This window comes from Plutella xylostella, chromosome 18 (genome assembly GCF_932276165.1).
Source record: "Plutella xylostella chromosome 18, ilPluXylo3.1, whole genome shotgun sequence".
Lineage (NCBI taxonomy): Eukaryota > Metazoa > Arthropoda > Insecta > Lepidoptera > Plutellidae > Plutella > Plutella xylostella.
The window spans coordinates 4,429,957-4,561,837 of record NC_063998.1 but is presented as its reverse complement, the minus strand read 5'-3'; the positions used below and the strand labels follow the sequence as shown (position 1 = coordinate 4,561,837).

General features: G+C 37.7%; 9 protein-coding genes across 14 annotated transcripts; 7 read left to right on the top strand and 2 right to left on the bottom strand.

Annotated features, from left to right (window-relative positions):
- The first annotated feature begins 2,927 nt into the window (after window positions 1-2,927).
- LOC105380063 (pupal cuticle protein) lies at window positions 2,928-3,994 on the top strand. Its single transcript, XM_011549552.3, has one exon. It carries the CDS (start codon window positions 2,977-2,979, stop codon window positions 3,757-3,759), a length of 783 nt encoding a protein of 260 aa, XP_011547854.3. The 5' UTR covers window positions 2,928-2,976; the 3' UTR covers window positions 3,760-3,994.
- Window positions 3,995-48,727: 44,733 nt separating this feature from the next.
- Window positions 48,728-53,080, top strand: LOC105380069 (UDP-glycosyltransferase UGT5). The gene is made up of 4 exons (XM_048627217.1): window positions 48,728-49,596; window positions 50,835-51,057; window positions 52,094-52,310; window positions 52,585-53,080. The coding sequence occupies exons 1-4, from the start codon at window positions 48,778-48,780 to the stop codon at window positions 52,901-52,903; spliced, it is 1,578 nt and encodes a 525-aa protein (XP_048483174.1). The 5' UTR covers window positions 48,728-48,777; the 3' UTR covers window positions 52,904-53,080.
- Window positions 53,081-53,546: 466 nt separating this feature from the next.
- On the top strand, window positions 53,547-56,647 carry LOC125489855 (UDP-glucosyltransferase 2-like). Its single transcript, XM_048627218.1, has 4 exons — window positions 53,547-54,474; window positions 54,618-54,840; window positions 55,025-55,241; window positions 56,341-56,647. The coding sequence occupies exons 1-4, from the start codon at window positions 53,653-53,655 to the stop codon at window positions 56,627-56,629; spliced, it is 1,551 nt and encodes a 516-aa protein (XP_048483175.1). The 5' UTR covers window positions 53,547-53,652; the 3' UTR covers window positions 56,630-56,647.
- Window positions 56,648-59,246: 2,599 nt separating this feature from the next.
- Window positions 59,247-69,865, top strand: LOC105380066. Its single transcript, XM_038113836.2, has 8 exons — window positions 59,247-60,133; window positions 60,290-60,512; window positions 60,737-60,953; window positions 66,354-66,633; window positions 67,503-68,429; window positions 68,543-68,765; window positions 69,032-69,248; window positions 69,509-69,865. Exons 1-8 carry the CDS (start codon window positions 59,312-59,314, stop codon window positions 69,792-69,794), a joined length of 3,195 nt encoding a protein of 1,064 aa, XP_037969764.2. The 5' UTR covers window positions 59,247-59,311; the 3' UTR covers window positions 69,795-69,865.
- Window positions 69,866-70,039: 174 nt separating this feature from the next.
- LOC105380070 lies at window positions 70,040-71,741 on the top strand. The gene is made up of 4 exons (XM_011549558.3): window positions 70,040-70,206; window positions 70,321-70,353; window positions 70,725-70,864; window positions 71,097-71,741. The coding sequence occupies exons 2-4, from the start codon at window positions 70,329-70,331 to the stop codon at window positions 71,670-71,672; spliced, it is 741 nt and encodes a 246-aa protein (XP_011547860.3). The 5' UTR covers window positions 70,040-70,206; window positions 70,321-70,328; the 3' UTR covers window positions 71,673-71,741.
- A 285-nt stretch (window positions 71,742-72,026) lies between these two features.
- Window positions 72,027-73,283, bottom strand: LOC105380071 (mitochondrial import inner membrane translocase subunit Tim9). Its single transcript, XM_011549559.3, has 3 exons — window positions 73,097-73,283; window positions 72,778-72,873; window positions 72,027-72,256 (listed from the first exon to the last, which is right to left on the bottom strand). The coding sequence occupies exons 1-3, from the start codon at window positions 73,139-73,141 to the stop codon at window positions 72,122-72,124; spliced, it is 276 nt and encodes a 91-aa protein (XP_011547861.1). The 5' UTR covers window positions 73,142-73,283; the 3' UTR covers window positions 72,027-72,121.
- Window positions 73,284-73,757: 474 nt separating this feature from the next.
- Window positions 73,758-83,683, top strand: LOC105380072 (histone acetyltransferase Tip60). 6 transcript variants are annotated; one of them, XM_048627212.1, is made up of 14 exons: window positions 73,758-73,875; window positions 73,946-74,072; window positions 74,323-74,454; window positions 75,613-75,744; window positions 76,822-76,973; window positions 77,344-77,556; window positions 78,075-78,158; window positions 78,241-78,451; window positions 78,598-78,720; window positions 79,836-79,998; window positions 81,680-81,788; window positions 81,952-82,055; window positions 82,462-82,521; window positions 83,384-83,683. In XM_048627212.1, the coding sequence occupies exons 1-13, from the start codon at window positions 73,831-73,833 to the stop codon at window positions 82,466-82,468; spliced, it is 1,602 nt and encodes a 533-aa protein (XP_048483169.1). In that variant the 5' UTR covers window positions 73,758-73,830; the 3' UTR covers window positions 82,469-82,521; window positions 83,384-83,683. The 6 variants fall into 6 exon arrangements, with proteins under 6 accessions (XP_048483169.1, XP_048483168.1, XP_048483166.1 ...); XM_048627211.1 differs by having other exon boundaries at window positions 74,323-74,481; window positions 78,241-78,442; XM_048627209.1 differs by having other exon boundaries at window positions 74,323-74,481.
- Window positions 83,684-83,733: 50 nt separating this feature from the next.
- LOC105380073 (activating transcription factor 3) lies at window positions 83,734-131,561 on the bottom strand. The gene is made up of 6 exons (XM_038113935.2): window positions 131,196-131,561; window positions 100,394-100,852; window positions 98,465-98,554; window positions 90,213-90,371; window positions 87,564-87,722; window positions 83,734-87,077 (listed from the first exon to the last, which is right to left on the bottom strand). Exons 2-6 carry the CDS (start codon window positions 100,661-100,663, stop codon window positions 86,544-86,546), a joined length of 1,212 nt encoding a protein of 403 aa, XP_037969863.2. The 5' UTR covers window positions 100,664-100,852; window positions 131,196-131,561; the 3' UTR covers window positions 83,734-86,543.
- LOC125489857 (craniofacial development protein 2-like) lies at window positions 90,551-93,890 on the top strand. The gene has a single exon (XM_048627221.1). The coding sequence runs from the start codon at window positions 90,942-90,944 to the stop codon at window positions 91,998-92,000; it is 1,059 nt and encodes a 352-aa protein (XP_048483178.1). The 5' UTR covers window positions 90,551-90,941; the 3' UTR covers window positions 92,001-93,890.
- Window positions 131,562-131,881: the final 320 nt, after the last annotated feature.

Sequence of the window (131,881 nt, the reverse complement as noted above, 5' to 3'; positions counted from 1 at the left end):
ACTCCCTGTGTACGTCCGGCGCTCCCTGGGTAGTCAGCGACCATTGACAAAGGAATAAATAAAGGACATGGCATATCCACGAAAAAAATGCGCTTACCTAAACTTTGGTTTCAATTAAAATGGCGGCGGATTTCTTGAAAAATGTAAACAAACTTTGTAGTTGGTCTGAGAAACAAACAAATTGTTTGACAGCTGAAGTACCTTGTGTTTGGATGTCAATCAACATGGCGACCGGTCGCAATGTTGTAATTTTAGGCAAAGACAAAACTACCGTTGTCCTTTTTTACGTAGGATAACACCAATAAGTTAAAAAGAGACGACGATATATTTTTAAGTACCGATTTTTATGCCAGGTCCTCTCTTTATTCCTTTGTCATTGTCAGCGACCGACACAATTCTTACCAGCTAATCCTATTACCACGGTGACAAGCCCTACACGGTGACATTCTCTAGACTAGGGTTGTCACCGATACGCCAAGAAGCAGGTGAGAGAGAGCATGAGAGAGTGTGGAGTGAATGAGGATATGACAGAGGATAGGGTAAAATGGCGTGACATGACGAACATCATCATTGGCCACAGCATCTGTTGTAGATGGTAGTTGCAGCACTCGTAGGTTTATGGGTTGCCACATCGCCGTTGATGGCTGTACAACCCTATAGCGGCACGGCATTCGCCGGATCGCAAACAAAACATGAGTGTATTGGAGGTGGTAGATCACGACGAAGTCTTTTCTGCTTAAGATTATCCAGCCAGTCTTCGTCGTGCTTTGTCGTTCCAACTTTAACGTCATGGCGCCACTCAGGTCTCATTTAAGCGCGTTCTTCCCAACCGTCAATCTAAATGCCAAAACAGTTCATGTCCCGCTTGCAAGCATCCTTAAATCTGACGAACAAAGCCGACCCTAAATAAGGATAAGGCAAGGAAGAAGACGCCAAGAAGCAGGTGGGTACAAACAGGGACTAACCCACCAGTCTGGGGAAGTCTGGGACCTTGGGCGCGGGCAGCGAGCGACCTTTGCGCGCTTCCACGATCGATCAACGCACTGTGCTCGTAAATTACTACCCGAGGTATTGTTTTACCCGAGGTTGCCTGTAAGATATCGCTCTTAGCGATAAGGCCGCCTATTGCTCATTGCTCCTAGTTTATATAAGTTTTCTTTGTATGTTTTAATTTGTGGTGACCAATAAAGATATTTATATTGTATAGTTTTTACCGCGGGAAAGAGGAGTTTTATAAGTTTTCCGTGCGTATGAGTGCCTGACTGTGGCCAGCAGGGCATGCTGATAATGCTTTATACAATTGTAGAGCCATATAAGTCATCAAATTTAAAATCCAACAAAGCGTATTTCCACTTCTATCTATGAACTCTTATTTTATTTAATACTTTTTTCTGTGTGTCCAATATTTATTTATCTTTACTCTCGCTTAATCCGCTTACATATCCGCTAATACCTACTTTGTACGGGTTTTAATAAAGACTGCAGTACGAATAAAAATGGTGTTTTTTATCTTAATTATATATTATTAATCTTAAATTGAAATGAATATTTTTTCATTTTTTCATTTTAGTCATTTCATTATTAAGTACTTATCCTTATATGCAACATTAGCTATAGTTTATCTTGAAATTCCCTCGGATAAGCCTTAAAAGTAAATTGAAGCTCGCAGGAAAAGTCATACTAACGTTGTATAAGGGTAACACTTATAAAACGAATCGTCTCTTTGGTGAAAATGTGTCTTCTCAGCTTATGAAGGCATCGAGGAGGATTGGTCTATCTTCAAGAAAACTATATTACGGAGCCGTGCATTAAACGTAGGTACCGATTGCAATAAAGCTTTCCCAAACTTTTTATTTCGTCAAGAAAGAGTAGACCCCATATAATTTATATTTCATATACATATATTCCATGTTTGTAGGTAATTATACCGTGTTATACCTAATTAAGATGTGAATTAAGAAAACAGAATAAGTACTAATTTGCATAATGATTGTGACCTAAACTGTATAATAACATTGAATAAAACAAATAAAAGAGGCCGACATTTATTACGATTGTGTTCCAAATATGTTACAGTAATGCAATAACATAATTGCAGTCACTTTGTTAAATAACTAACAAGGCCGAATACCACGTGCTTACTCCACTTAAATAGTTACTTAGCTTATTATGTGCATTCCTTAGTGAATATTACATTATAAGTTCGAGTTACGTAATGAAAAAGTAAGTTAGTTACCAACGGTAAAATATGGATATAGGTTTTGTTATGTAACATAACGTCTATAAAGTGATATCGGGTAAGTCCCTTCTCTAGACAATATACCAGGATAGATTTTATCACTGAACTAAAAAGCGAATTTGGATTTGATTTTTTGAAAAAAATTATGCTTTTGTTGATTACTAAATAACTCCCTGTATGTTTGAATAATTATAAGAACTTAAACAATTTAGAATAGAGGTAATCTCTAGTAAATTCTCACTGCTTAAAATTCTCAAAAATAAAATAGTGCAATAAGTTTTTAATTAGTGGATTCCTCATAGACAATGATGTGAATAAATTGTAGCAGAAGATAGAATCACTGTTTGAATTGGGTAATTTTTAAAGTACAGACTAACCTGGATAACCAAATTTTGCGTTTTATGACCCAATAAGTACCCAATTTATAAATAAATAAACTGAATAGCGTAGTATGGTCTGTGTGACCTTTACTTTCATAAAGATACTTAAACTACCGGCATCCTACTCGTTGACATTTAGAGTAAATCAAGTTCCATAGATGACACTGGTCTCCTCAATGAATGCCACTTCCCTGATGCGTGTGTCGGGTGTACGGCTCCAACGTGCGCGCAAGATTCGCGGTCGCGCCCGCGGGCCCTTCCAATGCACCTCAAGGCCTTTACTGTCTGTATAAAGCGAGTTCACCCGCCCGCAACGATACACTTTGTTACTTTCACGTGAGCAGTGCACATACCACAATGTTCAGGCTCGCAGTATTAGCCTTTGTGATTGCCGGAGCGTCCTGCCAGCAGGGCAACTACGCTGGGGACCCGAAAACCGCTGCGATCTTGCAGGAGGCGCGGTACCTCAACGGCAATGGCGCCTTCGGATCCGCCTACAAGCAGGAGGACGGCATCGACTTCAAAGAGGAGACCGACGCTAACGGCGACAGGCGCGGACAGTACTCCTACATCGACCCCAGCGGACAGAGGAAGACAGTGAAGTACATCGCCGGCAAGAACGGCTTCCAGGCGCTCGGCGACCACCTGCCGACGCAGCCGCAGCCCGTGGCGCCCACGCCCGGCTACACGCCCGACCCGCGCTACCAGTCGCCCGAGTACCAGGCGCCCCAGCAGTACACGGCGCCTCAGCAGTACACCGCGCCCCAGCAGTACAGCGCGCCGCAACCCCGCTACACGTCAGCAGTGAAGCCCAACGAGGACGATGGTCAATACTACCCGGAGCTGTACGAGAAGGAGAACTACGTGGCTCCTGCCCAGCCGCAGCCGCAGCAGCAGTACCAGGCGCAGCCGCAGCAGCAGTACCAGCCGCAGCAGCAGTACTCCAACAGCATCTACCCCGGCGTGCAGCAGGCCCAGTACAGCGGCGTGCAGAGCCAGCAGTACGTGGCGCCTCAGCCCGCTGCCCGCCAGCAGTACTACGAGCCCACAACCCCCTCCCCCAACCGATTCTTCCCCCCGGGCAAGTTCAGCCTGAACCGCTCCCCTGACGGCTACACCTACTCGTTCCAGAAAGTGTAAATACTAGGTCATCAGCTTAATAAAGCCCGGCCGCGCGGTATGAAACCGCTGCGTCACGCTCGGGCCGAATCAAAGCATTTCTCAATTGTTGTTCGCTGTGATATTGTGAGTTAATGGACAGGTTAATGTTAATTGTTGTTTTACTCGTAAGCGGGTCGGCAGATGGTGCTGTGGATTAGAAATGGAAACTGAACTTGTAAATAAATAATCATAAGTAAATACAATACAAATAGGAGCGTTTTGTTTCACTTCCTGTACTGAATTCGAGCTTTTTGATACTCAATAGAACTAACTTTACTCGGATTCATATTTTTTACTGATTTAAAAGTTATCAACACAAATTTATGCATGTCACCCACTCACGCAACTAAAACTATGTTTTCACAGCTAAACTTACCAAAGTTAATTACAATGATTGGTCATTGACCAATCCCTGGCTTCCTGGTGGTGCAACTAACCGCACCAGTCAGGTGTGGGCCGCGTCCGCATTCTCCACTTCTGTACCTACTGGATCACCTTAAGTCGGTGCAAGGATACCAGAACCGGTATCGACGACCACGCCTTACACTTTCCTTTTACCAACTAACTATTAGGTCGCGCCGTTGAAGCCGACTAATAAAACTTATTTAAGTTGGAGCGAGGTTGTACAATAACATTGAGGATGAATGGATAATTGCATTTTTGTTTTGTGCATGTATGTAACATAAATAAATAGGTAATCCTAATTACCATTTCCGCAGAAGTGGGTAAGTACTTACATATTTTTTGCAACAATCTGATATTTAGTAAGTATACTTAGTGTTTATATTTTCGGTATTCATATTGCTAGATATCAGTCTATCCTTCCTTACTACATTTATACAAGTAAAAACGTTGACTGCTAACATACAGCCATAAACATCTCTGTTTATAGCTAAAAACTTATAGTAGAGCTGCTTGAGCAGTTTTCCCGACAATCTGCTGTACCATTATAACGACCCACTGTAGAGGTATGGACTTAATGAATATGAATTCAGTAACATTACTCATACGTATGTTTGTTTGTTTTAAGTGAGAACCAACTATTTCAAAGGCAATCAAAGTCAAAAGATGTTACGATGTGTTTGGTCGCTCTTTTTATTTTTATTCAGTTCCGTTTTTTGACAGAACGTTCATATTTTTGTTAATGGCAATTTCAAACTGTATGTCCACGTTTTTCCTCTTTGTTGCCAAACAAGAATTATTGTTTCGAAATAGCTTTGTTTTCATTTACATTTTTAACAAAACGTTCATTATCTGGCTCGCGTTTGCATAATAACAATACCACACAGTTCGCATAGAGTCTATTATGCCGTGTAGAGGCTTGAGTTGTTGCATTTCGACCGTGGCATTACGGCCATTTTGCCGAAATCATGCAACGAAATTTGACATTGTTTTAATCTGTTATTAAATCTCTTTCGTACCTACCTATCGCTCTATAAAGCTTATTACTGACGCAATGGCATTGATTGTGCGTTAGTACAGTCGGCCACAATCGTAAACATGACAAACTTATGTTACTTTTTTTTAAGAAATATGAAACTTTTTGAATGGTATCGGAATAGGGAATATGCACGTGATTCAAATAAAGGTGAAATATTATTTTTAATAAACTTTGTTATTTCAGAAGTATGCCTCCATCAATATTTTTGATTATAATTAATTTTTGAGCGAGTAAATAATTGTTGAAAAGTACGAAAAAACTTCGGTAACTTGAAATCTTTGAAACGTGACGGATTTTTTTAGACCGGATGTGACGATATGTCAATCTCAGAATAATCTATGCCCATAGAACTGAGCGTCGGCGCGACTAGCGAGAGTCATTATTCTGAGCTGTGAAACGAAGGTGATGACGTCACACCTCTTCACACAAAGTTTTGGGCGTATAAAGTGGACGAGTCGGTTATAAATTTATAACTTTCTTTAAAATACCTAAAATTACTTTTTTTGGCGTTGATTTTTTTTTACTGTAATAAAGCGATGTAAAACTATCGAATAACAAATATAAAAAAATACATGCATATTCCCTATTGGGCTAGTGAAAATGACTTCTGAAAATGTCACCATACAATAAGAAAATAAATGATTCTAAATTGGAAATAAAAAGAACAAGACAACAAAATAAACCACTACGTAAACTAGAATAATAGAAGTCAATAAGAGTAGCTATTTCAGGCGTCAAATACGTATAAAAGCAATTATATCCCGTTGCAGTGGCAAACAGGGGAACTGGAAAAAACAAAGAGACCATAATTAAAATCTTCACACATAGTGGCATGAAATTTAAACACAATGATTGTGTGCAATATTTTCATATACATAAGGTTTGTTTTAGTTCAGTCTTTATTTGGGGAAGGAATTTGTATTGCAATCCACTCATGAGTGTTGGTACAATTGCTAGATGCTATTGTTTGGCGCAGTGTTTCCTAAAACCAGATGTCCAAATAGGTTTCTGCAAAAAGTTTTATTTGCTGTAACAATCTAAGTAGGGCGATATTATCTAAGAAACCATCTTGCAGATTATAATATGGAGGAGTGCATGCCCTATAGAGAGGCCTTAGATTATAAGACATTCATTTATTTGCAATTAATCTTAAATTAAAATACAATTGTATTTTTAGGCAAACTTTAACTAGATTTATTTCTTTAGACCGTACGAGATAATTATAGGTATTATGAGTTATGGCAGATTGAGAAGTTTAAGAGAGACACAATATATTTTTACTAAGAATTCCCTCGGGAAAGCCTCTGGAGGCATAACTAGCGGGGAAGCTTCTACTAATAAACTGATAAATATGGCGGCAACTCCTGATTTGTTCCGATCGAATAGACTCTCTATAATTACAGCGGAAGTTGTTTATCTGTCTCTCTATTCTTGTTAATACAACAATGTTGTTGCGATTTTAAATGTTAATAAAAAATGCATATAATAATAAGAAAGATAAGCCCTAGTCCACCAGATCTAGAATAAAGATGAACGTTGACAAATAATATAATTAGTGTGTGTGCAAATAGAATAAGAATATTCTATCTATCTATCTAATTAGGTATCATGTCACAAAATAAATAGACATGCAGATAGAGACTTACTCAGAGCAAACCCGTAATGAATTATATTTTTTAGTCTCAAGTTAAACGTACAGTAAGGGGCATAAAAACCTGACCCCCCTTAGAAACATTGTAACTATGAGAGGGGGGACTTGTTTATAAGAAATTTTGTAAACTCCCTTCGTAATAATTATATTGGACCATTTTCCCCATACTAGCCCACTGCAGTTGGGGTTGATATCATCTATAGTTACGCTGAATGCATAAGTATGCAGATTTCATAACCTATTGTCTTCACAGTGAGAGCTACGTTTCAATTTAGTACTAAGGTATAAATAATTATGTTAAAAAGTACGAGCATTTCATTCTACCTATGTTGATTTACCTTGTTTTAGTCATTTAATATTTGTTTGTTGTTTGTTGTTTTTTGGTTTTTGTACCTGTCTTCCTAATATTTATATTTTAAGAAATTTATGGACTTACAGTCTGCAATAAATGATTTAATAATAATAATTATTTCACGGTCTAGAATACGGCGACTGATGGGAAAAGCAAAACTGAATTAGAAAAACCGCTCAACGCAAATTGAGCGGAGTAGGGCACTCTGCAAACTAATATTTTTATCGTATTACAAAGTACCGACCCACTTCCGACCATGATTTAAATGTCAAATCCAGCTATCCACGGCTTTCACATTATTCCGTTGCTAAGGTATTTTTTTCAAAAGTGAGATATTTAAAATTAATTGTTATCTCCACTAATACTGTAAAGAGGAAAGATTTGTTTGTATTGAAGGAACTCTGAAACTGCTAACCCATTATAAGAATTAGTTGTCCATTATAAAGCTATTTTGTCCCTGAGCGATAAATTTCAATATAGGCTAGGTACATTTTATACAGAATGTTAAAAAAGGTAGGTACCCATATTCATCCAAAATGGGGTGACTTAGGTAGTTCCGCACCCTTTTGACTGACTAAAGTTTTTTTAGACACTTAGGCCCTGTTTCACAATGTCTGGTTAGTGGCTATCTGGGAGATAAAATATATTGTACCTACTGTCACTCTCTGTTACTATTTTTTTTGACACTGACAGCATGTATCAGTGCATACATTATCTGTCAAAAGTTCCATGATAGTTTCGATTACAGGCGACACTTAGTATGCGAGAAAACGTAAACTTTTATAGTTTGCGATAAACTATCAAACCTGGCCCTGTAGCACGGGATGCTATTAAGACGTGACAAAAGTTCTCCGTCGTGTTCGCTCTTGAGGCTGTGCGATGTGAGTGAGCGCGATGCAAAACTCTTGTCACGTCTTAAATGCACCCCGTACTAGCCCTTCTGTACTAGACCTGCCGTACCACTACCTATACTACTTCTGCAACACCATGTATAAGGCGCCTCACGCTTTAAAACAAGCAGTTTACAACAAATCTGTGTCTGAAGCATTGCTCAAAGGCTCGCAAGAGAAGTCTCAACTTACGCTCACGGCTAAACAGTATAAAGTATTAACTCGTTTTATCGAAGCTATTAAAAAGGTACAACTTTACAGTACTGAAGAAATAGAACAGGAGGGCCACTCTCTAAATCGACGCTTAATACAACGAGATATAGTCGTGGTTAAAGGTGCATATTTTTTGTTCCGAAGTTTCGGGGTGCTGCGCTAACCACGGCTCTATCTCGTTGTATTAAGCGTGCTGATTGCATGACAATTCTTGTTCGTTTGTTTGTCAATTGAGAGAGTGACCCCTCAGAGTCTGCGCATATTTACGAGAGCGGCGACTTAGTAAAAACTTAACAAGCAAGTTCTATCGGGCAGTGGAAACTTTGATGGTTTTTAAATTTAATTGTGATGCTATTAAGTTTCAGTAGCTGTAACTTTAGTTGTTTAGTTTGTACGTGTACTTGTGTAGTGTTGGTCTATTCTTCTCCTTCAAAGACAGTCGCTAATAAATCACAAACTGACATAATTTCCATTTAGACCTCAAACTCACACAAATTTTCGAGGGTCCGCACGTCCGTTAAAAAACGTTAATATAGAATTAAAGCGTTGGCTTCCGAACATCAACATTGGGAACTCAATGCTTTAAATACAATATCTCTTTTAAAATGAGTAAACAAAAATCTAGGAACTTACAAAAAAACTAGAGACGAATTTGAAAATTACAAAAAGAACACAAAAAGCGCTTCGTAATGTAATTGCTTAAAGAGAGCCATTCCCTTGGAATAAATAAAATATTTACCTTTTCATTCTTCACCGTCAATTAAAGAAAGAAGAAAGAAAATTTCACAAAGAAACTCGCAATTTGAGTCCTCCTTTAATGAGGAAAAGGCCCAAAAGGAAATTATTTTTGTCCTATTAATTAGTGTTTTATGTGCGTGACTGTACTTGTGGAAATGAAAGGCACAGTGAATCGATTTAACTACGAAAATAAGTAAAATGGAATATAACGAACATTGGAAAAGTGTTAAAATAAATATTGTCGTCCATATTGAAGACTGTAATTTTAAGCCTTTTCCAAATGGCGCCACTATAAAAGTATAAATCTTTTTTTATTTGATATTTCGTGGGTTCAGTTTGTTCAATATTTTTTTAAATAATGAATTTGTTATCAATATTTACTAAAACATATATTATATTTTTTCCCGAATGTTCCACGGCTCTGCCTACTGTGATGTTGGCAAAACCACCCTCAGTCGTCTATTGTTAACGAATACGGCGTGTTAAGAATTAATTTTATTTGTACAGTCAACAAAATAATGTCAAATACAAGTCAGAGGTGAAAGATAGATGAGCCAAATCATGTTAAAATTAATCGATACATAAACACAACATCTATGAAGTCAGCGCTCTTCGTCGAAGCAGATATTACTCATCAGAAGATATTTAAAAAAACGCTACTATAGAAAGAAAGAAAGACACATTTATTTGACACACTGAGACAGAATAAAGATATACATACTATTCTATTTTTATTGGTATACTTATTTGTTTTGCTGACTATACCCAGATATATCAACCCCGTAAACCGATCTCTTTTGACGGATTATTTTAGAAACACAAAATCATACAACACTCTCTTTGAGTGCGATGCTAAGCGTCTCGAAATTTCTGCGCAATAATCGAAAATACTTGAGAGATTCGAGTCGTCCCGCTTTGTAAATAAGGAAAGAGTCTGAAGGTAGAAAATCACAGCTGACTGAATTCGCAGTTCACTTTGTATGCATTGAGCAATGAGCAGCGCCCGATGCATTCGGCTACAGGAGCGACTCTAGCTTGACAGAAAACGTGTTTTTTGTAATTTTTTTAGCTCTCTTCCATCCAAAGGTTGTCTGGTAGAAATTGATATAAGCAATAAGGCCGCCTTTTTGTACTGTTTTTATTTTTAAGTTTTATTTTATATGTTGTTCTATTTTGGTGCAAATAGAGAGTATTGTATTGTAGAGCTGCCATGCGAGCAGTACGTTTAATACGACGAGATATAGAGGTGAGCGCAGCTTTTCGTAAGGTAGAGTGGCCTTTAAGAGCGGAATACGTATGAAACCAGCTCAAACTGGACGGAAAAGTAAATGATTGATTTTATTTGTCCGACAATAATTTTCTATGCTAGTAGGTAATAAGATTATCCTCTTATTATTATTTTTATAACACAATTATTTTTAATTTACTTCGAAAAAAGGAGGACGTTTTCAATTCGTCTGTATGTATATCTACATTCCATTACAATCGAAAAAAATCTTTTCTGCTGTTTTATTTTCATGTTGAACTTTCAGTGATGATTTTTTTCAGCAGTAGTCCTGCTGGACCGTGCGGCAATACGACAAACACTGGCAATTGGCAACTCTGCTTCATTTTGTTCTTTATCAATTTCCTGCTATGACCCAGTTTGGGCAGTAGCTCCCAATTCAACACGTCTATATTTTTAGAACCAGTCTGAAAATACCCTATTCTAACGGAATCCATTTTTGTACCCATACTGTATTTATAAGTAGGTAAAGGTGTAAATAAAATACATACAGTTAGTTGATGGCCGATGTTAGTCGCTTGAAGAACCCGAGTGGAGAAAATGTAAATCAAATGTAATGTAGATATCCACATTATTTCACTGTAGGCCAATTAAGTACAACTGGTGTTTTAGTCAATCTAGCCCTTGACTTTTAAATAAGTACCTTAACATTTATAAGTTCCGTAATATTCGTTCTCTCTTCAAGTCCAAGTTGTATTTTTGACTAAAACTTGGTTTTACTCATTATCGCTGTAATATGATATCATACTTCACTTGAACCTAAACTGTAGGGGCCTTACCATCAAAACTTAGACACATGCTAAACGCTGTCCGTCTGACAAACACTGTATAAATGTGTCATTTTTATATAAATACCCATTAAAAAGGTTTTATTTTATGTATCGAGCGATAGTTCCAGTGACTCACTCGCACTCTGCACATAGACTATGTGCAGGAGTTGCAGGAGGTATTTATTGAATTAAGTTACCTCCTCGAGAGCCGAGTCGGCGAAGACGACAAAATCGATTTAACCCTTTACCCGCCAGGACTTTAACCTTAGGGTGTCTTTCCACCATATATGCTATGCAGTTATGATGTGATGAAGTAGTTAAAGGTATGAAATTGTCCACCAGTGCACCAGTGCATGTGGACCAATGAATTTGATTGGTGGATATCAAACTCATCCATGGAAACGTGGCATAACAAGTCTCTGGTGGATAAGCACCCTTATAGTCGGCTGGCTGCAACGTCAAAAGTTTCGATATGTCTTGGATCTCGGACAAACTTTATAACTTTAACTTTGACTAAATAAAAGGGTGCATTATAAACGGTTAACTAACAAGTGTCAGGATCGATCACTCGTGACAATCGTGACTCGTGTTATATGCCATTCCACGGGGAATACAATAAATTACATAAGGGTAGTTTTTGTTTGTATCAGATTGTCTTTCTCTGTGGAATGGGGTGTAGGTTTGTCGGTCAGTGATGCCAAGTGCATATAGAGGGCCTATCACAGGCTAACGTGCAGGCACTTTTGGAATTGGAAATTTAAAAAATCACCTTATATTTGACAGTAAAAGTTGACGGACATTAACGGAGTATCGAAAATCTGGTGATCGGGCTTCAGCATATCCGAATGGTTCAGAGTTGACCAGCCAGTTAGAGCGATGAAGCGAGTCCAGAGTGGACACCCCGTCTCGTCCACTAAATACTTCATGTACCAGGCTAGATCTATTGACAGTAGGTATTAAGTTGTTCAGTTGGTTGGTAAATGTGAGAGATGAATTTTGGTGCTTATTTTCGATCTTTGAATGGAGATTTATCTTGACGTTAGGAATGCCGAAGACACAACATCCTAATCCTAACTTCCTAACTAATACTATAAATGCGAAAGTAACTGTGTCTGTCTGTCTGTCTGTCTGTCTGTCTGTCTGTCTGTCTTTTACTCTTTCACGCCAAAACTACTGAACCGATTTGAATGAAATTTGGTATACATATGGTCTAGACCCTGAGAAAGAACATAGGCTACTTTTTATCCCGGAATTCCCACGGGAAAACTCTTTAAGGCGAAGCGAAGCTCGCGGGAACAGCTAGTAATATATAACTATAATAATCAGCAGCGCAAGAAAACATCAAGTGAGTCCTTCACCTTTCGCAGTAGATTTATGAACGTGATTTGTCGCTGACCATACATACCTGCAATTAAGGAGATAATTAAAAATGGATTAGCTGTGCTATTTAATTATGGATTTGGATAATAAATTGACCGAATAGAGTTGAAAAGTTTTATGTAGTTTAAAGTGAGCTTGGACAGTAAACGTTTAGCAGTCGCTAAGTGACGTTAAGTTTACTGGCCATAAACGCTGCGTAGGCTGTAAAGGGGAGCCATCCTTGAGAGCATAAATGCCTAACTTCATTACTATCCCAGCAGAGTACCGAGCAATATAGAGAATTTATGACTTTACGCAAGCCGTTAGTGTCGGCTTACACAGTGATTCGAGCGGTTAAATTGCTTTTTAGCGTTGATGCGTTAACAGCTTACCCGCTTGTGGCTTTTTACGTCTATGCTATTTATAAGTGCACTATATCACTGTATTAATAACGTTCCTATGTACCGTAGTCAAGTGTCTCCTCTCCGTTGCAAGCAAACTAATAGACAGAGAGTATCCTCTAACTTACTCGTGACTATAACTATGTATAGTTAGTCTCAAGATGACTTGTTTTATTGTTTCTTTCGTAGAGAACGCTTTAGACCATCCCGGAAAAGTACTGTTTGCTAGCGCACGGTAGACTGTGTGATTGAGAAACAGGACTGTTTAGTCGTTTTCAGGAATTTGCTTAACGTTTATAATATGGTGTAATTGTTCGTACAGCGAGGGAGTCCCAGAGGATAAGTAGTTGTTTCTATATTACTAAGCTTTGCTAGGAAATTAAGAATATACGTATTACTTACTATTTCCGGTTGTATTTATTATGTGATAAAAAGTCCCCCGAGTCAGTCTGCATCCTTTTATCTGCCGGCTGAAATAGATGCATTATTAAACGTGCAGATAATAATTTATGTTTAAAATAACAACATTTCGAATTGTATTCAAGAAATTTAGATAAAATAATGATAATTTCTTATACGATATGAAGTAGGTATTAATTAAGTGTAAGAAAAAACATATTAAAGAAAGAAAAAATAATCCAACAGAACACCGCGCCGCACACCCCAATCGAAGCCTCCAGCGCTACATAATTAGTAACACATCACAAAAGAGTGACCCTAAATTACTTTGAACATACATTTTGAATAAGTATAATTAGATTCTTCACCCGGGTCGCACGCCGCCGGGTGGGAAAGTTCCGGATGTATCCGGTCTCCTCGAGAAATGGCCGGACTTTTCGGGTTATGCCCCGGGCGGAGAGCCGGCCAAATTACCTTCGCCACGGAAAGGAAATCTCACCTTAGGAATACTGAATGATGTTGATAGAATTTCGGACATGGATGCCTTTTCATATTTTTTTTTCATTTCAGTATTTATTTCATTGAACAATTTGTTTGACTGCTAAGGTAAGGTGTCTCTAATTTTTGGGCCAGCCATAACAAAAACTATAGGTAATTACGAGATGAATACTAAAAGTATGAGAACGAAAAACCGCTTTAAATTATTGGTGGCCTGTATTTTATAAGTACCCAATGTATTTTAACTATCTGACGTTTATTTTCTTACTAACGTTGTACCTGTTTCGTATGTTTCAGTTAGTTACAAAGCGTTCCTGCACCTTGCGAGCGAATATGCAGGTCTTTCCAAACTCTATTACCCACTTTCTTACCATTCTAACGTTCCCACACTATATGCGGGCAGCGAGAGGGCGCCACTGTGTAAATGCACCTGCTGTTTACTACTTTAATTGCTTTGGCCATTAATCCCTGTCGAGAGGCCAGCCCAGGCACGGATTTAGTGGTGAAATTGTATCGGATGCAAGTTTTCATAGCGGGATATCGTTTTAATTGGACGGGAGTAAACTTATGGATTAAGGTTGTATTTTTGTTGATGGTTACAATTACAATGAATTAATATTTTATGACACATCCTTTAGTGTTGCTAAAAGAGTATAGGTAAAGGCAAGGGTAGGGTAAACCAAAAAGTAATATCTCTGCAAGTCATTCTAAACAACTTTTGTGCTACGAATGTACCGCTGAAAATTCTCTAGGTATTTCTTAAAGTTTTTGTTGCCAATACTGTAAGAAGTTTCCTAAAACTTTAGATTAGGCTTGCTAATGTACATACGCGTATCTTTCTAAAAATGCACTACTTTACAAGTCAAATATCAGCTCAGAAAAAGCCCAGGACAGACACGCGTCTTTCAGCATTAACCTCATTCAGGAAGCCTGAAACCGTACACTGTACCATCAGCCGATATCGGATCCAAAGTGAATCTTTAAAGACCCTTATCTATTAACGTCACTGGGAATATGATATCTGATCTTCATAGGGCTGCCAGTTGGCACTAACGAGATGGGAAAAGTGTCAAGATCATATTTCTGGACGGTCCTGGGGGGTCAATCTATATGGCGAAAAACTAAGTTTCGGACCGCTGCTGCGCGAGCCACGACTCTATCTCGTTGTATTAAATGTGCGGATTGCTCTCGTTCATTGTTTCTCATCAGTATAGAGTATCCCTCCTGACATCAAGTCGTGGGAGAACAACTTACTTACTCAGATTAAAGTGAATAGGGGTATTAAGTTTTGAACACCGTTTACCCAAAAAATATAATTCTAGGAATGACCCACAAAGTCAGAGTTTGGGTTAGATACCTAGCTCACTATATGTTTTCAAATTAACACATGAATTGCGTTTTACAATTATTGAGTATCAATCAAGTAACAAACGCAAAGAGATTTTAAAGAAGCGGTTTAATCTAATACTTTTTACGATACTACAGCTCCGAATCCATAGTAAATACCTGTATTCAGACACATGATGACTTATACAATAACTAGAATATCTATATATCTGTGTAAATAATAACGCCGTACTCTCATCTCATAAAACAGTTCCGTTTCAACATCTGCTGAAAGTGAAATATTTTTCACAAAATCCTAATTCCTTCAGTCCTTAGTCCGGCCCTGGGCACGGCCGGGTCAGCTGTCGCAGTCCCAGGCAGTTTTTGCACGTAGCGTCCAGAGAGGCACCCAGTGGCATCGCATCTAAATTGTTTTCTTGTGCACCCCCTGTGACCACTAACGACCGATAGAACTGGCTCTGTTTTGCGTCCGTGCGGCCACGTCCGCGTAATGCGAGGTAAGAATGGTCACGCTTGTTTGGATTGTCAGATTTTTACTGGGACAGAATGCTACACTTTTTACGGTGACTATTTTCTTACTGAAAGAGAAGGCTACGACTAAGTAACCAGTAGTGCCTGTATCTTTCGCTCTCATCTTAATTTTCGTCGTATTAACACAAAAATCATGGATTACTTACTGATGCTTACTCAAATATAAATATGTATATATAAAATTGGTTCAAATTGATTTCTGTAAAGTACTTATGACATAAGAATTATGACTGTTTGTTTTTGTGTGTCAAACATAAGTTATCGATAAGAACACCGGAACCGTCACTCGCAAGGCTCGCAACATACGAGCAAACTTTCCTGTTTTTTAACAGTCAGCTAATTAGTGCTGGCACAAATCTTCCGAGACAAAACTTTTAATGACGACGAATGAAAGTTTACACATCTCTTAAACTCAATGCTGCTCCACGAAAATTTCTAGCTCTCTCATTAAGAAGTTGTCCGTAAATTTCCAGTAATTGTTGCCAAGAAAGTCCTAAAAAGTTGAATGTGTGTGTGTTATGCTACACATTACATAACATTTAAATAAACACGTAGGCGTAAAATTGGTGTATGTATCCGTGAAACATTTCGCAGCGTAAATTGAATAACTCGGCTAATGTAAATATCACATATACGAGTACCTATAATTCCTATATGGTGTATCCGTTGTAAGTAACTCGGGAAAGAAACATAAAACTGGTAGATTGTGTACTCAGGCATCTAATGATATTACTGAGCCCAAAAAGGCTCAATGGAGTAATACTTTCCAAAATGTCTTATGGATATTATAAAACCCCGTCCTAAATCGGTTTTAAAGCAGTAAACACCTAGTAATGGCCCATAAAAAGTCAATATCCTATGAAAACAGCTCATATTCGGGCGTGTCAATATCAAAGCCGATAAAATTGTATTACGAAAGGGTACACTTTTACCTGAGAGTCCTTCCGAAATAAGAGCTTGCCGTGTAAATTGAAAAGCCAATAGATTTTATGCCGTTTTCCGCCTCCCTTTTATATATATAGATAGATATTTAGAGTTATCTTTATTTGCATAGTAATAATAATAATTTAATAGAAGAGACAATAGAATCTCTAGCCTAATAGATCTTCTGTTTGCATGAGATTGTTTAACAATGCGTAGTAAAATAAAACATTAACTATCCGACCAGACATCTCGTACATTATTCAAACACAACTGCAGCGGGCACGAGAACGTCACTGGAGTCGAAACAATCCTCTCACCGCCACTAGATGGCATGCTAATACGCCGTGAAACTTTCCACACAGAATAGAAAACGACAGCTACCCGCTGAAAGGCTATTAATTATGAGGGAGGAAATTGAAACCCCAGTGGAAATGGAAAAGTAATAAAATGCTACAGCGATTGCGTTGCGATTGCAAGATGAGTGCCGCGCCGCCTCACTTCCAATCTCGCTGCAACTATTTTATTATAGGAAGCAATAATGGAGCGCCCTGATCGTAATTCAAGAAAGTTTCCTTTGTAACAAGGCTTTTATTTGCTACTTTGTTTACCTAAGTACTTAGAGAAATTACGAAGATGTTTCATATTTTTAACACTTTGTTAAGGCAATTGGATGCACACGTTGTCATATAGGATTAACCGCAATTACATTATGAGTCTCCAATGGAAGATAGATATTGTGATGATTGCGATCATATTTTTTTTATCAAGGAAAGCTATTAAGATGTACTAACTTTAAAAGTTAAAAGCCCATTAGTGGCAATCAATTTATAAAAGAAAGTATGCTAACGTAAAACTTGTGGCTTATTTATGTACGACATATAACCGTCCCAAATGTAATAACAAACTAGATAACGAAATAAAACGGTAAAAGCTTATCGCCGAGGCAACATAAAACATTGTTTAAATTATGTACCTACCTCACGTTTCATATTAAATTACAGAAACTGTAGGAAATCGCTAACAAAGCGACAGCCGGGATGTCCCGGAGGATAAGACGCGAGGACATCGTCACAAACATGGGTAGACGAGGTGTACAGTCTTACCCCCTTATTCATAGAGAAGTTACAGAATGTTTTAACTATAATGTGGCAAGTTACTTGGCGACCCTCCTTGCGGGGTGAAAGAAGTAGCGGGGGCGAGGTAGCACGACATGCTACACACGTAGAAAAGTGTGCCCGGATTAATCTCGCGATAGCTTGTAACTATTTCTGACGCAAGTAAAATTTTATTCTATGAGTGTTCCCGTAAATGTCATATTTAGCTTAAAATTTATAGTTTGACAGCATTAAAATTTGGATGTTTACCTTCAGAATATCTAGCAATTTGAATTTATTTATGTAAAAGTGTTTTATTTTATAAATCAATTTCCATGTCACTTTCATGTTCACTCTCTGTTTGAACTTGTTCATCGTCGTCGTCATCCTCATCTTCATCATCGTTTTTATTAACTTCTATTATAAATCTAAGACAAATACTTACCAAAAAACATTATACCTACTTTGAAATATAATGTACTAGAGTATGCCAGTCATATTAGTTCAGTGTACACCTATAATATTTTATGTTTAATTTACATTAAATTATAAATAAACAATAACATACCTGTCCAATACATCGTCAAATACTCTATCAGATTTATAATTCGTCTTAATTTTTTATGACATGGTCGTCACAATTTCTCCACTTTTCAGGCGAATAATTAGAGAAAAGCAACTCTAAGTCTTTTATCTCTTTATCTAAGTTAGAGTCAATCGACGTTCTTGCGAGCTCGCCTTTCACGTACCGCCAAACAAGTTCAATAGGATTTAATTCCGGGTGGTATGGGGGTAGGCGAAGCACGATATGACCATTTTCTTTCAAAATTTCATCAATTTTGTAATTTTTCTCTGTGTTTTGCTCATTAATTACTTTCATTAAATCACATAAATTTTGGTTGCTTTCCTCGTTACAAGAACTGACAACTGACGCACTGTCATATGGACTCTTCGTCTTTGTTGTTTACTTTTTCGTATCTGACTGCGCAGTACCAGCCTTTAGCCGCGTAGCATGACTGATCCGGTACGCTGTTCTACAAGAAGCCTCTATATTGAGACATTATACGATTTGTTGTTTTTAACGTTATTTTGTTGACGAATTATAGATACCTAATAATAATATAATGATAATATTAAAAAGGCCTCAACACTCATCCTAAGACTAATGGTCTCAGGATCAATGATCTCATGTGGGTCGCACTCAAATTATGACAGACTATATAAGACATGTGGCCGCCTCGGCTGCGCGGCCGAGACTGCCGTAACAATGACATGCAGTGCACGCGTTCCCCTCCACCGCTACCCCTCCCGCTACCCGCTGTCGTCTTGGGTACCTCGTCCCCTCCGCGTCTTTCACCCCGCAAGGAGGGTCCCCAAGCAACTTGCCAATCTATAATAAAATGTTTTGTCCCTCTCCGACAAAGTACAATTTGTTCTTTAAGAGGACAAAACAGTTTATTAGTTAAAACGTAATTGTAACTTTTCTATGAATAAGGGGGTTAGTCTTGGGTAATGAAACCTGACCATAGTGGCATTGCTGCCTGACACGGGTCTGGTTTCTTGGCCCCTTGATTGTACCTTGTCGAAGGTTGATGGTGCATCAGTATAAGAATCGGTTCTCACACTGCCCCGAACCTATGTAAGTAACTGTAATTGTAAGTAATTCTGTATTGGAAAACACGCACGGTGTAACACACTGAAAACGCAAATATGTTCATACAATTCACGAAACACGCTGGGTGAATTGTAAAAATCGCGTCAGTCATAAGATTGCAGTTAATAAATAAGTTTTATAGTTTGTAAGTATACCTACGTTGTTCAAGTTTATAAAAAGCTTGTCTACCTCTTTTTCGTAACATACTAACATTATATTTTTACGGCATCTGTGTTCTGAATCAACATTGCATTGTGTTATTTGCTTATTTTCTTAATCTGTTTATTTTTTATGATGTTTTTATGAGAAACGGAGAATTGCATGTTGATGAGAAGATAAGTAAAGTTATTACCAATACAAAGTTAATATTAGCTTTATTTTTTCAAAGTCAGGTCGCAGTTAATTTTTCTACAAATAACCATACAAATTTCTTTCGGAGGATAGGTATAATCAATGATAATAAAATAAATACAGACATGAATCAAGTGATAAATGTAAAGGTTTTCTTTGTATGAAGAATAAAACAATGAATTCTCTTAGTTTTTCCCGCGAGTTAGGCCTTGCTTTATATGTTCCACCTCGTGAGACTTCTGATAAAAAAGTAAGGGGGTCAAGCTTTCTTTTTTTAATGGTCTATGTATTTTCTATTGGGTTTTTATTAAAAGCCACTAGTTTATCAAGATTAGCCTCGATTTAATAGTCTCATATAAATCGATACACAGTGATACACATGAAGTGAGAGATGACAGCCAACACATAGAGTACGTGCTATTTTCTTTTTTCTTGACTATGACTTTTCGTTTACAATTCCAACACTAGGCCTTAAACAAAAATCATATAAATAGGCAAAAGAAAATTAGCACAATTCTAGGCCTCAAACAAAATATCATAACTTATATAGGTATATAAAACTAAAACTTAACTTTAACACTGACTAACGGAGTACAAATAAACAATATCACAAAAAAACATATATGAAAACAAGTTAATCAGTTTTAAGTAGTTTAGAAACAAACTTATAATGCTTCTCTGAAGTTAATGGCTTCGTTAACACGTCCGCCAACATTTCCTCAGTAGGAAGGTAACTTAAATCAATAACCTTCTTACTTATCAACTCTTTAACATAATGGTGCCTTATATCTATATGTTTGGTACGCGAGTGTGTTACAACATTCTTACAGATTTTCTGTGCTGATTGATTATCGTTAAACAAATCTATTTTGTACACAATACCAGTACATTCTTTAAGAAATGTTTGCAAGAACAGAGCCTCCTTGCAGGAGTCAGAAACCGCCATGTACTCAGCTTCAGTACTAGAAAGCGCTACAGTCCGTTGCTTTCGGCTTTCCCACGAAATAACTGAACTACCAAGACTAAAAACATACCCAGTATATGACCGACGATCCATCTGATCTCCTCCCCAATCAGCATCTGTAAAACCAGTAATTTTCAAATCGTCACCCTTTTGAAATAGTAGACTGTAATGTATTGTTCCTTTTAAATATCTCAGAACCCTTTTCGCTGCTTTCCAGTGAGTTTCACCAAAACAGTTATTGAACTGGCTTAGATAGCTGATGCTATGAGTAATATCCGGCCTGGAACATACTGACAGGTACATTAAACACCCAATAAGGCTTCTATAATCATATTTACATGCCGAATTCTCTTCCTTTTTAAGTTGAATTCCAACTTCCATAGGAGTCTTAGCTGCTTTGCATTCTGCCATATGCAGTTTATCTAAAACTTTCTTTATATAGCTGGACTGATCCAAAGTATAGCTTACATCAGGTAATCTAGCAATTTTCATACCTAGAACCTGATGAGCCGGTCCCAAATCATGCATCACGAACTCTTTCATCAGCCCTTCCTTAATAACTTTCTTTTTCTCAGAATTTTCGGAGCTAAAGATCATGATGTCATCCACATACAGCGCTACGATTATTACTTCATCATCAGTATTATGAATATATACCGATTGCTCAGAAGATAGTCTACTAAATTGCAATTTATTGATGAAAACATCATTAATGCGTTCATACCATGCTTTCGCCGCCTGTTTTAAGCCATAAATTGCTTTGTTCAGCTTATATACTTTCCTGACCTTTTCATCTTGACCTCCACCTTGGATGAAACCTTCAGGTTGCTCCATATATACAGTTTCGGTTAGTAACCCGTGCAAAAATGCAGTTTTTACATCTAGGTGCTCTATAACTAAATCATATTGAGCAGCTAATGCTAACAGTATTCTAACTGTTGAGTAGCGAACCACAGGTGCAAACGTTTCATTGTAGTCAATTCCGTATCTTTGTGTATAACCCTTCGCCACCAGACGAGCTTTATACTTTAACAATTTTCCATTTAGGTCTCTCTTTTTGCTAAATATCCATTTACATTTTACTGGTTTTTGCCCTGAAGGCAGATCAACCAGTGTCCAGCATTCATTAACTATGAAAGAGTTATACTCGTCTTGTATAGCTTCCTTCCAATGTTTAGACTCGCAGCCACCCAGAGCCTCTTCTATTGTCTTCGGTATATCTTCGTCTTCTGTAACCGCTGTAAACCCAGCATACCCATCCGTATCAGCATCTTCAAAATCAAGCGAGTCCTCCGAATCCATTCTTGAACATCCTGGAATATATGTAGGGTCCGAAGAGTGGTTATCCGAATTTACAGATTCTACTGATGAATCCAGACTGAACATGGTTTGTCTCCGAGGATTCACTGTGTCATCAGGTAACAACTGATCCATCTCGACCACGTCTGGCTGACATAATGATGTCTCAGAAGCTTCCGTCGACGACTGTGCTGGATCAGGTTGTGTAGTACTATCTAAGTTATCAGATGAATCTATAATTAACAAATCATCATGCTCTTTACTGTTATCATCATTGGACACTACTTTATCCAAAAACATACTTTCTATGAATGTGACGTGCCTGGCTTTAATACATTTCTTTGGAGAAGCAGGATCTACCAGTCTATACCCTTTACTATTCTCACAGTACCCTACAAAAATATACCTCTTGCATCTAGGGTCCAATTTCCTTGCTTTCTCATCAATGGCATATGCTACACAACCAAATACACGTAAGTGTGCTACATTAACCTTTTTGGATGTCCATTTTTCTTCAGGTGTTGTTCCCATGACCGCTCTGGTTGGTGTATAGTTCTTGAGTACGGCAGCCGTGTTCGCCGCCTCCGCCCAGTACTGTTTCTCCAACCCAGCCTCCTGGAGCATGCAGCGGGCTTTATCCATTATGGTGCGATTAGCCCGCTCTGCCACACCATTTTGTTGACTACAATGTGGGACAGTAGTTTGATGTTTTATCCCATTCCTCTTCAGATAGTCCTGAAATTGATTAGACATGTACTCGCCACCATTGTCACTTCTCAAGGTTTTGATTTTTCTATCTGTTTCATTCTCTACAAGCGCTCTGAATAGTTTAAATTTCTCAAAGACCTCGCTCTTTCTATCCATGAAGTAGATAAATGTTTTCCTCGAGAAATCATCAATGAAGGTCACAAAGTACCTTTTCCCACTAAATGATGATACCTGCATAGGTCCACATACGTCTGTATGTACCAACCCTAGTTTGACATTAGACCTAGTATGACTTTTCTTAGGGAATGGAAGTCTGGCCTGTTTGCCTTCTATACAAGCTACACATGGATTAAAAGTAGTATTTGGATAATCCATACCTGTGACCAGCCCATTTTTCATTAGCTTCATACTCCTGGCATTTAAGTGCCCAAGTCGCTTATGCCACAACTCGTGATCAATGCCCTGCGCAGACACCAGCGCAGACACCTCCGGAACCTCGCTAGACTCTCCAGTCACCAACTCCTTCTCAATGCCCTGCTCAGAAACTAGTGCAGGCATCTCCAGAACCTCGCTAGACTGTTCAGTCGCCAACCCCTCACATGCTGAGTTCATGGCAATCCCTGACTTAACTACATCAAGCTCATAAACCCCATTAACACCAGTACCAGTGGCAATAACTTCACCTTCATCAATTATTTTACATAAATTCTTATCAAAAACTACACTAAACCCTTTTCTATTTAACTCACTAACAGAAAGTAAATTTGCTGATAGTTTAGGAATATAGTGGACTTCACTTACAGTCTTCAAACCAGTCTTTAATAATACTTTTACTTTGCCGATACCCTCAGTTAGTAACTTCTCTCCATTGGCAACATTTACTTCTAGCTTCTTGCTGCATTGCAGTTCTTGCATAATTTGCCTGTTATTGCACATGTGATGAGTCGCCCCTGAGTCGATGTACCATACGTCGTTCTGAACTTTCACCGACAAGGCCGTCAGTAGCGAGTTTTCCTTTCCACTACTTCGTCTTCCTCCCACCTTAGGCTCCATGACCTCATCATTGGGGCAGTCCTTCTTCACGTGACCAGGCTTCTTACAACGAAAGCACCTCACTATCCAAGGTCTCCTTACCGCCAGTGCATTCATTTCATCTTCCTTGCCATCACGCCGTTGCTGCTCCTGGAGAAGTTTACTCCTGACTGTCTCGCTTGTCAGCTTCGTATTGGAGTTCTCCAGCGCCATAATTAGTGGGTCAAAGTCCGTAGATAGCCCGCTCAGCATGATTATTGCAAGGAACTCATCCTCTATTGCTGAGCCTATATCCGACAACTGTTGCCCGAGCTCCGTAATATATGTTAGGTAGCTCTGCATACCACCTCTGTCCTATAACTTCACACCAAACAGCGACCTCAACAGCCCGAGTCTTCTACACAGCCCCTTGTCCTCATATGCACGCTGGAGGTTGCTCCAGGCCTCATAAGGCGTCTTTGCATTGCGTACATGTTGCAACGCAGTTGGACCTACTGACAGGCATATTTTTGCCATCGCCTTTTGCTTCTTCCTCTCATCCTTACAACTGTCCTCACCTTCGATACAGTCATGAAGATCCTCGTGCATGAGGAGCATTTTCAGCATAAATTTCCACGTATTGTAGTCTTCCATCCCCTTTAGTTTGTCTACAGGGAGACCAATTGGTGTCGTAATAGAACTCGCCATTACTGCTGTTTGTATTTGTAAAACTAAAATATTTATTGTAGGACACGCGCCAAGCTGTCCTGGGCCCATAACCTATTGGGTTTTTATTAAAAGCCACTAGTTTATCAAGATTAGCCTCCATTTAATAGTCTCATATAAATCGATACACAGTGATACACATGAAGTGAGAGATGACAGCCAACACATAGATTACGTGCTATTTTCTTTTTTCTTGACTATGACTTTTCGTTTACAATTCCAACATTTTCCCACCTCCCCTTTAATTTTCTACTGATCCCGATGTCCGGCTTACAACATGCAAAATTTTATATAAAAATATCCTTTTTTCCGTGTAAGAGTAACAAACATCCATCCATACTTACCATCTTTCACGATTATCTTATTAGGAGGATTATCTTTCAATAGAAACTTAAAATTATCAAAAAGTTGTCACTAAATCGATAAAGTCCGCCAACTACAGAGTTACAAACGTTCGAACTCAATGCGATACGTACTCTTATAGATATACAATACAGTTCGTAACATATTCTGTGTATATCCGGGCCGGGCGGTTTACAAATCCGGATTAAGCGAAACGCCTCCCGCCCGGCTCTAATTGAGCCCCTGTCACACTCTGTACTGCCCGGGTGTCCGGTACGACGTGTGACCGTGGCACTAGATCTAGAGAGACACTCAATAGATGTGAATTTTGCTTGCGTATTGACAGGAGAGGTAGTTTATAAAAAATACGCACGGTGGTGTGAAAAGGATCGCCAGTTTTCAAATTTATGTACATACGAGTGTTGGTAGAATGCTTATAGCATTATGTCTGCCTTTTTACACGTAGTATACAGAGTGTTTGTATAAGCTATTTTAGGTGCTAAAGGAGGCTAAGCTTAGTTTTGTTCTTTTTTTATAACAGCTTGATTTCAAGTTTACGAAGATAACTTCAACCGCTTTCAAAATACAAGCTTTATAACTCTTATAACTTTACGTTTATAGCTATTTATACCATCAGGCTTAACTTGAGTTAAAGTTGTCAAATTACACATTTCTTTGAGTTCCAAGTTTCAACCCCATGATAATAAAAGTTTGGTAAGTCGCCGCCACCACAGCGCAATTTAAATCTCAACTTGTGACCCCACTTCATCATATCTTCCCCCGACACTGGTTATTAAGATTACAGAATAATTGGAATAGCTAAAGCTAATAACGGCTTCTTTTAAGAACGTTAATTCGAAAATTGAAAAGGCTTTTGGCCGGTCATAAATTAAAAGTTGTCAACTTTTATAATTGAATTTAGTTATTTTTGAAATTGTATTAGCATAAATAAGAGGGCAGCTCAGACAGAATTACAATGAACTCGTGAAAAGTTTCGTGGTAACTTCTTTGTAAGGGTTAAAAAGTGAACTGTTATCTACATGCAGTGTCAAGAAAAAAAAGCACAACACAGTTTCTTCATCACGTTAACATACATACCAATTAAAATTAAACAAACCAGTTATCTTTTTCAAAAAAGGAATTAGAATTTCCTTTTGCAGGCATGCGACGTCCGCACACACATAAAGTGTGTCCACAAAACCTACGAGCGCGAGATACGGGCTTGACCCCTGATAAATCTGCGCGGTTCTGGCGGTGCTGACCCAAATAAAATAGCGATAGCAGACGAGGATATGTTGGAACAGTAAGGAATTTAGTGCGCACCTTGCACTGACTCGAGTCCCGAGAAGATATGTGGACTTTTGTTTGGGCGGAGAAATAATAGAACCGCAACGCCGCGCTTTTGTCGTTCGAGTTATTTTGTGTGCAGTGCAGGTGTCGTTTTTGTTCACCCTGTTTTTTTTCGTGATATTTTATTGGTATCCAATGGGGGAAATTAAGGATATCGGTTAGGTTTACAAATAAAATCTCCCTATTTTTTACATTAGATGTTATAAGTACTTAACGACTACTAAAAAGACTTACTTAAGGACCACCATCTCTCACCAGTAAGTACCTAATTTGGTTTCAACTCATAGCAGGTAACTTTTTCATAGAACTCTCAGTTTACGAGAAGTGTGTAACTTGCCGCTAGATCTCTATCAATTTATCGAATACATTTGCTAATAACCTCGGCATAGCAACCAATTTGTCAAAAATCTATTGAGATGAAACTTATCTAGAGGACATTGACGTCGTAATTTCAAGATTACAGGTTTCTCGGGATAATTAAGCTGAGAAACGAGGACACTGAAGGCTCCGACTGACATGTTAAGGTTTCTAACATGGCCTTTTCTCTTTGTATCTAAGAAATTGCCTTCATGAAAACAAAATGAAATGAAAGGAACTTGATTAATTCTGTAAAGAATTCCTGTCTAAGAAATAAAAAACTAAAATGTAGGCAGGTTTTCAATATATTAAGTGTTTCATTCACTTGAACTCAATATCGTAGCAAATATTGTACACTTAAACATTTAATTAGGGTCCTACAATTTTACATTATCGTAAAACATAATATTATTATGAGAGAGTGTTTAAATATATTTTAGGTAAAATATTATTATAGAAATAATAATTAGCGAACTTACATACGGTGGCCTGCGCCTAAAAGTATACAGGCGGAGGTTTTAAAATAGCGATCCCTGATGATGAAGGGACCAGCTACATCGATACAAATTATGATCACGACTGTAATCCCCGAAGGTGTAGTCAGAGGTGACGCTTTTCGCTTTACATTTGTACTCAAGAGATCGCCGTTTTTGAATGAGTATAATGTAGGTACTAGGATAAATATCTATAATCTAGATGTCGTAGTTGTGTAGATTTCTTCACGATCCTTCACAGTTACAACACATGGTATAATTGTGTTTAAATCATACTTATTTCTAAAGCATTCATTGGTACATGGCAGGATTCGAATCCACGGCCTCACGAATGTGAGCCGAGACCTTATCCGTTACACCAGCAGCATGACTCTTCCTTATTATATAAGATATATTACACCAGTGTTTTTCAACCTTTTTCAGGTCGCGACCCCCTTGGTACAAAAAAATATTTCGCGACCCCCTTGACTCTTCGGTTTTTTTATCATGTATTTGTATGATAGTATTACCAATATTAATTCCATACGACGTATTTATGGTCTCCGTCATTAGTATTTGGATATAAGTACCTACATACTTATCGAATATAATAACACATTATTTTACAATTAAAAGTCTTCAATGGCAAAATCAAATGTCATAACTACAAAAGATACAATACATGGCTTTACAGAAAAAAACGTGTAGTCGTCGTCTTTGAAACAAAATAACTTTGATGCTTTTTCATCGACATAATCTTTTACTGAAGAAGTCGATTGTGAGGTGAAAATCAAGGCATATACAGGGCTGTCCCAATGGTCAATGTCATTCCTTGAAGGGCTGATAGGCCAGCTCAGGAGTGGCCAGGATATCTTAATATGACCTTAGTAGAAATTCCCGAATTTTCGAGATATTGACACTTTTATAAATTCGCTGAAAATCGACACCTCGGTTCAGTTTTTGGCTTACCGCCGGTACAAAATTCCATATTGTTAGGTTTTTTTTTGATGTTGCATCAACCCGTATAGTCCTACTATTGATCACAGTTTCACAGTTAGTGATGGGCCGAATGTGGTTTGATCCGAAGTTCAGCCGAACATTCGGTAAAACCTGTTGCTTTTTTATTTTATAATACAGGATGAAATTTCCTCAGAGAAGTTCCCGAAGACAGGGAAATGTACCCGAAATACTGAACAACTTCATAACTTGACAGCTGACACTACAGCCGTTCCAGTACTCATACATTTTAGTTTATGTTTACTATGAAACAGTTTTTTTTTCGCGATTATCAGAGTGTTTCCAAAAGTTTCTCAGCATAACGGGTAGACTCACCCGCCAACAAAAACTCACTGACAAAATTCCACACTATTGGGATTTGAACCGAATGTGGTCAAATACCGAAGTTCGGTTAAACGTGCCGAAGTTCGGTTGAACTGAATGTTTACCGAATTTTGCCATCTCTAATCACATCACAGTCCAAGAAAGTAACGAGTAATGCTGTATGTTTTAAAAAAAACACGGTGGTCTAAACCTATTTTGAGAAAAAAATATTGCCATTTTAGTTGATGTAAAAATTGTTTAAATAATTTTATTTATATTTATTTAAGTACGTTATAACAGCTGTGAGCTGGCGACCCCCCCACAGAAGCTTCGCGACCCCCCAGGGGGTCGCGACCCACAGGTTGAAAAACACTGTATTACACAATATACACACCTTCAATATAGTGAACTAGTTATCATTCTGTGATATAGCACAGACAGAGTTTGAATTCATGTCCAAGTAGGTATTTATGTCTACCAACACCTATGCTTAATTTTTTCTGCTGTTTCAGTATTTTTTTGTTTACATAGGTATAATATTGACCGCAAAAAACAGCGCACCACTACAAACACCAAAAGCGCAACGTAAACGCACGTACAGTTGCCGTACAATACACAAACTCGTCGTTCCCGGCTTCGCCTGGCTCGTTTGCAAGTTGCACAGTTTACGCAGTTCGGAACACTGGGAGCGTGTTTACAACATTTGGGAGGGGCTGTTATGTACCTGTTAGGGCGCGGAACTTTTTGTTCACTAACCATAGTTGCGGCAAACCACGGCTGACAACCGCGGGGTCCATACTTTTCCAACTTTGTTTACGTACATAAGTAGAGGTATATAATATGGTGAAGTTATACGAATCGTCACGGTTTTTATACATATAAGTATTTTTTTTCATATTAGTCGTTTTTCATATATATAGGAAAGAATCGGTAAGATAGAACAAAATTACCTAGCTGATTATCTTTATAGCTTCTTAGGAAAGATTTTTAGACGAACGGGTATCCTAGTCCAAGAATTTGACCGAGCTTACATTAAATTTTAAATATGTAATAGCATAGACCAATCGAGTTCTTAGATTGGGACATTCAATTGGTAACATTACTAGATTTGAATGAAAATTTAATTACTACAAATATTCGTCATACGAAAGCGGTGGTTATTCATTAATGTATTTTTCATTTCGTGGCAGCCAATCCTCCTAGAGTTTTACCGCAAAAAACCGGAACAACGCGCCTCGGCCAGTAACTCACAATGTCATGACAAGCGAGAGCAAGCGACACAGGCTTCGTCCGTGTTATCCCTTGAATAAACTCGTGTTTTGTTAGCTAGCCGGACAGAACGCAAAAACGCTGATTTGTTACACTTGACTGTCACATAATTGTTGCCACTGCAACTATTACGATACAAAGCTGAAAGAAAGCTAGCAGAGGAGAATTCATACTTTTTCATGGGAATGTCTCGTCCTTATGAAAAAGTTTGGTAAATTGGAAAAATAATACTATAATATTATACTCATATTACTTTATAAAAACTCAATTTTAGGTAATACACTCACGGGCAATGAAAAGGTTCCACTGAGAAAAGCACAAAATTACTTCTAAACGGAAAAAGCTAGCTTAATGCTGTCTTCTGCGACATTGAGGTACTTTTAACAGAGCATCAGGATATTACCAACTAAAATCGGTAATATTTTGTTCCAATTTTGAATTAAATCTTTGAAAAAATTGGGGTTGTTTGTTGTCGGAATTTTGTGAGTGGAACTTTTTCATTGCCCGGCAGTGTATAGGTCGCAAAGTCCATTAGCGGTAATCCATATTCAATAACCATTAATCATCAATTAATATTGTCATTACATTGAATACCTACAATAAAATTATGTTTTCATTACATATTCATCCTACTATTTTATGAATTTGCCTGTAGTATATCCATATTACAATACAAAGCTTTTATTAAGCTACATTAACTTTTCCCGTTAGCTTCACTTCGCCTTATCAGATTATATATGAATTACGTACGGTCAAAAATAAGCCATTGAGACCTATTTCTATATACATAGTTTTCGAAGACCTTGTCATAATAAAAAAAAACTTAAGATCGCCGCTCCGTTACGACACTTTGGGTCACTATCACTATCACAAAAAAATATCTCAATATTAAATTTACTTATTGCTCTCTTGGTCAAAGCAATTTGTTTAAATATTTGGTGCAAGCGACCCTTAGTAAAACAAACAATCAATCACATTTATAAAATGAGTACGGGTGTGGATGGTATTCATAAAATACGTTTACGGGCGTAAACTCCTGGATTAGCGCCAGTGGACTTACGTAGATACGTCGCTACATACTTTGTTCACTCGCCTTAAGTCTTTGTATCCGCACAGAAAATTGCATAGACCTATGTAGGTACGAGTACTATGTACTACTTGGTTATTAAACTTATAAATGTAAAATTTGTAAGTGTAGTTGTTAATGTGTTATCGTAGCCTCCTAAATGCGACTTGGATGCGTTTCAGAATTGATATCAAAACCTAATAAATAAATAGATATAGGTATACATGCACTGATAAGCAAAAAAAATACATATCAAATCCTGGACATGAATTTCATGAAACTGAGATTTAATTAACAGATGCAACAGATGAACAGACGCTGAAAAAGTTGGTAATTTATAATGTACATAATGATTTGGCTACTAATTACTACAGAAGAATTTGTAAAAAATAACAAGTAAAAATGAATGTCCATAACACTTCTGTTCTAATTCGGCATATAGGGACACGAGTAGAGAACTGTCGGATTACGACCGCGGCCTCAAACGGAAACTTTTATTCTTCAACGTTTTTGTATATTCTCTACAGCCAGCTTCATATACGACCAGCATATTCTACTTTATTCTTTATTTATTTTTTCCAGCCAGCTTTAACGTGAAAGGATTACAAGCAAGCAGGTCGCATTTGAAAATCGAGCAGGTTTAATTTACAAAGATAAACAAAACTGGTAAGCTGATAGATTCTATCAGACAAATCGTTCTCGACAAAATTAAAGCGAAAATCACCTGAGACGCTGTAAACATTGTGTTTTGTGTACAGGAATTGTGTTTCATTGATGTTTTATCTACTTAAAGTGGGATTATGGTGTTTATTAGCAATTCGTGTTCAATGTTTTTTTTGTAAATTATACTAAATAATTTGTTAACGGTTCTATGATTCATATTTAAGCATTTATTGATCAGTGAACGATTTATTTTATGTATTATATAATATTTATTATATAAAATAAATCTCAATGCTGTTGTGTATGCTTCACAAAATGATATTATTATCTTAAGACAATAAAAACTAAAATAACTTCTAGGTACTAATTTGCTATAATTTCATCAGTATGCCGGTGGGTTTGGCATACTCCAAAACACAAACAGTTAACCCCCTAGAATCATATTTGTAAGGAAATAGGTACTTCCCGTGGCGGAAATGTAACTTGGGATTCCCAAATATAAAAAGAGTCCACCCAGTCGTAAATTTTAAACAACATAAATAACATAATAGCATACTATAGAATAGAACTAGAGAAACTGTCGCTATAAAGGGATGCCCCGCCAATTTGCCCACCCTTTTAGTTAACAAGTTAAATAAAAACAAAAACAACAATAAACATAAAACCCTCTTAATTTCAGTGCAAGAACGACAGGCAGCGCCACGTTTTCCTTTAATAAAAACCTTAATGAGTCTTGTCTCTGCAAAAAATTGAGTGCTGTTAGTTCTTTCAAAGTTTAATGTCAAAGGAAATAATTTCCTTAGTAAAAGGCTGTAGAAAAGCTGTATAATACGGCTGAGGACCATTATACGCTTGTTGAGTCACGGGACACGTGGCGGCATCGTGATGTGAGATGTACGCTACCTTTAATCCTGGTATAAGTATATGTGGTGCTGTAAGAGCAGTCTGCGTCACTACTTTTACCTCGAGCTAGTTTACTCAACGGATTTACAATGTTCAGTTACTGCTTAAACAACAACTTCAATCTAATGCTGGAAAGTGCTACGAGATTGCTACGGCGTAGCAAAAGAAAAAATGCTAGTTTTAAAAAAAATGTGTAAAAAGTAGCAGTAAAGAAAATCCACAAAATGAAAAGAGGAGCAGCCATCGCCCTAACAACATAATCAAGCCGACAACAACCGTTTAAAACGAAACAAAACAATTCCGAATTCAAATGTGCCCAACAGCCTACGACCGTTGCAAACGTCACAACTAGTTTAAATAATTGAAGGCGGCCCCCAATTCGTCTCTGTCCGTGCCCCCAGCCCGCGACTTGGATTAATGGCTAACGTAATTAAAGTAGTAAAGGCCAGGTGTGCCTCTTTATCCTGCCAACTATGAACACCTCATGTGTGCGACTTTCAACCCTATTGAGAACACAGTAAAGAGCAGTGTGGTTCAGGGAGGGGGTGTCCGGGTTTTTATTGGTTCATCATCATCATTAACATGGACTCATCAGTCTTTCGCAGATGAGACGCTCGGTGTGAAAGGTAATCGACTTATACTTAGGTCTTATCAGTGTGTATTTTGGTTCGATCTTAGGTACATATTTTACCTGTAGGTTGGCTGGTAGGAAATTCGATTGGCATTAAACCCGCCTTTTGTATACTAATATTTTTTTTATAATAATAATCACAATTCCATGTTCGGTAGGTTACCAAATAAACATCTAATCCAAACAAATCAGTCACTCGTAACTGAGTCAATCACATTCGCAAAAGGTAAGTGAAAACTGTATCAAATGAAAGAAGTTACGATAACAAACAGTGCTATTGTAATAACATTTATGTTTACTTACTGTTCCAAAGTAAATAAAGTGTAGTTTACTTTGCACCTGAAGCGAGAAACGAAAACATTACAGCACAGTAAATTTATAGGGCTATTATTTTCTCGATGCTCCCACGAGCTTAAACTAGACCAATTTTCGCATTCGCTTGAAAAATGCAGTATCGTACATCTTGAATGAAGTTACTTTATTCTAGGAAATAATGGCTTACTTAAAAATTCTAAAATAAAATCTAAGTAAAATTCTAAATAAGCGTTTGTACACTGAAAATTGTGACGCTTCCTGAAAAAAGCTGCTTTCATTCTTAATTAAAAGTTTAGGTTTAGAATCTTAATCTAGGTTAAAAAACATAAATTAATTAAAAATTATATAAGATTCGTAAACGTAACTATAATATACCCGGGTACTTATATAGTTGATGTAGATCGTAGATTGACGCCCGTACAATATTACCGACACCTATAAATTCGGCAGAAACCATCGTTTAATCCCGATACATCTACTCCAAAACTCATTTGAGTATTTGTTTTTCTTGTTAGCCGGCTCGTTTAGGTCTGCAGGGTCCAAACTCCATTTTGATTACCAGAGGATTAGGGCCTAAGCACCGTGGGATGGACCAGATGAATGACACGAGATTCGATTTAAGCGATCATTCATTATGCCGCCGGGACGTTACTTAACGTGGCCGACCGAAAAATCGGCCGGATTGAGTGGACTGATTTTTGTGCTTCACTGGATGTTTATAGGAGAATCTTGTTTCGCTTTTATGGGTATTGGTGGTTTTCTGTTTGTCAGTTTTTTCATATTAAACTACCTAGATTCTACACATACGAGTAGACACAATTATTAACAATAATTAAATGGGGTGCACAAAATGAGCCTTCCCGAGTGACGTATGAACTGTACTTTGTATACGTCCCGTGCACCCTGCCTGGGCACGTGGGCAGTCAGCTACTGACGCTATTTATTTTGGCTAATCCTTTCATCATGGCATTAAGCCAGATCTTCAAATAACCATAATTTTTATTTAATATAAATTATAAATACCTTATTATAAATATCTTGAGTAATCCAGGCTGGTATGACGACACACCGTAAGGGCCCTCCTTAAAGAAAAATCCAATAAAATATTGATCACACACACACACAGATTTTTTTTAAAGTGGGTGCAGCAATGCACCTCTGCCTACCCCGCAAGGGAGTACATCTTCAAGCGACTAACCCGCGCTCATTATCTCAGCAACTTAAATAAATAGCATTTTCGTGTACCTGTCTGGATATTATATTATTATATGTTTGTATATATTATAGTTATGTATCCTAATATTATATGTATATTATTATTATCTTTTATAAATTTATATAATTATTTGAATGTATTGTTATTATATACTAAGATAATTATTAAGTGACTATTTAGTTATTTAGTTTTTAGTTTTTTCATCTTACATACTTTTTCGTTTTTTTTTTTTTTGCACATCTTTGTACTTGTTTTCCTGCACCTCCTGTAGGTTGGCTGGTAGAAAATGCTCTTAGCATTAAGCCCACCTTTTGTACATGTATTTTTATATTTGTGCAATAAAGAATTAAATAAATAATAAATAAATACATTAGTACAAGGCGTGAGTGCATGTTTTTTTTTTTTAGTAAATATCTTAATATTTTGTTGTTCGGCTTTTGCGCAGAATTCATGCAGCTGCAATGGAGTCAAATAGTTATTCCAAAGCAGTTCCAAAGTTGAAAATTACTGAAAATTTAAAGCATCATCACGTACAATAGCACAAAAGCAAAAACCCCGTTAAGTAGAGCCGGATTACTACGAAAGTGCAACCGAAAAAAACCTTCAGCTACGAAGATCATGGAATCTGGGATATGCTATGATAATCAATTGTAACTGAAATCAGTCTGAAAGTTTCAAATCGTAAACTAATGTGCTTATAATTCACTGCTAGCTGCTTAACGGTGCGTTACGTTTCGACGCTGCAACGCAAAGAGTTCGCCTTGTGATTTTGCAATATCATCTTTTGACTATATTACAAAAGTAACTTCTGTGAAAATAGCCAAATGACGCCGTCTGGGATATTAAAGTAGGTACCTTTAACAGCTAAATATTGTGTTCAAGATATGAAAATACTTATATTTTTAAAAATTTATACAATTGTCGGTATTTTGTAAGTGTAACTTTTTATTGCTCCCGAGGGTAGGTAAAATCAAATGTTACCGGTACTTCCCCACTAATATCTATAGCCAACTAGCAGTTCCCGCGCGCTTCGCTTCGCCTTAAAAAGTTTTCCCGTGGGAATTCCGGGATAAAAAGTAGCCTATGTTCTTTCCCAGTGTCTAGACCGTATGTATACCAAATTTTATTCAAATCCGTTCAGTAGTTTTGGCGTGAAAGAGTAACAGACAGACAGACAGACAGACACAGTTACTTTCGCATTTATATTATTAGTTAGGATTAGGATTAGGATATAGCCATACTGAGAACACCACATCCAGAAGCCACCCATTCGTTTGTTCGTCAGTTCGCGTGGGAACCACCGCGTGCAGCCGCAAGATCTTAATTGCACTTAGCACAAGTTGGAATTTATCGTTCGCCACCATTGTACGGAGTTATTGCTGCACCCGTCGCCCCACTGATACCGCGGGAAATATTAAATAAAGCTTTACCAATTAAGGCCAGCCGTCTCCCCGGCTCATCACTATGCTTTGTAATATTAAATTTTCAGTCTATGGTTCGGTGTAGTTTTGTTTCGTTTTGCGCAATCTATTTGTGTTGAAATTTAACACGAGAATCGCGGTTACGATTACCTATCGGAAGGATAATAAATTCAAGTAAGTATTTTTTCTGTTAAGTTAATTCCGGTGGTGAAGTATATCTATCTATCTTACCTATACGAGTACTATCCTGACTCTGAAACTCTACGTAAGTAACGATCATAAAACTCCCAATGACATTTTCACTCAAACGCGCCAATATTTTCCGAAGAGCACATAAAATACACTCAACGTCACAGGTGCGGTATAGTGTTCGCCGCATCACAGCGCCATCTCGTGGTGTATTAGCCCAACTACTGTACAGGGGGGTCACTCTATATGACGAAAAACTAAATTTCGGAGAGCTGCTGCGCGAGCCACGACTCTGTCTCTCTCTATTAAACGTGCCGATTTCATGACAGCTCTCGTTCATTCGTTTGTCGTCAGTATACAGGGTGTTGCAAAATTGGTATACTAAGCCGAAACCTACATGTGCAGCATGTTAAATCTAAGCTCGAAACTGAAATCAGATTTTGGATATTCGCGAAAAAAAAATTCATTGGGGTAGGTTTCGGCTTAGTATACCCTTTTTGCAACACCCTGTAGAGTAACCCTCCTGGCTCAGTGCTACTTCGAAGAGTGTGCTCATAAAGCAGCTTCAGGCATCTGTAGCAAGTTATTACTGCATAGTTTGGAGTTACAGTAGGGACTAACTAAGTTTACCGATTACGATAACAATAATGACTGATTTAAGTTCCAGTACAAACTTCCATTTATTTTAGTAAGTAATTAGCAAATGTTTTTTTTACAGTTTCGTCTACTGTAAATACTTTTTTGGTTTTGGTGGTTTTATGAAGATTCCTAATCGTTCTACCTAATCAAAATAGTGAAATACAATGAAAAGGCTGGCTAACAGCCTATATCTATTTTTGTTGCCGTAGGTACTTAACTTTACAACCATTTTAACAGAATAAACCCTCCAAGATAATTCTCCTAACCTTCAGTAGAAATACCTGTAGACTAAACTATTTTAATGTGACAGGGTCGTATCGTACACAACTGTACCATCCGAACATCCATTTGCCATCAGCACAGGCTTCCGTACAACACGACAAGTGATCTTATCATAAAGTTGGTAAGCCTGTAATGATCCCGAACTAACCCCATTCGAAGAACAAATCGGATAGATTCGCAACCGAATTTGCTTGTGCCAACTTCATTATGTTATCTCGCAAGATTTATAGGCGCAAGTTACAACATAATTATGCTGCTTAATAAGTTAATTCAAGCGTTATTCTCACAATTACAGGCTGTGTAATGTGTATTTTGTCGGATGTGAATTTTGCTCGGCTTTAATTACGAGTATTTAAGCACATCGTTGATGTTGATTTATTTCAAAAAAGATTTATAATGTAGTCATAGTCATTCTAAGCTGTGGGTTCAAATTCCGGCTTCAGATATACTAACCATGGTTAAGATGTTTAATTAATTGTATATATTTATAAATATCTCTGTCAACATTCGGTATATAATTTCTAATACTACTACTAAGTACCTACTTTATAACTGAATTTTACTTCAACCTCGATCGATACTAACTATAACACGACATACAATATTTCCCCTACAATACGAGATATGTCGTGTATTGCAAAATCGGGGGACTGAAAATCGCCCCGGCCTTTGAAGCCGGTCAAATTGAGTTTGGTAAAAAAAAAAACGGTTTAATCACTGCCTATTCATGTAAACTTTTACGAGAGTTTAAAATTTAAATGCATAGACCTCAACACTCTCGTCTGGAAACTAAAATATATTTTAGAGCTTTCATCACTATCGTAAAGATGAGAGTAACGAACACAAACCCGAGTCCAGTTAAAAGAAAGGCTGTACGTACTATACGGTACCTAACTTAAAAAAAACTATGACTATAAATGGAAAAAAACAAATGCATTTTTGATCACTAGCTTTTCGGAGCGAGCTTCGTTTAAAGACTTTTTAAATCCGTTTTTATTCAATACAAACAATAAAAATCTTTCCTCTTCATAACATTATTATTACTTAAGTATGTGATAATCTGATGACCTATGTTTCCGATTCCTTACACAGATGACGGGTCAATCAACGGTTCACGCTTCAAAAATAAGCTTCAAACTTTTCCTATAGATAGAACGCAGCTTTTTATCTAGCCCCACTTTTGCGTCAGACTTGATAGAAAGGCTTATGGCGTCCCTTTCATCTCCGGGCGTGATAATTGTCGTCGCGTGTAAATGCCGTCACTGCCAGTAGCATTGTCTTAAGCACCCTTACATGACTTGCGATAGGGGTTCCGGAGTTGGACTAATATTTTCATTTTCAGTTTCAAATTTAAATTTTTGTCTGATGTAGCGGGTGGAAACTTAATCAATCCTTCAGGCGAGGTAGCTTAACCCTTAATAGGGCTATGGTGTTAATAGTGCAAAAACCACTTAATATTATTTTAAGTAGCCATGTTGTACGGTAAAAATACATTTGTAAAATTTAAAGGAGCGATGCGATCATACCTCCACCGCTACTGACTTAAAAATATAAAATTTCTATTCTTTCTCGAATCATACAATCTGGCCAAAGTAGCCTAAATACATAATGAAAATAGGAGTCGGTGAACAATCCCCCACTTGTACAGTGGCATAGACAAGTGCCCCCCAATGGGGCTATACAGCTCTGCAGAGAAACGTGTCCTCGCATTTTCGAGTTTCATGAAAATGCACTTTTGTTATGTACAGTACCGGTACACTGGACCTATGGAGTGCTGGGACAGTGTTACAGCTTTGACCTTCTATTTTTTATTAAGAGTTCTATTGTCGACTGTATTATGGTACCTCCAGACCCATTCAGTAATTAGTGCCTACTTCACTATGTCTGGTTAAAGTGCTGGGCTATCAATACGAGTAATACAAGATGATTTTCTTATTTTATCTATGACTATTGAAGTTGCGAAATGTTAACTTTAGTTTAGGTTGGTTTAGTATTTTAGTCGGAATTTAAGTATATTCAGCTTTTATGACTACCGTAATAGTAAACCTTCACCACGCTGCCTTCATTATCTCCGACACGAGTAAGTATTTTCCGCGTTAAGCGCTCAAAATACGCTGCCGCTGTGAAACTAAGGAAACTTTTCATTTAAATTGCTACCGTTAAGACCTAACTCTAATTCATTAAATAGATACGGAACCCTCGGTTAGTAGAAAAGCATGGTAGGTTTTTTTTCCTATTCACGTTAAATTGTAAAGTCCACTTGATGTACACTACAATACTTACCTTTTTAAGTTCTTCAGCTTTAATAGAGAAGTTGCAGCATAAATACAGGTTTAATGGTATTCCATATACTTATGTGCAAACAGTCGCCCATTGAACAAATCGCAAGGCGAAAATGGAGATTGAGAGAGAGAGAAAGGCGGCCGAGACCATGGCAAGCATCACATTGGAGTGGAAACCACTAGGAGGCCAGTGAGGCCACCGCAGACGCAGTCGCCCCGTGCACACATGGCGGCGCACAGTTTTCGGCGAGCTGCGAGCGCAAGGCCTGAGCTGGACGGAGGCCAGAGCGGTTGCTGAGGACAGGACAGCGTGGCGCACTCTCGTGAAGGCCCTCTGTAGCACTGGGGTACCTTAGGACAGCCACAACATCTGTTATATCGAGTAGTTATTTTGGCGAGACCGTAAAATTCAATGGAGATTCAGTAAATAACCCTTTTTCTACGTTATAGTAGTCGGGTAAAAGCAGAACTGTCTGGGTCCTATTCTGTAAACTTTGCTGCCTCTGTCAATCGTTTGACATTTGATATTAGTCCTGTCGATGTCGTTAGTAACCTGCAAGATACATAATAGCCTTGCGGCATTGTCTCTCCAATCATGTATAGGGTGGCGTTTTATCAGTGATTGTGAAATGTAGATTAAAAAAATATTCAATAATAAAAATTCAACTCACTCCAATAGAGTCCCTTGTAAACTATGAAAAAAATTAATGTATAAGATCTGCTTAAGTTTTCCATCGCAACGGGCACTACGTAGAGTCGTAGACTAATAATGTATACTGCACCCAATCTCAACCTCCTATTCCATCCATGCAAAGGTTATCTGGCAGAGAACGCTTCAAGTGATAAGCCGCCTTTTCTACCCTAATTAAGTTACGGCTAAATTATCTCTATAATAATAATAATGACCCAGAATCAATCCATACCTCTTGCTCACTGATTAAATGTCACCCTGTATCTATGCGGTGTCCGGGGGCAATTTGCCCACAACTCACACTGAGGATTACACACCACAGAGGGCCGTGTCCTTTCATATTACCTCCTAGATTCTCCTTTTACAAAAACAAAGAGGAACCAACTCTGTCGCACCTCTTTTTTAAATTGTGTGTCCGAGCGCTAGAGAGTGAGTGTAGCGAATCGGGAACCGGTTTGCTGTAGATCAAAATTTTGAAGTTATTTAAATTCTTATCAATTATTTAAAAAAACTGAAACTACATATGATGTAACTTTTCATCGGCTGTATATTGATGGACTATGGCCAGATATATATACAGGGTGTCCCAAAAGTCAACGTCATCCCTTAAAGGGCTGATAGGTCAGATCATGAGAGGCCAGAATATCACAATATGACCTTAGTAAAAACTCGATAATTTTCGAGATATTGACACTTTTATGAATTTGCTGAAAATCGACACCTTGGATCAGTTTTTTGCGTGCCGCCGGTACAAAAATCCATATTGTTAGAATTTGTTTGGTGTTGCATCACCCTGTATAGCCCTGCTATTGACCGCAGTCAATAAAAAATATCGAGTAATGCTGTATGTTTAAAAAAAACACGGTTTTCAAAGTCATAAAAGGTAATCGTATTTTTTTATAAACAACTTTGACTCTGAATTTTATTACACTATAATCTTTCACTGATTAGTTACATCATAGAATAACGAATACTTTTTTTTACTTTCACTATCGCGCGGTATCAATATCGTTTCGGTATTGCACCAGCGTGTTCGCCCCACGTCTACGCTGCACTCCGGCTAATGCAATCCCGGATAAAATACGTCCCGAACCAGTTTTTCCCGTGAATTTAGCGTGAATTATGCCTCTGAGGCGGGGATTACACGGTTTGTAAGGGATTGTAATTGCAAGTTGGAAAAAGTGAATTCTGAAACGCGATTCAAAAGGAATAGGTGTACAATTTTATGTTTTTACACTCACGGGCAATGAAAAGGTTCCACTGATAAAAACATAAAATTACTCCTAAACGGAAGCTTAATGACGCCTTCTGCAACATTGAAGTACATTTAACAAAGCATCATGAACCACCATCATCACCAACTAAAAACAGTAATATTTTGTTCAAATTTTAAATTAAATGTTTGAAAAAATTGGGGTCATTTGGTGTCGACTATTTTTGTGAGTGGAACTTTTTCATTGCTTGTGAGTGTATTTATACGTGTGTCGATAAGCTACTAGAACCTACATGTATAACTAAGACGAATATTTGAATGGCACTTTCCCTATACTCTAAGCAATTTAGGCTTTAACCGCCTTATTCATACCAATAAGGGGGTAATCCTTTACTTATAAAGACAATTTGTAAGTACCTACGCATATTAATATTCTACAGTTCAGTCAAATTCGCCACTCTTTTGAGAGTTTCGTATGCACTACCTAGATAAACAAAACATAATTAAAGCTTCCGAATTTCGCCGTGCTCCCATTTTGGAGCAGAAGAATAAGGTCAGATGTGCTGAAAGAATGTTCTAGTTTACTTTTTGTTGTGACGGCACCTTCATAAGAAGTGTGAAGTGCAAAGTGCACTGAAACTGGGTCACGTTCGCTTGCAGCGGCCCTACCGTTGGGGTGTATCGCGATATCGCGAACTTCTTCAGGCGAACGAACGAAACACGTAGTTAGTGTCAATCTAACATTTTCTGATTGATCACTGTCGGTGTCGGGGCATTTTAATATTTTTCATTATACCTATTATATTAATTTTTCATATAATGAAATATTTCCTTATTTAGTAATTGTTATGTATTTTTAAATGGTACACCAGGAATAATTTAAGAAATTCTTAAGTACATTTAAATAAATGCGGGTAAGGCTGCCTGGCGTATCTTAACCCAAGTTATCCCAGGCCATACAAGATTTTTTATTAATATTTCTTCTATTACTACTACTACTATTACTATAATATATTTACAAATTGCTATCTAGATACTTATCTTCAATATTATTTTATACCTAGAGAGAATACAATAATTATATTTCATCCTAGAGACAGTAACGCTACTGGTACGGCCGCTCTCTTGTAATTCGGAGTGGCGCAACCGACTTATACCGCGGAGCAGCCCCCGGCCGCTGTGACGACTCATAATGTTTGTTCCAACATTGCCACAGGTTTTCACACAGCTTCATGCTATCAGAGGGTTTCTAGCTGTTAGACCTGAGTACCGGCCACGTGGAAGTATATTGAACTGGGATTATGATTCTCCTTTTTTCAAGTTATGAAGTTAGTTATTATAATTATATTGTTTAAAGTTTTTTGCTGATTTTTCAAAAGTCATTATTATATAGAGGTATTATGGTATTTATTATAAAAGCTACCTTGCTGTCCCGTCGGAATGATGATGTATCAAGACATTGATAGTAAAAAAAAAAACTCGGATAACGTTTGCGTAACTATTAAATTAAATCAGCTCTAAACAGAGTAGACTAAGGGCCTGTTTCAGAGTAGACATGTTGTCAGACTATCCGACAGGTATCCACTGACCAGACATTGTGTGAAACAGGCGCTTAGAAAAAAAGGAACTCAAAAATTATGAAGTTAAAATAGCTGATATGTCATGCAGTCACCTTCACGTTACGCCTACACTCTACTTGAAACCCACTTACTAACTGACGTGTCAGTAATCACTTTTAACTTTAATGGCAAGAGCATTCGTCCCACCTCTCATTATTCTAACATGAATGGAAGGTAATCCTTTGGGGCGGTGGGGCAGGTCCAACAGGCACCCTTCTACGAATACCCTCAACACCGCACGCATTGCTTAGCGATAATTTCTACTTTCGCATTTCCATTACTGCTTTAGTCAATACTAGTTAACAAAGTATTATTAACAAAGCTGTAGTGGATATTAAAACGGGGGTGCTATCGACAGCCGTGTCGATAGTTGCAGTTAGAGATAGAGCATTGTTAATAATGCCGTTCAAGTTATTCACTATTCAATTATTAATCCTGTAAAAGTGTCTTACCGCAACACTCTAATGAATTTTCATCCCTTTGTGATAGATTTCTAGGTATCTAATTTTATTATCTACGAGCTACGAAGAGCATTTTGTTGTTAGTATTATTACCATTATGTCCAAAAAGTTAAAGCTCTTATTAAAAATACCTCCAATAAGTACCTTCCTCCATAAATTTATGTCATTATCTCTGTCATCAGTCATTATAAATTACCCACATCTCAGAATAGATACACTTCGATGACATTTAAAATAAATTTTAGGTAAGTATTTAATATTTTACAGAAACAAACACTATGAAACAAAAATTCCATAAACAGTGACAGAACAGCCATCTCCAGCGAACTGCCAATTCCTGTTGAAAAATGAATGAACACATCAGATCTGAGGAGAGAATAATTGAGAGACGCACAATCTACAAGTGATGGATCTAACACCTCTGGACCTCCCATCAAATCGCTCTTCCAAAGGGTAAATCTATATTTAAGTGCCTCGCGAACTTTCCTGTAGTAATTACATTTTTATGTTGTCGAGGGGCGAACGCCTCCGGTTTGAGACCTGTTTGTACTCATCTTTATTTTAGAAATGTTTAGTTACAAAGGATGGAATATTATCAGTTCATAAAGCCTAACCAAAAGTAATTGTAAGAAGTTAAATAGTAACTTTTGTAATTGGAGTCATAACAACTTAGGTAATAATTGGTACAAATTGGAAGCTAGAAAATCTTATCAAGACTCTTCAAAAAGATAGTAATCTGAATAAAAAAGCAAATAAATATAAAACTGAGAAAGAACCGGAAGACAAAATTTCAGGCCCAATTACCAGGACACCATGGGTTCAGTCAGATGTACTTTCCTAATGCCTCTTACAAATGTGAATATAATAGACTGGCAGAAGAAGCGGCGGTCTCGCAAGATCTCTTTCATTCCGACGATGCTTTTGTGTGATATCACAAAAGTACATTTTATACGGATGACAAATAGGCCAATTACCGATTAGATGCTATCGATTTGATATTAGGTTAGTAAATTACGGTCGTGAATACATTAGAATTATAAGTAGGTGTACCCTGAGTCTGAGCTCGCTATGCTAAAATGCTATGCTTGAGGCCATTCATTGATTTTTCATCATCATAAGAAAACTAAGATAACTGTTAAATTATTAGGCATCCCTAATCAGCTGTATTTTTTCGGGCAGTTATCAAAAGTTTACCCCTGATGTGTAGGTATGTCATAACTCTGTTACTTATGCCTTATGCATATATTCAGAAATAAATGCATGATGTCTCGTATTTAAAGTATTTGTAACTTAAGAACACAAGTAAAACGTATAATCAACCCTAAACAGAAGCCACACAATAGTGTCTCGTCGCGGTGAGCGTTGCGAAATATTACACTCGCCATTACAAATGTTTGTTTTTACATTACGCCCTCATTGGAACTGGGGTTTTGTTAACTGATTGCTTTGTTCTGGTGTGTGGCCTTCTCTAGCGTTCATTCTCGTTTTGGTGGAGTTGATATTAGGGCATGCAATACCGGAACTATTTTCAATACCGGTATTGAGTTCCGGTATTGCAACTCAATACCGGGATCCCGGTATTAATACCGGTATTAGATTTCCTTGTAATAAATGGCATATTTTGTGATTAAAGGTCGTATAGGTCAAAATAAAACGAGAAAAAGCAATGAAATTCAGTTTTTTGTAATAGATTTTTACGAGAATTGAGTATTAGAGTTGAAATTTTAAAATAAATTATTATTTTTACATCCAGGGTCCGTTTACGCATGGACAACAGTAGATATCAAACGGCCGAAAACTTCATCAAACGGTTCGAAACAAGTGCGCTTTCACAGTACATAGGAATACTATATCTTAATTGCTTTATTATAGCCTAAAAATGTCTGATTCCGGTATTACTTCAATACCGGTATTAACTTTCAATACCGGTATTGAAAAAAGCGTGAATTTTGTCCCTGATACCGGTATTACGAATACCGGTATTGCGGTATTGCATGCCCTAGTTGATATTAAAATCGGAGAGGCTTCTTTCTTCCACTCATTTGTAGCCAAGAGTCTTAACTATGCAGCAGCGGTTCGCCTATAGAAGAAAGTTGAAACAAATACTTATTTTTTAGAGGAGAATTATTTTTTTTCTTTTTACCGTGTCGGTGACAAACGCTAGAGTTGACTACCGTTTATCACCGCGGTTTTAATAAGCCACCCATAAGTTGTCAGTATATAGGTGACTGCCCACTTCGTCCGTGACTCGGACGGCCATTTTTCTTGTACCCCATGATTTAAATAGACCTAGACGTATCGACGATCCCAACGTAACAAAGTATCCTTTGTCCCACAATTCTGTCTGCAATGTGTTTCCAAATTCAACATTTCAAGTTATTATAGGAGTACAATTTAAATGCAAAGTGTGTGGGCAACTGCCGTGCGCCTCGTTAACTCGACTTGGCGAGTTGCGACCGCCGAGGCAATTGTGTTAGCGACTTCACTTCGCGAGTGTACGCAATATCATCATTGTAAATTGATTCTAATAGGTTCCGTTAGTGTAGGAAATTAGTAACTGTTTCTCTTCACTCGTATTATATTCACATTTAGGTTGTCAAAACTTAGCAGACAGCAGACCACATCGTTATTACTAACTATAAGGATCTAAATAAAGTTAAAATCGAAGGGATAAATAATATTTTGAGACCAATGTAAACAACTGCTTGACTTGATTCCTGGTGTATTTAGCTACAGCTAGGTAGGGGCAGGGACACTGACGAAGCGAAGCTCACATTATTTATGAAGCCAGTGATGATTGTGGGTGAGGAGCTGAGAATGCAAACGAACTTTTACCAATTAGTTATATTAGGTACTTACCTGTTAAGTACCTACATAATTTTAGGGGATATAGCCAAAGTAGGAAGTATAGTAACCTACCCTGAAAGAGGGTGACTCGGTGGCTCATTCTGAACAACGCCATCCTCCGACTATGGAAAATTCATGATATTCTGGAATTCTAAGCGACTTCATTGCCAACGGGTTGAATGTGGCTGGACCGGACAAAAAAAACCCGACCCTGAATAGATAAGCATTTGCACTTCCATAGGTATGTAGTAGTGATGTAACGAATATTCGCATTCGCATTCGCATTCGCGAATATTCGCACTTTTTTGGATATTCGCATTCGCATTTGCATTCGCAAAATTTTGTGCGAATGTTTTGCGAATATCAGTAGGTACTTTTTAGAAAAAAACTATTTGAAAATAATGGTAGGTTAACAAAGTCAAAATCCATTCGTCTATAACTTTTTTTATTACAAGTTACCCTCTTAATTACTAGTCTTACTTTATCATATTTATTTACTTTGGAAAATGAAACTATAGATTTAGTTATTAGTTTCATAAGACCTAAACATAAATAAGCTCTTTAAACAATCAAAAAGCGTATTTTGACAATATAGTGTCAGAGCAAGAGAGCCATAGATTTAAATAAGGTACGTGCGCCAAAGATGGCACTATTCCTAAGATGGCCAATTTCAAAATTTCAATCTTTTAGACGCCCGGATAAGTTGTAATTTCGCTCTAATGTTTGGTTAGTGCCATAGAAAAAATAGCCTACGATTTACATCCTCATTTTTACAAACTTATTAGTATTTCTTTAAAATAAAAAATAAAACTAGGTATTTTCGTTTTTTTATTCAGACTTTTGTAGGTTCAATGGCATTCTGAAGAAGCTAAGCGTTGTTTGTATTCTTTGTTGATTTTTATTTTATTTAATTAGTTCTTGTCGCCTTGTTCCTATGAAGGCCCACCACACGCGTTGCCAAGATGGCCCTGGCCTTACAGGACTATACAATATCATAGTTTCTTTGGAACATGAAAGAGACATTGAGTGATTTCGGCTATATTTTTATTATTATGTTATATTCAAACAAAGAAACTAAACTTTAAGCGTATTACAGTCTCTTAAGTATCTTCTTTCCAATTTAAGTAATTATAAAATTAATAAAAATTCAAACATATTTTTTTATTAACCTAATAAAGCCAATATTTAAGCATTGTTTTTATTTTTGTGAATAAGTAAAAAAACTGTTTTTACTTTAAAAAAATGTTAGAATAACAGAAGAACATTTTTATTATTTTAATATCATTACAGACTTTTGTAATGAAGTTAGATTTAGTTTTGCTAATCCTAAGATAGACCACCGTACTATTACGTCCAAAAAACGATAGTAATTGACTAATTAACAAAGATGTTCATATTTTTGTTTATTTATTTATTTAACTCTTTATTGCACAAATATTACAAGTTTAAGTTTTAGGTAAAACATGGTTTTTGTTTTGATAGCATTTATAAATTACTTGATTAATATCGGGCCATGATAAGTGCCTATGTTCCTAAGAAGGCCCACATTAAAGGTGTTCGAAAATGATTGTTTCCGTAAAGAAGCTTGATTTAATCTGATGATTTATTTGTTGATTCATATTCAAAAATAAATGCAGAATATAGCAGGTAATCATGTTTATATTCTTAAATTGTTTCTAATTTTAATATTTTTTTCTCTTTTTTTATTTATTTAATTATTGCAAAAAATGGGCATTAAAAGGAGCACGTACCTTACGTTCAAATGTTTCGTGTTTAAGTCACCCTCAGAAACCGCACACAGGCGCAATGAGTCGAGATAAATAAAGGGTAACTACTTTTAAAAAAACTGCAACTGGTATTGGCTAATCTGATTCGGAATGCGCCTAGAACGGAACGTACCTCGTTCAGTACGAGACTGCCATCAAACCATACAAATGACGCCAAATTTGAACACAAACTGAATATTCGCATTCGCATTCGCGAATGTCGATATCAGATATTCCCATTCGCATTCGCATTCGCGAATGTCCAAAAACACACATTCGTTACATCACTAGTATGTAGTTACTAGGGAAGTGAAATGCAGATTTCTATGCTAACACAGCAATCGCGGCTCGGCTAGGTCAACAAGCGGTTACGTACACTGCCGAGTCAATGACCCCGATATGTAGACGCACAATGTACTCACATTAGAATGTAAACAAACGGACAAGCTTTCCTATGTATGTATATAGCTCGGATGCGGACATTGAATCAATTCAATTCTAATAGGAAGTATCTAGCTAGGGCGATGCCCCATTGGTACGTTGCACCGTCTTATATTTTATGACAGTTACTTTGGGACGACACGAGACACAACGCACCAATGGGGCCTAATCCCCGTGTAACATTATGGTATACGTACAGTTGGAAGATCTTTCTGATACCTACTACTTATCAATACTTTAGAGCTAGCACTGAGAGATGCCAACGATAAACTCAATCGGACCCATAGAAGTTCGTAAGTTTCAAAGTTTCGTAAGTTTTAACAAAAAATCAGCCCTGACTTCCTGTGTCATGCATGATTAAATAAACTTAGTAGTTAATATCAATACGAATAGGTACTTAACTAACAAATACACGCAACAATAACAATAGCACAGATCTGGGCGTTCCAGCCGCTGATCAAGGTCAGTACCACCGGCGGAGCATCGTCACCGAATATTTTCTGATTCTTACGAAATGCGCTGCGCCTCACGTCACCGCTTACCTCATAACGCCAACTATTATTAGATAATCACGCCAGCCGCTTCCATTTACGCCCTAGTAACCATCCAGCTGTCATGCAAAGCGTACGCGCACAATGCATAAACTCTACCTGTTTTGTGTTTGTCTCGCCGCAACCGTCGCCGCTGAGAGCTACAACATCCTGGGCATATTCCCGTCTCCGGACCGCAGCCACCATCTCACGTACCGGCCGCTGTTCCGGGAGCTCTCCGCCCGCGGCCACCAGGTCACCCTCATCACCCACTTCCCGCTGCCGGCGCCGCCACCCAACTACAAGGAAATACTGCTCAGCAAGTCCCCGGTGCACAAAGGACTGTCCTTTGAGTCAGTGATAGTGAATGAAGTATCTCGAGTGCCGTTCGAGACGCTAGTGACGACAAAGGCCGGCAACGATGACTGTAGGACTCTGTTTGATAGTAACAACGTGTTGCTCATGCTAAGGACGAGGCCGAAGTTCGATGTGATCCTCGTCGAGTCGCATAATAGTGACTGCGGCATAGCGCTAGCTGCAAATCTCAGCGCACCGTACATAGCGTTCAATCCGCACCCAATACAACCATGGCAGTTTAACAGATTGGGGATCAATTTCAACAGTGCTTACGTTTCTCAATCGGTGCTGCCGTACGGCCGGCAGCCGTGGTTCCTAGAAAGGCTGAAGAGTTACGTGGTGTATCATGTAGCGAACTGGGTGTATTACGTAGCGTCTCAAGTGACCGACCATGTGTTCTTGTACAAGTATTTAGGTGATAATTTGCCTTCGCTGGAGAGTTTGGCGAGTAACGCGAGCCTCGTGCTGGTGAACTCTCACCCGTCGGTGTTCGGGGGTGTCCCACGCCCCGACAATGTTGTCGATATTGGCGGCATCCATGTGAGGCCCTCGAAAATCCTTCCCACGGTAAGTTCTGTGAATCTTTGAGAGAAAACAAGCGCTCATGATCAATCATGCATTGCATGCTATAATTGAACTGTTCAGACATAATAATAATATAGGTCGAAGTGCGAACGGTTGGTGATAAAATATGTAAACAAACAAAGTATAATATTATTATAGGGATTGATGCGGACTCGATTGTAGAAATACTATTATGGAACACTTCAACAAATAATGAATGTCAATGTTCATACATACACAGGTATACCTACATTGTATAATATTTATGCATGAGTTTATGATATAAATTAACACTATCACTCTCTAAACAAAGCTTAATTATGCCTAGTTCACATTTCCATTTAGGTACGTAGGTACTTTGAAAGTAATAAATCGGGTTTAATCATATACATATAACTTTGTGGGTTAAATACACCTGAATTTCATGTACCTACTAAACTAAAGTACATTTAACGTGTTACAGTCAGCGTCCTTTTACCACCTTTTGTTTCACAATGTCTGGTTAGTGGCTACCTGTGAGATAAAATACATGCTGTCACTCTCTGTTTTTACTTTTTGACAGTGACAGCATGTATTTTATCTCACAGGCAGCCACTAACCAGACATTGTGAAACAGGGCCTTAGAATGGTTGGCATGTTGGCAATACCGCTGCTGGAATAAGTAAGAGGAGCGGTAGGTACCATTAATAAAGAGTCCCTCAACGCTCTTCCATCACGGAAGTATCATGCAGCATCCTTGAAAACTGTCCGGAATTCTAAGGTGGTTAGGCCCTAGGTACTCATATTCCCGGCACGGGTCCACAAATTACACTCACGACTCGAGCAATGAAAAAGTTCCACTTAAAGTTCGACACCAAATAACACTTACCTAACCTCCATTTTTTTAAACATTGAATTTAGAATTTGTTCAAAATATTTAGGTTTTCAGTTGGTAATATTCTGATGCGTTGTTAAATGTTGCAACTTTAACAACGCATCAGAATATTATTACCAACTGAACTGCTACTTTAATATTGCAGACGGGGTGTCATAAAGTCAGTCCTCTTCATTTCAGAGTAATTTAAGGGCGTCTTGCACAACAAAGTTAAATAAAATTAAATCTATGACCTCTTGCTCTGACATTATACTGTCAGAGCAAGAGACAAACTATTTAATTTTATTTAACTTTGTTGTGCAAGACGCCCTAAGTCTTAGTTCCAATTTACAAAATTATTACAATCATTATATTTTCTTTTTTCCAGGAAATCGAAAGGTTCATTACTGAAGCAGAACACGGGGTACTGTACGTCAATTTGGGGTCAACTGTAAAAGACTCCACTTTACCGAAGGAGAAACTGAACTCTTTTCTAGACACATTCTCGAAGATTCCTTTACGAATCCTTTGGAAGTGGGACAGTGATGAAGAAGTGGACCTTCCCTCAAATGTGATGACGATGAAGTGGCTACCTCAATACGATATTCTAAGTAAGTTTGTAATGTTTCGCGTTATCACTCTCGTGGTAGTTTGTTATGTAAACAATATAGTTAGTTCGTTGGGTAGGTAAGTGCTAGTGATAGTAGCTTTGGGTTCATATTAAGCAAGTTTAAATGAGGACTATGCACTCTATGATAATTACCTATGTACCTATATCGTGATAACATATTTACAATCTACATACGTCTTATTAAACTGTCCATGTACCTAAGCAGTAGGATTACAAATCAGCACTATCACTATCAACGTTATGAAGAGCATGAGTCTAACCAAAATTTGACATTAAGAAAATTAGGGCATATCTCCAAATAAAATAAATCTATAAAATTGCTACAGTAGACATTTTAAAATGCGTATAGCACAGCGGTGATGTATCAGTTAATCCTACGTCAATTGGAATTCTAAATGCGTTATCCAATGAGCCAATTCGCATTATGCTACGCATAGTATGCGGGCAGCAAATCCTCACTACAGCAACCTATATTCAGATCAATTAGGCGGACGCGACCAATAGTTCCAATACACGATATGTTGACGTCATTTTCAACATAGTTTACGCAATCCTCCCAATATTTACTGATGACTACATAACTGTTTAATGGATTAGTTTTGGGATGCACGGAAGGAGTATATTCGAGGGTTGATTATTTATTCTTCCGGAGCACCCTGGGCAGTCTGTGACTGACACTAATCTGCCTTGATAAGATGAAGAACTTTTCTGTGACACATGGATACTGAATATAAATATTATCGAAGATTAAAACAGTTCGGTTAACCATAGTAGTGCAACTGGCTTCATGCAACAGGAATCATAATACCTATTACGTGGATTGGAATATGATTCCTTTGATCATTATTCAATGACAGTCGTCGTCCGATACTTAGTTGGAGGTCTACTCGTAATTATTATTATCATTGTTCGTCGAATCAACATAAATAATTGAGATAATATACTTACTAGGTATTTGTAAAATAAGTTCACTGGCCACTTCTATAACTCATAAAACATTTTCCATTATTTTTCAGGGCACCACAACGTCAAAGCTTTTATCTCGCATGCCAGTATTCTCAGCACAATAGAGGCATTTGATGTTGGCATCCCAGTGGTGGCGATCCCTCTTTTCGGAGATCAGTTTGGAAACGCAGCGGCTCTGAGAGACGCGGGCATCGCGACCGTCGTGGACTATCAGGACCTGACGAAGGACTTCCTGTTAGACGCTATTAATGATGTACTGGATCATCAGTGAGTTGTTATTATTGATACCTATGGATGAGTACCATAATCATCTAATCATCATAAGTAAGGCATGCATGACTGCTCCTGGAATCTGGCTTATCCAAAACACGTTAATTAATGTAGGTAGGTATGTGATTAGGAGATTCATTTAGATTCATTCTTTGCCTGCCAAATATTAAATGCTTACTTACTAGTTTTTGATTAGTTTAGAAACTTAAAATTTTTGCACAATTATTTTATTATGCTTCCTAACTTTCTAAACAATTTTTCCTATTTTCAGAGTTCAACAACGCGCTACCCGAATTTCTCGAATATGGCACGACCGTCCTATGTCCGCCTTGGAAACTGCCATCTACTGGACAGAATACGTAGCTCGACATAAAGGAGCTCCCAACTTAGCAGCGACATCTGTCCATCTTCCCTTGTACCAACAGCTACAACTTGACGTTTTAGCGTTTGTTGCTATTGTTCTTTACATACTGACTCTTGTAATGTACAAAATACTGTGTTTTTGTTGTTGCTGCTGTTGCAATAATGATGCGGAATCTCAATCGGCATTTGTAGAAGAGAAAAGAAGTAAAAGGGTGAAATTCGAATAAAATGCACATGGATTAGTGGTGCTTGGGTTTTATAGAAAAAGTTCAGAAACTTTTAACAAGAGGGCTCTGAATCGATTAATTTTGACGATGATAGTGACGATGTTGCTGTGTGCCGTCCAAAGAGGAATGTTGACCTATTATAATTTATTGTACCAATAAATAAAGAGTTAACATATGCATTTTGTTTCCCTAATCTATTCAATCTAATAAAGGCTTAATTTATATTTGATATCGGCTTAGTACCTATTGTTACCACTTTTGCAACACTCTGAAACACACATCCAGTGGCGTGCTTTGGGAGAGGCCTACGCTACGTCCAGTAGAATTATATTAGTAAGACCTAACTATGAATGGCTGGTTCTGGGCAATAAACATAAACATAAATAAACACTACCTCCTGAAATAATAATAATCAAATGCATTTTGAGAGGTTTAATTAGTGAGTTAGAAATTAGAAATAAATGCTAAACGTAGGTATTCATTCGTTTGTTATTCTGTCAGAAAAAAATATAACGATAGTAGGTGTGTAATTTGTAAAGCTATTAGATAATTGTAGCGATTTAGATAAGATTATGTAGATACCCCAGCCACTATCGTACAACATAGGTAGATAACGATTCAGTGTAGGTACTTTTTACGGCCACAAGTTGAATGTCATCGTGTGACACGGACGGGGAGGCTATCGGGGATATCAATTTCTGAAACCTAGCACTTTAGTCAGTCACCCGCGATTGAGCTCCGCGCACAGAATGAAGTCAACATTGCATCTGGCGCTACAATTCGCCGTCTTATTATTTTATTTCAATGAAGTGACTCCGTTAAATATTCTCGGCATTTTCCACCATCCGGGCAAAAGCCATTTCTTCGTGTTCGAGCCGTTCTTAAAAGAATTGGCTAACAGAGGGCATAATGTGACAGTCGTATCTCATTTCCCCCTAAAAACGCCGCTGAAAAACTACCGGGACATAAGTTTGGCGGGAAAAGTGAAAGTTATTGAAGATGTGTTTCCTATTGAACGTTCTTATTTAACCCTCATGAAAATCAGTTCTTTCCTTGTGAAGACTGGCAACACCAACTGTGAGCTGATGCTGGAAGATGAGCAGGTGCAGAGCTTGTGGAAGACCAACACTAAGTTTGATGTAGTGGTTACTGAACTGTTCAACAGTGACTGCCCATTGGGTATAGCGTACGGGCTAAAGGCTCCCGTTGTTGGTTTAACTTCGGATGCCCTGTTACCGTGGCACTACAAAATGTTTGGGGTTCCGTTCAATCCTTCGTACGTGCCTTTCATATTGACGGATGGGGGCAGCCGGCCGACGCTATTCCAACGTGTAGAAGCTACAGTTGTCGACTTGTACTTCAATTTTATCTACAAATACTTCAGTCAGAGGCCAACCCGGGCAATGCTTCTGCCCCACTTCGGTGACGTTCCAGACTTAGAGGAATTAGGGAAAGATATCAAAATAGGACTCGTATATCATAATTTTGTTATGACTGGGTCCAGACTATTCCCTGCTAATATTAAAGAGGTTGGAGGATACCATGTTGCTAAGCCGAAGCCGTTACCTGACGTGAGTTGTAAAGCTTCTCCATTATTATCAACACTAAGAGAATTTAATACTTACTTACTCTACATTATAATGACTTTACCGTTAGTTCTTGGCGTATTTTTTGTTGCGATTCATTGGAGTCATTAGTTATGGTCTATTTGCAGGCTCTTCGCAAGTTCATCGAAGAATCGGAGCACGGTGTAATTTACATCAGTTTTGGATCAATGTTGCAGTCGAAATCTTTGCCAAAAGAAAAACTGGATGCGATATTAGGAGCATTATCTGAACTCCCCCAACGCGTTGTGTGGAAATACGAAGGGTCTACCCTTCCTGGAAATCCCGAGAATATTTTCATATCGGATTGGCTGCCGCAAAATGACATATTAGGTAAGTTTCGTATTCCCTTTGGGAGCTAATTCTGTAGTTTCTAGATACCTACCAACCAGTCTAAATAAATAATTATGATAATTAGGTTATCAAATCAAAGTGATAAAAGAACCAACGGATTGAACAATGATAAAATAACGGAAATTCCAAATCCTACTAATCAGCTAATTGTTGTTATTTTCAGCGCACCCGAAGGTCTTAGCGTTTTACTCCCACTGTGGCATGCTGGGCACCACAGAGGCTATGTACCATGGAGTTCCCATGGTTGGGATGCCGATCTTTGGAGACCAGCCCTCAAACGCGGCAGCCGTTGAAGAGAGCGGCCTTGGACTAAGAGTTCAGTTTTGGGATCTTACCAAAGAAAAACTGTTGGAAACGTTGAAACAAATTTTGAGGCCTGAGTAAGTGATTCTTAAGAATTGGATGTTAAACGCACCAATAAGTTGGGTGCTTCAATATTGTATTGAAGTAAGTGCAGATAATGCACATGATCCTCATAAAAACACAGTTCACCAATAAGTTTGATACGAAAAATCAATACAATATTGAAGCATAGACTGATAAGGCAAAATACCCTAGCACAACAAATTCCAGTTAGCGTTGGCAAAGGTATCGCAATTTTTCCGAAATTCTTAATAAACAGAAGCCATGTTTACCTTATAAGGTTTATTGACCGAGGAACAGTAAAGTAGACGCATTCTATGTCATCCCATATTACGTATGCTGCCTGAGCTCTTATTATCCTCTATTGAATGCTAATCTCTAGGTGTATCTGTCTAGGTCTCACTGGCTGTCACGTTTTAACACTAGACAGGATTTGCTCTGGGGCTAAAGTAGGTCATGGCAATGACGTTCCCTTATTAATTGTCGCCTTTTAAGTACGCCGCAAAAGTCACTCCATGTTTCTATCAGCCATTGTGGATCGAAGTTTGTAATTTGAAAATCTAATACATAGTCAGCAGCTATATCGAATCGAGCAAGCTAGGCAGGTCAAAAACCGTTCGCTTATTACTCACGAGCAATGAAAAAGTTCTTGTGACATGGAATGGCAATGGCAGGCAGAACTTTTTCATTGCTCGTGGGTGTATTTTGGTTCACACGCGAGCTACTCGTACCTACTGCCACGCCTAGGTCGGGCGAGCGAACGCTATAGCTTGCGATGTTACCTGCGCTTTAGAAGTTCTACCACTACAGTACGTTAATGTTTTAGCCAGCATGTGGCTGGATGACGAAACAATTTTGTATAAGGTGAATTGAAATGACTTTTGTCGGTAAATCTAGAGAAGAGTAGGAGTAGAGTAAATCAACGACCGATGATTATTACAAAGTAGTTAGTTATGGATTTAGCTGAAGTGAGGCCAAAGTACAGCCGAAGATAGGCGGAATTGGCGGACGTTAGTGGAGACTCCACCTCTGGGGTGCCATAGGACCTCCACAAGTAACTATATCCATTCGTAATTAGCTTCCGGTTCCAAGTATTAAAACCTACTTTATTTCCAGGTTTAGAGCAAATGTGAAGCGGATATCCCGCGCGTGGCACGACCAGCCCTCGTCTCCCATGGACAGCGCCATCTTCTGGACGGAGTACGCGGCGCGACACACCAACATCACCTACAGAACTAGAGCGGCAGACGTGCCCACCTATCAATACCTCAATTTAGATATTTTAAGTGTGCTCATTGGAGTTCCTTTAGCTTTAATGTTTGTAGTGTATAAAATTTGCTGTTCGAACTCGAAAAGAACTGTAAAAAATGTGAGTAATGGTAAGTCGAAGTCTAAACGGGAATAATAAAAAATATATAACTTATATTATACCTATCTTATAGTATATAGTGTCTTATCGACCCTACCCCGAGATGCATCACAGAGTCTTCTGTTCAAGAGTACTATTTAACAACCTTCAGTTCAAAAACCACAACCAATCCACGTCATGTCCCTACAGAATTTTCAGCGTCATTACCAATCATCATGCATCTGATCTGATCATGACCTGATCCTTTTAGGCCATTCAGGTGGTGATAGTAGAGGTAGGTACAAATTATTTTCATCATGAGATACGTATCCTGATTAATATTCAAAGAAGAATGGAGATTTGACATATTTTTAAAGGAACAACATAGTAAAATGTTCTTAGCATTAAGCCCACCTTTTGTACATGTATTTTTATATTTGTGCAATAAAGAATTAAATAAATAAATAAAACGGGACGCTAACCTAAGCCCACCTAAGTGATGAAACAAGGATGAAATTGATGAATCCAATCACTATATATGATGGGTGAACTTTTATCAGTGTACATACTCCCATCGGCAGGTCATTGTACTTGTCTTATCCAACATAGGTAGGTACTGAGCTACTTACGTAACTTAAATTATACTTACATAAATATAAGATTAACCCTGAAAACGCGAAAAAGAAACGGATATATTCACCTGCCGTCTAGAACGATAAAATAACATCCTGTATAGTATTTTCTTCCATGATTATTAATAGTAGGTACTTATACTATAAGTAGGTAATACTTCTTAAGTATTTCAGTGATTAAAATAATATATTTATTAATATTAAGAGCAGTATTTTATTGAAATATAATCTACCTCCTCCAGGCCAGGCCCCATTATCTTTCATAAGTTTTAGAACAAAATCTGTTCTATTAGGTATGTATAAGTATTACCTAAATGTTTGCGTCTTTCGGATCAAGTCTTTCCAGTAATGTCTCTAAGTATCTTTCGGATGTGAACTTTAACCAAGGACACACTGCATCTATAAGTTCGGGTCGAAACTTAAGATGCACCGGTTAAACCTAATATTAACCGGTTCAACCTAAAATTAACTGGTTATACCTAATATTTACCGGTTATTCCTAAAATTAACCGGTTAAATCTAAGATTAACCGTAAAGAAGGCATTGCAATTTTTTCAATATTATGCGTTTCATGTGCACAATATCCGAAACGAGTTGTTTAATCTAAGCTTTAACCATCAAGTTAGTTTAGCCGATAAGTACCTAGGTATTAGGGGCCTTAGTAAGGCTTAGTAGGCCACCTTACCACAAAACTTCGACAGTATTTAATACATGTTTAGCGCTGTCAAACACCTACAAAATCTGTCAAATTTCGTTTTAAACACTTGTTAAAAACAATGTTTTTAAGTTTTTTGTGGTAGTACAGTAAGAATCAATGCAGTCTAAAACGGTAAATAATTTTATTATTTTGGTCACAAAGCAGTCAAGAATCCAGATTGGTTAAGCTGCACGGCAATTCTCAGCCACCCGCCTTAGTCATCTATCAATGGCACGTCATACCTGCATCATCATCATCAGCCAATAATCATCCACTGCTGGACGTAGGCCTCTCCCAAGGAGTGCCACAACACTTGGTCCTCGTCCTTCCTCATCCAACCACTACCGGCTACCCGCCTAAGGTCGTCAGTCCAGCGGGCAGGAGGGCGATACCTACCTACATAAAACAATAATAACTCGAAAATCGAGTAGGTACTTTATTAAAAATTAACGTGCACATGAAAAACTTTGTTTTTCTCCTAACTGTGAATATTTTCTTTATCTAACATTCGTCGAACTGTGAATATTTTCTTTATCTAACATTCGTCGAGGAGGTCTATCTTTACAATCATGAACATAAGTTGTATATGTATAAATAGTTAATATTTATGTAGGTATACTTACTTATTTAATTTCTTACACGTGGATAAATATTAGACCTTGCTGTAGGATACCTAGTGACATTTGAAATTAGAAACCAAAATCTAGATATCTATTCAGCCTTGTCATAAAATATTGTGAAGCTAATGTTTTATCTAATTGCCCTAGAGGCGTAAATTGCAATGTAACCCACCATAAGATAACGTTAATATAATTCTGAGAAATTTTAAAGCTTCATAAATAACAAATTTTGAACAATCACAGTTACTTGGACAATAATAGTCTACTAACAATGACTTGCATCCATTTTATTTAGGTAATAATGATCCCGATACATTTAACCACATGAACTGCTGGTTATACTTGCTGAACCATCCTCCCCATAAAATATAAGTACTATCGAAAATTACCTTTTTTTATGGATTAGGTATTAGGTAGGTACTTACCCATAAAAAGTACTGTAGGTACAACTTACCAATCTTTGTATTTATGTAAGATCGGATCGGAAAAAAGTTCATTTCTGGAGAAAAGTTGTCTGGTCATTGATTGATTATGAGGTAATTTTTTTCGAAAGTAAAATAATTCTTTTTTTTAAACATGCTTGAAAGAAATTCACGACTAATGATGTAACCATCGCTTTAGATATGCATGTTGATTCTAGATTACATTTTGTTTATGTACCTATCTACGTACTGCTATAGTTATCACATATTTGGTGGTCGTTATCACCTATATATGGCACTATCAATCATTCAATTTTCAGTCATCACTTTAGCGTATTAGTAGTGCGGCAGTGGTCTGATTGAACAAAATGAAGTCGGTGGTGCGTCGGGCAATACAATTTGCCATAGTATTATTGTGTTTGAACGAAGTGTCTCCTTTGAATATTCTTGGCATATTCCCTCATAATGGAAAAAGCCACTTTTTTGTGTTCGAGCCTTTCCTAAGGGAATTAGCTAACAGGGGACATAACCTTACAGTTATATCTCATTTTCCTCAAAAGGCACCGCTGAAAAACTATCGTGACATTAGTTTGGCAGGAAAGTTGGCGGTTCTCGAAGATGTGTTTCCCATCGAACGGACTTTTCTATCCTTGGTGATGATGAGTGTATTCCTTGTGACGGCGGGCAACGACAACTGTAAACTGATGCTGGATCATGACCAAGTTCAGAACTTGTGGAAGACGGGCACGAAGTTTGACGTAGTGCTTGTGGAGCAGTTCAACAGCGACTGTCCATTGGGCATAGCCTATGGACTAAGGGCGCCCGTAGTAGGCCTAACCTCTCATTCTCTGATGCCGTGGCACTACAAGAGATTTGGGGTGCCATTCAACCCTTCTTATGTTCCTTTCATGATGACGGATGGAGGCAGCCACCCGACGCTGTACGAACGAGTAGAAGCTTCAATCATTGACTCCTACTTCGAGTTCATCTATAAATTCTTTAGTCAGAGAAATGAGCGTTCCATGTTGCTGTCTCACTTCACGGAAGTGCCTGATTTGGAGGAATTGGGCAGGGATATTAAATTGAATCTCGTGTACCACAATCCTGTTTTGACTGGGTCCAGACTGTTTCCAGCTAATATTAAAGAAGTTGGAGGCTATCATGTTGCTAAGCCAAAGCCTTTACCAGACGTAAGTCATCATGATTTAAATTAATAATATTTAAATTTCCACTGCTACAGCTAGTAGCAGCATTGTAACCATTACCAGCTAGCTAGTAGATAGCTATTATACGATTGTAATTACTACTACTGTAAGCAACTAACTATATTTTATGATATTTTTCAGGCTCTTCGTAAGTTCATTGAAGAATCAGAGCACGGTGTCATTTACATCAGTTTCGGGTCAATGTTAAAAGCAGAGACACTCCCGGCAGAGAAGTTGGAAGCTATATTGGGAGCGGTGGCGGAGCTGCCACAGAGGGTGGTGTGGAAGTTCGAGGGAGTCGCGCTACCCGGAAACCCCAAAAATATTTACATATCGAAATGGTTGCCGCAAAATGATATATTAGGTAAATTCCTTTCACCCTCTTGAGATTCATGTTTTTTTTTTTAATTTAACACTCGCGTGCCAAATGATAATGAGACATTTGATTAGTGTCGTTACCTAGGTCTTCTGAGATTAATTAGGTTATACTAGATAGTATTAATCTAGCCCCATTTGGCTGACAGGTGACCATGACCTTCGGCATACACGAGCCTCATTTAATGCAGACACACCTTTCTTTTCTTTCAGCGCACCCGAAGGTCTTAGCGTTTTACTCCCACTGTGGCATGCTGGGCACCACTGAGGGTATGTACCATGGAGTTCCCATGGTCGCGATGCCAATTTTCGGAGATCAACCCTCTAACGCGGCCGCCATTGAAGAAAGTGGGCTTGGATTAAGAATCCAGCTAAAGGAATTAACAAAGGAAACTCTCCTGAACACGCTGAGAAAAGTATTAAGACCAGAGTAAGTTTTTTTAAAAGTAAATATGTTTAGTTATTCCTATATTTTTGTTTCATAGTGCACGAAAGGAGCTTCCCCAGTGTTGCTACTCCCTACCCCTTTCCTTACGTAAGAGGAATTTATTTCCCTATCTATGCAAACCTGAAGTTTTATGAATCCTTATTCGCAAAAATGTAATGAATTTGTCAAGCTGATGACTAAGAAGAGAAAGAAAGCAGCAAACTTCGAATCCCATCCAAGTAGCATTTTGAGCTTTCGGATATAATTAGATAACTGGCAGTACCGAGGTGTCTGCGAGGTATGCATCCTCGCAGACACCTCCATCGCGGTAACCCATTATGCTTAAACTGCCTTCCTAACCTTGGGACCGTTGCAGGTCACTGGGGTCGGTGGGTTGGTTTACAAGTAAATATGTAATTAAGTATTACTTATTTATGTGGGATGTGAGAATGGAACGTTATGACTTGAGTAGAAAGGAACGTAAGGTGAGTGAGTGAAAGGACCGGAAGAGCGAGAAGGAAGGAAGGAGACGAATAAAAGATGGAAGACTGATTAGGCGCGTTGCTATTTAATAATATTTTAAAAAGAGTTAAAATAAAGCTACGGTACTTAAACTGTATCTAAAAGTGTTTGTTCTTGACCACCAATCCCACAAATTTTGGGGGCTCGTCCGGGATTTGGTCAAAAACAGAAAAACGACGGACGACGCAACGACGAAGCACGTGCCCTATCCAACAAGACGAAGACGAAAATTTTTCATTTTGTGTTTTTACGACGACAAAACCAAAATGACCGGCAGAGAAAGGACGACCACGACGACGACCACCACGGATCCGACGGCTACGTACCTCGACGGGATGTTGAGTCTGAATAAATTCGACGGCGAAGACGACACCTACTCGTCAACAAAATGGGCCGAGGACATCGAAGACAACTCTGAAATATTCAGTTGGACGCCGCAACAAAAACTTATTATAGCCAGAAGATCACTATCAGGTACCGCAGCACTGTGGCTGAAGACAGAGAAAGTTTTCAAGACGTTTGAGGAACTGAAGACGGCCCTCCAAAAGGAATTCCCCGACAGCATTAACACCAAAGAAATGCATGAGTTAATGTCAGCTCGTAAGAAGCAGCCCAGTGAGACCTATCACCAGTACATGCTCGTCATGAAAGAGATGGGTAAGAGAGCAAAGTTCCCTGATTATGTATCAATACAATACATAATAGAAGGCATCAAGGACGCGGAGGTGAATAAAACAATCTTGTACGGCTCTACGACGTATCCTGTCCTGAAAGAAAAACTTAAACTATACGAGCAGATGAAGGAAAAGGCGGCAACAGCGGCAGCATCTTCAAGAGAGACGACGACGAGCGAGCGGACAAGGAGGCAGCCTGCAGCAGTCCAGCCATCCCAGAGAAGTCCTGCTATAAGATGCCTCAACTGTGGAGAAATGAACCATGCATCGCGAGAGTGTCCATATAAGAATCGTGGCATGAAGTGCTTCAAGTGCAATGAGTTCGGCCATATTTCGTCGGCGTGCGGTCATTCAACTTGGCATCAAACTCAACCGAACTTCCGGCGGCGGGAATCACAATTTCCAGCGCAAGTTGGTCAAGTTGGCAGCACTGGAGGCGAGAGACCCGAGCGACATCTGGCGGCGTCACAGGACATACGGAAACGCGCCATGTTTACGAAGGAAGCGGACATGACATTGACAGATTTGACAGATGAAGACCAAAGACTACAATTTCAAGACGTAAACAAACAAGCATGGAAGTCGAACGACAACAAACCGACGAAAAAGTTGAAAATAAACGATGAATGGTTCGAAGTATTAATCGACACGGGTGCAGAAGTAAATCTCATGACGGAAGACGCATACAAGAAGATAGGAAGCCCTGAATTAACCTGCGAAAAGTTATTGTTGTGTGGACTTGGACTTGTAAACATTCAAAGTCGTGGAAAAGTTTTAATCAATGTTTCTATGGATGGACAGTATTATAGTGTTACTTTTCATGTTATGCCGAATGAAAGTATGCCGTATGATGTGATAATTGGGCAACAGTTTTTGAAAGATGTGACTTTGGTGATGAATGAGGGAAGTGTGTTTTTCTGTTCGAAAGGAGAAGAATGGTTGGGTAAAATAATGTGTGTTTCTTCTGTTATAGATACAATTGGCTGCCATGAGTATGAACAAGAGTTGTTGGACATAGTGGACCAGTATAACCCTAAACAAATCAAGGATGTGCCACTACAACTTAAAATTGTTTTGAAGGATGACATTCCAGTGTCTCAACGACCAAGGAGATTGTCATTGACCGAGCAGAAACTAGTGGAACAACAGGTAACAGAATGGTTACAAGACGGTATCATTCAGGTGAGTTTTTCAGACTATTCCAGTCCAGTAGTGTTGGTAAAGAGGAAAGACGGACGTTTAAGACTATGTGTTGACTACAGGCTGATTAACAGGAAGCTTGTTAGAGACGAGTATCCTCTACCGATCATAGAAGACTTGATAGACAAGCTGCAGCCGGCAAGAGTATACAGTGTGATTGACTTAAAGGATGGATTTTTTCATTTAAAGGTCGAGCCATCATCGGTGAAGTACACAGCCTTTGTAACTCATCAAGGACAGTATGAATTCTTGCGTGCTCCCTTTGGATTGTCAATATGCCCAAAGTATTTCATGCGATTTGTGTCAATCATCTTCATGAAACTGATAGCCGAGAATAAAGTTGTAATATTCATTGACGACTTGTTAATTCCAGCTGCTGATGAGAAAGAGGGTATCAAAAGACTTAAAGAAGTACTAGCTGTAGCCGAGGAGTATGGACTCCAAATCAACTGGAAGAAGGCAAAGCTGTTATGCCGTGAAGTGGAGTATCTCGGTCATGTGATTGGGAATGGAGAAGTGCGACCTTCACCTGACAAGACTGATGCTGTTATGAAGTATCCAGAACCTCGAACCGTAAAGCAGTTGCATAGCTTTGTGGGACTGACGTCGTATTTCCGCAAGTACATAGAAAACTATGCTCAGATTGCCATGCCGCTAACAGAGTTGTTAAAGAAGGACAAAGAATTTGAATTTGGTGAAGAGCAGAGAGTGGCATTCAACGTGCTGAAGGGAAAACTGAGTAGCCAACCAGTTCTAAAGATATTTAACCCAACATTACCAATAGAACTGCACACGGACGCTTCCTGTATTGCATACTCAGCAATTCTTCTGCAAAGATATGACGATGGACTTCACCCAGTTCACTATATGAGCAAAAAGACGAATGACGCAGAGAAGAAATACTCAAGCTATGAGTTGGAGGCTCTAGCCATAGTAGAAGGAGTAAAGAAGTTCAGGCACTACTTGTATGGATCACACTTTAAGATTGTTACAGATTGTCAGGCGTTCGAACTAACCTTAAAGAAGAAGGATTTGACAACCAGAGTGGCAAGATGGGTCTTGCTATTGGATGAATATGATTATGAGATTGAGCACCGACCAGGCAGCAAGATGAGGCACACAGATGCATTGAGCCGCATAGCATGTGTGACAAATGTCAGCGAACAGATAAGACAAGCACAGCAACAAGATGACGGACTGAATGCAATCATGAATATTCTGAAAGAAAAACCATACGAGGACTACATGTTAGATAATGGTATGCTGTATAAAGGAGAAGATAAATGTTTAGTAATACCCAGAAGTATGGAGCATGACATCATTAAGAAAATACATGAGCGAGGACATTTTGGGAAGAGGAAAATGCTAGAGTTGCTAAATAAAGACTATTACATGAAGAATGTTAACAAGAAGATTGAGGATTTCATTGTGGGTTGTATTCCCTGCCTTTTAGCAACAAAGAAGGAAGGTAAACAGGAAGGATTTCTGAACAGCATCGAAAAAGGCAGTCTACCATTGGACACTCTGCACTGTGACCATATTGGACCATTCCTGGAGACTAAGAAGAAGTATAACTACATATTAACTGTAATAGACGGTTTCACCAAGTTTGTATGGCTATTTCCAACCAAAGGAACAACAAGTGCTGAGACAATTGATAAGCTACTCATTCTGCAGCAGACATTTGGAAATCCACGTCGTTATATTACAGACAGAGGATCCTGCTTCACCAGTCATGACTTCAAAGAATACTGTGAAAGAGAAGAGATACAGCATGTGTTGATAACCACTGGAGTTCCACGGGCGAACGGACAAGTTGAGAGAGTTCACAGAACTCTGATAGCTGTTCTTACAAAGATGTCTATCGCAGAGCCAGGACTATGGTATAAGCATGTAAGACGTGTACAGATGGCTCTGAACAGCACATTTCAAAGAAGTATCAATACCAGCCCATTTGAATTGCTTGTTGGCACAAAGATGAGATGCAAAGAAGATATAGAAATCTACGACTTAATATTGCAAGAAGAAAGAGAAAATTTTAACCAAGAAAGAGAAGACCTCCGGCAGCAAGCGAAACAGCAAATATTAAAGGTTCAACAAGAAAACCAACAACAGTATAATAAGAAAAGGAAAGAAAGTAATAAATATAAGGAAGGTGACATTGTGGCCATAAAGAGGACACAATTTGGTACCAGTATGAAGCTCAAGCCGAAGTATCTAGGACCATATCGAGTAACAAAAGTGAAACGAAACGACCGTTACAATGTGGAAAAGATAGATTTATCAAAAGAGGGTCCAATAAATACTAGTAGTAGTAGTGACTACATGAAACCATGGCCTACTAATGACTCGGAGGAAGGTCTAGGTGAGTAAGGTTGTTTTACAGAGATGAATGAAAGAAGTAAAGATTTAAGAATGCAAGTAAAGTATAAGTTGAGTTAATGTATGATAGGATAGTATTATTAGAATAAGAATAGGATGTGTAACTTTAAGGTTTACAAGTTCAAGGTATGTTCAAGTAACTGTTATGTTGTAACTTTTATGTTCAAGTGTAACTTATATTACACAAAGTTAATTTTGTTTTGTTTTATTAAGAGTAAAATATGTTTTAACATGTTATGTTTAAAGGTATCATTGTTTTTGTTATTGTAAAAGACTGTTTTCTATTACTGTATAAGACTGTGTTCTATAAATTTATAAGACTGTTTTCTGTAACGGTATATGACTGTTAAAGTATGAAAGGCTGAGGGCAGCCTTTGCTTCAGAATGGCCGAGTGTGGGATGTGAGAATGGAACGTTATGACTTGAGTAGAAAGGAACGTAAGGTGAGTGAGTGAAAGGACCGGAAGAGCGAGAAGGAAGGAAGGAGACGAATAAAAGATGGAAGACTGATTAGGCGCGTTGCTATTTAATAATATTTTAAAAAGAGTTAAAATAAAGCTACGGTACTTAAACTGTATCTAAAAGTGTTTGTTCTTGACCACCAATCCCACATTTATCACCACAGATTCAGAGCCAACGTGAAGAGTATATCCCGCGCGTGGCACGACCAGCCCTCGTCTCCCATGGACAGCGCCATCTTCTGGACGGAGTACGCGGCGCGACACACCAACATCACCTACAGAACTAGAGCGGCAGACGTGCCCGTCTATCAATACCTCAATTTAGATATTTTAAGTATACTTGTAGGTATTCCCTTAGTTGTTGTCTTTGCTCTTTGTAAAATCTGGTGTTCGAGCTCGAAGAAGACTGGTCGAGGGCAAATTAATCGTAAATCTAAACTGCAGTAAGTTTTTTAATGTCTAATAATTATGTAATGTAGATACATACATAGCTAATAATAAACACCTACCAAATAAATAAGATAAATTACCACATAAATAAAATAACTGAATAAAAGTGAATTGATAAAAGAGAATTGATCCGTTCTTTTTCTTCGTACGTAGAAAGTATATATGTATAACATACAAATTCTACGGCTAGCTACGGACAACGGCAACGGTCCATGACTTTTTGCTCGAAATATCCGAACCAGTTTTTGAACCTTGTGAATTGAGTATTTTTAGGGTTAAATTACTTAAAACTTGTACACTTACTTAACAAAAATAACTTTAAGTAGTTACTAAGTTATTAATAGCCACAATATGTTGCGGAAAACATTTCAATGTAGGTAGGTACTTACACCAACATTAGCCGATCGGTTGGTTAATTTAATTTTAGGTTAACCCGGTTAACCCACCTTAAGATTATTTATTTTGACACTATACACTTGCCTTAACAAAAGCATAACTATTATTAATTTAAACTAAGTAGATATATACCTAATAAATTTACCAATCATTGGCATGTATTTGCACTTGATTTGCACGGGATCCAAATGTATCCATAGTCCTGACGATTGTCGTTGTCGACATTGAGAAAATCAGATGAACATTTCAGTTCAGACTTCAGACGATAAACTATTTCACCGACAATTAAAATTATTGTATAGGTAACTACGCTATCAATTAGGTTACTTATGTAATTATCTAATTATTTATCAGCAGCTAGGTACCTAGTATACTTTACCTACTTCAATAGGCACTTATAATCGTCACTTCCAAGTCATTGAATTGAATATTACGTGATAATAATTTATCAGTCAGTCAGTCAGTAGGCCTTGGGGCCGCTTGTCTGTTTCTCTGCAGACGCTCGCCGTCAAAGCGTAGTGATTAATGTTCTAGTCAGTCCTTCACATAACCTGTTATGTGACTCACGAGTTTGGGGCACAATGAACTTAATAAAAACATTCGGTGTATTCGCGAGCCTACTGACGCTATGCGTGGACTCACTCAATATCCTGTGCATCCTGCCATACGAAGGAAAGAGCCATTTCTTCGTGTTCAAGACGTTTTTACTAGAACTAGAAAGAAGGGGACATAACCTAACTGTTATCTCTCACTTCCCTGAGAAGAGTCCCCCGGCCAACTATCACGACATCAGCCTAGCGGGAACTAGTGACATATTCGAAGATGCTATGCCATTAAAAAGAAATTACTGGACTTTAATATCAACTGGACTGTTTCTGTCCTGGACCGGGACTGCCAACTGCGATGCGATGCTCCAAAACAAACGAGTGCAGGGATTGGTTAAAAATAAACAAAAGTTCGACGTCGCTTTAGTGGAACTGTTCAACAGTGATTGTGGCCTTGGCCTCGCGTACAAACTGGGCGCTCCAGTCGTGTCAATAACAACACATATTCTCATGCCCTGGCATTACAAAAGGTTTGGCATCCCTGATAACCCGTCCTATGTTCCTTATCACTTCCTAGAGGGCGGCTCTAAGCCTACCCTTTACCAAAAGATTGAACGGATCGTTTTTGATGTTTACGTACAAACATTGTATTACTATTGGACTCAAAGAAATAATCAGAATTCTATAGCAAGGTATATCGGAGAAGTACCTCCGTTGGAAGAGTTGGGGCGTCAAGCGAAGTTTGTCCTTTTGTATCACAACTTTGTGTTGACTGGATCGAGGCTTTTTCCGGCTAATGTGATAGAAGTGGGAGGATACCATGTTGGAAAAGCAAAACCTTTGACAGGGGTAAGTAGCTGTAATCTTATTTATTATTTTGAATTCCATGAAAAAATGCAAAACTATAACTATTTAGTTAAATAAGTATTCAAGGCCCTGTATAATTATTATTATCTTTTCAGGCTCTCAAAGATTTCGTGCCGAATGCAGAGCATGGAGTGGTCTACATAAGCTTCGGTTCAGTCGTGAAGAGTTCCACTCTTTCTGCTGAAAAACTCGAGGAAATCCTGGCAGCCTTGGACGAATTTCCACAAAAGTTTGTATGGAAATGGGAAAACGAGACTCAACTGGAAGGAAGGAGAAACCTGTATGTTTCCAGTTGGCTGCCTCAAATCGATATTTTAGGTAAAGTTTTACTAAAATATTTAATACCTATCGAACATTTATATTTAAATTACTTAATTCTTTTTTAAAGCATTATCTATTCATGGGAATAGGCCATCCTATATTTTTTCCATTATCATACCTTCACATAAGCATCGTCTTGTCTACCATTGTATGATAATTACCCTACACAATCCAAATTACCATGAAGTAATAAGTAACATAATTCTCATAATGCGCCGAATCTTTGTACATCTAGATAGTAATAAATCATTTTGAATTTCCAGCACACCCGAAAACGGTAGCCTTTTTCTCCCATTCGGGCATGTTAAGTACAACCGAGGCTATCCACTTCGGGGTCCCCATGGTGGCGATGCCAGTACTAGGGGACCAGCCGGCCAACGCTGCGTCTATTGAGGAGTGTGGACTAGGAGTGCAGATCCAGTACAGAGAACTCACAAAGGATAGCTTAGTGGCGGCGCTGAAGAAAGTTTTGAACCCTGAGTAAGTCACATGTGATTGTGAATGTGGAATGCCAAAGTCCAGCAGTGAACTACTATAGGCTGAAGAAGAAGTAGTAGTTAGTGAAGTCACTATTAGAAGGGTTAAGTGCCTTAAACCCATGACTTTGCTAGGCCTTCCTAAACCCGCAACAATAACTATAATACCTACGAGAATATTCAGCCACACTTCTATCCCTTGGTGACAAAAGAAACCATCGTAAACCTCAATATAAACTCACAGAACTATGTTTAAAATTCCAGGTACCGTCAGCAAGTGAAAGCTCTATCGAAGACGTGGCACGACCGGCCTATGTCCCCGATGGACGCAGCTGTGTTCTGGACGGAGTTTGCAGCAAGACACCCCAACTCAACCTTCAGGACCGCTGCGGCTGACGTGTGGTTCTATGAGTACATGTATCTGGATGTTTTGAGTGTGTTTGTGGTGTTCTTTAGTGTGATCGTATGGCTGGTTAGGTTGGCTTGTTGCCGGGCAAGGAAGCAAGACGTAAAGAAACCAAAGGCTAAGGCTAAACCTAAACGGCATTAGATTTTAAATGTAAGTTTAAACTACATTAATTTTAAACAGAATATAATATATGGCTATAAAAAATATTTGTTTTATTCACAAAACCTTTGGCCAAAACTTGGCTAAGAACGGTGGCTTTTTTGTGTATGTTTACCGGAAGCGGAAGTGAAGGGAAGTGTGATATCTATTTTAAAACTTTATGCTGAGATTGAGACGCAAAGTCATTAACTGTCATTTTCAAACATCTCTATGCATCTATCATGAAATCCGCCCAAAACAAACCTGGCAAACTGGCAAACCTGATGAAACATGGAAGAAGCGTAGCAATCCATGATGCAAGCGTGATGCTCTCCATCAATAGCATCAAACAAGAAATATAGCAAAATGCAAGGAAACTTGTTTTTCAGGAAGGAAATGTAAACATATTCAATAAGTAAGTATTGGTTCTTAGATTTCTGATTCTACCAAATTACACGATTACTTCAGTACTGTCCATTACATTAGTACCATTCATATAATTTAAAGAAATGTTTTCACATCTTTACAGAATTTAACATGGCTTGTTGTTGCAACTCGAAATGTAAGTACAAGTAGGTACCTACCTATTTACCTTTGGTACATATTTTCGTATAATACATCTAGGAATAGGAACTATATACGTAAGCACCTACCAATACTATACAACTATACATAAATGAACCTATAAATATCATTTTGAGGCACATTGTAAAGTAGCTATACTTCATCGGACCGGGAACTACTGAGGGTGTCGAGAATTTTGGAATTTAGATTAGCGTAGCGACTTCAGTTGCCGCTTCACGGGTTCGTTAACGACGTAGATAAACGCCAAGAAATACGCGCTCTGATTTGAGAAACGCGTATTAAACAAGTTTATCGACGTCGATAACAGACCCGTGCTGCTGCCGTTTACAACTTTTGTTTACTTTACAGCTCAAAAATCATCAGCAGCATGCTTGGGGCGGTGTGGTCTGGCCAAGCACAGGTGCCTCGTGTACGAGGAAATCCGGCAAGGCCCGATACCGAGGGACATGGGATGGCTTTACACAGCGAGGGATGGGCCTGAACATCAGGTAACTAACAAGTTACTAAACTATCCATAGTTTAGGTAGGTAGAGTAGGTAAATAGAGAAAATAACTATCAAAAATTTCATATTGACCTGATGGACTGGTTGGTTAGGTACATTATACATACCTCAACAGTATGACGCAAAGCACAGAAAATATCCCTATGATCCCCCATCCTTTTCTTTTTTAATTTAGAATCCTCTGAATATATTAAAGAGGTACAATTTACTGTTTCAGTTAAGATGCGGTTGGCGACCTGGCCACATAGCCTGTGACGCGTTACGCCGGATGGAAGAACAATGCTTTGGGTCTTGTGGAGCAGAAAAACCATCCTGTCCCGATTACTCATGTGCTAAACCCAAACCGTCATGTCCCGTGCCTTGCTACAGCAAGCCAAAGAGCTGTAAACCTTGCTGCCCCCCCAAAACCAAGAGTTGCAGACCACAAAGCCGGAAAAAAGGAGCCTCAACTATCGTTCAGACATGCCTTAACAACTTGACTGCCCCAACCGGAAACAACCCAGCACTGCCTTTGATTAGAATCATAAGACATAATGGCCAGTACACTGTTTGCACAAAGCCTTCAGACATCAGCAATGCCCCATCAGGTCCATATCCTCTGAAGTATGTGTTGAATACTGACGGTGATGACTTTGACCCAGAGAAGCCGGTAAAATTTAGTGTTGAAGCAAAGTTCAATAATTATCAATTTGATGTCACTTGCTCCCAGACTTCTTTCGTTTTGGACTTCTCACCTCCAGGGCCTAAATGTGAACCAGGGTGCCCTGATGGTTGTGATGATGAAAGCTATTAGTTACACATCGAAACATATAAATTAGCATTGGTTACAGAGCCCAAATACAGTAATATGCTATAACTACAACTATTTGTTTATTTTTTTTGCCATGGTATGATAAGTGATGGGCCTTTGTTCTAATCCCTTGGCAAAAGGGTGTGAGTGAGTGTGTGTGTTTGTTGTCAGCAGTCAGGTCATCAGGTTAGCCAGTCAGGGCTAGAACCCAGTCTTGGCACTATAGTCAGGGTTACTAGCAACATCAACATTGGGCTGCTTACTTCGCCAATTTGTTATTTGTAGATGATGATAGTGTTCTTTCCCATTTCGATTTCAAACAATCTTATCTTATTAGAGACTACAAAAACACTTACATAGTCAACTAAACTTTATTGCCAACATTCATAGCATCCATTAATTAAACTAAACAACATAATAAATACAACCTGGTATTTCATTAACCTGGCCTATTAGCTGGGGTTCCCAGATTTCTGTGCTAAAGCCATCATGTTCTCATTGGCAATCATCTGGAACTCGTGGAACCGTTGTGAGACCCGCTGGTTCATTCGCAGATACTTCTCCATACAATTTAATGTGCACCTTTCCTGAAAAGTGAAAAATTATATTATTATTTTAGTGCACTACATTTTACATATGGGTTTACCATAGGTGAGATTTTTATGTGTTAATTAATTTCAAATGTTACTGACAGGGTCACTCATCATGATCTGAGAGAAAACCTGCTGAACCTTCTAACTAAAATATTTTATGGATCTGTAGTCAGTTTGGAGAGAACAACATAATCTTACATGGTTATTTGATAAACAATTCTATCAACTACTGGCATAAAGCTATGCACTTTAGGATCTGCTATCACACCATCCAGCTCATCCACTTCATCATCTTTTCCAAAGCCATTTGACCATATGGTTAGTGGGTCATCTTGTGGGCAGGTTGTAGGCGTTGGAGTGGAGGTTTAAAGGCAATATGGGACGACTTCAACACAAAAAAAAATATTTAAAAAATATAAGTCCCGCCATAGTGCCCTTGATATGTACCTACGATACCGGTAGGTGGATGCTTAAATTTGTACAGAGGAAGGTCTAATGTCTATAAAAACAATTACCTCTGCAGATCTGAGTGTCCGTGATGTGAAATCATGAATGCAATCATTGAAGCACTGCTCCGACAGCTTATTGTACTGGACAAGGAAGTCTTTGAACTGAAACACAATGTTTTTTACAGAAATTAGGTAAGTACAAAACAAAAGAGGTTAGATAATGCTAAATAATAAAATTTACTTATAAATACATTTTGGAAGATCCGTGTCATAATATTAGAAGCAAATCTTTTAAATTAGGTATTCGTTTGATAATTGCGGTAAAGTAAATATTAAGTAATAGGTAAGTAATAAACGAACAAAAGTTTAATTAAAAATTATTCACCGTTTTGATTTGATCGGCTTCGGTCATTTCTGGTGAGGCTGCCATAGTTAAATTTATTCGTTTTTGAATTTAATTTAATAATAACGATTGATACCACTGTATTTCATACAAGAATCACAAATTATTTCAGAAAATTCGCTTACAAATATTGCACATCAATTTTAAAATTATATTTTGAGGTTATGTCAGTGTCAGTGTTGCCATTTGCCATTTCATAATAATTTTCTACACTCTTGCTATCTAATGGTGTCTCAGTTAAGTTACACGATACGTGGCTCGGGCCGAGTGACTATTCTGATTTTCAGATGATCTTGCTTTATTTTCATACCTAGGCCAGGTCCAGGCTAGGGCTACGTTACGGTAATGGCCAGGAATGTAACTCTCCTTTATCATCGCGGTGATAGCCACGACGACTACAGGTTGTGGTTTTTGCTGCCCATTGCTATGTTACGTAGCGTTGTCGATGTCGGCGTATGTCATCACAATGGAACAACGTATTGTCATGCGCCGCATGAGCCGCATGAGTCCACCACAAACATCAATCGACGACGCAATCGAAAGAACCCTCTTGCGCCTAGACCTCGACTAAAATGCAATGGTAGCCTTATCTGTAACAGAATACCATTTGAAATATTTTGTAGATTTTTTTGTTCTGGTCTGTGGCATTAAAAAAACAAATTGTTTTGACAAGAGCGTCGATTATTTTCTAGATTTTAATTAATTTTACCGATGAAATGAACGAAAATGATGACGAAATTACAACATTTTGTGATTCAGCAGTGAGTGCTCTTTCTAACCGTATATTATTTGTGTTAAAAACCAGAAATTTATATTCGACCATATTTTCAGGCTGCTTTGGTGGAAGGATGTCGCTTGCCAGTGCGAATGCAAGGAGGCAATGACTGGCCTTTAGCTGAAATTATCAGTATTAAGGAGCTACGTGGACAAAGAGGATATTATGTTCATTATGTTGACTGTAAGTTGATTGTTTACTTGTATACCTTGTAGCAAAACATCTACACTATGTTTTCGCGCGTTTTAACTCGGAATTATTGGGATTACAACGGGTTATTCAACTATAAACATTTACTTAAGAACATTCTTAAATACTAATTCTAAATAACAAATATTTTTCATAATCAATGTCAAAAATCACTTGCAAAAAGAGCATCTGCAATCACAAAAATATGTATAAGATGTCCCACTAATCACATTTTTTATTTTAGTCAACAAACGTCTGGATGAATGGGTCGGGGAGTCGTGGCTGGACACCCGAAAGGTTCAGTTTCCAAGACGAGATGGTGCTCCGGTGAAAGATGGCTCCACAACTCCGAAGAAGACTCACATAGGATCAGGAGGTGGCATTATGCCTCAAGTTGTTATTAGTATGTGTGTTTCGATGTTATATTAGAGCTGATATGCGTTTGGCTAAGTAAAAAAGCATCTTGCTATATCCCATTCCACAGGGAAAGACATCTGATACAAACAAAAACTACCCTTATTCGAATGTAATAAGGGTTCTGTCAGATTTCTTTCCCCGTGGAATGGGATATAAGTGATTCCTGGTGTTAATAGTTTAGTACGCTCTTTATGTTTAGGGAACAAATAATTTGACTTGCAATTTGCCTTGAAACATTTGAGTATCATAGTCTTGCATGTTTTAAGTTTGAACTTTAAAGAACTGAATTACCTAATCCAAATTATAATTACGATTTCATCACCAATACTAATTATGTGAAATCAGCAGATTAGTAATAGCAGTTATGAGTTTAACTTTTACCCCTTCAATAAAAATGCCTTGTTCAGAAATGATTTTAGGCCAATTATTTTCTACTTATCCATGGTTTTAAAATAGTTCTAAACAATAATTATATTTAGACTAGTTGATGTGGAAAATGAAAGATTAAGCCTACTCCATACTCTTAACAAGAGGTTTAGTCTCAGGTCTTGACAAAACTATTATAATATATAAAGCTGGATTACCACTCACTGACTCATTGACATGATTGTTCTCCCAGAAGGAGCCATTTTGTCTGTCTGCTATATAATGTGTTGTGTAGTTTTGTTGAGAGTCTGGAGCGCACTATACTTTTTCTTAGCCTCACTCAGCCACAATGAATCTCTGAATTAATTCCAATAGCCTAGAATTCTATAGGCAGGTACAACATACCTTAACTTATAAATACTTGAGATTAAATGCAGGGAGTCATGGAGGCTGTTTGAGTGACTGCTTTTTAGATGACTTGCTTAGATACTTGATGCTTCTACTGGTGAAAGGGTCATTGTTTTCTGAATTTTTACTTCTGCCTGTGTATCTGTTATAACTTATCAGAATTTAACATTTAATTTAATTAATTCAACATCAGCCCTATTGGTCACTTGTTAATTTCCTTTAAATGTGTTTCATTGGCTGGTTTCTTGTTTTTATGTCGGCAGCAACAACATTGGAAAGGGTGGGTGATAATTATTTACACTCACGATTATTTTGATTTATAACTGTCCTATTTTGTCTGCAGATGAAACAGTCTGCAACGAAACTCAGAAGTTAAACAAGGACGCGAATTCCAATCAACTAAAATTTACAGAAAAACAAATCCCTCCCGATGCACTGAATGGTTCTATACCCAAAATTGCACCATTATCCATCGGTACGTTGAAAGTTATATCATACATAGCCGATCCTATCACCATGGTGGCAAACCCTAGTCAAATCTAGTGTATGTCACTGACATGGTAAGAAGAACATAACCTAAGAGCTAAGTGTGAGTTTTTTATACAATTCGACCGCTGTCATCTTTACTGTCATTTGTATGGCGTTGTGTCCGCGCTGTAGAAATTTGAGTTTGTTGGTCGGCGATCAAGAAGTTTCAAAACTTGCACTTGGTTTTCTGTTTTCACATAAAAAAAATCCTTTCTGGACTGGGTAAGGAGCTTCGTTTATTAGTAACAACTTACTACATTTTCCACCGGTGCTACACATTGTCGTAAAAGATTTCCCAACGGATTTCCGGGATAAAAAGTAGCTTATAGCACTCCTAGATACTGTAGATTTATAATGGTGAAAGATTATTGCCTTTTTTCAGGTACTTAGAAATGCTTCCATTTAGATAGACTGTGGTGTGGCGTTACTTAGGATAACACACAAGGTCACCTACTTATTTTGTTTTGAATAGTAAAAAAAATGCATGGTTAGATTATTAGAATTGAACTAAAGGTGTCGGAGTGTATATTTAACTATGAAATCTGATCTATCTTTATAGATGCACTATAAAACTAAGAAAACATGCCGTTGACTTAAGTCTTCATATATATGTCTTCGGCGGAAGTAAATGTTTTTGGCGAAAAATAGACTATCAATGATGTTGATTCTGAAGGCAGAAATTCTAATTTTAACGCTGTCAAACTAAAAAATTTGCTAGCATAAAATGACATTTACGGAAACAATCATAGAGTCGAATTTTATACAAAGAAATTAAGGTTTTGACATCGCTAAATTTAAAATTTCTGCCCTCAGAATCGATATCAATTTATTACCTATTAGTTAATGTGTGAAGCGTATTTTTGATGGCAGAGATTTAAACTGCCCGTATTTTAATGGTAACTTACGGTCCAGTAAATCTTTACCAAACCAGCGCCACTTTTCTAATACCGTCCAAGCTTCATGCAACTATACATACACCAGTCTACTACTACTCCCCTACTATTCACCCCTTGCCATTACCCAGGCGAGCCACGTCAGCTGATCTCACGGCCGGCGAGCCCCACGCTCATCCACCATGAGGCCCCCTCGTCGCTGGTCAACGGAGGCGCCGTGCTGGCCGCCGCGCTGCAGAAGAAGATGAACAGAAAACGGAAGGCCAACTCTTTGGACCATGAGGTATGAGGGGGTTGGGTTTTGAGTTTTATGGCCCTGTGCTGACTACTACATATTGTAATAGTTTAGTTATGTTATGATTAAAGCATTTTCTACCAGTCAGCAGTTTCTTGTTATACCTACTTATATTGTCATACTGCAGTAAGTTTTACAGCTGAATACCATGATCGTTTAGAAATAATGTAATTTGTAGTGATTAATCTATGATAAGTTATAGTACGTAAACGTATCTTAACCCCTTAATTCGAAATATACATCTATAATAAAAACAAGTACCTAATAATTTCTTGCTCACGTGATTTCCCTAAACACTGTCACTAGCCCCATCTACGCCCTATACATCTCTTAACAAACCTCTCATCCAACCCACCAGCTGCCAGAAGTGACCCTCCCCTTGCAAGATCTGCTAGACGGGGCCGAAGCCCTGCCGAGCGGCGCGGCCACGCCCACCGCCCCGCGCCCGCGCCAGTCGGGCAGTCTGGTGGCCCACGGACATGACGACCTGGTGACCCGGATGAAGAATATTGAGATGATTGAGCTGGGACGGCATAGGTTGCGGCCGTGGTACTTCGCACCTTATCCTCAGGTAAGAGAGTTGATATTCAGTTGCATTACATTCTGGCAGCTAAGTGGCCCATGGTCATGACGACCTGGTGACCCGGATGAAGAATATTGAGATGATCGAGCTGGGAAGACAAAGACTGCGGCCGTGGTACTTTGCACCTTATCCTCAGGTAAGGGAGTTCAATGTTTATCGACACGTGTGTAGGTACCTACATTCTGAAAGTTTAGTGGGCCATGGACAGGACGAACTGGTGACCAGGATGAAGAATATAGAGATGATTGACCTGGGCAGGCATAGGCTATCTTGTCCTCAGGTAAGAGAGATGACATTCTATTGTATCCACAAGGATAAAAATAAAAGGATAAAATTGTGCTTGTGCTTTAGCATAAGACTTGTTGACATGGAATGGAACTTGTATATGGCTGGCCTGGTTGTGAAGGCATAGTTATGTTTTGATTCTGAGGTCTACTTATTTAACCAGCAAGGCGTAAATATCTTCTATTCAGTATAATATTAATACGTTTTATTTTCTTTTACAGGAAATAATTTCACTAGCATGTATCTACATTTGTGAATTTTGCCTCAAGTATAGAAAAAGTAAAAAGTGTTTGGAAAGACACCTGGTAAGAATTTCAATCATATAATCATATTTCCTTTACTAGAAATGACATACTCCATGAAACTAATAATATATTTGTTTTCCAGATTAAATGTAAGCTAAAACACCCACCGGGAAACGAGATTTACCGAAAAGGCAGTATATCGTTCTTCGAAATAGACGGTAGAAAGAACAAGGCGTACGCTCAAAACCTCTGTTTGTTGGCAAAACTGTTTCTGGATCACAAAACCCTGTATTACGACACTGACCCCTTCTTATTTTACGTCATGACAGAATTTGACTCAAGAGGTAAGCGAGGTAAAACAGATTTTTACTTCTTTCATCATCACCATTTTCATCATTGGGGAAAACTTCTGTAACTACATGTTCATTCATTTACTTCTTTGACTATATACTAACCACTGATTAGAAAAAGGTTTTAGTATGTGAATTTGTTTTTCCAGGTTTCCACATAGTGGGATACTTTTCCAAGGAGAAGGAAAGTACTGAAGATTACAACGTGGCTTGTATACTGACTCTACCTCCGTACCAAAGGAAGGGATATGGAAAACTCCTTATTGAATTTAGTAAGTTTTATTTACTTATTCATATTCAGATAAATGCTCACTATCAAACATTTATTACTGAACATAGGAATAGGCCTCTCCCAAAGACTAACTGAACTACACCACTCTCTCTACCCACTAGCGGCTGAATGCCTTTAGGTCTTTGTCCATCGGATCTAACGCTATGTTTGTCTCCTCCTCCCTTGTGGTTATCGGTTCTTAGTCAAATTTGCCCAATGCATACAGGTTCTTTAGGGTTCCGCTCATCTTGCATAATCTTTATTGACCAAAACTCATTTCGCATAACTCGTATGGTCTAAACTTTTTTGGCCGAACCATCACTTTGCCAAGACTTATGTGGCATAAGGCTCGTTTCGTCTAAAACTCTTTAGGCACAATCTTAAAACACCTAAGTTTCGTTTGCTCAAATTTATGTTCGTCTATACCTATGTATAATCTTGTTTCTCCTAATGTTATCTTAATTAATAATATATTAAGTATGTAGTAAATGTACAAATTGTGGTATTTTTCTCCTACATCCCGAAAATCACGATATTGTATGATCAAAAAATCGAAAGTTAACGACCAATATAATTATTACAAACCCCATGAGATCGAAACCTAAAAATAGGTGCGACGACGAGCAAAGCGAGGAGGAGCGTGTTAGGTGCACATGCTCATCAAAACCAAAGCGGAGCGCAGCGAAGCGGAGCGGAGCGTTTTCCAAACAGCGGAAACAATACAAAGCACCAGTTTGCGCTATGTAGGGAGACGCTCCGTCAAAGTTAAAGCCAAACGAATATTATTACTTTGTATAAACCTATGCCATAGCATTATTAGGCTATTCAAGATTTGGCCATACCATTATTAGGCTAAACAATGTTGTGCGAAATAACTTTTTACTAAACGAGATTTATGCCATACGATTTTCGGCGTAACGAGACTTTGACCAAACGTTACTATGCCATACGAGATTAGGCAAATAAATCTTATGCCAAAAAAGGTAGAACCGGTTCTTTATTATTCATCTTGCAAAGTTTTGGGAGCTACAATCATAATTAAATAATCTTAGTTCTCTGACGAATTACTCCACCTCCGATGCTCTCCAGGCTTTAACTAGCCCTAATCCTTCACAGGCTACGAGCTATCCAAGTTCGAGGGCAAGACGGGCTCCCCGGAGAAGCCGCTGTCGGACCTCGGGCTACTGTCGTACCGCAGCTACTGGGCGCAGACCATCCTCGACATCATGATGACCATCAAGCCGCTGCAGGACCATGAGAAGCCGCTCATCACCATCAAGTGAGTTGTGCCCTCTAGATACGTTCTTAGGGTAAATTGGTGACCCCGACGTGATGTGAATAGTGACAGAGCAGACTGGTATCCAGCAGGGTGTGCCAGAGGTATATAAAGCACAATTGATACGTCACTCAGAGAGCCTCTTTTCTTGCACCTCATTAATGGTAGGGACAGACTGATCCCTCGAGTCCCACGTACGAAACGTATGCTACGCATTATGACATCTAGACTATGAAACACAGGCCTTCGAACACACTTATCATACGCAACGTTTGGTATGTCAAATCAGCCTGTCCCTACTTTAAAAAGATGGTGGTAGACTAAATGGTAAGTATGTGCATTACTGTACAACCTTTTTCGGGTAATAAGCAAGGTAACGTGTAGTAAGTATGGAAGTGGGAGGGCGCGACGGGCTCCCCGGAGAAGCCGCTGTCGGACCTTGGGCTGCTGTCGTACCGCAGCTACTGGGCGCAGACCATCCTCGACATCATGATGACCATCAAGCCGCTGCAGGACCACGAGAAGCCGCTCATCACCATCAAGTGAGTTGTTCCCTCTAGATACGTGACTGGGGAAATTGGTGACCCCGACGCGATGTGAACAGAGCAGACTAGTATCTATGATGCAGTAGACGTATATAAAGTATAGACACATGATAAATAAAGCCATTTGGAGAGGCTTGATCTCCATTAAAGGTAGAGAGCGCCTGATCCCATTTACGCAACGTATGCTACGCATTATGACATCTAGACTATGCTGAGTATGAAACACAGGCCTACAAACACACATATCATACGCAACATTGGGTACATGCGATCAGGTAAGTATGTGCATTGCTGTACAGCCTTTTCTAGAGTAATTAAGTGAGGTAAGGTGTAGTAAGTATGGAAGTGGGAGGGCAAGACGGGCTCCCCGGAGAAGCCGCTGTCGGACCTCGGGCTGCTGTCGTACCGCAGCTACTGGGCGCAGACCATCCTCGACATCATGATGACCATCAAGCCGCTGCAGGACCACGAGAAGCCGCTCATCACCATCAAGTGAGTTGTACCCTCTAGATCGGCTACATAAGTCATATGAGGGCACACGAGCGACGCCCTCCCCAGCCGTAACAGTCGCCGTGACCGAACCCGGTCGGACAGAATCATCATCATCATCACCCTCTAGATACGGCCCTCGGGAACATTGGTGACCCCGACGTGTTGTGAACAGTGACAGAGCAGAATAGTATCCAGATGGGCTAGCGGGGCGCATTTAAGATGTGACAAAAGTTCTCCGTCGTGCTCGTTTGAGTAAGCGCGATGCAAATGAAGCCGCTTATCACTATTACTTGAGTTACCCTGGCCACCGATATCAGTTCTCTCCACCTACCCTAGTAATCAAAATATTGCGTGTTTTAAGTGAAATATTGTATGCTACGAATTGATGTCGAATAAGTGAAAATGCTCCCCCTGGACATAAATCTTGTTTCGAATTATATCCTCTCCACATCCCTTGGGGAAATTGGTGACCCCGACGTGATGTGAATATTTCGGTGCAGACAAATGCATCGATTGCCCAATATCGTGAGCGTATTGTTTAAGACTCTGTTCGTAAGTTGACGACACGATAAGAAGAAGGCTGTCCGTGGGTTAACGTCATCCTCATCCATATTACATATAACTATTTCCTATTCTCATTGTTCCAGTGAAATATGTGAATTGACGAGTATAAAGAAAGAAGACGTGATCAGCACACTGCAGAACCTGAATCTAATCAACTACTACAAGGGACAGTATATCATTTCCGTTAATCAGGTAAATACCAATTAACTTATAATTACATGCAATTATTTTTTTCTATGAGTCAAATCACTTTATTTCCATAAACAGTGTGATTTTCCTACGTAGCAAGTCATTGCCATATTGTCGAATTTGTACTCATTAAACATCTGACAAAAAAACCTTTCTTTCTTTTCAGGAAACAATAGAGCAGCATGAAAAAGCTATGGAGAAGCGAACACTGCGTATCGACCCCAAATGCCTGCACTGGACTCCGAAGGACTGGTCCAAGAGATCCAAATGGTAAGCCCCAGTTTTTTATAAAGATGAGTGGATTTTCTGACATGTTTTGAGTTATTACATTTGGTGAGAAAAGTTGCAAATTGCTTTCATAGTTATAGAAAAAAAAATGAATTTTCCGATACTTAACGTAAATTTTGAAGGCAGCAAACTGCGTAGTGGAGGGCTGTTTATTTTGACTTAAAATTTAAAATCTAATCTAATAATGTTGATCTTCACTTCAACATAATTACGAAAAGCGAAGCAGCCAATACACCTGTGCCTTACCTACTTTTCTAGGAGATATTCAGGCATACACGGTTTTGCCCTATATTTTGATTGATAATTAAAAACATCAAATTTTGCCAAGCGAATATGAATTTTACATGTATACAACAAAGAGTACATGTGATGTTTCTTTTGTCTGCAGTGTTTGAGTGAGCTTTTGCCGTGGTAGTTCAAAGGAGGTGTGAGGAGACTTTCCAAACACGTACGCATTTTTTGAAAAGCTATATTACCGTATACAAGATATCAACAAAACTCAAGTTCACACTATACATTTGAATATGTTTCCATTTTACAAAAATTAATAGCTGAAATTATGTTTTTGCTGATATCTTGTCTAGATTAGGTCGTTCATCTTTGCTTTCGTAGCCCCATCTTTAACATTCCTAGCAAACATCCCTCGTAGTAATCTTTATTATATTTCTGCAACTCACCCCCTGATTATGTAGGGATAACTAAGCACTATAATGGTTAAAGTTTTTTTAATCGAACCGCATACATTATTTACTCATCATAATATACCTTTTTTTTCTATTGATCGATGTAATTCATAACTTTTTACACCTACGGGGAAACTACGGGGGACTCAATATACTTGTAACGTTCAATGATTGTGGACTAGTATTATGCATGCCACTGGGAAAAGTCTATCTAGACATTTTGATGTATAGGGGCAGTAGTTGCTTTACCCACCTTTGATATTATTAAATCCTTTCTTGCACATTTGTATATTAGCGAACTTAAGGCTAAAAGCATTCTCTTTAAGTTTGTAGTGATAACTCTGTGAGTGCGTTTTTGCGTAATCAGGCTACAATCACTATTGACGCTGTACCATCTCACATACGTATATTTCCATATACCTATACATTTAAAATTCAGCTTTCTGCATGTGTGCACGTTACTAACGAGTTGACATTATAACTGACTGTAAGGTATGTATTAACACGCTTTCTCATAATAGGTTTACATAGTTTCTCATCTAACAATTATTAACATAACTACTGATGTAGATTTTCATAGTCACCTAGGCAACGTTTCCTATAGTAATGATTGCAATATGTTTCCAGGTAGATACGGCGGCGTTGCGGCTTTCTCCATACAATGTTCTAGGTATTGTCTTAATATTTCTATAATACTCTGATCCACAACGATGTCTCATAGAAATTGGTGTTTTTCGATGTTCGAAAGTGTTATCTTAGTGTAAATATGATTTTCTTAATGCGAAATACGTCCATCGTCCATCAGATCAAATACGAAACTGTTCTTTTGCGAGTCAAAATGATCCTTTTGTACCACGTCTTAGTGAATTTAGTACAATAAATTGTAAAAGTCAATATTGTGATATTAAATATATCATCAAAAATTCACGAACTCTTTCATTTATAAGGTATTGGGTGGTGTAAAAAAAAGAAAAAAATATTATGCAATATAATGATTTATTTTTTAATACATAAGCACAATAATTTTGCTTTGTCTGTCAAAATATTATATCCAAATAGAAAGCAGGTACAAGTGATGTTAACAATGCTTACAAAAACTAAGTTTTTATTAACTTTAACCGATTACAAAATATGGAAGTATATTTGTGACAGTATGACAAAACACAATCGTTCAAATATTCCAACGGTAATAATACAATATTCACTTATTGGATAGTTAAATAAGTTTTACTTCTTAACTATTCCTAGAATAGCCTTATAACTGAAGTAAAAATATCTAAGGTATAAACAAAAATGTGTTCCAAAAATATATTATGGCTCTTACGCAGACCAAGGTTCTTACTAAACTCAAGTACTAAATACATATTTCATTGTAAATCATATTAGGTTAAAACGAATATGTGTAACAACAATAAAATCATTGTTTAAATATGCCAACAGTATTTTCTCAAGTCTAAATTTACAACCAAATATAATGAGCAGGCCTCACTGCCATCTAGTGAGCTAGACGGCCAAACATCGTCTCACATCTTTACTGAAAACTTCAGTGTGCGAATCACGAACTCAAGTCGATAGGTCATTCGATAGCAACTTGTATGGCATCTTGATCAGCGCCCCTATCAGCATCGTTTGAAACTAATAAAACGCATTCAAACTCCAGTAACCGCCTGTTGAGTTACTATCGCCTTGAGTGCACAATATTCGTGATTCACACACATTTCACACTGCAAGCTACCGACTTACTTTGCAACCGTAGCTTTGTTGGCTGGCAGTGTGGCCTGCGCTAGAAGCCTTAAAACTAGTATACTTTTATCACATCTATATACTAAGTAGGAAGAATGAGAAATGAGAAGAAACTTCCGTTTAAGAGTCCTCGAAGTCAATCTAAACTATACCTTCTTAAGTTAATCTTACAGTTAAGATTACTACGACGGTACATTCACTACACGCTACAGTAGAAAGAGACAAACACAATGCACTTCAGCCCCGATTTTATTTATAAATATTTACAAAATCTTGTTTTCCAAAACTAGAAGTAGGTAAATAGGAACATCCCTTTGGAATGTAAATTTACATAGGCCACTGATTGTCTGAAGTCCATTGTATTTAAAGAAGAAAGACATTTAAGGCTCACATTATATACTCGATATTACAAAACTTGTGCCGGTTGCTTCGTCCTAGACGTATTTTATCACAATATAATAACCAACAATATAAAAATAAATGCTCACACGACTTGACTGCTCTATCTTGGGTCGGCAGTCAAAGACTAGGTATCACTGGTAGAAGGCACGGCCTTATTCACAAGGGGGGTATCCAGAAACAATTTAATTATATTTTTCCAAAAGTATAAATTATCACATTGATCTGAAAAAAAACTATATTACTTTCAGAAAGGATATCAAAATTTGAATTTTAAATCATGATTATAGTAAGTAGCTGGTACTTAATTAATCTTTGATATCTCCTATGGTGAACCAAGTAATGAAATGAAGATTTATTTATCAACGGTAACTTTTTATGAAACTGAAAGATTTGTGTTTCATAATTTTCCATAAACATCTAACTGATTTATCTTGTGCTTTGAAAACTTTTGTACGTTTTTGGTCATGAACATGTATGCCTTTCTTGATTTCTTTACCATAATGTTGTACATTTCGCGCTCAAGAAGCGATTTCAAATACATTCATATTATAAAATGTTAATTATTATAGGCACATTAAAACTTACTTTCAACAACAAAAGCTACGAGTAATTTTAAATTATTAATAAAATATATCACGACTTATTCTCAGTTTAAAGCACCTTACATAAACTTACAGCCTACTATGTGTATTTATTAAACTGTTATAATATTTCTGTAACGTAAAATATACTATCGGAATATCAACAAGAGGTATTAAATTTTATTGTACTGAAAGTGAAGTATTTGTAAAAGTTGTTACTGTGATGTTATTAACTTTGTTTAAATCTAGATACGACTATAGATAATCTGGCTTGACCCGCCTGCAGTATGTATTTCGCGTTAGGTATGTCAAATGTTTGTGACAAAATGAGAAACTACTATAAATTAAATTTCATCAAAAAATCATCAAAAATAAACTCATTCATCATCATAACGCCACAATCAGATCTTAATTGTCGATATTTTGCCACAGAGCAAAGCAAAATTAAAAAGCTTACGAAATTAAACGTAAAATATTAAAATTATGTTAGATTGTAACATCTAAATAAAAATATAATAATGTGTAATACCTACCTAAAACAAACTGTTTTACAGTTTCTTTTGTTATAGACGACAACGGTGTTTTTGTATTATTTCACAACGCTATTGATTTTAAAAACGTAAATTAAAAATGAAATAAATAATATGTCATACATAACAATATTAACAATGCGACGATAGCTATTTAACTTGTAATTTTAATCTCTTATTTTGTAGAATATCAGTGTTAGATATCTCCACCATGGGACACAGTATGTCGTTTATCAGAGGCACCGAACTAATCTACGTTGTTGTTCTACACAGTAGACATATCATTTCGTTTCGAAATAAACTCCACCTTTATGATATTTCCCTGAAAACACAATTTCACGAGCGTGTGACCTAGCATACCTACATCTACTTTACGCCGGTGTTATATCGATGCTATGCAATGTAGAAAACTTCAAAACGGTGATTCTATTCCGAATTTAACTTTGATGACACCTTTCCTTAACTATACATACGTGTACATGTCAATATTACATTTGGACCCGACATGAAACTTTTCACCTTCCATAGCGACTAAACGAGGCAGCCATCGTTTAGGCCGTTGTTAATTTTGCCCTGCGGATCTCCGTGGTGGTTGGGGTAAGTATGGCACTGTTGGGCTGCGTTCATATTGTAGTTGACCTCCTCATAGTATTCCTGTTCTGTTGGCTCAATGACCAGGAGATTAGCGGCCTTTGGGAGGTACCCTTCCGTGATGTAGTTCCCTTCAGAGTTGGGTGCTAGACTGAGGACGCTGTCAGGCCTATGGTACTCTCCGTCTAAGAGTTGTGGCGCTAAATAGGAGTTGTCTAGAGACGAGATGGTGTCGATTGAGGAGTCTCCATTGAGCGGGGTGACGCAGGTGTAGCTAGAGGCCAGGATGTTAGCGGACTCTGGTCGGATGTAGGGGGAGGAAGTCTCGTAGCAAGCTGGGAAGGGGGTTGGAGATTCATAGGGCCGGATCATGTTGTATTGCTGCTGGTTGGAGTTGCTGGAGTTGTTCTTGACGCAGGACGCGGTGTGGAGGGAGAGCATGTCGATGAGTTTCCGTCTTTGCACTTCCAAGTCCTGGAAATAAAGGAGTTGTTCAGATATTGTTCAATCTCTTCTTTATTATTATGATGTCATTAAATCCGTAAGGAAAGGGAAAGATGCGTTTCTAGTAGACCTTGGAGAGGAAGTATATTAAGGCCTTGTTCCACAATGTCTGGTTAGTGGCTACCTGTGAGATAAAATACATGCTGTCACTGTCACAAAAATAATAACAGAAAGTGACAGCATGTATTTTATCTCACAGGTAGCCACTAACCAGACATTGTGGAACAGGGGCTTAGTCTCCTTAGTTAGACTGTAGTGTAGGTCCTGTACGGGTCATGTATTATAGGGTTCCATTACTAGGGTTTGAGATCTAGATGATTCCACTAATATTCGTGAGATTTTATTATACTCTCTCTATTATAAATGACGATATTTGGCAGGCGGGATTAGCCACACAAAATCCAATCACATCCACAAACCAGGAAAACGTTTGCACAAATACACGCTAACATATACCTTGAGTTGTGACTTCAAGTCTATGTTCTGGTTCTCGAGCACCTCGCTCTCAGTGACCAGGTTGACGGTCCGCTCTCGTTTCTTCATGCGACACTTGGTGGCGGCGATCTTGTTCCTCTCCCGCCGCCGCCGCCGCCGCTCCTCGTCTTCTGGTGTCAGCTGTGGAGTTAATGGTACTGTTAAAATGTGTGAATATGAATTTGTATGTACTTTGGTCACGGCAAAGAAAAAAAAAAGGAAATTGCGAATGGGGGATAATATTTGGCTCGTTCGACACACGGCATAATTCTCGTGTGTTAGGTACTTACAATATTTCAGTTTAGTAATACATACGAAATATATCGAGTGCTAGCGATTGACGAGGGACCTAAAATCCAGGTCTTCTAAAACGCTATTTAACCTGGCAGTTCAATAGCCATATTGTTAGAAGTTATGTTTTCCACGCCATATTAACCTGAATAACCGTAATATATCGCATGACTGTACCGATATAATTAAAAATAACTGAAGCCTTTTAATTCCTATTTATAGACAGTTATTTTCAGTTCAGAAGGAAAATTTTACGTTGTCCTTGGCCGTACGCCCCTAATTCTCGCCTGTTGTTTACATAAGAATGATCCTTGACGCCTAACCTCTTCGAGATTACATCTTTGATTAGCAACCTTTCCACGGATTTTACTACCGCTATGTTTATTTACACGTAGGTGTTAAATGCGTCTCATTTGATTGGTAATGTACCGTCCTACCTATCAGATATTGTATTTAAAAACCTTTGCTACGGGACCATATTCTTAAATGTTTTCGGTAAAGAGTCCCTTAAAGTAAGCAAAAACCAAAATCAAAACATCAACATATTACTTAGCTGAAGATTTGCAATACATTTTTCCTGTACCCTGTACCCAGAAATAGTAGAAATCTAACGTTATAAGTACTTATGTACCAGTGTATAATCTTATCAAAACTGACTACTAACTGATACGAAATGGGTAAGTAATAAATAATTGTAACTAACTAGGTATACCTAAATTACTTATATATTTTTCCTTTAACATAATAATCGTACAAAGAATCTGGTAACAAAATATTCACTACAATCTAAACACAACACACCAACGAAGAACTATGTAAATGAAGCTTTGCCTTCTAGTGCATAACAGAATCGATTAACTCGCCCGAACAATTATTCAATAGAAGCTCCTAACCTATTGTTAAGCTCGCTTCGAAAGCAGGAACTAATACCACGACAAAGGTTCATTTAAAATTCACCGCTGTCTGTAAGGCATAAACTTATACGATCAATCTTGTGAATTCTAATGAGGTCGCATCCAACCTAAATATTTTCAATGTTGGATGCAATTTGAACCTTATTGTTATAGAGGAAAACTCCAGAAGCGAACGTGAGGTCGGTCTATGCTTTGTTGCAGTTGCAAGTTGCAACATTCGGTTGGTGTATCATCTTTCTTTCAACAGGTGGTGGTTACTTAGTAATTTGCATAGGGCACGTGAATAAGCGATGGTTGGCATGCAGCTGACACACCTAGCCAAGTTAGTGCATAGAGAGCATTTCGTCGAGCTGTTAGAAATTAGAATGATTTAGGGAAAGCTGATTTCAGCTATGCTTTCTGACCGAACGTAGAGGTATATAGGTACTGCAGAAAATTAATCCGTCTGTCCGTAGTTAAGTGAACTGTAGAAGCCTTTTCATTGAGTTTAGGTAGGTACATTTTGAAGGTCTAGACTCTAGTGAATCTAATCTATTTTCTTTTAAAGAGCTTTCTTCACATTTTTTTAAAAGATTATTTTTAATTACGATTTTTATTAGTCTTTTAAACTCCATGTCATAAAATTTCCATGCGTCTTGGTAATAACTTGCACACTTAATTAAACTCTTAAATGTGTACATAAGTACTCATGTACCTAGCTATGTACCTAAACTATGTAGGCACAAAGTAATACATCGTTGTATGAGGAAGGTTTACGCATCTGTAAACCGCAGGATCGCAAAACAAATGTGGGTCACGGCTTTATTTACTGCTCTAGCTGACATACTTTTTTCTAAGAAAATTAATTGCCTTTTATTCCTTCTATTTGCATTTTATGCTAATGGGATTTCCTACTAATACAGAATTAGATTTTATAGGTTTCTCTTTGTTGCTGACGTGACCTAAGTCATGTAGTGTTTATTATTACCATCACCAGTGTCATCATCAGCCTGTAATCGTTTTCTAATGAACACAGTAGGTACTCTCTCAAGGAGTGCTGTAGCACTCCTTGAGCACTATAGGGTTCGCTTTCCTCATCCAGTCGTGTTCGTAGGTATATTATTAATGATATTTAATTGTACCTTTTCCGCACAAGATTCGCATCACCTAAAGAAAAGTCCATTGGTGTCTGAGTCTATTCAACACCAATACACATATCTTTCCTCTCACAATAAATAGGGGTTAGGTAAAGTAGAAAAGTAAACTTTAAATGGACACTAAATCTCAAAAAGTATTGAAGACTTGCTCTTCTGACCCCAAATATTAGTAGATAATATTCTCCTGTGCAATGAAAAAGTTCCACCTGCCTTTGCCGTTCCTTATGTCAATGGAACTGCTTATTGCTCGTAAGTCGCTAGTCGCTAAGTAATATTTTGTGGCAACGCACCCCCTCGCTCTTGGTGAGCGTGTGGCTGCTGTCGTAGTCGTCGTCGCTGTCCTCCCTCTTGAGCCGCTTCACGCCGCCGCTGTCCGTGTCGCTGCCCGACATCTTGCGCTTCGACTCGATGGACAGCTTCAGGCCGGCTTTGATGAGCTCCGAGCAGGTCTGGAATAGGAGGCGGGTGGTGAGACATGGGTGAGGAATTTGATTGATAGATGGGTACATAGAATTTGATTGATTGATAGATGGGTTTCAAGGGGGTGTGAGGGTTTCAAGGGGGTGTGATGCGCAATGGGTTTCAAGGGGGAGTGATGCGCAATGGGTTTCAAGGGGGTGTGATGCGCAATATAAGGTCATTATCAAGCGTGACCTCTCAGCCTCTCCACCCCAACTCTTCACTCACTTTCACGTAGTGAAACCCGTTAAGTCGAGTAACTTGGTGGAAGATTGGGTAACCAACCCCAGTGGGAAATCAGGTCGGCGAACTGACGAGTGTAAAGGGGGCTCGGTGGGAGCGGTAGCTTGGTGTCACACTGGGTGAGGGTCCCACTGAGTTGGGTACTGTTGGAGGCAGGACAGTACTCTGGACGGTGAGAGTCTCGGCGTCTATAGCCTTAGTCAGCTAGGCTACTGCCAATCCCTGCTAAGCCCGGTACCTAAGCCCGGGTTAGAAAAACGGAAAGGTTGGCGTCTGGTCGGCGGCCGGCTGTAAAAACCCCTGCCAAATCTGTATGCATGTCACGTCAAATAAATAATGTAAATGTTAGGGCGTCCCCTGCAGGCGACGCGCAGGTGCAGCACCCGGCGCCTGTGAGAAGTGGACTAGGGTTGTCGCACCACCCTGGGCGAGGGCGACGTAAGAAGCGAGTCCAGGTCAGGAGGCTACGAATAGGGAGCTGGAATGTAGGCACGATGACAGGAAGAGGAGCAGAGCTTGCAAACATACTACAGAAGAGGAGAATTAACATCGCGTGCCTACAGGAGACGAAATGGAAAGGAACGAAGGCGAGAGAGTTGTCGGATGGATACAAGTTCTTCTACTGCGGGAAAGACGGGAAGAGAAACGGGGTGGGAATTGTGTTGGATAAGGACTTAAAGAATAATATAATAGAAATTAATAGAGTCAGTGATAGAATAATTTACATAAGGATTTTACTGGGCGACCTGGCGTTGACTATTATGAGCGTATATGCACCCCAAGCTGGATGTGATGAAAGGATAAAGGAAAAGTTCTGGGAAGAATTCGATACCACCTTAATGAATGTACCCTCTGATGATCAGCTGGTTATAGGAGGCGACTTCAATGGGCATGTTGGCAAGTATAACCATGACTACGAACGCGTACATGGAGGTAAAGGATTTGGCAGTAGAAATTTTGAAGGGGAGTGCATATTAGAAATGGCTACAGCATTTGACTTGGCTCTGGTTAACACATACTTTCAAAAGAAAGATGAACACCTTATAACTTATAAAAGTGGTCAACATGCAACACAGATAGACTACATGTTAACCAGAAGATCTGATATTAAAAAAGTCAAGGATTGTAAAGTTATACCCGGGGAGCCTCTAACTAGTCAACATAGATTATTAGTCGTAGAATTAGATATTGATCTCAATAGAATTAATTATAGGCAAAAACATGTACCAAAGACCAAATGGTGGCTACTGCAAAATGAAAATTTTGCAGCAGATTTTAAAGATAGAATAGTAAGAAAGATTAGAGAAGTAGAATTTAATGAAAACATAACTGTGGATGATGATTGGAATGTCATCGCTAATACCATAAGAGAATAGGCAAAGACTGTATTGGGAGAGACAAAAGAAGTCAAGAAGATAGAAAAGGAAACATGGTGGTGGAATGCAGAAGTACAGAGGGCCTTGAAAGACAAAAAGAATGCATTTAAAAATTGGCAAGAAGAACTAATAGATGACCAATTAAGAGCAGAGAAAAGGCAAATATATCAGCTTATGAAGAAGAAGTCTAAAACATCTGTGGCGATTGCAAGGTCCCAAGTACAAGAAGAACTGTATAAACAACTTGAAAAGCCGGAAGGACAGAAAGCGCTATTTAGATTAGCGCGTAATAGGGAAAGAAATGCAAAAGATATGATTCAGATACGATGTATGAAAGATGAGAATGGAAGAGTATTAACAAAAGATGAAGAAATAAAGGTGAGATGGAAGAATTACTTTGAACAATTGCTGAATGTAGAGAATGATAGAGTTGGTTTACCGGAACCGCAGGGCCTTAATTTAGGAATGGTAGATAAGATTAATGAATGGGAAGTCAAGCTTGCTTTACGAAAAATGGGTAATGGGAAGGCTGTTGGCCCAGATAACATACCTGTAGAAGTTTGGAAATTATTGGGAGATGATGGTATTTATTGGTTGACCTATCTTTTCAATAAAATCTTCGCAGAGGAGTCAATACCAACTGATTGGAGAGGGAGTTATCTGGTGCCAATTTATAAGGAGAAAGGAGATATTCAAGATTGCGGAAATTACAGGGGAATTAAGTTGATGGCACACACGATGAAATTGTATGAGAAGGTTATCGAAAGTAGGATTAGGAGGGAGTCGACAGTATCGGCAAACCAGTTTGGCTTCATGCCTGGAAGGAGTACAACGGACGCCATATTCGCAGTGAGACAATTGATGGAAAAGTTTCGAGCTGTACAAAGAAACCTGCATATGGTGTTCATTGACCTTGAGAAGGCTTACGATCGAGTCCCGAGAGACCTGTTGTGGCGGTGCTTGCAGAACAAGGGTGTACCCGTAAAGTACATAAGTATTGTTCAGGACATGTACGCAGGTGCCAACACACAGGTCCGCACCGCAGTCGGGGTCACCGACAGGTTCGAGGTCAGAGTAGGCGTGCACCAGGGTTCATCCCTGAGTCCATACCTATTTTTGTTGGTAATGGATGCATTAACATCTGCAATCCAGAAGGAGGCGCCCTGGTGCATGCTCTTTGCAGACGACATCGTGCTTGTCGATGAGAGTGGGGATGAAGTACAGGAGCAACTGAACCAGTGGCGAGATACCCTAGAGAGTGTGGGATTGAGACTGAGTAGGACCAAAACAGAATATATGTTCTGTCAATTCGGAGGGCCTACTTCAGCTGCGTCGATATCTCTGGGTACCTCGCCACTGGCAGTAGGTGAGGATTTCCGATACCTCGGCTCCCTTCTACAGAGTGATGGAAGTATTGACAGGGATGTGACGAGACGAATGAGTGCGGGATGGATGAAATGGAAACAACTCACCGGCACGACGTGTGATCGCAAGATGCCAATTAAGATCAAAGGCAAAATATATAAAAGCGTCATAAGGCCGGTGATGTTGTATGGGGCTGAGTGCTGGGCAACCAAAGTATGCGATGAGAAAAGGATGCATGTGACAGAGATGCGAATGTTGAGATGGATGTGTGGGGTTACAAGAAAAGATAGAATACGAAATGAGTATATAAGGGGAAGTATGAAAGTGGCTCCTATAGTGGAGAAGATGAAAAGCCATCGTCTTTCTTGGTTTGGGCATGTCATGAGAAGAGAAGATGATTATGTTACAAAGAAAGTGTTGGAAATGAGACCCGAAGGAAGGCGCAAGAGAGGAAGACCAAGAAAGACGTGGCTTGATTGCGTGAAAGAAAATATGAGAGAGTGTGGAGTGAATGAGGATATGACAGGGGATAGGGTAAAGTGGCGTGACATGACCAACAAAGCCGACCCTAAATAAGGATAAGGCAAGGAAGAAGAAGAAGAAGATGGGTACATAGAATATTCTTTATTTCTAAGAAAGAGATTAGAAAGAAGAGACGGAAAGAGAGAAAAGTAAAAGACATTACAAAACTTATAGACTAACACATAGGTACAAAAATGACGGTCTTATCGCCTGACGCGTGGGTGCAGAGGAATAGGGATTGCAGTGATGAGGCAGTGAGCTAGGTAATCTCTACGGTTTTCGTAGAAACTATAGGTACTTACTACAGGTACTTATTTGTATGTTTATATTATGGGGATTATTTTCTTCTTGTAAGTTAATATTTATGTTATTTTCGATGTTTGTATTGTTCAGTAACTTAAAAATAAGTAAATTAATGAATCTTCGGCATAAGTTCAACACTCAGCATAGATAGATACATATGAGTAGGTCATATTGATGGCATTGAATAATGTTATTGCAATCATTCTAGCAAAAGGCTTATAATTAAGCCCGAATAACTAGTAGGCGGGCAACCTTCGAGCTAATTCCGAGCTCTCAACAATAACTTAGCAGATATCAATCACATACGGCCCAAACCCGGATATAATGTCCATACACTCTATCTACTTACATACAATAGCACAAAGTCGTTAATAAATAGTATGAGTGTTTATGTTTTATATTTATTCAATAGGCATTATTCTATTATATGTCAGCGGTCATCAAAGATGATTGAGTATAAAATCGTGATTTTTTACTTTGCAATGTTTATAATATGAATCATGCCTCGATCAATTGGACGTAGTTACGCAGAAAGGACTCAAACCACACAAACCTAGTTCTGAGATATAGACGTTTTAAGTTCTAATCGGTATTCTTCAGCAATGAAAAGCATCTTATATGTGGAAATTATCTTAAATTATGCATATTTATTGTTATTTTACTATTGCAAATCATGGTGTAGCTATAATGAATATTTATTGAGTTATTAATGAAAACATGCACTTGGATCCTTTCTCCTAAATTGCTTTTTCTATGCAAGCAGGGAAATTCAACGTTTCGCAGAAAGGATCCAACCAAATATTTATTTTTATAAAATATTTTTTTAAATAACAATATGGTTTTTAAAGTAAAATATTTATATTGTAGACACAAGACATTACTTTTTTACACAAAATAAAAATTATATATCAAAAGTAAACCTATTATTAAATAATTGATATTGAAATGTAATCGGAAACAACATTGCACATCTATATAAAAATCTAACCGGAACTGTATTCCCAAGCGCAAAACTCTGGACCAACTTAACCGATTTTGATATTTTTTTTACAAAATAGAAGCCTACCTTTTTCGTGAGTATCTACGACCCGTTTGTATCCCATAATTTTCAGGATAAAGCATTTTGACGGAAAGCAAACCTCATAGAAAAAAGTTGGGCATGAATAAAATTCTAACCGGAAATGTGTTCCCAAGCGCAAAACTCTGGATCAACTTAACCGATTTTGATATTTTTTTTACAAAATAGAAGCCTACGTTTTTAGTGAGTATCTACGACCCGTTTGTATCCCATAATTTTCAGGAAAAGGCATTTTGACGGAAAGCAAACCTCATAGAAAAAAGTTGGGCATGAATAAAATTCTAACCGGAAATGTGTTCCCAAGAGCAAAACTCTGGATCAACTTAACCGATTTTGATATATTTTTTTACGAAATAGAAGCCCACTTTTTTAGTAAGTGTCCCATCCCATATTATCCCATAATTTTCAGGATAAAGCAATATAAACATAAGCAAACCTCAAAGGATAAAGTTGGACATAAATAAAATTCTCTTTTACTCTAACTTCACTTCATCATCCTCGGTATATTGCAACTATCCTCCTTTTTATGCCTCCGTAGGATATCCGTCGTTCCCTGTGCTTACCATACAATCGCTGAAAAGTGGGATTTCAGCAATCGTATGGTCCGTATCACTTCGACATTACTTTGCGGTTGGATCACCCGTCACATCTCCACTGCCGGGGCATGGGTCTCCTTCCAATGAAGGAAGGGATTAGGCCTAGTCCACTACTCTGTCCCAGTGTGGGTTAGTGGACCCCAACACAAGCAAGCTTGTGCTGACAGAGTTGACGGGTAATTGGGCAACCCGACTGTCAGATGTTTTCAAGCCGCCCGAAGGTCTCTGAGTAGGCTTAACGACTGCTATCGATTTTATTATAATCATAATGATTACGATTATGCTTCTTAACATATATCAAGATCTGGATATACAAGATGCTCCTGGTTTATTGAATCTGCATTCAACTCCTCAGATGCAGACAGGTTTAGATCTTTAAAAACTTCGGCAATGTGGTCATACCATCTTACAAGTCGGTCTTCCATAGTAACAAGGACTGGGGTTTGGTGCAAAGTTTATTTGATTCTTTCTATAGATCCTTCATGGCAGCCGCTATTTGTTTTCTCCAAGATATAGAATCAGACTAACAGCGTTGGTCCTTTTTTAAATTACGTTTAATATTTTGTTCACAAAGAAAATACTCGTACGCAACTCGTGCTTCTTTAGATGTTAAGTCTTCCTTGGAGAGTTGATCATAATATGCCATGTTCCTTTAGACATCCATTCTTTCTTTAAGTGTTCCTTGTGCCTTATTATTTCTTCGCAACTTTTTTAAAACATGTCTTTAATGCCAGTGCAGTTATCTTTGATTGAGGCGCGTCGCCCACACTTAGTAGGTTGATGGTATTTGTTGTGGATCTGGATACTAAGTTATCTTCTGACTTCTGGGTCCTGCAGCTTATTTACAGCGACATCTTTGGCAAATCTTGTGGCCTGCTTCTGAGCTCCCGCTATCGTCAAGCAGATTTTTCCAACCACTAAGTGGTGATCACTCTTGACTTTAGCAACCCTTCTTAAGTATTTCTAACATCTAGAAGTGAATGTCTTCATTTTCGAATAATCTAAATGTGGTCGATTTGGTTCGTGTGAGAACCAAGTCACCTTGTGACATTCCTTTGGAGTTACCACCACCGAAAATTAGCCATTAACAATCCTTAGGCATCGTCGCTCGCTTATCAAATCGGGCGTAACTTGTATGAATCTGATAGATGTTTGAGAGTCGAGCGACGCTGCTTATGGATTGTTAATTGCTAATGTGACTTGCCCACACGGTGCCGATACATGGACGATGACCAACGAAACTGTGCACCGAATCAGAGTTCCACAAAGAGCTATAGAGCGAGCCATGTTAAGTATTTCGCTTAGACGTATTCCCAACGTAGTGATCCGTCAAAAGAGGAAAGTGTTCAACGTCGGTATGCGGGTCGCCGAACTGAAATGGGCGTGGCAGGATACTTGGCTCGTGGGGGGACGGAAGGTGGAAAAATGCGGTGACAGAATAGTGGCCAAGAGACGGAACAAAAGCAGTTTGAATCCTTTCTGCCAAATAAAATTTGAACTGTTTTATTAAAAACTTATATTCTATGAAACATCTCAGACAGTTTGAGTCCTTTCTGCTAAAAACAAATTGACTTCTTTCAATCAATAAGTATTTCGCTAAAACGACTCAAGACGGTTTGAGTCCTTTCTGCTAAATACAAATTGTCTTTTTTCAATGAATAAGTATTCCTCTAAAACGACTCAGACGGGTTGAGTCCTTTCTGCTAAATACAAATTGTCTTTTTTTAATGAATACGTATTTCTCTAAAACGACTCAGAGCGCTTGAGTCTTTTATGAAAAACTAAATTTTTCATGGTTTCATAGGAAATGCGTTTCTGTAAAAGGACTCAAACAGTTTGAGTCCTTTATGTGAAACTAAAAAATGTGTGTTTCATACAATGTGGGTTGGTCCCCCACATCAAAAAAGTATGTTGTAGTTGGTTTTTTACTGTGTTTGTTTTCTTGACAGGTAGACCCTACATTAAATAGCATGTTCTAGTATATAACTCAATTTTGACAAAGTTGTGGATTGAGGCCTTTCTGCGTAACTACGTCCAATTGATCTGTTCACCTTCGTCCAGTGAGAATCTCAAGGCCCTTCACAAGTTCTATGGTAATTCTATAAAACAAATGTAATTTTCAGTTCATTATTTATGATTGTGTTATAAAGGTTCCTATTTTTCTCACATTTAAATAGTGTCCGCCCATTGTTCGTTATGTTCAATTGTAGTAACCTTTGAAAAAACACCTACAGTACTTAGCTATGCCGGTTTGTCATCACATTAGAGACCTATTTGTTAAATTATACCTAACAATTTATCTTATCTTTTGGTCTATCTGATGATTAATAAAAATACATCATTACCTATCTGAAAAAGAGGGGTATTATTATACAGGTTGTTGCAAAAAGGGTCTAAGCCGAAAGGGGGTGACTCAGGGGGTCATTCAGTTGTTCAGAATGACCTCCTGAGTCACCCCCTTTCGGTTTAGATTACCCTTTATGCAACACTCTGTATAAGTAGTATAAGTACTTTTGACATGCTTAACAGCTTTTCTGTCTATAGCGAGGTATATCCGAGTACCTATAGGCTAAGCCATGAATTTCGTTGAAAATATTTACCTTTTGTATACTTTGCGGGGTGCCCGAGGCAGGTGATGTTGCCGACGACCCATTGGACATTGAAGAGTTGGAGTCATTTCCGCATCCGTTCTGAAACGAGATAGGGAAATGAGTTACCGGTGCTGGGGCAGGGGCGTATCGAGGAATAATATTTGTGTCTTCAACGCAATATATAATGAACGCTAAACTCACTTGCTAAAAAGTTAAAATTTTCATAATAAAGTGAAAGCGGAAATTTATTTCATAGTGTTAGACCGCATTAAACCTGGTTTAACTTTTCGCGTAATACAGAGAATTTTATTTTTTTAAGCTAAAAGTTTTGTCACGGTTTTGTACGATTGCCTATATAGACCTCGAAAACACTTCTGGAGCAAGCGCGACTTTGGTCTTAGCTAATGTTACGTTTGGCGTGCCCCTAGATGCACTCCTGTGCCCTCGACCCTGTAGCCTAATAGAAGACGATGCGGGTCGCTGGCTCGCTATGAACACCTCCATCGGTGTCACATTGTAGCAGAAGATAATTGCTTCATTCAGCGGCGGTTTGCTCTGATTCGTCCGCTGCGGTTTTCCAATGGCCGCTGGGTGGGTGATGGATTAATTATGTTTTCGTTGTTGACTAAATTAGGAGCGGTAAATGGTTTTCAAAATTGCTCAGAGTTTGGTAAATTAAGAGTGATTGTTACGTTCCGTAGCATAGATAGGTTACCTATGAGCCATCTGTGCATAAAATATAAAAGATCTAAGGTTCAAATTATACTCAGAAAGTTCACTCGAGATCGAAGATCGGATAACAGTTCGATATCCATATCAGTAATCTTCAAAACATAACCTAAATGCACACACTGACCATACAAGACACATGACAGATAACCAGCACAGTTGGCGCCGTCGAGTCTACCTTCTTGAGTAAACACCAAGGTGTACAGGAAAGGTGTATGACCTCATGCAGTTGGCGCCAAGCGAGTTATCCAATGTTTATAATGGGGTAGTGATGTTCACACCACGCGGCCAATACGCTGCTACTTGGCAGCACTTCAAATGCGCCTGTATTGTATTGTATTTGTAACATGTATTGTGTTTACGGACTAAGTTCTAAAACATAATTCCTTTAATTCTGGTGTATGGGTGCAGGATAGCCACTCCGGGTAACGAAGGGACTTGGGCAATCAGGGACTGACAAGCTGACAACTAATAGTGTGACTGGTTAACCCTTTTGCGACAGTGAAAAACCCTAGTCCCGCTCTAGCATTTGTCACTGATAAGCTAAGAAGAAGTATCCTAGTAACGGTCCTTCCTCTATTATAAACAGCTAAATAACAACGATTTCAGCGTCACAGATTTTGACTATTTTATTGGATTTATTTGCATAAACGGGACTTGTCCTATATGTGACAGTCAAATAGAAGTGTACAATGCAAATGCAGTTTATGCAACTATTCCACGCTTGCGTCTTGCAATATAAAACAACTCTTCTTCGAAACGGTCATTTACAAAGCAGACTCGTGATATAACTGCTGATGCTGTGCTTTAAACGTTTATGACTCTATTTGACTCTTCCTCATGTGTTAGGATCGTCAACTTTCTTTGGCATGACATGTTGTAAATTTCTTGGCAGACCACCATGGGGCATAACAATTATTTCTGGACATGATCATGTTTATGACTCCCAAATAATGGTTTTGACACGTTTGGTTTACTTATCTATTTAGATTTCGACATGATTTCACTCAGCTTTCCATACGAGCCATGACTATTACTACTCTGATGTTCTTTACCTATTACTTTACCGCTAAACCTTCTTTAGTTGTTGGCCTCATGTCTCTACCGCCTCTAAAATTACCCAAAGATACTCTCGCACGCTGAACAACCCGATGCATTTATGCAGTCACTTCATGAACATGTAAAAGTAGACCTGGTATAAAAAGTTACCTTAAACCCCGCATCCGTGTTCTTGTCAGGGTAGTTGTACTGTTCAAGCGGGCTGGTCATGGCGATGAGTGAGTTGAGTATCTCGGGCGTCCGCGGCGTGTTCCCGCCCTGCTCGGCCGCCAGCAGGCTGCCCACCGGCGCCGCCAGGTTCACGTTCACACTGAGGTTGTACCCCCCCGCACCCCCACCACCCTCCCCGTCCACCCCCGCAGACGTGTCCTCACACTTGATCATCGGCACAGCACCCGCGCTAATGCCCGACGAATTCATTATATCCTTGTACGGAGCCAGCGTGGTTGTTTTTTGGTAACTTTTCTCACTAAACACCACAAGTCTACGCTTGTTTGCTACACTACACTTAACACTACGCTAACGCTAAATATCACTGCTCTGGTAAACTGGTTTCAAATGGCACTTGGTCCTCCTCACGAGTCTTCGCGGCGACGGTCGGAGCGTTATCTGGAAAGACAGAAACAGATTGTTAATAAAACGTAAATTCGTTTAATGGCTCTTATGTAATTTACAATAAACAAGCGTGTTTTTACTATCAGAATAAAAAAGTCGGTAACGACTAAAGGGCAGAGACTGTTTCGCAAGCGTGTGCCCGGGGCCCGCTTTCGCAAGTGGTCGCAGTGGATTTTTAATTAGGGCTATCGGGGCATCGCGGCCTCGCCGGCAGGATGCGAGCCCAATAAAAAACACTTTTTACAGGCCCCAATTGTATGTATACGTGCCATAAAATTGAAATTAGCGCGCTTTACGAGCGGTCTCTAAACAATCTTCCGCGTGGCTCATTAATGCTGGAGCTCTGTATATCTAGTGTGCGGATTAGCGGACACAAGGACGCTGGATTAACTTCGGACAAGCAGAATAGATAAGGCTCTTAGCATGCAACAATATGTGCAGATTAGGCGAGGACTTTGATTGGGACATGTCGTGACCGAAGAAAAACTGTGCGCATAATGAGAACAGGAGCTAACGCGGCGAGTCCATATTAAGCGATGTCAGTCTGAGTCGAAAGCTGTGGCGCCTTGACCTGGCTGCATATCTCAGTATCTCATATCAACAGCACGTAAACACAATAAAGCTCAGAGTAACCTAGATGCGACGTTTCTTATTCTACACGCGAGTATAGTAGGAAAATGTGCCACCGCTGAAATGTGGGTGATAAACGATGAACACTCATGCAAGGTCACCGCTGTGCATTCATAATAATTATGCTTACAAGTTATACCCATTTTATGAAACTTCAGCTGTCGACAAGAAAACCAAAATGTTTTTTTTTTGCATGTGTTTAACTGTTTATCCTCGACTTGATTTTATAGTTAGGTAAGAATAAATATAGGTAGGGGAGCGGGGGGCTAGTTGTAACATTTTTTGGTTTCTTGGCTATGAAAACTTACTTGTTTAGTATTTAGGAAATCTACCAATACTATTCCAATTAACAACTATCCATCTATCAATTTCAAAGAAAATTATAATCAAAACTGTCAAGGCTTTTTGTAAAAACGCTTTTGAAAAAAAAGTGGCGGGTGTTACAACTTGCCCCGTGATTGGGGCTAGTTGTAACGAGCTGGGGGCAAATTGTAACATTAGGAATAGAATACTAGTTTTACATTTTTTAAAGATTTATTTGACATAATAATACTTCAGACACTTAACAGGTTTTAAATGTTCAAGTAATCAAGCAATCCAAAGTAAATGTTAAAGCAAGTAAGCAAGTACTAAGATATTTTAGCTTCTTCTTCCTATTGAAAAACCAATCTGGGTTTGATATAGCCGACTGATAAAGAATTGTTGCTTTTCTTCTTTTTCACATATCTATATAAAAATGCATGACATAAATTAAAAGTTTTTGCGGCTTTTCGTACACTGATTTTATTTTTTAAGACTTCAGCAGAGGCCAATTCGTAAACATCTTGACTTTGGGTAGCACGTGTAGATTTTCTTTAGTAGTGTATCATTCTAAAATAAAAATTATGGAAGTTAAACGAAGAAGTATTCAAAATACTAAAAGAATAAATTTAAGTACGGACGCGAAATTTCATAACTAATAAATACATAAGGGGGTAAGTTATAACATGTTACAACTAGCCCCGTAAAACTGTTACAACATACCCCATAGGACAGGTTTTTAAAATAACATATTTAAAAAATAAACCGCTTTGTTGTTGTAAAATTATAATTAATTATAATGAAACTAAACAAATTCTAAATGTATTTTTGTTATACAAAAACTGCTAAACAATTTAAATTTTATGCTAGTCAATTTCGTATAAACAAAAAAAAGTCCGAAACCTGGCTTTTTCGGAGCGCCTGCACAGCACCGCTTCCTGCGCCGTCCGGCGGGATGCTTACCACGCTTAAATGATACATTGCGTATTAAGTAGTACATTGGATTGAAAATTAAATTAATATTCTTCTATAATGTAGGTAAAAAATGCTTGTTACTACTTACCCCTGTTACAACTAGCCCCCCGCTCCCCTACTTTGGCGCACGTTTAAAGTTATGCAGCTCACTACGTATAAAACTGAATATTCATCTCTGTTTTAAGGCTTTTGCTTTCAGAATTGGCCTCCATATTTTCTAAGGCACCCTTTATGTAGGTACCTGCACCTACTTGTCGTATTAGTTTTATTGCCCGGGTCTCGATGTCAAGGGTACCATTCGCTAAGGCGTGGGTCGTTTCGTTCACTTTCTAGACTTCAATGTATTACCTACATTCTTTATAGGATATACTTTTAGGTACTTACTTAATATGCATCTTCGATTTTAGCTGATACTTAAGCGATAAAGAATTTGACCTGAGCGTCATAAATATCTATAAAATAAGGATAATTTACAGATTTGTGTCTGATATTCTAAAACACATGCGATTTATGATAACTAAGTTTGTTTTAAGTATTGTTTTTACAGTTACTTCCTAACGTAACTAACGCTCCAACACTAGGTATTTCTACTTTATGAAAATCCCTAGAACATCGCAGACTCATGTAAGTACTCATGTTGTCTTTCCTCCTCAGTGTTTCAACTGAAAGTACGAGGTACTCAGACAATACACAAACACAATGCGCTATTACATCGTATCCAGACATGCTTGAAAGCTTTTTGACGTCTTGTCAAGCTTTTTACAAATTAACACACTAACAAAAGTCTTGTGTAATTCACGAAAGCGTTTTACGTAAGAATATATAAACAAATCAGCTTCATTACAGGTTGTTAATAGGCTGACTTATGTATTTATTTTCTTATGTATAGTATCTACCTACTTGTAGACCTAAAATGTTTTTTTAATTATGCATAGACGTTGCTAGTGTTTGGAGAGCAAACACAATGCATCTGAATTAACACTAATATCAACAATGACTAAATACTCACTAACACTGACGTTACCATTTTAATTTGTAAACCAAATCTTAGTAGGCGACGTCTCGAAAATTTTAATTTGTTAATATCAGAGAAGATTGAAATAATACCATTACCTATGTTAAGCCCTAGTTCTCTGATTCTTTACTTGCAAGCTTTGCAATCTTGGCTCTACATGGCTCTATATAATCTACTCCTACTGAAAAAAAACTAAAGCCAATAAGTAAAATCATGAAACCTTCTCATAACTAGTCATCATACATTATATGGACTGTAGTTGAGTCAAAGTACAAACATTTTGAAAACTCTACACGACATTGACTTCCGAATTTTTCACACCTGAGTAACTTCACACCACTCACCTACCTACCTAGATTGCAATAAAATAAATACACTCATATTTACCGCACTTTGTAATAAGTATAAGTCACCTTGAAGCAATACTATGAACAGAGAGAACATCTGGAGAAACAGTTTCTTACTTTTTGTTGAAGAGTTTTTGGTCGACGGCGCGTGGGCGCGCAAAATATGTAAATTCCAAAGCAGTAGGACGTCCGTCCCCGAATAAGGGAAAAGAGAAATAAATGTATCCGGCGACTCTTATATGTGCGTAGGCTTCAACTTATAGCCTGATAAATGCTGCGTAATTTTAATCCAATCGGTTTCCACCAAGTTGCGGTTTTCATGCGGTTAACTTCATAACTACACTTACTTTCTCCCTCCGAATATAAACAAAGCACCAAGGTAGTTATCAAGATAGCTTCTCTCATAAAGGAAACTTTTACTTACGTTGTTCTACGCAGTTAAAATATAGTTTTTCCTCTCTTTCCTTCTTTTCTGAAATTCTATAAGAGGAAAGGGAACGGACTTTAATGGGTTTTATGGCGTAGGGGCCGAGGAGCTGGGATTAAGAAAGGCTTAACTGCCATTATTTCGACGATGTTTTGCGCTGTTATGTGGATGACAAAGTGATTATAGGTTACGGGAAATGGGTAACCCAGTTTCATGACGCTCCTTTATAACGATTTTAAGTGCGAGCCAACTGAATTATATTTACTTAATTGCATTTCCATATCACTTTCAGATACTTATTAAATGTACTACTTGAATTAATTTAGTTTACTGTAGGAACTAAAAATAATTTTTGTGCCTCATTTAGTTTTGACGTTTTATAAATAGATAGAGTAAATATAAAAAAACAAACGTTTGTATCATATAAAATTATAACACATATAATACACTAAACAAAGACAAATTCGTTAATTTCGTCCCTGAACCTTTTATTCCTACGAGTTACGACGTATTAAATTACAGATGGGTCGAAATTAGTGGGCGCACAAAAATGGTCTATAATTAGGGCCTCTATTGTTTTACTTTACGGAACATAATTTGTATATCGGTGTTGTAACTTGTAATATATGAAATTTTATCTACATCTGAAATTGTCGTTGATGATAGCATTTTTTTTCGTTTTATAGTAAAAAATATATATAACTAGCTGTCCCCGCGCGCTTCGCTTCGCCTTAAAAAGTTTTCCCGTGGGAATTCCGGGATAAAAAGTAGCCTATGTTCTTTCTCAGGGTCTAGTCCATATGTATACCAAATTTCATTCAAATCCGTTCAGTAGTTTTGGCGTGAAAGAGTAACAGACAGACAGACAGACAGACAGACAGACAGACAGACACAGTTACTTTCGCATTTATAATATTAGTTAGGATTTAGCTGTAACTGCAGCTTCATCATAATGTGACTTTGTTTTGTTTGAGTACCTATATGTACCCCTTTGAAATATATATATTCACATTCACAACCATTCAGTAAATTATCAATTTCTGAATGTATTGTATACAGGGTGTCCCTTGCACGTGAATAGCAAGTATCAACCTTAAATATTGAAGATTACTGGTGTACAATAATCGATGACATGTTTATTAGATACATGTCCATCTATACTTAGTGACCTTAATAATATGATATAAGTATTTTTTTTAATAGTACCTACCTTAGTGCTATTGCTATTATAAATCTCCATTACTCTAAGGGTGAATTCGTCCAAACATCACGTTACACGAGAATAACTATACCGGAATTAAAATTATACGCGAGTAAATATCTAGGATAAGTACATTTGCATTCTACCAAGTTATACCATGATTAAATTGAATGAACGAGGAACGAAACTGTAATGCAACTAAAATAAAAATAGCTGCGTTTCAAAGCATGCAATAGAAATGACATGCCAACTTAGTTTGAATGGATTATAAAAGTATGAAATTGTTTATGTTTTAATATTTTATTCGCTGTTGTTATTCTGAGACTTTGCCTTTTAACGTACTTTTGTTTATGTTTTGACAGATGTGTTTATATGTCATTATGACGGTTTTCTAATCAGCTGATGTGCTGCCGCCATTACAAAATTACTCTCGGATAAGCTCGTTACACGGTCAATTTTGGCGGTATAACATTTTATTCTTGGGATAAGCTAGTTATCTTGGTTTCAGGTTTGGTAGAATGCAAAATCTGCTTACTCGCGAGTAACTGGTACTTTACTCGTGAGTAAAAAGTTACTCGACGTTGGCCGAATCCGCCCTAAGATGTATAATTTGAAAGCTAAAGTTCCACTAAACATAGGGTAAGTAGTTAAGTACCTACTATATCCTAACTAATATTATAAATGCGAAAGTAACTGTGTCTGCCTGTCTGTTACTCTTATTTTATTTTATTTTATTTGTTAGGGATAACAAACAGTTATACATTAAAACTTAGATATATGATCTTAAATATCTCTTCGACGCCAAAACTACTGGATGGATTTGAATGAAATTTGGTATACCTACATATCGTCTAAATCAGAAGTAAAAACATAGGCTACTTTTTATCCCGGAAATCCCACGGGGAAACTTTTTAAGGCGAAGCGAAGCTCGCGGGAACAGCTAGTAGATTTATTTATAAACTAAGAACAGTTGCTGGCGTCATGTCACGTAGGCAGTTAAAGACTGTTGTCCTTACTAATGAATAACGAAGCCGATTGCATCAAAAACGGTCTATTAACAATTTGCAACGGCTAATCCAATCCTAATGAAGACGGGGTCTTTGAAGTTAATTTCTTAATGAAGTTGTTCCTTTATTGAATTTAATAACTCGTCAATTTGATTGACCTCATTCTTTGACATTTTATTGATATTTTAATGACGATTTATTGTCCGAGAGAATTTCTCGCCCGATTCAGAATGGTTGATTGGCGGTGTATCCTCAAATTTTACGGTTCAATTCAAGTATTCTTCTGATTAAATTTAATAACCTTTACCTACCGCATTGAATGTCAAAAATTTAATATGTAGATGACGTATAATTTATGACAATGTAACAGGGGTGTTAATTATCTAACAGACTATGGTGGAACTGGGGCTAAAAGTATCAATGTGTTTCATGACAAATATCAGTAGATGTCGTTGTTGAGTTCGTTTCTACATCGCGATATGGTTTGGTTTTTGCTGTGGTATTTTATGAATAGGCTTATTTCTAATTTTTAATGGTATTGTGTATTCGTTTAATTATTATTGGCAATACACGATGTTCTTAAACTAGAGAGATTCATGATATTCCAGATGTGATCATTCTACCCTACTAGCGTTCAGGGTGGATTTTTTTGCATTTGTGATCTGAAGACAAGTTATGGTAAGTACTTGACATCTTAACAAACTTTCTACTGTACTGTAGATGGATATGCCGAGATCACATTACATTATATATTGTATTCCATGGCTATTTTGTTAACATTATGATCAGAAGATTCGTGCTTTATGGTCTTCATTTTCGCTATTGGTCTCTTCTGGAGTAGGTACTCGTCTGTTGGTCTAGACGAGTTATTTAGGTTATAAGTTCAACAGTACTATTATGCCGCCAATGTTAGATAGGTACTTATATCATCAGCCAATGAACGTCCACTGCTGGATATTAAAGACGGTCTATCATATGATACACGGCGGCTTCCTTTTCAAACACTGGCTGGATCGCCCAACACCAGAAAACCAAACATTTTCAAACCTCGAACGCGCGCACGCTGGCAGGATGCACAAAAAACGTTCGTACACAGCCAAGCCTCAGAACAATCGCTCGTACATTTTCGTACGTAGCAACAGCAAGCGCCGCTGTCCTTGACACTGGCTGGCGGACGCACTCGGGTTCGCGGCGGCCGCAATTTTCGGCTACGTCTCGATGGGTGTGTTCCGCACACGCACACAAGCGCACTGCCCGGTGATGCCGTAGAGTAGAGCGTGAGGCGTGGGTGTGGACGCGGGGAGTCTAAATCTGTGCCTAAGTTAATTGCTACTCTTAGATGGATCAAAATGTATGAGACAGCTCTTTAAATGCCCATCCGACAGCATGCCTAGTTCATCTTACTTTTCATACATCGCTTGACTAGACAAAATGGCTTCTGTTCTCACAAAAAAATGTTTACTACACTTCCTAATAGCATTCGAGACCTCTGAATATCTGACTAGACAACATACTAGCAGCTAACAGAAAATGATAGAGCTGAAACAAAAACATCTTGACAGTTTCAGATCTCTCCAAGTTACTAATGCCCGCTACTGTTACTATCACAACCACATTACATAATTCAACACGAATTTCAGATCGCACGTGTATCTATTCTCCTATCTATTATGTCGCTTACTCTTTGACACAGTTACATTTTCGACACGAGGTTTTTTTAACTGTGTGCGTGAAAATAGTTACATCTATACAGGGTATACATAGTAATATACAATACATACACATAAGTGTTCGTCTACGGAACAAAGGAAGTTTGGCAGCGTATTGTAAATTCGATTTTCGACTGCCCGTGTTGTGTTGTTTGGTTGGTATGTAAATTACAATATGTAGGCAGTAAGGTACGGTCTACAAAAAATACAACTAAAGAAACACTGCATCTCCAGATGTTTCGTGATCATCTGATCATGACTTAGTAAACTGCTTTAAACAAAAAAAATAAGATCTCTTTTCAAGCGTTTAAATTTTCTTTGACGGGTTTATAAATGCATGATTTATTTTATTCGTTAATTCTTAATGTTCTAAGGATCTAATGAAATGAACGGTATGGAACATAATATTATGTTGTGAAGCATTAAAATTTTCTATTATTCTCCGTTTTATTTAAATTAAAGCTATTGGTATAATAAAGGCACCTTGCATACCTTAAGTATTACTTCACAGTTTGTTTGCAAGCTCAGTTAAATATTTTTTTATTATGTTAAGTAATGGATATGAAGATGCTCAGTCACGACTCGATTCACAATCTTTTATTTTGTGTGACTTTGACACAGTCTTCATTATAAACTTTAGAAGTCAGACTAAAATGTATTATTAAATATTATACAGTATTGGTTGATGCAATTAACATAAAACTCGATGAAACAGAATAACAAATTGATAATTTATGGCTGGTTTAATATAAAAAATACTCTTGACTGTCTTGACATTATTTCGTAACACAGCCTGCCATATAAACATGTTAAACAGGGTAATGAGATACTATTAAATCAAAAACTAAAATGTACGAAGGTATTTCCGGTTTCTTCTTGGCCCTTAAATTGTTTGTGAGAAACTTAAGGAAATTAACTGTGTACCTTAACTACCTCAAGTTGTCGTGGTGGAAATCTGCTTGTTGTTTTAAGTTTTAAGAAATTCATCGTATTCTCATAATGGTCGCGTAAATATCACTGTAAAAATGAATGAAAAACTGAAGTCTTGACTTTTACTTTCGTCGAAGAGCCTACGATGATTTTTTACAGGTATAGCTGTACTGAGACTGCAAGTGGGCGGGGATAGGTCATAGTATAGGTCACAAAGCCATGCGTTTAAAAGGCTGACCTTGCACAGTTTACGACAGGAATCCAATAAAAAGATAATGTACCTACAGGGTGGCCCAGGTTAAAGAGCACTTCCGAAAGATAGTGACACATTTTGAACAACTTTTGTTCTACGATTTTTATAAATTTGTAAAAAAATCTAGGTATTCGTATTAAAAAGTCACGTGACCAAAAATTTTATTTAAGCTAATACAGACACCCTGTTAATAGATTTAAAATGACTGTAGTAATATACCCAGTTGGCTCATCTCGGCCCTTTATCTGACTATGATTAGTAAATGCTTAAGTAATTAGTTCTAGCCACTTTTAGCGTTTATGTTCTTCTAGTACTTATTTATGGATACTTGGCTATTCTAGTGCTTAATGTTTATGACTGTGTTTTACATAATATGGCTTACTTTTGTAATGAAAATGTTCAGGACGAAGGACCATTTGCCATTTTCAATTTATACATACCTATTCTAAATATTAGTTTTATTTGTTTATTTAGGTAATTCACTTTATATTTATTTGTAAATATTATAAGTAAGTAGTTAGTTTTGGTTTATAGGTAATATAAAATAAATAGGTAGGTAAGTACTTACTACCAGAAGTGAATTATTTGGGAACTGATAGGACGTTCCGGAAGGATTAATGTAACTGTAATTTAAAGTAATTTTGTAATGTCATGAATATGGTTTATACAAGTAATGCTGATAATAAAGATAATACTATAAGATATAATCACTGTACACATCTTATCTCATCTGTTAGGTAGGTAGTCTAGGTAGGTATGTATATCTTCAATTAAGTTTTGGTAGGAAAAGTTGCATTTATTAATGCAAAACAGAACAAATACAATAAGAAACTTCCGTAAATGGAAATAACTAGTATTTCGGAAAAGTAGTAAGAGCCTAGTGAGCTTTTTATTTCAAGTGGAAAATGAATTTATAGTTAGCATATAGGAATATCTCTCAACCTCTATGTACTTATGGGTAAGTACATGAGTAGAACATATTTCTTCAACTTTTTTAGCAACGGTAATTTGTGAATATATCTTCATAATATAAGAAGTACCTTAAAATCAACTCCTGGGTTCAATGTCCTGCCAAAAACACAAAAAGCGTCATTCAATTATAATGGTAGACCACTAAACACGTGTAACTTACCTACCAAGCTACCTTACCTACTAACTTGTTTTTTGCTAGAATCATTATTATGTTGAGAGTTTACGACTGAGATAGGTACCTACTTCTACTAAATTATAATACTGACGTAAATTTATGTACCTACAAAACAATAAAGCATAACAATTATGTTCGCAGACATCGTCGTATGAAATTTTATTCCTTTTAACAATTTGAAAATAAAAATGCGAGGCGAATTTAAGAATTTTGTGGGCGTGGAACCGGTTTTTGTAATAAGTATCTTGAAAACTATTCATTCTAAATGAAAGATAAATGCTATCTCTTGATAGCTTCGCGCATATCTTAAATTTTATCATCTACTCACACTTGCAATCACACCTGGTAGGTACTACTGTACTCCAGTACTGGGTAGGTAAATGTGCATTGATTGCACCCACTTTTTTATGTGTTCAGGCCCAATTTATTGCCAACTCGGACACAAAAAAGACCCAAGATCAAATATATCTGATTAGATTTTATTCCTCGTCGATACATCAATTAGGTAGGTAAGTACCTTATATTTAAAAATATCACCTTTCATTTGCTCTACAAATAGATTTCCTTCTCGAAAATATTCTTCGTTTTTCCACTTCACATTGACTGCCACTTCCTGAGAACAATAAAACAAAATCCAATCCAAGGCGGTCATAAAGGCGTTGCTCTATACGTGTAGTTATTCCATTTATTAACGTGGTGACCTATATCTATCGGGTGGACGGTCTGCAATGTAATGTCCTAATCTTTGTCGCCCACGACACTGCCTATCTTGCCTCAATGTCATACGAACACAAATGCTAGAATCCATTAATCATGTGTTTGTAGGGTCGGTAGGATCCTATCAGTGTAAGTCGAAAAAATTACAGAAGGGTTCCGCTCATCTGGCATAATCTTTATTGACCAAAACTCATTTCGCATAACTCGTATGGTCTAAACTTTTTTGGCCGAACCATCACTTTGCCAAGACTTATGTGGCATAAGGCTCGTTTCGTCTAAAACTCTTTAGGCACAATCTTTAAACACCTAAGTTTCGTTTGCTCAAATTTATGTTCGTCTATACCTATGTATAATCTTGTTTCTCCTAATGTTATCTTAATAAATAATATATTAAGTAGGTATGTAGTAAATGTACAAATTGTGGTATTTTTCTCCTACATCCCGAAAATCACGATATTGTATGATCAAAAAATCGAAAGTTAACGACCAATATAATTATTACAAACCCCATGAGATCGAAACCTAAAAATAGGTGCGACGACGAGCAAAGCGAGGAGGAGCGTGTTAGGTGCACATGTTCATCAAAACCAAAGCGTAGCGGAGCGGAGCGTTTTCCAAACAGCGGAAACAATACAAGGCACCAGTTTGCGCTATGTAGGGAGACGCTCCGTCAAAGTTAAAGCCAAACGAATATTATTACTTTGTATAAACCTATGCATTATTAGGCTATTCAAGATTTGGCCATACCATTATTAGGCTAAACAATGTTATGCGAAATAACTTTTTACTAAACGAGATTTATGCCATACGATTTTCGGCGTAACGAGACTTTGACCAAACGTTACTATGCAATACGAGATTAGGCAAATAAATCTTATGCCAAAAAAGGTAGAACCATTACAGAATCATAAAGAAGTTAAAAAATCAATAACTAGCTTTTATGCTGATCCTCAATTTGAAAATATATATGAAAAACTAGGCATAATTTTGCTAACCAAAAAATTATTGAGCCTAGGTTGGTTATTAAAACGTTGCTAAACGTTTGTTTAACATGATGTTCGAAAGCGCCTTACATAAATAATATGTTTTACGTGTGTCTAGTTTTTGTGCTAAGAACGCGTTCAGTATTTACTTAGAGTAGCTAATTTAACTAAACGTGCAACTATAATTAACAGTTACTTACAAACTTGCGGACAGGTGATTTATTCCCACCGATAAATATAAATCAACAGTAGATAGTCCCATATATCTTTCCCATTAGCACTAAGTAAACCTACTTAGCCGTGGCCTCGCAGTCAATACATTCAACTAACTAGTGATCGGATTATACAATATAGGTACATACGAGTACACTAACTTTTTTCGCAAGCTTCGCTTCAGCGTAAAAGATTTTCCCGTGGAAATTACGGGACAATAAATTGCCTTTGTATTAATCTTACTACATATACACCAAATTTCATACAGCTGGTCCAACCGTAATCCCGTGACAGAGTAACATCCATACATCCAGACTTACAAACTTTCACATTTTTAATAAGTATTAGTAGGAGCATACATAATTATATAACATGTGTGTTCACAATATGTTCGTTTGTAGCTAAGCTTTACTTGCACTTAAGTAATAAGTGTAAAGTTTTATAGCTTAACGGACTGGCACCTATTAAGTTCTAGTGTTATTGGTATTGCTTCGTACATCGATTCAGTATTGCACTGCACTTTGTTGATCGTGGTTCATTTCAGGTTTCATGGCCAGCAGGTCAATCTAATAAGACCCCAACATTTTTTTTACAAAAGTCTTTGCATACTCTTCTTTTCCTGTATTGTTTTGTTTTTTATAATACGGTGTATACTTGAGTATACAGGGCACAAGTCCCACGGCGATGTCATACTATAAGACCTTTAAAATAAAGCATTCAAGAGAAATAAAAGCGTACCTTAGGTATTTACATGATGTACCTGAAAACGATATGTTGTGATTTTACTATCACTTAATTTTTGATCACTTACTTAATTAATAAACGTGTGAGGTGTTGTTCAATACCTACTAATTAAATTAAGGTCTAATCGAAAAAAAAACAACAAAACAACGAAGGTTAACACCGCACGGATTGCCTTGCCTATAATTAATTATGGGAAATAATCATAATTATTATATTCTTCACGATTCCAAATCGAAAACATCGTGTTAAAACGCATTAGAATTGACAAGTATTAATTGTTTTATTTATAGCCTGTTTTATCTTAAAGTCGTTAATTTAATCAAGGTTTCCTATTTCAACCTTTTTAAATTACCGTGGATATTATATTGATTGAAATACCTAGTAAGTATCAAATTAATTTGGTAGGTAAGAAACATACGATTTAAGCGGTTGTCAACTTCTTAGACGCATCACGCTGCTTGATGTTGCGTGAACGAAAGTTGCTTTAACTCCGTGCAACACACAGAAAACGCAACTACGTTCATTGAAACTCACGCAACACGCATCGTAATGCGGGGCAGTGTGAGAACCTGGTGAGAACCGCCTATAGTTTATGCATTAAAATGACGCATGTCAAGTAGTTGCGAAATGAAATAGGTACCTACCAATAGATACTAATTGGCTCTTTTAATCTGATACCGCAATTGGCCAATCATTACATTTCGAATAAAACTATACATAAATAACAGGCTAAACTTCACGATCGGCCGTACTCGTATGAGTATGACCTCTACAGGTTAGCTATAATCTCAATGTCTTTAGTGAAGACCCCTATTACGTAATTTATGTGAATATGACTTTACCTTATAGCACGATTACCGTTGCTTATTGAGCAAGCATTAAAAGAGGGCGTGGTCTGCACTTGGCCGTGATTGGCTGGTTCATTGCATTTCACCGGGCGTGAGACGAGTGCTAATATTTATTTATAAATACATAAATAAATATAGCTAGACTCTACATAAACTCATAATAATATGAGTGTATGTAGAGTCTAGCTATGGCAAAGAAAGAGTGCCCTCTCAGAGGGACAATGCTCTCTGAAAGGGGTTAGGTCTCTGCCCCAGATGCAGCAGCAGTCAAACCATAGTTTGGTTACTTTTTGGGTACTCTGAGTAACTTAAACGGACAGAAACGGAGAAGGGCTTAGGGTAACGTAACGTACCTAGGGACATTTTCGACTACCCCAACTTTGAATGAAGCTATCGCAGCGTACAACTAAGATATTAATGTGAAATTTTCTTTATTCGGTAGGATATATAATCTATTATCACTAGTATTTGTGCTTAAGCTTTAGTGTGGCCAGATTTTATTAAATTAAGATAAAAGTAAAAATGCTGGTTTTGACCCAAGGTACGTTACACGTTTGTACCTTGGGACAATGTTTCCTATAGCTTTGTACTATGGAAAATGCAAACTTCTAAATAACGCCTTATATCTCTGTTCTTATTTATTTACTGCATCTCTCTTCTGTCTAGTTTCACTCTGGCACTAATAAGAACAGAGATATAAGGCGTTATTTAGATGTTTGCATTTTTCATAGTACAAAGCCATAGGAAACAGTGTCCCAAGGTACAAATTTAATCGTGTCCCAAGGTACAAAAAAGAAATATTTAACCAAAATTTAAATTTCTTTATTTTCAATTAATAGGAATCTTTCAGATAATTGCCATGACATAAAATTAAATAACCGAAAATAGTTATACGTGACATCCATGTCTTTATTTTGAGCATGCCTCAATGAGATAAAGCAACACAAAAAACTATACAAAAGCTACTTTTGACTCCAAAAAACTTCATACTGTCTTCACCACACACTAGATGCTGGTATGATCACGAGACTCACTAGTTTTGCCAAGCGAGTAAAATACTATGCCTAGGGTAGAATTTTAATGTGTTTATTTAGCCGGTTTTTAAAATACAATCAATGTCCCGAGGTACTAGCGTCCCAAGGTACGTTACGTTACCCTACATACCTGGCCGACACCAAACTACCCCAATTTTGTCAAACACTTAATTATATTTTTTACCCACTTTATCGTTTTTAGTTTGTAATATCCTGATGCTCTGTTAAATGTACTTCAATGTTGCAGAAGGCGTAATTAAGCTAGCTTTTTCCGTTTAGGAGTAATTTGGTGCTTTTCTCAGTGGAACCTTTTCATTGCCCGTGAGTGTATTTTTAATAGCAGCTTCGTCATAAAATACTTAGAAAACCCATAAAACTAATAGAAGAGCGGTGTATTTTTTTAAATAAAATTGTTTCATCACTTTGATCTTTAGTTGTAGTAAAACGCCATTCGTCAATTAGTATTTAGTTTCAACTTTACAAGTAGAGCAAGGACATTTTTTTTCATAAATATTTTAAGTTTAGTTAAGCATTGATCAGGATGTTTCTTAATCTTTTACGCCAATACTGAACGAATATTGATAAAATTTGGTATGTCGATAAACACGTCGAGGCTGCTTTTTTTCTCTGATTTTCCACGCAAAACTTTACACGGAAGCGAATAGTTGCCTAGTGGATACGCGGCTATAATCCTGCACTATACCTATGTATATATCATATGAACTAAAACATAACACATACAATGAAGAAGATACAAGAAGTATTTAGCACAAATACTGATAGAACAACAACAAATAAATCAGAAGCGCTATGATCTACATTTGTATAATAAATAACAAAGAGATGTTTTTGTTTCTCAATAGATCCAGTAAAAGAACAAAGGGGACGTGTCATAGAATAGAACTAAATAAGCCACCTACTATTATACACTATACCTATCTATCTATCTATTAGTAGGTACTCAGTTTGTGAATGTTCGTTAAAAATAGAAACAGGTCCTAAAAATCTGATTTCTTAATAAACTTCTTCTAAAATGCTCCTTATTCTAAGGCACGAGGGCATCTGCATTATCAATTTACAATAGCTCTTCCCACCCTATGAACATTACGTATTACCAGCATGAAACGCATCTTATTATGCCTATTAGTTGCTATAAATATATTATAATTATTAATCTTCAAGGTACATAGTTATTCAAGATGAAAGAATTGTTTTACTTTAACAAGTACATTATAATACCACTATACTTACATACTTTTCTATTAATTCCCACATAACTTTTACATTATACCTATTCGTAGTAAGTATCTAACAATGTTTTCATACGAGTAACTTGATCGATAAAACATGGTTTCATGCATAACAATGATTATTGTTAAGGAATAAGAGACTACGCTATGTAAACAATCATTTCTCAAAGACACAGCATTCTTTGTTAATATGCTGACGATAGTTTTGACCAAGCGACCATTGCCCTTACAATTTTCTTTCTATTACATAATTCTCCCATATTGTAATACGTACTGCTCATTAAATATTATTTATGTTTTCTGAGGAACCTATCTCTGCCTCTTTTTGGATAATACTGTGTGTTAAGAATACCCGAGGATCCGTTTGTGACCAAAGAAATAAAGAGGTAAGTACTACTGAAATCCCCTTTACTGAAGCCCCCACTTCATTAACGGTATTTTCCAGCGTTTTATTAGTACTTATTTATTAATATAAAATTTTAATTTTGCTTAAATATTGTGGATTTATTAGCCCAGTTTCTGAACTAGCGGCGTTGGCAAGCGGCCCGCGGTGAACACAGGATACACAAGACGCGTCACTCATTTGTCCACGTTTAAATCTCCCAACGACATCTGGAAGTTTATTAAACGTTCTCTTTTCAAATTAAAAGAAATAAAAAGCTTTGTCTTTTTTATTTATGCTCACAGCCAAGCCGTTTTGAATAAACAAGTTGACGATTTATTTGTTGTGAAAACAGAATTATTTTAAAGTGCCTCGTGTTCGTATTTACTCGGTATTAGGGTATATGTATTCGATCCCAGATGAAATAATTAAACCACACGATCTTCTGATCAAACTGAAAAACTATCCCAAAAAAAGAAACTTCAGATAAAAACTTTGGTAAAGCTGTTCAGTTAGATGGAGGGTTATGATGTAAGTATTTTCAGTTTTTATTATCGTCACTTTTACACCCTGTATACATTTACAATAACATTTAAAACATATTTTTATGTTCCAAGGTCTGCCATCTGGTAGGTATTTCAGTTTTATGCATTACCGATGTTATTAATTTCAACATTTCCCATCTATTTTGCTAGCGGTTTGACCGAATTTCGTATATTTAACCACCATTAATAATGCAGCTTCTACGATCAGAAATAAAACTTTGGTGTGAGGAATGATGGATTTGATAAATCAAAGTTTTATTATATGAGATATATGACGACAATTTTATTGGTGAAGACAATATTTTAATTTACGTGTTTATTTTTAATGAGCTCTCACAAAATCTAATAAATATTCCAAGCACAGTTAAATGATAAGGAAGGATTTCGTTCAATACCATAGAATCAGGAATAACCTTAGCAAATTTATGTTCATAACTTTATTCTAGCCATGCGTTAGTTTCTGTTTTGCTATCTCTACATCAAATTCCTCAGGGCTGCCCTGAACTGAAAATCTTCAAAGTTTCAGTATAAATGTTGACAGTTGCTCCTAAACGATTAGGTTGTGAATCATACGCGATTCATGAGGTATCTGCTTAAACTTTAAACAAATTCAACACATTTATCTGTGATTCTCGTCATTTCATTCAGTGGCCGCGAGTTATTTTAAAACACACTATAATTACCGAAACATTTACATTAATAGTTTTTGTGACTTGTAATTAGGCGTCGTAAAAGTTAAAATACCTTATTATTACGTTCGTTTGTGAGGTTAAAATAACAACATTAAGGTTAAAACAGGTGTGAGTTGCCTGAAAAGAGGCATGAAAATAGCTCTTTCCCGGGGAAAATTGCGATTTTGCAACTAAAATACGATGAATGATGATGAATTTCAAGTAAAGCCGTCTTAAACCAAGCACCTGATGATATTTAGTCTGTAATTAAGGTGAGAGATTGTTTTATTGTTGTTAAAATACGCATAATAGTATTATCCTGAGCAGTCAGCCCTATTCTGATTGGCTAATTACAACATATAACTTTTAGTATGAGATTAACCAAATAAATAAAAAACATATTTTTATTAGGTACACATGGCACATAATCCTAATCCTAATCCTAATCCTAACTATCCTATCCTAACTAATATTATAAATGCGAAAGTAACTGTGTCTGTCTGTCTTTCTGTCTGTTACTCTTTCACGCCAAAACTACTGAACGGATTTGAATGAAATTTGGTATACATATGGTCTAGACCCTGAGAAAGAACATAGGCTACTTTTTATCCCGGAACTCCCACGGGAAACTTTTTAAGGCGAAGCGAAGCGCGCGGGAACAGCTAGTTTTTTAATAATTCTCAAATATCGTCATTTTAACACGCAATATGCATTGAAAAATTATAAAACAAAGTTCACAACAAGAATCAAATTAATAAACATCCTAGCTAATCCAAGGACGCTGATTTAATTTAACTATAAATCATATAAAAACGTTTTGTGACAGCCAGCACTAATCATATCAACGAACACTCATACAATATGCATAAATACTTTTAAATATACATTCCTACAATATATTATACTAGCTGTTCCCGCGCGCTTCGCTTCGCCTTAAAAAGTTATCCCGTGGGAATACCGGGATAAAAACTGGCCTATGTTCTTTCTCAGGGTCTAAACCATATGTATACCAAGTTTCATTCAAATCCATTCAGTAGTTTTGGCGTGAAAGAGTAACAGACAGATAGACAGACAGACAGACAGACAGACAGACAGACAGACACAGTTACTTTCGCATTTATAATATTAGTTAGGATTACTTAGTTACAAAAAAAATGTAATAAGAAGGCTGAATGGCGTGACGGCTTTTAATTCACTTATTCCATGCTTTGATTTCCATGATAGGTGGACGGGTTGTTATAAAAATACGAATACTTACTTAGTTCAAAAGAGCGTGTTAAGGTGAAGAATTTTAATTCATAATATAATGCACTTGCGAGCAATGAAAAAGTTCCAAATTGAAATTAGAATAGATGCAAATTTCAAACTTATAGACAAATAGCATAAATAACATAACAGCTTTTTATTAGTAAGGTTTTAATTTTAGGTCAGACAAAAAATTGAACTAGGTGTAGGTATTCCCATGAGTCTACCTTCATGTAGTAATTACGTAGGCCACATATTAGCCAAGCAATTAATTCCTGTAAATTAAGAACCTGACATAATTAATTAAAAATAGGATAACACATAAATTCACTGTATTTATTGAGGACCTTTTAGACATGGAGAAGAGGGGATAATGGGAGGACGGAAACTCTACAGCCAGCTTATAAATTTATCATTTTATACCATCCTGTAACTTATAATATTTAGGAAAGCAGCAATTGAAGAGTAACTATGTATATTTTCTTATCTGCATAGTAATGTTTATGTTGTTGAATATACGTGTAATGTATTGTATGTGTGGTTCTATCGTACGTAATAACTATAATCATTTAATTAAACGGAAAAAAATCAAGGGCGACACAAGTGGGCCATACTCTCCTGTGCCAACCACTCTTACTGCATTGTTCACAAAGTTCAAAATCGAATGAAATCTATGCAGTTGAGCTACTTACAATAAATATCCAAGTAAATGTTTATTTTATGGTTATTGTGCCCACAAATGGCTCCGTAATGTGATAGAATTAATTAGTGAGCCCTTAACCTGTGGAGTTTTCGTTGATTATCGTCTTTAAATAACACATTTATAAGTTAATAAAATATAAATATTAACACACAAATAAGGATTACTTTGGATGTTTGACAAATAACCGCACACTTACTTAAAAGATAAGTGAGTAATTGTGAGTTAACTCGGTATTATTTAAGATTAACTACTTCTACTTTATTTAGATCATAAACATGTTGTAATAGGCTAAGTTTTTGTCAATAAATATATATTAAAAAAAAAAAGTGTTATACAATATATATTATACAAATATATATTGTTTGTATGTAGGTATTTGGTAAACTCTTATTTATTACTTCCGTGGATAACATACTTTGCGAAATATATGTATATTTTTGGAAAAGGAAAGGTAACGATAATAAGCTTATCTTACAACTCAATCTTAACGTGTAACTGAATAAGATAAAAATCTAATAAAATGACGCACATTATTGCCTCTAAAATGTGTTTTTGACTTTCGTACTGTAAACGTGTAAAATTCCGACTATGTAGGTGTTTTAAAGCAATTACATTTGTCACTGTGATGCCGAATCAGTGGCATATATTTTATTCAGATTATAACAAAGTCTTCAAATATATTTACCTACTTTAAGTTCATGCAATTATGTGCAAAGTATGCCATATGTACCTAATTCCGTTTCCATTACATACATATACATTCCATTATATGGCTAAATCGTAAGTTGTACTTTTTTCCCGACAAATATCAAAGGAAACCCTTGGCTGCCTATCCACCAGAGCGGAGCGGGCTAGCGCGGTGCGAAAATTGCTTGATCGGACTTTTTATAAGCATTTTTATTGGTCGATTTTTCCTCGCACACCGCTCCGCTAGCCCGCTCCGCTCTGTATACGGGCAGGCTAAACTCGATGCGAAGCTCGCACGGAAATGCTAGTAATACGCAACAAAAAAATATACGACAAAAGCTTCCAAGTTCAAACTGATGCGCCGCAGCACCCACACAGTCCGAAACTGATCACACCACATGGCTTGAAGGTGAACATATTCCACGAAACTAACATTTTATATTTTTTATTTATTAGCTTCCGAATGTCAAAGATTATAAATAGGCGTGGATAAAGCGCGTTACGACCAAGTGTACATCTTCGGCCTCGCTTAGTTATTGACATATTGTTTGTTGCGCAAACTCACACATGGATAAATTAGGTAGATTTCACGAACCTCTTAAGCTTTTTAGTTGCACTAAGTTCCTACTACGAATAAGGATTTCACTCGTTTTATAATTCTCCTAGCTACGATCGATCATCTATATCTTCTAAGATTTATTAATGTAGAAGCTACGTAGCAAAACATATTACCTATGTTTTTTACATAGATCTGTTGAAAATTTAATCAAAGCTCAGTATTTACCGTGTTTAATTTTAAAACAAATTTATATAATTATTGTAACCTAATATTTATCTAAATTACATATCGGCCAATAGTCTTTGTAAACATAATCGATAAATCGGAATACATGAAAGGGCCACACAAGCTCTCGATATTGGTGACAAATTGTTATTGTGACAGCACCGATACGAGACTGACGGGTCACTGGGTGGCGGCTGCTTATCGATCCAGCTTACCAATGACTTTCCAATATCCTCTGCTCTCCTGGTCACATCTCTTTTTGTAAACTTACTAAATTTAATTAAATAATTACCCACCAAAGGATATTCTCTAATTGGTGCTCAATTAACTCTGGTGCCAAGTTAATGTTGATTTTGCAAGAAAGGATTTTCAACTTAAACTTTAATTTTTACAATAATCCCGTTATCAAATTCAGTCAATCTATTATGTTCTTTTAAGGTATTTAATGTGTGGGTGAACTAATTCACCGCATCATTAGCGAAATTCTTCCATGAAGACTGTCTCGAAGAATAGACGTTGTACATATTTACTGAGTGAGGCGCGCGGCTCCGTTTGAAGCGCGTCTCTGCGATAATTACAGAATTTATGGTCAGATATGGCGGGTGTGACCGTTTTTATCGCAATTAAGACTTCACTATCGACCTACTTAGACCGTAGACTCCATGATGCACCAATTCTCAAGTGCTCCGGCTAGAAAAATACACTAAACGTTACTTGTTAATTTTAGCAGTAGCCAAATTAGGCGTCGAGGTCGGTTTGCAATTTCAAATTCATTTGTTCTTTTATACATAGTGGGTTTATCATCCTGAGTGTGAAGCAAGCTAAGACGATGCGGTAGTGAGCATGTAAATTGAATCAAGGCTCACGATACATGCTCAAGAGGTATCAAAGATTTGATGGCCTTTTGTATCGAGTTTCGATTCAGGTGATAATTTGCATAATTTTGTTTGTTTCCTAGTTATTGCGTACCTTTACAAGTTGTTCTCATTTCAAACTTGTTTTAATTGCCTACATCTTGAAAATCAATATCGCATATTCAGTATTCACATGTACCTACTTATGAAATCCCTACTTAGTTCTTATAAACCTTTGCTGTCTGAATGGACGACCAGAATTTTATCTGTTATCACAGAATAATAGGTCTCTAATAGCTCGAGTGTCTACCAGCTGGCAAGGCTAATGGAGTGCAGCCCATTAGACGCGTGAATGGTACCTCCTCGCCGGCATTCCGGGGGCGACCTGCGACCTGATTACCGAGCGGGAGCCGGGTCAGGGAATTTGATTTATTTGGGTCAAAGCGAAAACTACCAGTTGGAAACGCACCGCTAATTGAATGAAAGCAGACGGAGTTGCTAGCTCTTTTCACTTGTTTGCACTCTTTTGTTCTCGGACTTGCAACGTTGAATTTCGAATTGTCGAAAATGAAAATCGAATTCGTATTTTGTTTTTTCGTAATTACATGCATACCGTGCCATTTAGTGGATTCCAACATTGTAGCTTTGTAGTAAATGTTAAATAGTTGTTAAAGTGTTGACGCACAAAAACTTAATAAGGACCTAAATATTGCTTTAACCTTTTATATTTTTATGAAAACAGACCTTGTATCTGTTAAATTGAACGACGTTGCAGCTATGCAATCTGTAGTCAAGACTTTAACTGTCCTCGTAAATGCGATACGTATCGCACAAATAAAAAAAGAAATATCGTTAAAAAATGTCCGCCATATTGCATAATCGTTATGGTTAAATTTTAAAACTTGATTCGAAGCATGGAAGTCATTGTTGTTTCGACTGTCAATCTCTGTCAGCAGCTGTCAATAACTCACTGAGATGGATGTAGTGTAGTGTAGTGTAGGTAAGTAAGTATATTCAGTGGAGAATAATACGATCAAAAGCAGTGCCAACAGAACATCTTGTTGTGGAAAAGTAAGTAGAAAATGAATTTCACACTTTCTCGAGGTCGACACATGGCATGGCATTATATCATATTCAACGGTGATTTTTCATCAGATGATTTAAATGTGTATTGCGTGATTGTTATTACAGAAGTCCACTTGCTAAAACAGGTTGGTCTGTGCTAAAACTAACACGCGTGAGTCAAGCTCGGCACACATTTGCCACTTGATTGCTGTTTTTTTACGGTGTTCTGTAAAAAAAACTCGCTTGTTGTTTGTGGACATATTTAATGAAGCCCTAGACTTTTAGTCGCTTGCGATTTGGAATTGGAAGCCGTCCAAACGTTTTAACATTATTTATCAATTAAAACATATGAATCTGAACTCAAAACGCTTATCTTTTAACACTGAGATGGTATTCCTCGCACATCGCAGACAACAAATCACAGTCTGGTGCCAAAAACATAATGTTTGTTGTAGTTACGCACATTACCGTGCGCTACCATCTTATATACTGTAGATTATATCTATTCTTATTATAGCCAACTCTACATTTTCATACATCCGCTAGTGTTACACTGTTTCCGCTCTTCAAACTTTATTTATTAGTAGTCGTATGTATTTTACGAAGAAATAATAAAAAACTAAAAGTTTTACGTCTAAAATTTCCTCATGTTTTTGCTGATTTATCGCCGCGCGCTAAAATGTTGACTGGCCGTGCTTTATCGCCGGTTCCCAATATTATAAGCAGTGTGTGTTTGCCTGACATTCTTAGCTCAGTAGATTTCTTCAAACACTCGCATATATACCCATAGCTACATATAGGCGAGTGTCCATATAGAGCGGAGCAAACGGAGTCTTGGATAAGATTGTATGCGAACGGAGCAAAGTCAATATTTGAGATCTCACAAACAGGTCAGGCGACGTCGCCGTAGCGGCCATTTGCAAGTGCAAATTTTTCGAGATAAAAATAATCTCGCTGCCCGTGGTTTAATTGAGATTAAGTGCAAGAATATTTCTCAATATGTGTTGCAGGATGTTTGGAGCCGAGCCATTTGGTGTAAACAATATTCTTAAACCCTTTAATGCTGCTTCGTGATCTTCAACTCCGGGTCTAGCAAGATTTAGTGTGGACAAGACAAGCAAGATTTAGTGTAGGTTTACAAAAATGATTGACATGATAAACATTTCCGAATTGTTGAAGGTTTGCCCTTAGGTGATTATGGGCTTTGACCTAAATGGATGTTGTGTGTGTGTGTGAGTGGCTCTTCAATCGGAGCGTGGGTGTTTATTATCCTTCAACGCTTCAAGTGTCGTCCAAACGAGGTGAAAACAAACAGTAGTTTAAAGATGAATTAGTAGTTGCGTCGGAATATGCCTCTTCTGGTAATGTGTGTGCTTGTGTAGCTTCAGTATGACCTTCCTTGGAACAATAGTTAAAAGCTTATTCTGATGTACCTACTGATACACTAAAAGGCGCGATTTCCGCCCTTCGTCTTGTAGGAAGTGATTAAATGCTACTTCGATAAAAAACCACGAAGTTTTGTGTTATTCTAGCAATCACGGCGAAAAACGCTGTCTTAAAAACATAGGTGTGAAGGTAAAGTGGATTTTAGGACTCTATTATTTCATTGTTATGATTTGTTTCAGACGTTCTCGAAAACATGCCGTAGCATCCCACGTTATTATTATAAATTGCATAATACGGATATTGAATCTTCAATGCTGCGATTTAGAAGTTAGTATCCCGTGTTTCTTTCTCAAAGTGTTTCTGTTTGTTTTCCAATAAGCAATAGTTAAATGTGAAGGTTCACTATGCACTCTTGTACTTATTCACATATAGATACCTGTCCACACATTGTTTTATGTGGGTGCGTGCAAATGTAGGTGTGTATGTGTATAGGTGGAGGTGTTAAAAAACAAACGTGCTAATTAGCATTCATTCAAATGTGAGAACGAATCCTCATCGCGGATGCGGCGTACTACTGCAATGGAATAAATTGACCTGTCACAGAATAGCCACCGAAATTTAAGTCAATTACTATTTATATAGTTTATTTAGGCGTCATATGGGAGAATCCAACTGAATAATTTAAGTCTATAAATAGGAACTAAGTACACAGTACAATGTTTAACGAATCTTTGTCATAAAAACAAAACTGACTAGCCGGCAGTTATAATTTGGATGAGAACAGCATAAGTTGGCTCTACTTCAGGTGTATGTCCAGCAATGAACTATTATTTTCCGAAGATTACGCAGGCATTCATAACCAAGAATAAGAATAAAAATTGCCAGTGAATACAATATTCGCGCGGTTACATAATTTATGCAACATTGTTTGCGGGACTGCCGATACGTTCGGAATACGGTCAAGTGCATTGGATTATTCATTGAAGCCTATTAATAAACTGGTGGAGACATTATACTCATCAAGTGCGACATCCCTAAAATTATTAAAAGCTTCAGTTAATCATAAAGTTTAATACTTACACTCGCGAGCAATGAAAAAGTTCCAGAGCACCAAATTATCTACTCCTTAACGGAAAAAAAAACTCTGCAATATTGAAATAAATAGCGCGTCAGAACAGAATATAAGTGTTGTGTAGCAGGGGCAACTTTTACATTGCTTTCGAGTGTATTCAGTTCAGTGTATTATTTTCCTACTTACGATTTAGCTTTTAATAATACTTATTAGAGATATTCGCTCATAGATTTTCATAAAAAAACAGTGGTAAAGCAGGAGAACCAAACTGGAGGCTAAGGTCGAACACTTAGCTCTCTGTAATAACAATTACAAGACCATTCATATCCAAGATCGTTATAGCCAGCGGCAGTAAAAAAACGGTGGACATAATATATGTAGGCGGTGATTTTATGAATGAAATAACTGGTTTCATATTAATACCTATATGTAAGACAATTTATTTCAATAAAAAATACTGGTTCTCAAAGTTGAACTAATGCAAGTTTTCCAATTTAGTTAAATTAAGTACATGGTTTTGCTATGGTTATAGAAGTAATCTATAAATTTATGCGCTTATAATGTAAGTACATAGCATAAGTATGCTATTATATTATTTATGTAGAATGTCTATGTTGCAGTCCTATCCAAATTATCGCAAGAATCATAATACTCGTAAATCAGTATTTAGGCTTTAACTTAAGTAAGTATTACGGTTTAATGGAATGTAGAGTTCATATAATTCTGCGTCTAGTAATGATTTACATTGAATAGTTGTTGTTAAAATGAATTGCTTGCCACGGCTTAGCTTAGGCGTCGGTTACAATATTGTGTGACCGTAAAATATTATTTATATCCCTTTGACCATTGTTCTAGTGAAGTTGTGTTGACCATAAATTAAGAATGCCAATGCTTTACTTATAATCCTAATGTATTAAAAAAATAGGTATGAACGTAGGAACTTTGTATTTTTTAACAGGAAACCAGAGATTTCATGTTTTTTGTTCGGTCGACCGTACTTACCTCTACAATACTCTACATTATTTACAGGAAAAGCTGATTAACGTTAATTTATTTATTTATTTATTTATTTATTTATTTATTTATTTATATTTGGAAAACTAGCGACTATTACAATGTTGAGTAATAAATATTAAAATAAATAACAGCTAGTCATTAAAAGTTTCCACTGGTAGAAATAAAGTGGATATTAGGAAAAAGTCATGAGCAAGTTGTACAATCAAGTACTTAATACAAACTTAAAGTATCTTAACAGTAATTAAAATTAACAAATTTAAATAAGTACTTAAGAGTATTGTACATATATGTAATTAGTACAAGTTCACTTGTGCTTATTTGATTAAATATTGAACAAGTTGCGAAATTTACCTTACAGGTTATAATTTAACTAAGTTAATGAAATATATTTATAGAAGAACTACGGCTTAAAAAACATGTCACTAAGCTTACGCCTCGCTGATGAAATACTAGAGTGAAATATGTCTATATCTAGGTGATCAGGAACTAGTTTATTGAAAGCATTGCACGCTCGCCACAAATACGTATTTTGCCTGTAGTTGGTGGATACGTTAGAAATATAAAAGGTCGGTGGAAGTCTTCGGGGCCTGATTGGCACATAGAAGTTAACTTTTGACAAAAGCTCGGGACAGTCAATATCGCCCCTTACTATTTTCATGAGTAGAAGAGAGTCAGCAATTTCACGTCTCCTGATTAGTGGTAGTAGATGCATACGTCGACAAGAAGCATGATATTCACGAACGTTGGATTTGACCCGAAAATTTAGAAAACGCATGAACTTTTTTTGGATTGACTCAATTCTGTTAGCATAGATGTTATATCTAGGATTCCAAATCTGCGATGCGTACTCCAGACTACTTCTAACATAGGTGCAATAAAGTATCTTGAGCGTCTTCGCATTTTTAAAATCTTTTGATGAGCGCATAATGAAACCAAGGTTTTTAGAAGCCTTCTTAACTATATTATTGATATGGGTGTCAAAGAGTAGCTTCGAATCGTGAGTCACACCCAGATCGCGGATCTCATCTACCTTTTGTAGACTGTGATCTTTTAAGGTATAGGTAAAATTAATGCCCACCTTTTTTCTTGAGAAGGTAACATGAAAGCATTTAGAAGGGTTTAAATCTAGTTTATTTTGGGAACAGTAGCTATCGAGCCGCTTCAAATCTGCCTGGAGGGCTTCGGCATCTGCGATAGTTCTTATAGGTTTGTATATTTTCATATCATCAGCAAAACTTAGAACTTTAGAGCTATGAAAACATGAATCGATATCATTAATAAAGATCACGAAAAGCAGAGGACCCAAAAGGGATCCCTGAGGCACTCCACTGGGCACATTAATCCAACCAGACGTGTAATTGCTGACCACAACAGCTTGCGATCGGTTATCAATGTAGGAGGAAAACCACCTGAATAAGTCACCTCGAATTCCAGCTCGATGTAGCTTACACAAAAGAAGCTTATGATCAACTCGATCGAATGCCTTGCTGTAGTCTGTATAGATTACATCAGTTTGAAGGTGATTCTCCATATTTTCTGTTAATTGTTCATTCAATATTAGAAGGTTAGTGACTGTCGATCTCCCTTTCAAGAAACCATGCTGTGACAAACTAAAAGAATTGTGAAGTGCTGCATAGAGTTGGTTGTAAACTATTCTTTCAAATATTTTTGAGATTATGCAGAGTTTGGAAATCGGCCTGTAATTAGAAACAAGATTCTTTGGACCCTTTTTGTGAATCGGTGATATAAACGCTGCTTTCCATATGACTGGAACGATACCTTCAGACATGGATTTTGAAAAGAGTATGGAGAGTGGAAAGGCCAGCTGTTCAGAGCAACGTATCAAGAAAGCGGGAGGGATTTCATCGGGCCCACCAGATTTGTTGATATCGAGCCCCCTAAGTTCTCTCAATACGTCATCTACTGTAACCTCAATAGAAGATATATCACAGACCGATTTGCCGTCACAATCGCCCTGCACGTATTGGTTATTACTATCTGGAGTTAAGAACATAGACTGAAAATAGTCCGAGAACAAGTTGCATATTTCATCGCCAGAGCTGGTTGTCCTATCATTGAGGGTCATATTGCTAGGCATTGATTTGGTTATTGAGAGAGTTTTCATATGGGACCAAAAGTATTTAGGGTTATCTGATATGGAGCATTCAACTCGTGCAATGTAGTTGTGATAGCATTCTGTTTCCAATGTTTTGGCTCTTTTACTGAGCAATTTAACGGCAGACTCGTCACACTTCATTTTATACTTATTGTATTTTTTAAGGAACTTAGACTTCTCCTTAAGAATCTTTAAAAGGGCAGGAGAGAACCATGCGGGGAATTTGTCAGAGTTGGTTAGTTTCTTTTTAGGTACGTGTTTATCACGTAGCCGGTATAAAATATCGTAGAACCTTTTAACATCGCACTCTATGGAACCCGATGAAAATTCATTTACCCATTCAATTTGTGACATTTCTTCTAAAATAGCTTCATAGTTAGCTTTGTAGTAGCAGTATTTAGTGCGTTGTGCACTTTTAAGGGACTTATGACAAGATAAATTAATATTAATTTGGAGTGCCTTGTGATGAGAGTCTAAAGGAACAAATGGGTAGTCACAATTCCTAACCTCCACATCGTCAGTACACAGTACAAGATCCAGAATTTTACCATAATCGTTATGAATATTATTGTATTGTAATAGGTTACAAGTATTTAATTCGTCTAATAATTTAAATTCATCTTGGCTTTTGGCGTTACTTGGAGAGAGGTAGGTCACATTGCTAGCGCTACTCCAGTGAATGCGGCTCATGTTGAAGTCTCCGAGAACCAAGAACCTGTCTAATGGGTACAATATCATTATTTCATTTAGTTTGTTAAAAAAGTTATTCAGTTGTTGGGAGAATGATAGACCTTCATTTTGCTTACATAAATACAGCAGATAATGAACGTATATTTAGAATATAATGAACGTATATTTTTGTTATAAAACACATATTTTCTAAAATAATTGATTATGTTTGAATATAATGACTGTAAATATTAGTTATGTTACCTAGAGTAAAATGTAAAGTAAACTGCACCTTATGTATATTAGTATTAGTCCAGCGCATCCTGGACATTAACGCTTTTCCGATTAGCTAATCCTTACACCACGGTGACATATCCTAGTCCACTTCCCATTTTTTGTCACCGACAAACTAAGAAGAAGGCATATATATATAAATATATATGTATGTAAGCTTTAGTTGACACGTATGGTATAGTTTCATGTTTAAGTGTTGGTGAATCTCAGACTTAGGTAGCTGTCTAAGGCCTAGATAGTAAGATAGAGTAAGCATTACCTGTATAATGTAAGTAGATTCACTCTATGTAGAGCTAGTGAATAGCGAGGCACTTTACCGACTTAGTCAAACGATTTAGTCAACAAGTGCTCTTCACGTGTTATTCATTACCAATAATGAATATCACTATTGGTTTTTATGGTTGAGTAGTATTAGGTGCCTATTTCGAATATTAGTTATAGGTTTATATATAAATTTAATTTAGATAATAATAATTATGCTCTACAGTTTTTTACATAGTGACAGAGAATCCTTCAGGCTGCAATTTAGATATTTTGAGCACATGTGTATTATGTAATTTCTTATTTATCATAATTAAGTATCTGTAATTATTAGGTACCTACCTACTTATATATTAAGATTGCCATAAGGTATGTCGCATGCCAAACATTTTTTCGATTATCAGTATGTATCTATGTAACAGGTATTTGCAGGTTTACGGGTGATAATTGATAAGGTAAAGATATAAGCATGTGTTAACTAAAATACGTTTAAAGTCATTTGTTTACTCAGGTATAGTATTGTAGGTTTAACATTCAGTAAATTTTATAATATTGGCAACACTATCAACTTAATATAAATACTGAAATATGTTATCGGACATAACAAGATTGGTCACATTAAGCTAGCGCGAAGCTGAAGATTAAAAAAATGTTCTACAAGAAACAAATATATATGTTATTCATAGAAGCGTTTCAGTTTCAGCAGAATATTCAGGCATTTTACACGAAGTTTTATGTAATTACATAGGTACTGTGTAGGTTTACATTTTTAAGTACTTGCTTATAATTTTTAATGAGTACATATGTTTATGTTAACGTTACATACAATGAATCTATGTATTTGGGAGTAACTTACCTTATACTATCAGTTTTTCCGCCGGTCTACACGGAATCCTTACAGAAGCCGTATCCCGGTGCTCCAGGCCTCACACAACTGGGGATCACCTCCAAAAGTCGATGTGCATCAGAGCCGTTCCTCACTAACACTTGTGGAAGCCCAACAACATAGCAACCGAAAACCTTTTTGTAACACAGACACGATTCGCAAAATTTATTCATCGCATACGCTGAAAACACTGAATTTTTATGAGCCGCGGTAACGTCGGCGCGGGTGTCGATGTAGCGGCTGTGGACTGTACCGGCGTCTCCGGGGGCTGCGCTGGACTGCCGCGACCACGTGAGGCCCGCGCGCCGCCGACTCCGAGCGTAAACAGACGAGCGAGCGACACGCACACACACGCCGCACACACCGACACGCCGACACGCACACGCGCGCACACCACAGCCGCGCGCATTCTCACACTGCGGCTAAAAATAGACATCACGACATCGAACACCAATCGCGAGCGCGCCACATCACGCGATCTTGTCTGTGATTGGTTGTAAGTGCCGCGGCGGATTGGCTCCTGCGAGGCGGTTCAATTTGCGATTAACTACAATTTTTGATAAAGCCATCTGATATGAAATTGTAAAGAAGGTCTATGTATTGCAATTTAAAAGTGCGATTTGTTTGATACAGATAGTACATAAAGATTTGAAGCA

Coding starts and splice junctions, on each gene's coding strand:
- LOC105380072 (XM_048627209.1), top strand. CDS start 73,831: ATGAACGAAAATGATGACGAAATTACAACATTTTGTGATTCAGCA. Junction 74,482..75,612: donor TATGCCTCAAGTTGTTATTA/GTATGTGTGTTT, acceptor TTTTGTCTGCAG/ATGAAACAGTCTGCAACGAA. Junction 79,999..81,679: donor AAGCCGCTCATCACCATCAA/GTGAGTTGTGCC, acceptor TCATTGTTCCAG/TGAAATATGTGAATTGACGA.
- LOC125489857 (XM_048627221.1), top strand. CDS start 90,942: ATGTCACGTCAAATAAATAATGTAAATGTTAGGGCGTCCCCTGCAGGC.
- LOC105380073 (XM_038113935.2), bottom strand. CDS start 100,663: ATGAATTCGTCGGGCATTAGCGCGGGTGCTGTGCCGATGATCAAGTGT. Junction 87,723..90,212: donor CGCTCACCAAGAGCGAGGGG/GTGCGTTGCCAC, acceptor TTAACTCCACAG/CTGACACCAGAAGACGAGGA. Junction 87,078..87,563: donor ACTTGAAGTCACAACTCAAG/GTATATGTTAGC, acceptor CTTTATTTCCAG/GACTTGGAAGTGCAAAGACG.
- LOC125489855 (XM_048627218.1), top strand. CDS start 53,653: ATGAAGTCAACATTGCATCTGGCGCTACAATTCGCCGTCTTATTATTT. Junction 54,475..54,617: donor AGCCGAAGCCGTTACCTGAC/GTGAGTTGTAAA, acceptor GTCTATTTGCAG/GCTCTTCGCAAGTTCATCGA. Junction 55,242..56,340: donor AAACAAATTTTGAGGCCTGA/GTAAGTGATTCT, acceptor CTTTATTTCCAG/GTTTAGAGCAAATGTGAAGC.
- LOC105380069 (XM_048627217.1), top strand. CDS start 48,778: ATGCATAAACTCTACCTGTTTTGTGTTTGTCTCGCCGCAACCGTCGCC. Junction 49,597..50,834: donor CCTCGAAAATCCTTCCCACG/GTAAGTTCTGTG, acceptor TCTTTTTTCCAG/GAAATCGAAAGGTTCATTAC. Junction 52,311..52,584: donor AATGATGTACTGGATCATCA/GTGAGTTGTTAT, acceptor TCCTATTTTCAG/AGTTCAACAACGCGCTACCC.
- LOC105380063 (XM_011549552.3), top strand. CDS start 2,977: ATGTTCAGGCTCGCAGTATTAGCCTTTGTGATTGCCGGAGCGTCCTGC.
- LOC105380066 (XM_038113836.2), top strand. CDS start 59,312: ATGAAGTCGGTGGTGCGTCGGGCAATACAATTTGCCATAGTATTATTG. Junction 60,134..60,289: donor AGCCAAAGCCTTTACCAGAC/GTAAGTCATCAT, acceptor GATATTTTTCAG/GCTCTTCGTAAGTTCATTGA. Junction 60,954..66,353: donor AGAAAAGTATTAAGACCAGA/GTAAGTTTTTTT, acceptor TTATCACCACAG/ATTCAGAGCCAACGTGAAGA.
- LOC105380070 (XM_011549558.3), top strand. CDS start 70,329: ATGGCTTGTTGTTGCAACTCGAAAT. Junction 70,354..70,724: donor TTGTTGTTGCAACTCGAAAT/GTAAGTACAAGT, acceptor TTTACTTTACAG/CTCAAAAATCATCAGCAGCA. Junction 70,865..71,096: donor GGGATGGGCCTGAACATCAG/GTAACTAACAAG, acceptor TTACTGTTTCAG/TTAAGATGCGGTTGGCGACC.
- LOC105380071 (XM_011549559.3), bottom strand. CDS start 73,141: ATGGCAGCCTCACCAGAAATGACCGAAGCCGATCAAATCAAAACG. Junction 72,874..73,096: donor AAGCCGATCAAATCAAAACG/GTGAATAATTTT, acceptor ATTGTGTTTCAG/TTCAAAGACTTCCTTGTCCA. Junction 72,257..72,777: donor GGACACTCAGATCTGCAGAG/GTAATTGTTTTT, acceptor TTCACTTTTCAG/GAAAGGTGCACATTAAATTG.